Here is a 141,088-nt window from a genome sequence, read left to right on the forward strand (position 1 = left end):
CTGCAAGGCACATTCACGGTATAAAGGATGTGGAGCAAATTGGGGGAGCTTATTGGGGGAGCTCTGTGCCTGGCGTGGGCACTGTGGGTGGTGAGAAGCCTGTGAGCAAGCTCAGAGGGAAGGCCTGACCTCCCAGCCCATCGGCAGTGCTCTGGTTGTGCCCACCTCTCCCCAAGCAAACTGCCTTTCCTCATTCCTTAGCTCCATCTGTACAGTTGGAGATTGGCACTAAGGGGCTATGAGGGAACCTTGTGAGGACTTGTCCTTCCCTTTGTTGGTCAGTGGCCATCTGGTGTCTGAAGAGAACCGCTGGCAGCTGCAGTGCCTCTGCTACAGCCAGGCTGTCCCAGCTGCTCACAGACCTCAAGCTCAGCCATCCTTCTCCCTCCACTGGCCTTGACCCAGACTTTCCCTGGCATTCTGACTAGGGAACCAGAACCCCTGCTCCTGGGGTCTGGACACAGACCTTCCAGAAACACAGATGAAGAGCCCTGGCAATGCTTGTTAGGGGCATATCCTCACCCTGGCTCAAGAAATTGCAGGCTGTCTGCATGAATCACAGCTGGGCCTTTCATATTCAGTTCCACATTCTCCTCTCCCAACTGAACAAAGTTGAGAGGGACTGGGATCCCAGGCTAGGCAGGATGCTATGTTGTTTGTGACAGCCACTCTACCCTCTGCCACCCCATCCCCCGCTTCCCTGTCTTTCACAGCCTATATGCCTGGTTGGTACCCAATGAACTTCACAGCAGGACTGTTTGGCATGTTTCCCGGCCTCTTCATGCCACTACTGATAGAGGAGCCACTATCCCTGGTCTCCATCCTGATGTTATGTGGGGGCCTACTATCTGTGGATAGAGTTACTGCTGACAAGGCAGCCTGAAGCTTTTAAGCATATCCATGCCTTCAACAAAGATTGTTGCAGGCTGTCTAGTATTCTACATTGGTGCCCCAAGGTTCTGTGCCTTTGAGGAGAAATTTCCACAGAAAAACAGCTTGTTGGCCAATAGCTTCACAGCAGCCTAACACTCCCCTTCTCCTTCCAGTAGAGAGGACCCAAGATGTGAACCTACTCTCCCTACTCAGCCTACAGACGAAAGGCCAGACTCCGCAGTCTGCCTGTCACCTCCTCTCCCACTATATGTCCCCACCTTGGTGTATCTTCAGGCGCCTGGAGCTGCACCTCATTCCTGTGTGTGTGATTTGTGGTTGTGTACATGCTCTCCACCTTGTCAAGGACCACTTTTGTCAGGATACTGCTGTTCTTTCTTCAAGGCTCAGCTTCTTCAGCTAGCCCTGCCCACTCTCGGCAGAGTCAGCCCCTTCCTCTTGTGCTCCCACATTGCCTCTTGCTCAAAAGTACTTCCCATAACCTTTCCAGGCTAGGCGCCTCCAGCTCCTTCTAGGGGCGAGCCACCACCTCAAAACTCATTATATTTGCAAGATAAACAGCCCTCAGCATTGTAGAGGGAATGGCCCAAAATCTTAGACCCAGTTCAATGCTCCACTTTGTGGTAATCATCTTGCTCAAATTTTCACCACAGCCTTGCCTAGCCTGGGCTACTCTTAGGGCAGGCTTAGAAGGAAGTGCAGCTTCCTGAATTAGCTGATGTTTGGTAAGTGGTGGTGGAGGAAAAGGGTGGGGCTTGAGGATATTATAACGGGTCACCCCTGAGTGTCACTTTTGGTCATTGGGGTGCCTCATTGCCAGACAAGAGCTCAGACGTGAGGAGAGTGACCAGCTTCTGTGTATCCCAGGTAAGCGCTTCGGTCTAATTACTGCCTGCTCCTTCCGCAGCTGTGTTGTCCTCATCCCTCCTGTTTGGCTCACACCAGGGGAAGTGGACACTGGAAAGATTAAGCCAGCTGGTTCTCTTTCTTCGTTTTTGAGATTGAGTCTCCGTGTCACCCAGACTGGAGTGCAGTGACACAATCAGGGCTCACTCCAGCCTCGACCTCCTGGGTTCAAGTGATCCTCCCACCTCAGCCTCCGGAGTAGCTGAGACTACAGGTGCACACCACCACACCCAGCTAATTTTTGTTATTTTTTTGTAGCGATGGCGTTTTGCCATGTTGCCCAGGCTAGTCTCATGTTCCTGGGCTCAAGCAGTCTGCCTCCCTCAGCTTCCCAAAGTGCTGGGATTACAGGTGCAAGCCACCACACCCAGCCTGCCAGCTGGTTCTTGATGGCAGCTCCCAACATCAGCAGAGATCCCTGGGGTACTTTTCAGGAGGAAAACTCACTTCGTGTAGCCCATTCAGCTAAGGGAAGCCACGGGGCCCTTAGTCAAACAGACCTTGGGCTCTGGGGATACTGCAGTGAAGGAGACATGTCCCTCCCCACAGGGAATCTCAGTTGGAAGAGACAGAGCTGAATACATTTACCTAGCATATAAATATTAGGGCCACTTGGGGATTACTTCACAGATTCTGTCATGTAAAAATGCTGAATAAATATTGAATGGATGAGGGAATGAATGAGTGAGTGAATGAATAAATGAACTAGCTGGGCCTTGAGAAGGCCACGTGTGTAGCCCTTAGTCCTTTTCAAAGATAATTGCCCCAGTTACCTCATTTTATCCTTGAAATAGACCTGTAGTGTAGAACAAGAATTCCACACCCCTATTTGACAGATTTGGAAACTCAGCATAGGTATGTATGGTTTGGGGAGATTTATCAGAAGCTGATTTGTTGCTTTATTAAATAAAAAACTACCTACTCCCCTTGCTTCCAATTTTAGAAAGGCACATTAGCACATACCTATACCAGACCCTGTGCTGGCCATGAGTGCAGCGGTGATCAAGTTGGGTGGGGTAAGGAGGTGAAGAAACTAGAAGCAGAGGTATCAGTTAGGAGGCTGTTGTAATAACCTGGCCAGAGGATGGTCTGGTGCAGTGGCTGTAGGAATGGGGAGGAGGGGACGCACAGGAGAGCTCTTAGAGAGCCTGAGATCCAATTGCATAGAGGAGGTGAGGGTCAGGGATGCACGCAGGCAACCCGAACGGCCATGTGAGTGAGCACACTTCAATGTCTCCAGTCAAGGTGGAGAACAGGAGAGCTTTGTGGGGGTAAGGTGATGGAAAAACGAGTGTGGCTTTGTTGAATTTGAGGAGCTTCTCCACCATCCAGATAGTGATGTCTAACAGACCACTGGGATTTAGGATTTGGCTGAGGTCAAAGGTAGATTTGGGAGCCCTGACACAGCTATTAATGAAACCTTGGGAATGGGTGAGATAAAGGGAGTGTAGAGGGAGGGCATGACCAGAAACTTGGGAACCCTATTGTCTGAAAGAAGAGAAATTACTGATGAAGACTACGAGAGACTCAGGAAGGAGACCTAGGAGAGACTGGCTGTGAAAGCCAAGGACGGGGAATTCTGTAGCAAAAGAATGACTAGTGGCTTTGCATGCCTGAGAGAGGGCAGCAAAGGTGGGGACTGAGGAAAAGGCTTGGGATTGGGCAGTTAGGAGGTCACGAGTGACCACGTGGAGTGCAAATTAGTGAGGGTAATGGGAGTAGGCTAGGAGGGGAGTGTAGGGGTGGGAAGGTACTATATTTCCAAAAGTTCTGCTGTTGCAAGGAAGGGAGGTAAAGTGACTCAGTGGACAGATGTCTCTTCCCATATTGGGCCCTCTGCTGTGTTTCCTTTTTCCCCCACCCCTAAAGAGCACCTGACTCACTGAAGGCTCCCTTGGGACTATGGAAACAGCAATACCACCTCCAGCTCAGATGAGCGAAGTATCTGACATTTCTACAGTTCCTTACAGTGTGCAAAGGACCACTAACTCCTTTAATCCTCACAAGAACTGAGCTTTTCATGTTATAAGAGGAAATGGAGAATCATAGAGTTTCAGTTCAGATTCAGCTACATAAATCTGAATGCACATCTGAGCAAGTTGCTTTGCTCTCGTGATCTCATTTGCCCCACACAGCCCTTTGATACATGTTGGTCCCATTTCACAGATGAAAAGCCTCGAGGTTGAGATGGGGTGCGGCTGCCTTGTGGAGAGCAGGGTTCCCACCTCTGAGTACAGGGCTCTTTCTGCTCTGCATCACTTCACTGTTAAAACCCACCTGATGTTTATGTTGCACAGTACATTTCATAAAGCACTTCCCCAGGTGTTATTCTATTTAGTGCTCACAACAACCTTGTGAGGGTAGATATTATTTCCTCCTGTGTTATGGATGGAAGCTGAAATTCAAAGAAGTCATAAATGACGTCCAAGGTCAGGTCACTAGTGGAACCCCTTTCTGAAGCACAGATCCACCCCTGTCCATGACCCCTGTCGCCTTCAGGATGAAATTCATGTGCCTTAGCCTGGCACAATGACTGTCCCTTGTCCAGCCTGCCTGCTTCTCTGGCAGGTCTTTGGTTCCTTCTTTGTTCCAAGTCTCTAGCATGTCCCTGACCTCCCAACCACAGCAGCATGTCCATCTATTACATGTGGCCATCTTGCTCACTGCCTGTGCTAATCATACTGTGATTGTTGATGAGACTATGAGGTCCCTGAGAGCAGGGCCCAGATCTGCTTCATCTGTACCACAACGTCCAGCATAGCAGGCATCAGGAACTGTTGACTGTCAATGAATATCAGAATTAACGAATGGCATTTGGACTGAAATCAGCCTTTCCAGTGCTCTCTCATTAGATATGCTTGTGAAAAACAAGGGCCTTCTAGTTGACTGCCACAGGATCTTTGATGGTTGGAGGTTCTGAATTCTGCTCCCAGCTTCCTTCCTGGTCCTCTTCAGAAGGAAGGAAGTTGGTCTGGGTTACAGACTCCTAGGGCCTATAGAGTAAATGGTTGACCCAGGTTGTCCCTTTTCTCCCACAGGTGGCCACCCTCCACTGTGGAAGCTCATGGACTCCACTGGGTCTTCAGGGTTGTGGCAGGGGGAAGAAGCCCTGAGTTGCCCTGAGGAGGGCTTGCCCGGGCCCTCAGACAGCTCAGGGCTGGTAAGTTCAGCACTGGGTTCCTGTTTCATGCTTGTCCAAGGCTGTCAAGAGCAGCGTGACTGAAGCTGCCATGGGGCCCTGGGCTCTCACTCATTCCACTGAGCTTTTCATATCTGAGCTGGTAACGATCTCCTTTCATGCTCCAAACAACTGCAAGGTTGGGATGATCATCTTACAGGTGATGAAGAGGGATATAGAGAAGTGATATGACTTGAGTTTAAGACATGACAGGAGCTTGAGCTGGGTGTTTCAGCTCCAAACATGTCATTTTTGCCACCTTGCCACACAGGTGCTGCTCCAGCCCCAAGTGGGTGACACAGTCTAGAGTGGACTTTCCTAGGGTTATCTGGTCAAAAGCTGTGTTCTTGAGACCTTTCCTTTCCCGCCTCTCCAGTTCCTCCTGCATGTCTCCCTCAACGTAGCCGCTACAATCAGGCACACAGACGATTTTAGTGCCAAACTCATGCCTGAGGCTTGCTCAGAAGTGAGTTTCTTCTTTTTCTGTCATCTTGACCAAGATTTAGAAGCAGTCTCATACCACACCCTTGAGCAGGAAATTCTTGTGTAAGCCATTTCATATCTCTTAGTCTCTGTTTCCTCATCAGTAAAATGGAGGAAAATAAAGTCTAATACTCCTCACCCCCTGAAGGCTAATGGAGATAAAGGACTTGCCTATGGCCAGGCACGGTGGCTCACGCCTGTAATCCCAGCACTTTGGGAGGCTGAGGCAGGTGGATCACCTGAGGTCAAGAGTTCGAGACCAGTCTGGTCAACATGGTGAAACCCCGTCTCTACTAAAAATACAAAATTAGCTAGGCATGGTGGCGCATGCCTGTAATCCCAGCTACTTGGGAGGCTGAGGTAGGAGAATCGCTTGAACCCGGGAGGCAGAGGTTGCAGTGAGCCAAGATTGTGGCACTGCACTCCAGCCTGGGCAACAAGAGCAAAATTCCATCTCAAAAAAAAAAAAGGCCGGATGCAGTGGCTCACGCCTGTAATCCCAGCACCTTGGGAGGCCGAGGTGGGTGGACCACAAGGTCAGGAGATGAAGACCATCCTGGCTAACACAGTGAAACCCTGTCTGTACTAAAAAATACAAAAAATTAGCTGGGCATGGTGGCAGGCACCTGTAGTACCAGCCACTCGGGAGGCTGAGGCAGGAGAATGGTGTGAATCTGGCAGGCAGAGCTTGCAGTGAGCCAAGATCGCACCACTGCACTCCAGCCTGGGCGACAGAGCAAGACTCTGTCAAAAAAAAAAAAAAAAAAAAAAAAAAAAGGACTTGCATAGAGGAGGTGCTCACTAAAGGGTTCTTGAGTCATTCTCTGCAGTTTCTTTAGTTTTCTGGCATGTTCTGACATCCACTTGACTAGGCTTGTTGCCCAGATTGTGGGGGCGTTACCCCTCGCTGCATTTCATTCTCCCACTTCCCCCTTGTACAACCTGTACCCCAGACCTTGCTGCAGACAGTTCTTCTGTGCCCAACCCACAGCCGTGCCTCAGGAGTGACAGCGGTGGCTGGGCCACAGTGCCTGCCCAGCCAGGACTGGCTCTAAGGCCTGCCGTCATCTCCTCCCTCACTTCTTACCCCTCCCTGATGACACTCCTGTGCAGGCCCCCATCTGCCCTGCTGGCTCCATCACGTACATCTGCAGCTCAAAGAATTCCCTTCGGCTTTGGGGGACTTCACAGGGACACCAAATTTCCCATGGTCCTGGACCCCCAACTCAGCACCACAGGCCTTATCCTGTGCTCCCCTTCCCATGACCTTAGGTTGAAAAAAGGTTAGTTAACCACATGTGGCCAGTTCCCAGTCCCATCTCAGAGGCCCTTCCCCACCCCTTCCACCAGGCTTCTCTTTGTCATCAGAGAGGGTATGGAGTCAGGCTCTCCAGGCCGGGTGTGCTTTGTGCTCTGAGGACAGGGAATCCGTGTTCCACTGAGCATCTCCTATGTGTGACACTGTTCCTCCACTTCAGGTTTGCTGTCTTCTCAGTCCTCATGGCATCTCTGAGAAGTGGGTACTATTGTTCCCGCTAGATAGAGGGGTCACTTGCTCAGAGAGGTGAGGTGATGGGCCCAGGCCAGCAACACAGCAAGTTGGTGACAAGAGCCAGTGTTGAAACCACATTGGACTTCACACGCTCTCTAATGCCTTTCTCCTTGCTCTTCTGTCTGAGGTCTCTCCCCGCTCTTCCTGGGGTGTCGGGGGTGGCTCCAATAGCTTCTCCTGGCTTGTGTGTGCCTCACCAGGATCTGCCAGGGAAGTCCTTCTGTCTTTCTTGCAGTTCTGCTGTCTTCTAGTCTCTCCTCCTGAACATCTCAATGTGCCCAAGAGGAAAAGGAAGAAAAACAATTTGCCCAAGCCATTGACTTCTCCATGACTCTACTGTTTTTATGAAGCAATACTAAAACGCCCCTCCCATCCCAACGGCATTTGGCACTTCTGCATACATTACAGCCTTTAGTTCTTATGCCACCACAACCATCCAATCAACAAATCCTGCTTCCAGCTGGTGCTCCTCATGGCCCTCAGATGTAGCCTTGAGCAAGACATAGTCCCTGGCATTGGGGGACTTCCAAGTACTATTATTTTCTCCGTTTTGCACAAAGAGGTGACTGAGGCTCAGAGAGAGGTGTGACTTTCCCAGGACCGCAGAGCCAGAAAAAGGGAGTGCGAGGACTCAGGTGTAAGTTTTCTCAAGCCGGATCGTCTGGGGTTTCTTTCTAGCAACTTTCATCAGCCTTGGGTTCTTTTCAAGGGAACTTTCTAGGTTTTATAAAGCTTCACATTGATGTAGAAACATCTCTGCAGTTAGATAGTTATGGGTTCAAATTCTCCCCTGCCCCTTCACAGCTGCTTGGCCATGCAGATGACTTGCCCTCTCGGAGTCTCGTTTCCATGTTTCTAACACTTGGGTGGCTGGGGCTCAGAGGGGCAAGGCTGAGACGCCACCTGTCCTGCAGCTCTTTGACTTTGCTGCCCACTGCCTGAGTTCCTGGATGCACAGCCTGTGAGCAAACAGGGTCTGCAGCTTGGCTTCAACTTCTCTTTCCCTTGTCACCAGATAGGCCTGGTCAGGGGGGCGAGGTAGAGTGGGCATGGGCACCCCTAGCATGCATGGCTGCTGGAAGCACGTGCTGTAACGCAAACGTGTAAGTGGACATCTGGCACCCCAGTTAGGATGATTTACCTTCTTAGGTATCTGTTTCCCATTCTCTTCCTAAAGCAAGAGGTGGGACTGAGTTGTCCTTATCTCCCTCAACTGGCAGCCTCTCCTCCCTGGAGGGGCCTTATTATCCAGGTGCCTGAGTTGTTATTTCAAAGATAAGGGTGCAGTTTGGGGCAATAGGTCGTTGAAATGGAACTCCCATGTGACAGGAAGTAGGGGCTTTGGAAAGTCTGAGCCTGAGGAGGATGGAGTTGCTGGGCTGTGACCCTTCAATGAATCCAGGGAGGCTGTTGGGGCTTCTTTGAAGGATGGGTGAGAGAGTCGTCTAGGGGAGGGTATTTGCTCACAGAGATGAGGTCACTGGGGCTCTTAAGCTACTGGGCTTCTGGTGGAGTGAGAGCCTGGGGTGTCCTGGCTTCTGCCTTCCCTGCCTTCTCACCCACCCCTTCAGACTCCGATCCACTCCCAGATCAGTCTTCTCCAAATCCATCCCCTCGCTCTTCCCCTGGATCTTCGAATGGCTTGTTCCCTTCCTTCATTTAGGTCACCTCCTCAGGGAAACCCTCTTGGACTCATATCTAAAAATACCTCTTTCTACCCTGGTCACTCTCTAATTTCTTATCCTGCCCCCCTACCTTTAATAGCCACCATCACTACTGGAACCAAATTGTATGTTCACATGCTTAATTTCTGTCTCCCACCCTGGAATCTAAAACATTTGTTGCCTCTTGGGTGGTTATGTGTGTGCAGTGCTTAGAATAGAGCTGGGTGCGTAGTGAGGGCTGCAGCAATGTTTCGGAAAGGATGAACGACTGAAAAAAAGACCATTCTCTGCAGTGTGGTTTCCAAATGCTCTCGTGCTGGGCTTTTTCAGGCTTCAGAGTCTGAGAGTGGGTTAGGAGAGGAAAACACTTGAAGTTTGTTTGTGCATTTGTTTATTCTCTTGTTCGTTCAACAACTCACTGAGAGACTCTTGCTGTGGGTCCTGGGGAGCCAGAGAGCAATCATTCATGGTATGGCAGGAAGAAGGTCTTGCCAAACCCTGAATTCAAAGAAGAAGAGGGGTAGGGTAGAGGATGTAAGGAGTTGAGAAGGAGCCGTGAGGTAATGGGGCAGGAGGAGGAAGAAGGTGGGTTCTCTTTCCAGGACAGAGCCTTCTGAGGATGCCAGAGCTGGGTGCAGGCTGTTGGCAAGAGAGCCAGGGTGTATGAAGAGCCGAGGAGTGGGCTGGGCAGGGCAGGCCTCTGCCTTGGTTGGAGTTGGGGAGTCTGGCCAGCCCAGCAGTGCTCCTTCCCAGATGTTGGCCTGTTTCTCCCCAGGTGCAGGAGTGCCTGCAGCAGTTCAAGGTGACAAGGGCACAGCTACAGCAGATCCAAGCCAGCCTCTTGGGTTCCATGGAGCAGGCTCTGAGGGGACAGGCCAGCCCGGCCCCTGCAGTCCGGATGCTGCCTACATACGTGGGGTCCACCCCACATGGCACTGGTGGGTAGCATAGATTGAGATGCGTGGCCAGGCCTAGAAGAGGGTACTGATCTAGGGGAGGGAAACGTTCCTTATTCTTGTCCCCCATCTCTATGGCCCCTTGACGAGACTTTGCAGGCCTTAGGAATTTGGGAAGTGGGCAGAGGGCTCTGGTCTTGCCAGCTGCATGCCTTTCTGTGACCTGCTTGCCCTCCAGAGCAAGGAGACTTCGTGGTGCTGGAGCTGGGGGCCACAGGGGCCTCACTGCGTGTTTTGTGGGTGACTCTAACTGGCATTGAGGGGCATAGGGTGGAGCCCAGAAGCCAGGAGTTTGTGATCCCCCAAGAGGTGATGCTGGGTGCTGGCCAGCAGGTAAGCACTCACTGCCCAGCCTGTGGTGTCTGGGGGCCTGGCTGGGCGGCTGGGGCTCAGATGGGCAAGGCTGAGTCCCCCTACTTCTCCTGCAGCTCTTTGACTTTGCTGCCCACTGCCTGTCTGAGTTTCTGGATGCGCAGCCTATGAACAAACAGGGTCTGCAGCTTGGCTTCAGCTTCTCTTTCCCTTGCCACCAGACGGGCTTGGACAGGGTGAGGTGGAGTGGACATGGGACGCTGGGTAGAGGGTGGCTGGAGCCCCATGAAGGCCATCAGAGGAGTAACCCAGCTTCTCTACCTCCAGAGCACCCTCATTTCCTGGACCAAAGGTTTTAGGTGCAGTGGTGTGGAAGGCCAGGATGTGGTCCAGCTGCTGAGAGACGCCATTCGGAGGCAGGGGGTGAGTGGAGGGAGGGGTGACAGGAGGGCTGCCCATGTTGGCCTGGGCCTGGCACACATGCGTTGGGCCTGGGCTTCTGGGAGAGTTGCTTTCCTCTTCTCTTCATGTCCTCCGTCCAGTTTAACCTCAAGTACGTGTTGCTGCCATTCCCATTGTGTAGGTTAAAAACACTGAGGCTAAGAACGGTCAAATAAACGTTCAGGACCCGGGGCAAACAAACATCAATGGACTTTGACCTCCTCCTCAAGGTTTTCACAGTCTAGAGGGGGAAGCATTCTAATAAAAGGTTGTCCGTGTCAAGGAGGAGTGCGTGGACAACTCTGGGAGCACTACGGAGGAAGCACCGGCTCTTTGATCGGGGACTTGAAGGAGGAGTTTGCCTCCCTTCAAGTCAGGCTGGGGCTGGGGCGGAAGATCTAGTCTCAGAGAAGGCCACACACAAGACTCTGGATGCTGGAGAAAGGCTGATCCGTCTGGACTAACCTCTTGTGGCGAGAAGCCAGTGCTGGGAGGAACAGGCTTGGGGAGCCAGGCAGGATGACAGTGAGGCTGGCAAGGCGCAGCGTTCAAGGAGGTGCTCAGTCTCAGGAAACTCATCCTCATCCTGGGAGATGCTGAGGGTGGACGTCACTGTGACCTGGGGGCCCGAGTTGGGGATTAGGGAGGAGCTGAGGGTGGGATTGGAGGAAAAGCTCCTATAGGGTGGGAGCCCAGAGCATCTGTGACACAAATGTGTGTGGCATGCAGATGTGTGTTTCATGGACTCTATGTATCTCCTTCAAAGCCAGGGCCCCAGCCCTGCCCATCCCCTGGATTCCTTCCTCTGGCCACTCAGGCCAGCCTTGACCTCTGCCCTCTTCATCATCCAGGCCTACAACATCGACGTGGTTGCTGTGGTGAATGACACAGTGGGCACCATGATGGGCTGTGAGCCGGGGGTCAGGCCGTGTGAGGTTGGGCTAGTTGTAGGTGAGCCACAGACCGTTTGTGATGACGGGTGGAGTGTGTGCTGCCTGGCGAGCAGGCCCTGACAGGGTTGTCTCTGCCAGACACGGGCACCAATGCGTGTTACATGGAGGAGGCACGGCACGTGGCAGTGCTGGACGAAGACCGGGGCCGCGTCTGCGTCAGCGTGGAGTGGGGCTCCTTCAGCGATGATGGGGCGCTGGGACCAGTGCTGACCACCTTCGACCACACCCTGGACCATGAGTCCCTGAATCCTGGTGCTCAGAGGTGACCTGGCAGGGGGCCCTGACCTTTGGTTCCAGGCCCTATCTATGACTGCTCTGCTCCCAACCCCTTCTGTCCCTGTTCTCAGGCCCTTAGGCCCCTCCCCGTCACTCTGAGGGTCTCCAGGGAGCAACCTGGGGGCCCTGGCCAGGTTTAAAGAAGGAAGGGCCCAAGGTTCTAGAACCCAGAATTGTCAGCCCTTGATCTTCCCTATTCCTGACTCTGGACTGCACTGACAGGTTGGGGGTTGAGGGCTGGAAGTGGCTGAGCAAACTGCTCTCTGCCTTCCTTCAGGTCCTTCTTCCTCTCCAGGAGTCTTCTGAATGTAACCTATGTGAGAGGGGGCAGTGGGGTCTGGGCATACACCCACCTGTCCTCTGGGAGGCCATTCATTGCTTCTGGAGTCTCCAGTTTGGGAGCCCCAAAGAAAAGAATCCGTCTTTGGGAACTCTTGGAGGTAGGGCCAGGTGGACTGAGGACTTAGAAAAGGCTTCCTCCAGCCACCTTTCCCACCTGCAGGTTTGAGAAGATGATCGGAGGCCTGTATCTGGGTGAGCTGGTGCGGCTGGTGCTGGCTCACTTGGCCCGGCGTGGGGTCCTCTTTGGTGGCTGCACCTCCCCTGCCCTGCTGAGCCAAGGCAGCATCCTCCTAGAACACGTGGCTGAGATGGAGGAGTGAGTGGGGGAGACGGTGGCTTAGTGGGGGATTCTTGGCTTGGGGGAAGGGGAGGATACTCTGTCCCCAAGGTAGCCATGGGGCTTTAGTGGGATGGGGAGCTTCTGGGCTGAGCCCCAAACCACTTCCCTTTCCCCTCCAGCCCCTCTGCTGGGGCAGCCCGTGTCCATGCTATCCTGCAGGACTTGGGCCTGAGCCCTGGGGCTTCGGATGTTGAGCTTGTGCAGCACGTGTGTGCGGCCGTGTGCACGCGGGCTGCCCAGCTCTGTGCTGCCGCCCTGGCCGCTGTTCTCTCCTGCCTCCAGCACAGCCAGGAGCAACAAACACTCCAGGTCGCTGTGGCCACCGGAGGCCGAGTGTGTGAGCGGCACCCCAGGTATTGTGGAAACATGATCCGCATGATTAGGTGGCATGAACACCTGTGTGTGATACACACCCAGAGGGCCCTCTGGGATCACATGTGCATGCCAGTGGACACGAAGGGCACTTAGGCAGAGGAAGGGCCAGACTGAGCTATGGGAGGCCAGAAGACATCCAAGGAGAGAAACGATGCTTCCCTTTGTGTGTGCAAGGGTGGAAGCCATGGCGACACTGGGGCATATGGTTGGTGCACAGAACAGATTTAGAATTGAAGTGATAGGGGAGGCTGCGTATGGTGGTGCACGCCTGTAATCTCAACACTTCAGGAGGCTGAGGTGGGAGGATCATTTGAGCCTGGGAGTTTGAGGTTACAGTAAGCCATGATCACTCCGTGGCACTCTAGCTTGGGTGACAGAGCGAGACTCGGTATCTAAAAAAATAAAAAAAAAAAAAGTGATGGGGCCTTGGGCTTCAGGAGGCCCTAGGGGTCCAGGGCCAAGCTGGGCGCACCTGTGTGTATCTGGGGGTCCAGGGCCAAGCCATGCACACCTGTGTGTGTCTGGGGGTCCAGGGCCAAGCCGAGCGCACCTGTATGTATCTGTAGATTCTGCAGCGTCCTGCAGGGGACAGTGATGCTCCTGGCCCCGGAATGCGATGTCTCCTTCATCCCCTCTGCGGATGGTGGTGGCCGAGGAGTGGCGATGGTGACCGCCGTGGCTGCCCGTCTGGCTGCCCACCGTCGCCTGCTGCAGGAGACCCTGGCCCCGTTCCGGTTGAACCACGATCAACTGGCAGCAGTTCAGGCACAGATGCAGAAGGCCATGGCCAAGGGGCTCCGAGGGGAGGCCTCCTCCCTTCGCATGCTGCCCACTTTCGTCCGGGCCACGCCTGATGGCAGCGGTAAGGACCTGGCCTGAGTGTGGGACCAAAACATGGGCTCCTGGGGGTCCCAGTGTGTGCTGGGGCTGGAGCCACAAGCCCTATCCTGGCACTGAGGGTCTCTGCCCCACAGAGCGAGGGGATTTCCTGGCCCTGGACCTCGGGGGCACGAACTTCCGTGTCCTCCTGGTACGTGTGACCACAGGTGTGCAGATCACCAGCCAGATCTACTCCATTCCTGAGAGTGTGGCCCAGGGCTCTGGGCAGCAGGTACCCACAGCCTGAACCTTGATGTCAGAGGTGGGGAAGGGCTGAGCAGTGCCCACCCCTGACCTGTCCTGCCCCACAGCTCTTTGACCACATCGTGGACTGCATCGTGGACTTCCAGCAGAAGCAGGGCCTGAGTGGGCAGAGCCTCCCACTGGGTTTTACCTTCTCCTTCCCATGTAGGCAGCTTGGCCTGGACAAGGTGAGGGAGGGCCAAGAGAAGTGATTCCCAAGGGCCTCCTGCCCCCACACACCCTTCATGGAGTGGGCAGGAGGCAGGGGAAAAGGCTGGGTGGTGGGGGGGCTGGGGTTGGTGGTGGTGGCAGCACTGCTGGGCTGGGCTTGCACACAGCCTCAGTTTCCCCAGACAGGGTAGGCCCAGGGTTAGGGTCTGAAGCATTTGGGAGCAGGTCAGGCCTAGACTGGGGCTGATCAGAGGACAGATCATCCATTTTAGCTATAGCACTGGTGTATGGGCCTCGGGGTCCTGCGGGAACCAGCGTTTGTTCCTGTCTCTAGCAGGGGCTTGAGGTCGCTTGGGGTTTTTTTGGCCTCTCTCCTCCTCCTTTCTTTGTTTCCTTCTCAGTGCCTGGCTCAGTGTTGGGTGCATGACTAGGGTGGCAGAGTGCCAGGCACAGGCTGAGACACACATCCCTACTCAGCGCACACTTTAGCTTGTCCTTACACAAGGATGAGGGACTTCTCAATGTGCACACTAGAAGCCTGTCACGGAAGCAATACTTCTCGGACCTCTGGTCCAAACTCCCAGGAATCTGCCTCTCAACATACCCAACTTCTGCTTGAAAGCTTCTTGCCAAGGAGCTCACTGCCCCTGAAGGCAACAGTTGCATTCTTATACACCTGTGATCAATGAAAAGCTTCATCTCACCTACTCCAACCAGCCTCCATGTGATTTTCACCCCCTGCACCTGCTCTGACCTCGCTCTGATACGCAACTCATTTTCTTTTTTTTTTTTTTTTTCTTTTGAGATGAAGTCTCACTCTGTCGCCCAGGTTGGAGTGCAATGGCATGATCTTGGCTCACTCACTGCAGCCTCCACCTCCTGTGTTCAAGCGATCCTCCTGCCTCAGCCTCCCAAGTAGCTGGGACTACAGGCACATGCCAACACGCCCAGCTAATTTTTAGTAGAGATGGAATTTCACCATGTTGGCCAGGCTGATCTAGAAATCCTGATCTCAGGTGATCCGCTCACCTCAGCCTCTCAAAGTTTTGGGTTTGCAGGCGTGAGCCACCACACTCCACCTGATATGCAACTCTGTACTCTGCTTTCTTTTATACGGTGGTCCTTTGGATGGTGCAGTGGGCCAGTCTTGCTGCTTGGCTGCTCTGCTCCAGGCTAAGCCTGCTCAGTCCTTTTGATTATTCCTTGTAAGATGTGAGAAGCAGGTGAGACTCCGTGTGCAAATCAGGGGGTGGAGTGGGGCAAGAAATATAGTCTTATTAATTTTCTGTAACTGGACTGTGCTGAAGGCTGGGCGCGGTGGCTCACACCTGTAATCCCAGCACTTTGGGAGGCTGAGACGAGTGGATCATGAGGTCAGGAGTTCAGGACCAGCCTGGCCAAGATGCTGAAACTCCATCTCTATTAAAAATACAAAAATTAGCCGGGTGTGGTGGCATGTGCCTGTAATTCCAGCTACTCGGGAGGCTGAGGCAGTAGAATCACTTGAACCCAGGAGGCAGATGTTGCAGTGAGCTGAGATTGTGCCATTGCACTCCAGCCTGGGTGACAGAGCAAGACTCCATCTTAAAAAAAAAAAATGTTGGGCCCACATTCTTTTCAGGGGTGAAAACTTAACCAGTGTGGGGATTGCCTTCCCCAGGAGCCACTTTGAAAGCTCTGCAGCAGCCTTTGCTGTGCAGAATTTGCAGGGATGTGGGAACTCAGGGAGGTGCCCCGGGCCCTGCTCTCTGGGCACTTGCCTCTGCCACTTCCTCTCTTGAGTCTCCACACCTTCCTGGGCATTACCTGGGGAAGGAGAGCAGAGGCCTCCTCTGTTCTCAGATTTCTCAGATCCCTTCTGAACAGGGGTTCAGCCCAGTGGAGAGGGCATAGGACACCTGTCTCAGGAAGCCATCAGCAACCTGGGTCTGACTTCCCCCTTTGCCTCCCCTTCCCTACTCTAGGGAGAGCGGCCCACACAGGGGCTATTACTCATCATCTGATCTCTCTCAAACGGGTGCTTTCTCTCATTCTATCACATTCTCTGCTTTCTGTTTTTGAGACAATAAGCCTAGGACAATAAAAAAAGGGATAAAAGGACATATTATTGGAGGAAAATGTTGCTTACTATTTCTAAAATCTTCTGCCCCAAAGATTTCCTGACCTACCCTCCATGCTCCTCCTCTGAGCAAAGCAGTAATTTTCTCCCAACAGCTGTAGACTAATTCCTGCTCCCCCCGCCCCCTCCCTCAGAAGATACACACTAAGAAAACAGCATTCCTTTCCAGGTAAAGTCGAGCCCCATGTCACTAAGTTTCAGTCCCTTTTCTCACAGTTCAGGCACTCAACCTTCATCCTGCCCAGGGGCCTGGGTTCTGGCTTTTCCATTCCTCCTGCCCCTGTATTTGGAACACACGAGTGACTTGCCCATTGACACGGCTCTATCCCTGAAGCTGAGAATTCCTTCCTCTCGAGTAACTTGGAGTTCTTTCTGAACGGGTGGGATCTGCTGTCATCTGGGCCTCTGAGCCTTCTCTGTCCTCCCCTATCTCACACACAGCAGTCACTTTACCAGCTCTGTTCATTCCTAACCCAATTACAAAGGGCCATTCCTTCTGGGCAAACGTCTTAAAATGGCCAGACCCTCTGACCGTCTGGAACTAATAATGGAAAATGTAGGTTAGATGGTTATTAATAGGTTTTTGCACACCGAAAGCCTGCTGGGGAGTAGGGAGCGGGCAGAGGGCAAGGCCTTCAACCATACAGCAAAGTAGGCAAGGAATTGTGCTTGGGGAGGGTGGAAATCCTAGGCTTGTGATGGATGCAGGTTTTGCGGAGGCAGAGTGAGCCTGAAGGGGCCTCCAGCTTCCTGCCACTTCGTCTCGGTCTTACCCCAGGGCATCCTCCTGAACTGGACCAAGGGTTTCAACGCATCAGACTGCGTGGGCCAAGATGTCGTGAGTCTGTTGCGGGAAGCCATCATGCGCAGACGGGTAGGAGCCTGTTCTAGGGGTGCTTTGGGGCTGTGGCAGGCCTTGAGGGGAGCAAAGAGTCTCTTACTTTCTGAGGGGGAAGCCCTCTGCAGTAGAGACCTCTGGGTCCAGTGCTGGTTGCTGTGACGACCGCGTTGCCCAGCAACTAGCAGCATCCTTTTGTGTGCAGGCAGTGGAGCTGAATGTGGTTGCCATTGTCAATGACACGGTGGGGACCATGATGTCCTGTGGCTATGAGGACCCCCGTTGCGAGATAGGCCTCATTGTCGGTGAGGAGGGCCCTGCCTTTTCATGCCCCTACTGCTTGGCAATTTGCTGCCTTCTGTTGATTCCTCTGGTTGGATGTTTCCTTGGCGTTGGGGACGTGGGATTGCTCTGGTCTGACCCAACAGGGCTCTGGAACAATCTCTTGGGCTGGCAGTCTGGAGCTTGGGTGTTTAGTCCAGCTCAGTGACTGACTCATGGTCATTTAAGCTCTCTGAACTTCAGTTTGCCCATCTGATAAACGAATCTGAGCTTTGGAGTTGTACAGATTTGGGTGGAAATACTAGCTTTGTGTTTCCACCTGTATGACCTTGGGCAAGTCACCAGAGCCTCAGTTTCCTCATCTCTAAGATGGAGATAAGAATAACAATGCCTGTCTCAAGGCATCATGAGGATGACATAGGAGGGGACAAAATATAGCATGGTCCCTGGCTCATGGTACACACCTGGTGTTCGGAGCTGGGTGGGGGCAGGGGACCAATGAGCAATGAGGGTCCTTCAGACAGTCCAAGATTCCATCCTTATTAAGCACCTACCCTGTGTCCACAGGGGACTGGACAGAGGAATAGGAAGACACATAAAACAAGAGGCAATTTCTGCCTTCTCAGAACTGACCGCTCAGCAAGGGTTAAGCCCAGAACAACACGTGGCAGTCAGAGAGTGACTTGATTCTACACGTGGGCAGCAGCGAGGCAAAGATCAGGAAGGAGTGGGTCCCAGGACGAGTGGAACTTGAAAGCCCTGAAAGAAAGGATTTGGCTCTGTTGGGGAGGAGGGATCCCACGGCTCCCAGGGCATTGGTCTCTCAACACGAGGCATGTGGCAGCCCCTCTTGAGGGAGAGGTTTTTGAACCCAGAACCTGGCATGGGTTAGGCACTTGGGAGAGGCATGCCCAGGTTGCCGTGTGCATAAACAGCTGGACAGAGGAACTCCAGGTGGGGCCAGCAAGGAGCCCACCTGCCTGGAGCTGAAGCTGTGTCAGGGAAAGGAAGGAGATGCCCTCATCCAGAGTGCGCCCTCTGCCTGGAATGCCTTTTCCTTTCTGTGCTTCTTGGGTTCAGTCACCTCCTCTCTGTTGCTTTCCTGACCCTGTTGGCAGAGACTTGCCCCGTGGTCTGGGCTCCCACGATGCTCTCCTTGGTGCTTCCACGGGGGCACAGAGGCTCCGTCAGAGCTGGCTATTCATTGCCTGACCTCTGGCCAGACTGTGGGGCTCCTCGTCTCTGATTTCTCTGTGTCCCCTGCTCTTGGCCCAGCACCTCTTAGTTGGATTAAGGGCCTGGCAGGCCAGTCCAGGGAGCTTCGGCCTCTCAACCGCAGAGAGCTAGGAGCAAGGGCGGGGGATGTCACATGTCTCCCAGGGGAATGACAGGACAGCTGGGCATTGTAGGAGCACTTGGGGCTGGCATGGTGGATGCACTGATGGTGATGTTGGTGGGAAAGGCAGTGAAGGTCCCCAGGGCTTGGAGCTGGCAGGGTCTGCACGAGGGATGTCGGGAAGGAAGGCGGACCAGGACTAGGGACAGGCTGTGAGTCTGAGAGGTAGAGAGAATGAGCCCGAATGTTGCCATCTCGGTATGGGAAATGCTCAGAGGGTCCTTGTCTGCATCAATAAGTAGCTTCCACGTTGTCTGGCCTCTCTGCAGGAACCGGCACCAATGCCTGCTACATGGAGGAGCTGCGGAATGTGGCGGGCGTGCCTGGGGACTCAGGACGCATGTGCATCAACATGGAGTGGGGCGCCTTTGGGGATGATGGCTCTCTGGCCATGCTCAGCACCTGCTTTGATGCAAGTGTGGACCAGGCGTCCATCAACCCCGGCAAGCAGAGGTGTGGGCTGGGCCCAGGCAGTGGTGGCTGGCTGTGACCGGTGCTGGGGATGGTGGCCGGTGGGGCCTTCTGCCCTGTGTGCACACACATGTTCATGCAGGTTTGAAAAGATGATCAGCGGCATGTACCTGGGGGAGATCGTCCGCCACATCCTTTTACATTTAACCAGCCTTGGCGTTCTCTTCCGGGGCCAGCAGACCCAGCGCCTTCAGACCAGGGACATCTTCAAGACCAAGTTCCTCTCTCAGATCGAAAGGTGCCTGAGGCCTCCATTGCCTCCCCCGCTTCAGGGGGTCTCTCTGTCCACTGTGGGGGATTGCTGGCCATGGGTGGTGACGAGGTCCGCTCTGGAGGATGAAGGGGGAGAAGTCACGACCCGCCTCCCTGTGCTCTCTTCCTTCCTGGCCCCCAGTGACAGCCTGGCCCTGCGGCAGGTCCGAGCCATCCTAGAGGATCTGGGGCTACCCCTGACCTCAGACGACACCCTGATGGTGCTAGAGGTGTGCCAGGCCGTGTCCCGGCGGGCTGCCCAGCTCTGTGGGGCGGGTGTAGCTGCCGTGGTGGAGAAGATCCGGGAGAACCGGGGCCTGGAAGAGCTGGCAGTGTCTGTGGGGGTGGATGGAACGCTCTATAAGCTGCACCCGCAGTGAGTCTGGGTGTGCGGGCTGGGGAGGGAGGTGTGGCCAGGTGGGGCTGGTGGCCTGGGCTCACCTCAGCCCTCCTCTCACAGCTTCTCCAGCCTGGTGGCGGCCACGGTGCGGGAGCTGGCCCCTCGCTGTGCGGTCACATTCCTGCAGTCAGAGGATGGGTCCGGCAAAGGTGCAGCCCTGGTCACCGCTGTTGCCTGCCGCCTCGCGCAGCTGACTCGTGTCTGAGGAGATCTCCAGGCTGAGGAGGGCTCTGCCGCAGCCTTGCTGCACCCAGGTTGGGGTCTGCCTGTTTCCCAGCCAGGCCCAGCCACCCAGGACTCCTGGGACATCCCATGTGTGACCCCTCTGCGGCCATTTGGCCTTGCTCCCTGGCTTTCCCCGAGAGAAGTGGCACTCAGGTTAGCAATATATATATATAATTTATTTACATTCACGTCCGATAAAATCCCTATGCGCCCCGGCGGCTGGGCAAGGCTGTGTACATAAGGCCAAGTGTAAGTGCGTGAATGCACTTAAGACAAAGTCAGGACACGAGCTTCACATGACAGGCCCCGCGTGGGGCACCAGCCAGCCCTGGGGACGGGCACGCCACGCCACACACACTCGCCACTGTACAGCCCGGGACTCCCATTGCATATTCACAGGCCCCGCCGGGCAGGGCACCTCGAGGCTGGGGGAGGGGCAGGGGCAGGGAGGAGCCGTGGGGTGTCCCTGGGTGGGTGGAGAGGGCAGCATGTGAGAGGCAAATGTGCACCGACACTGGGCGTGAGACGTGAGCAGCCTCAGGTGTACAGCAAGAGATGTGTGTGGTGGGGGGGTGTCTGCATGACCCGGGAGGGGGGTGTGTGTGAGATGAGCACACGAGGCATGCGTGGCACGTGCTCGTGTGGTGGTCGTGTGCCTGAATCCAGGGGCTACCCCCTGTCCGGCTGTGGTCCTCGGTCCTGCAGGCTTGGAGCAGGGCCCCTCAGACGTGCCCCTACCCAGCAGGCACAGAAATGTTTGCATAAGGTCCAGCTCAGGCAGGAGCTCCGGGGCCCTGGCCCAGGCCCAGTGTGTGTGTGCATGGCCGTGTGTATGCGGGGCCCCTGGAGAGGGACGGGAGGAGAGGTAGCATCACACGCACATACATACACACAGATAGGCTGGGCCTGGCCCAGGCTCCAGGCACTGTCCATCCTGGGCCCTGGGACCGAGTGTGAGCAGGTGGCAGTGCCAGCCTGGCTAGGCAGGCCATGGAGAGGTGGGAGTTCAGGCAGGGTCTGAAGGACCAGCATTAAGGGACAGCTTCGGCCGGGAGGGGGCCTGTCCGAGCAGCTCTCCCCGGTGTGGGGAAGGGCCCCTGTCCGGCTTCTGCCTGTCCTTGGTGGGCGCCAAAGCTGGTGAGAGTGGAGGTGTTGGGCCTGGCCGGCCTCAGCACTCGGCCTCAGCACTCGGCCTCCGACACTGTGAAGAGGCCAGCGTCTGGCTGGCCCAGTCCAGCCACTGCTGCAGCCAGCTGGCTGAGGTTGCCGTTGGGGAAGTGCCGCGCCTCCCACAGGTTGAGGATCATGGCTGTGGGGCTGGGCTTGGCGGCAAAGAAGCTGAGATGGCTGTGGAGGGGAGGGGGGCCGTCAGCAGCCTGGCCTGGCCCCAGCTGACACCTCCTGCCCCCCTGGCCCACCCCGGGGCAGGGCCTCCCCGAAGCCAAACACAATGACTGCCCCGGCCACTAGTAGATACGGCACCGGCCCCACAGGGCCTCCTGTCCACCTTACCCACCCCCACCCCTGGGCAGGACTGTCGGTGGCCTGAGCAGGCACTCTCTGCCCCTCTCCCGCCCACCTGTCCAGGTGGAGTTTCTGGGCCAGAGTCCGCCAGTCGGCACCCCGGCTACAGGGTGGATCCAGGCTGGAAATGATCTTCTGCCGAATGAGGAAGGGGATCTTGAAGGCACTGGGGCCCACCAGGGCTGGGACCCCCCCTTCACTCTCCAGAGCCAGCAGCTCAGCAAACCTTGTGTCCTGGAGGTGGGAGGGAAAGAGGTGCCTGTTAGAACTTTCCCCAAGCCTGGGCCCACTGCCACCTCCTGCTGGGGGAGCTCCCAGACTTCCCCAGAGCATGGGGGCGGCATGAGCACTGGTACTTCCTGGGCACCTCCCATGTGCCAAGGCCCTGCTTACTGGGGCTCAGAGGTGCAGTGACCTGCCCAAAGCCACATAGCCAGTGAGCAGAGGAGCCCTCTGTGGCCTCCCTCCCTCTCCGCCCTTCTCCCCTCCAAGTCACTCTGCCTAGCCTCTGCTGACACTCAACACACACAGCTCTCTTCATGGCCTGAGTCCTCCCTGCCCAGCTCTCACTGCCAGAAATGCTCTTCCCCTTAATGCTGCAGCCAAACTGGCTCATTCTTTGAGGCCCAGTACAAAGCCCCTCCTCAGGGAAGCCCTCCAGGGTCTCCCCTCCTGCTGCTCCCATGTCCCCTGCACTCCCCTCCCCAAGACCCATTTGCACCTGTGCCTCCCTGTCTCTGAGTCTGGGAGGAAGCTGCCAAGGGGTTTCTAGGAGGAGCTGGGCCTGGGGACGGGCGGGAGGGAGAGTGGGTGGCAGGGCAGGCAGGGCAGGAGCGTTTTGGGGGCTGGTGGGGAGTTGGTAGTGGGAGCAAGTCACAGCGGTGCTGCAGCCCCTCCCGTCCACCTTGGTGATGTTGAAGTTGATGTTGAAGCTCTGCCCATCGCCCTCCACCTGCCACACCCACAGCTTGCAGGCCAGGTCACTAGTGCTGGGGCTGACACGCTCCAGGGTGAAGGTGCAGTGCAGGTACTGCTGCGTGCCGTTCCAGATGTGATAAAAGGGGATCTCCTGATGGGGGTGCAGAGAGGAGGTGTCAGGTGAGCCCAAGCTCCGGGCCCCTTGTGCGCTGGCCATGGCCCTGGCCCTCACCTGGTAGCTGACGAGGAGCTTACTCTTCCACAGGGAGCTGGGCACGTCGTGGATGGACAGGCGCAGGTTGTGGTAACTGTCCTTGAAGTGCAGGACCCGTGGCTCCTGGATCAGCTGTCCGCCCAGCTGCTTCTCCAGCTGCACCACCTCCTGCAGTGCCCCAGGTGGTCAGCCCAGGCCCCTCCCCACTGCACCCAAGGCAGTCAGTCCACAGGGCCAGGCATAGCTCGGCCTCCCAGCGGCGGGCGGGGGCGGGGGGCGGGGGGGCGCGAGATACCTTGAGTGCATCATGGGTGTCATGCAGGCAGTAGACCCGGATGTTGTACTCGAGGGAGGTGCAGGCCACCGGCGCAAACAGAAGCAGCTTGAGGCGCTTGGCAGCAGCCACACTAAGGGCCTCTCCCACCAGGGCAAAGCGGCCCAGCTGCTCGGTGAAGACGTAGCAGGCACTGGCCTCCAGCTGGCAGTAGTAGAGGTGGGAGGGCGCCTCCTCGCCCAGGTGCAGCACATCCTGCGGGCAGGGGTCAGTGGGTCAGTTCGGTCCAGCCTCAGAGCCCTGGGGCCAGCTGTGGCTTCAAGAAGTGGCTGGAGACTGGGGAGGGGTGGGGGTGCGGCTCAGGACCACCCAGAGGTGGAAGGCCGGGTGAAGCGTGCAGTTAGCCCACGTTCCCTTCTGGAGCCCGGGTCGGTTCCCTGCTCACCTCCCAGCTGCCCTCGCACGACTGCTTTTTGAGGCGCAGGCTCCAGCTGTCAGGGCTGGGCTCCCCACAGTGGTCCATAGCCAGGATGACTGGCCGGGTGAGGAGGACGCCAGGGGGTCCGCAGCTAACGATGGGACTCAGCAGGGTCTGACAGCCAGCTAGGGGCAACCTCAAGTGGGGAAATATGGGTGGGGAGGGAAAGGTGTCAGTGGCCCATCCTGGGTCCTGAGGGCCAGGCCAAGGGCAGGGCAGCAGCGTCCCAGGGGCCAGGGGCTTGGGCTGCAGGACCACGTGGGGCTTAGGCGCAGCTCTTTCCCCCGCCGCCTCAGGCCAGGCACAACAGTGGGTGGGCAGGGGGCTTCCTGGGGACCGAAGGCAGCAAGCAGGCAGGTCCCTCCCACACCCGGCAGCGGGGCCCACGGCCACACCTCACGTCTTCCGGCTTGTGCAGCGTGAGGTAGATCTCGTAGATCTTCCCCCGGGGTATGGCATCCGGGGGGATGAGGAGGCTGATTCCTGGAATGGCAGGAAGAGGGCCAGGGCTTACCCACGGCCAAAGCACCCAACACCCCACCACACGGCCCCTCCAGGAGCCTTCCTGTGAGGACTGACTGGTGCCAGCCCGGCCCGGGGACAGAGGGGCCTCAAAGACTGCCGTGCTGACCAACCACCCCCACAGGCATGAAGCTGAGTCAGGGGCACCCCATGAGCAACTGAGGGAACCCAGGTGGGGAAAGCATGCCTAGCTAGCTCAGGCACAGAAAACTTGGGGACAGAAGGTATGCTGTACCGACCTCCCTTGTCCCCTGAAAGGCACTGGGCGGGACCAGGGTATTCCTTGCTTAAAACCTTCCCTGCCCCCGGGATGAAGTCCAGCTCCCTGGCCTGGCATGGAAGGCCCTTTGCCTCTGCCCCCACTGCCTCTCTAGCCCGGCCAGTGCTACAAACTTGGTGGCTCTGGAACCACTGCCTGAGCCCCCACTGCCCTCCTGTCCTGCTCCAGCTCCCCTCTCCATTGCTGCTTCTACTCTCTGCCACGCCACGGTCCCTGCAGGTGGGGTGGGTCTTGAACAACCTATCTCTTGGGCTGGATGCCCTCCCGTCGGCTGACTCGCCTCTGTTCCAGCGTCTTGGAGGAGCAGGATCAGTGTGTGAGTGGAGAGTGGAGTGGTTCAACAGGGAGGTGGTGGGACAGGATCCGGCAAAGAAGGGGGCCAGGGAGTCCCTCTAGAGGTGGTGAGCAGGGACTCCACCAGACAGGGAGCCCTTTCATGAGGAGGGGCTCCCAGCTCAGGACAGGGGGAGGGAGAGGAATTCCATGACTTTACCCCACCAAGTCCAAAAGCAAATGCACACTCCCTAGTGGGCAGCGCAGAGCTGGGCAGGGCTGGGTATCACTGTTTCACCGGAGAGTGCAGAGTCACAGCCACTACTGCCTTCACTGGCCCGCACTGCCCCACGGTCCCAGCTGTAGTGTTGGTGACAATCCCAGACATCCTCGCAGGAAGGCTCTCCATGGGGAAGGTACACACACTTACATCCTCATTCATCAACTCCTAATGCTGGGTACTCAGGACGGCGAAGGAAAACCACAGACCCCACTGTCATGAAGTTCTTAGCCCAGCAGGGGAGAAGGACAAGTCAACCACAGCACAGGATGCGGGGGAAGTGGCAGCCGCCCCCCTGCCTGGGGAGCGAAGAGCAAGGGCTGCCGGGCCCCACTGTTCGCCTGCGTCTCTGTAAGAGCTGACAGATGCCGTCTCACCTCGTCATCCCAACAGCTCCATGAGGGGTTTGTTATCATCCGTGTGGATGTGAGGCACAGACGGCAAGAGCTGTCAGGCCAGGACCCAAAAGAGAAGTCCCAGCTGAGCCGGTGGGAGGGGCAGGGGGTCAGTGCATGCAGAGGGCAGCACCGTGTGTCCGGGATGCTGAGTCCATGGTGGCTGCCGTGTGCGGGAGGATGTGTGTGAGGGAAGAGGCTGAAGCAGCTGGCCCGCAGGGGACAGGTCTTCTCTGTGGTATCATGTGGGCTTTGCAGGGGGCAGAGGGGAGCCCAGAAGGGGTTCGAGCACGAGAGGGTCATGATCAACTCTGGCTTCATTTGGTGAAGGTTTACAGCAAGGAACCAGGTAAGGGGTTTGGTGGCCTGTGTCAGGAGAGGCAGCAAGGGAGGACGAGAGCAGGAGGCGGCAGGAGCTATTGAGGAGGGACTGGCGTGGGACTGAAGCTGGCGGGGGGCAAGAGAGGACGAGCAGCAGGTCAAGGTGACCCCAAGTTTCCGGCTTGAGCCACTAGACGATCCATGAACTGGGGGAAGCCAGGAACGGGGAGGCTCTGGGGGAGGGTGGGAGACGGTTCTGTTTTAGGCACCAGGAGTCTGAGGTGCTGTGAGACATCCAGATGGAGCTGGCCAGGAGGCAGCTGGGTGTACAGTTCTGTCGCCCGGGAGAACTGCGGGCTAAGGATGGGGGAGTGGGAGTTATCTGCACAGACACGGCGATTAAAGTCATGGAGTGGGCGAGGCCGCTCCGGGAGAAGGGCACCGGGAGGGAGCTCGGAGGCACACCTACATTTATGGAACAGGCAGCTGGAGAGGGCAAGCAAACCAGGAGCACATGGGGTCATCTAAGCTTGAGGGACTTGAGAATTTCAGGTGGCAGTGGCCAGCCATGTCAGAGGCTGCAGCCACTTCTTGCAAGGCAGCCATGGAAAGAGCTCGTCAGAGGGTTTCTGTGCTGGGGTGGGTGGAAGCCAGGATGCAGTGGGGACTCCAGGATGGCCTCTGCCCAGGCCTGTGCTGATCTGTTTGCCCTTGGTTGTCTCCCTGCTCAGCTGCAAGCTCCTTGGGGCCGGGGCTTGCCCTACCTCTGGGCCCAGGGCCCCACATGGAGACTGGCACAAGTAGGCTGCTTGGCTGTGTAAATGAATGGACAATTGTGCCCACAGGCAACAAGAGGAAGACAGCTCTGGCCATGGCCTCGGTGCCAGCCAAGACTGGGTTCTCCCCAAAACTCCACCCCTTTTCCTTGCTGATCTGTCACGGGACACTGAGGGGCACGAGAGGAACATCCAGCTGTCCCGTCCTCCTCCAGGAGGGAAGTGGAGACGGAGGAGGGAAGTGGAGCTCTCAGAGCCCCCTGGGGTCCTTCCTACCTGTATTAGGGATCATCAGCCGGCCCCCGAGGAAGTTGAAGGTCCCATAGGTCATGTTGCTGGTGCCTCGGGGCAGGGAGCGGAAGTAGTTCTGGGTGGAGAGGCGGGAGACAAACTCCTCGGCCTCAGAGGTGGGAGAGCTGTGGTGCAGCGTGTGGCGGCCACCACCCAGGGGGCTGAGCAGGTGCCCATTGGTGAGCTGGAACTTGGGGCTGGGCCCGTCCTGCCGGGGACAGAGACTGCCCTGGTAGGTGGTGGTGGTGGTGCTGAGGTCCGGCTGGATGGTGAGCAGATGGGGGTTGTCTGCAGGATGAAGACAGACTCAGGCGGTGGCACCTAGGGCATCCCTGCCCCAGCAGCTCTTGGCGTGGGAGCTGGGGCAGGAGGGCTGGGGGCACGGGGCCCCTCACCTGCTTTGCTGGGCTTGATGCTGACGGGCTGGAAGCCTGAGGTGAGAATGGACGAGTCAGCCACATCCGAGTCCAGCCCCTCCTTCTTCCGGCAATAAACGAGGATGAGGACAAGCAGCAGCAGGACCAGGCAGACAGCCACGGCGATGAGGCCCACATAGAGGGCCACGTCCTCAGGGCCAGAAGCAGCTGCGGGAGACAGCACGGCCTTGGTGGGGGCAGGGGTGTAGGCGTCTGGGAAGGAGACGTCAGTGGTCTGCACCCCAGGAGGATGAGCTCTGCACCTCGGGGCATCTGCACTAGATAGGGAGCAGACGCTCATGGCAGGGGGCATGGAGTCCATGCATGTGCATCCCAGCCCTGTATTTGCCATTACTGTTCTGTGTGACTCTGAGCAAATCACATTCCTCATGGGCTTGAGATCCCGGCTGAGTCTGCTGCCTGGATGGAGGAGGGGAAGAGCTACTTCCCCAGGGCGGATGACCTGGTGCCTGGCTGCTAGGTTGAACCTGCTGCCTGCTCTTCTGGGACAAGGGCAGCTTGGGCTGGGGGTGAACTCCTGGGATCCCCAGAGCAGGGGGTCTGCCTCCTGCATGGTTCCAGGTCAGTGCCTAGACCAGGAGCAGGGGTTTGGGGGCCCTTCTCTCCATCTGCCTCCCTAAGGCCTGGGGCAGGTCTGGGGAGGGGATGATTGACTGCTTGGAGGAAGCTATATTGATTTTAGAAGGGTTTTGCATAAATGGAAGAAATGTCCATCAGAAAGGAATTGACACAGATAATGAGGTTTTTAATTGAAAGAATGGGGGAGGGTATGTTCTAGAGGAAAAAAAATCCAACAGAGATCTTTAATTGTTAGTTATGGCCTTGTAATTAACAGCCCTCACAAGCCCGGCATCCCCACAGGACCTGTATGTGTACTTGGGGGACGAGGCAGATGTGAAGCTGTGGTGTTGGGCGAGCGTGGGCAGATGTGAAGCTGTGGTGTTGGGCGAGCGTGGGCAGATGTGAAGCTGTGGTGTTGGGCGAGCGTGGGCAGATGTGAAGCTGTGGTGTTGGGCGAGCGTGGGCAGATGTGAAGCTGTGGTGTTGGGCGAGCGTGGGCAGATGTGAAGCTGTGGTGTTGGGCGAGTGTGGGCAGATGTGAAGCTGTGGTGTTTGGGCGAGGGTGGGCAATGGGTGTGCATGAATCAAGGTTCAAATCTGTGCATGTCTCAGGAGGCATGGGAGGTGGCGGGGCGTGCCTGGGCCCGTGTGCAGGTATGCTGAGGATGAGGGGGATCTCAGTGGGTCCTGAGCCTGGAGAGGCTACAGCCTTTGGCAGGAGAATAGCTCCCTCAGCCCCCACCTCCCCAGGGCTGGGCAGGGCCAATCCAGGCAAACAGAAGAGGGCCTCAGGGCAGAGAGGACTCACTGTGTACACAGAGGTCACTGGTACAGTTGCGGGTGTCCAGGTCAGCGCCCTGGCACTCCTCCCCTCCGTTGCGGGGTGCTGGGTCAGAGCACTCACGGCTCCGCCAGTGGGTGCAGTCCAGCCCACAGGCCGACCACTTGCTCCACGGGCTCCAGCTGCCGTCCACTAGACGAGAGACAAACAAGCAGAGAGAAGACGGTGTGGTCAGCCTGGGAGCCCGCCCCGGCAGTCTGCCAGTGTGGCCCCTCTGGGCATCCAGACCAGGCAGTGCAAGGCAGCCTGGATTTGGGTGCAAAGCCAGGGCCAGGCCCACGATGCACGCCCTCTAGTGTCCAGCTGGCCTTGATGACGCATGCTAATGACAGGGAGGCGCGGATGACGCCAGGGGCTGCTTGGCTCTCTCCACACCAGGGAGGCTGTCCTGGCCCTGGGACAGCGAGGGCTCTCTCGTCACACGTTGACCCTTCTGAACCCAGGGACAAGTGGACTCTGCAGCCCTGGGCTGAGCCCTAGACCCTGTCAAACTGTACCTCACACCCTGTGACTTACACCCTATGTTGAGCCCTGACACTGGACAGATCGAGCCCTGACTCCAACCATACACCGCACCCCGATCCCCGCCTCAGACTGAGCCTGGCCCTGCGTGGCGGGTGGGATGGAGCCATGGGGGGGCAGGCTGGTGGGCGCGATGGAGCCAGGGCACGGAGATGGCGTGGTGAGGAACGATGCGGGAGGCGGCGGCCGCTGGTACCTGGGCACAGGGTGGCGCAGGCTGTTTTCTGGACATTCTGCCCCTCACAGAAAGCGCCCCCGTTGAGAGGCGCCGGGTTGGTGCAGCTCCGGCTCCGTTTCTGCCAGCCGCGCCCACAGCTGGCGCTGCAGACGGACCACTCGGTCCACGTCGACCACCCACCGTTCACTGGCCGGACAGAGAAGGACTGGGGTCAGGGAGCGGGGGCGTCCTCAGATACACTGGCCCAGGGGACGGGGCGTGAGTGCAGAGGGGCTGTGAGCTGGACACGGGTGGGCTGTGGCTGAGCTGGGAGAGAAGGCCTGGGGGAGGCCACACTCGTGCCTGCTGGCCCCCGGGCCCTGCAGCACGCACGCCACAGTCTTCCCTTCTCCCAGGGGGCACTCGGGGTAGCCAGGCTGAACCGCGGCTCACACACTCCTGCAGCCCAGACCCCAGCCTCTCCTGGGGTGACTCCCGCACCCTCCCTCTGCCGGCTCCTGGGGGTGCCTGGACTGTGTGGCTTCTGATTCCTGCCCTGGAGACTCAGGAGTGGGGACAGCCTGTCACCTTTCCTAGGTTCCCATTCTGTCCCTCCTGTCCCTCATCTCCTTCTGCACAATGCCCGCTGCCCACAGAGGACCTCCAGTCTGTCCCACTCCTTTGCCCAGACATGCCCCTGGGCCCCCAGCAGTCACAGCGAGCCCTTTGCTTATCCTGCCTAGTCAGGCATGATCTGGTCTGCCTGGCCTTGGCCTCATGGCCCCTCTTCACCCCACCAGCCACATGTCACTGCCCAGGGGCACTGCAGTGCCTCTCCCTGTGACCAGGGAGCCCCGGGGCCCACCGTAGACGATGACAGCAGCAGAGGCGCTGCGGCGACGTGCCACGATGTTCTTGGCCACGCAGGTGTAGTTGGCCGTGTCAGCAAGGCGGGCCTGTCGCACCACCAGGCTGTGCTCCCGTGTGATGTATACATTGGGGTCCAGGGATGGGTCCACCAGGTCCTCGTTCCGGAGCCACTCCACCTAGGGGAAGGAGGCCTGCCATGTACTGCCAGCCCATGCTGGCCCTGCCCAGAGTGGCCCCTGCCAGGGTGACCAGGCAGGAGCCCAGGTCTAGAAGTGGGCACTAGAGGAGCCCTCACCTCGGCTGGAGGGATGCCCTCCGGTGGACGGCATGGCAGCACGATGCCCTGCTCCAGGGACACCTCCTTGGCCAGCGGCTCCTGCTCGAAGTTCTTGCGCAAATCTAGAAGAGGAATGAGAGTGTCCTTCTGCCTGAGGGCCTCGCACAGGCTCAGCCTGGCTGGCTGTGTCCCTTGTCCTGCAGGGGCCATGGCACATGGCAGAGGAAGTGCCAGGTGCCCAGGGGGACATGGGGTGGCTGGGCCGTGTCCACAGGCACTTTCTCCATTCATCCAGGCAGGGCTGTGAGGTTTTCTGACTGGACCCCCTCTTCCAGGAAGCCTACTGTCCCCTCTCCTGGTGACACCCTCCCGCCATGCGCCCTCCCCCAGGGCCCAGCCCTAGACTCACAGGCTATGCGGATGTAGGCCTTCTGACTCTTGGTGGTGCCCGAGGAGCTCCATGCCACACACTGGCACCAGTATTCCTCCAGCCCGAACACCTTCTCCACCTGCTGCCTTGAGACATTAATGCGGACCTCCATGGTGGGCAGCCCTGGGGGCGGGAGGGGCAGGTAGTCAGAGCCCCAGGGCCACCCTGAACCTCTGTGTGTGGGTCTCTGTGCCACCCTCAGCCACTCTCGCTGACTGGCAAGGGAGTGGACTTTGAAGGCAACCCCCAGCCCGGAGGAAACTCCAGGGGGCCCAAGGGCCGCTTGATTTCTATGTCCTGAAGGCCGGGCAGGCCGTCCATTCATTATACTTTGTTACCTGAGGCCTGACTCCCCGGAGTCACTTACAGAAATGTCCATAAAGGGGCTGCCGTAGAGCTCTGGGCCAGAGGGTCTGGCCTCCAAAGACTCCAGGCAGAAGGAGTGGGGCAGGCAGGCTGAGCTCTGCACCTCTGTGGGTAAAAGAGGTGAGGAAGTATCTGGCCCCCTCCCTCGGGGGCTAGCAGATAGATCCTGACATGTGATAATATAATAACAGTCATTAACAATATAATTGCAGTGATTATGTAGTATGATGCTAGCGCCCTGGGACTTAGGGTTTCCCACGTGCCGGGATGGGGATGTTGTCTTAATCCACTCCCTTGGACAGAAGCACAGAGGGAAGTGACTTGCCATGGGGCCCCGGGACTGTCTGCATCTGAAGGGTAAGCTGGGGTGCCTATGCACTAGGGAGAAACCTTGGAAGAGGGTGAGAGGGCAGCCAGCAGAGGGGGAGCTGGCGGTCCAGGACCCGCTCTGCCTAACTAGGGTGAGCTGGGGGGACTCGGCTCCAGACTGGACTCAGCCCCCCGCCTTCTGCCATACCTGGCCCGAGGCAGGCTCAGGACCCTCTGACAACTCAGGAGCGGGGGGCAGCAACCCTCCTCCTGCCCCGTCTGTAGCCCAAACCAGCATCCCCAGCAGTGAGAAAAGACTGTTTGTTTCCAATTTCTCCTCCTCCTGACCCCAATTTCCCTCGGGTCATTGGCTTATCAGAAAGGGAGAGAGAGGCCGGCAGCCAATGTGTTTCCATTGTTAACAGCGAAATTCAATTAGGGCTGCATTGCGGGAAGAGCAGGCCGCCCAGCTGAGCCGGCCGGCTAGGAGGCTGTTTCCCCCTTAATTTCTCTGACATGACTTTCTCCGACTGCTTCCCAGACCCCTCCTCACAAGCCTCTGGGCTCTCACACTGGGTGTCCAGATTTTTCTGTCTCTTCGTCCCTGTCGCTGGCCAGCTGTCATAGGAGATGGCAGGGCTGTCACCTCTGGTGAGATCATGGTAGCTGGGCCGCTTCCCTCCGTTCTGGGCACCACCTGCCCCGTTCTCTAAGACACCCAATGTGGACACTCTCAGGGGGTGGGGTGGGCAGGCTGAGAACGAGGGGGTGGCTCACAGGGTCCTCGTATAGGAGAGGGGCCTTGGGCACTAGCTATCTTTCAAGATGACTTAGGGCATCTGATAAGGAGATCTGGGGAGGGGCCCTCCACTCCCTTCCTCCTCTCTGCCTTGGGGGTTAGGGGTGGGAGACTTCCAGAACATTCCGAACTGTGTACTTTTTCTCCCTTGGGTGGACAGGTCTGTTAATGGTTCCTCCATCCCCCATGGTGCTGTGGGGAGCCCGGCCCTCCTTCAGGAGCCTCACCCATGGCCCAGGCAGCTCAGCTTGGGAGAACAGCACTAAATGTAAGCCCTCCCTTTTCCTGTCCCTTTGTCTTCCCTCCCCTTCTGTCCTGCCACCTCCTCTCCTCCCCCTCACTTGCATGAGTGAGGGCCAAGTGTGTCCTCAATGTGCCAGCTCCAGGCAGTGCCTTGGTGAGGGGTGCCCTTCAGCCCCACAAGCTCCTGGAGGGCAGTGCCTGAGGCGGGGGCTGCAGACCCGGCCCTACCCCATCTTTGATGTGAGGGCTGTGCGCTCCCCTCTTGCGGATCATCAGGCAGCCTGGTTCCTGGGAGCAGTGTATGGGTACAGCTGTGTCTGTACCTGCCCAGTAAGTGTGAGCAGGTGCCAGCCTTGGGGAGGGACCCCGGGCCAGTGGGCCTGGGCGGGTGTGTGTGTGAACCTGGGCTGCCCAGGGTTGCTAGCTGGGGTTCTGAGGCCAAGCTGGCACTTCGGTTCTCACCTTCTCAGCAATCTGCTTCTAAACAATCTAATAACCAATCAGTTTGTTTAACACAAAATAAGTTATACTCCTAGACTGGACTCCAGTGCTTGGTTTTGCAAATTTCAGGCTTTTTTTAGTGTCAGCAGGTTTGGGTTCCAGCACTTCAGGCCTTGGTCCCTGCCCCCTGGCCTTCTGGCTGAGGAATGAGGGCAAACGAGAGGGAAGTAGGTGCTCTCCTGGGTGTCCATCTGGCCACCCCCAGCCCCACACACAAATGAGTGGGCTGCAGAGCTGGGTGGGCCTCCGACCCTGCCATACCTGTCTGACCACAGAACGTTTCTGGTTTGGGGTCTTTGGTCTTTGGCCGCGTGGCGCCACTGCCATGGTATCTGTCTGTGGGTAAGGAAAGCCTTTTTCTTCATCTCAAAGCACTTGATGGCTTTGGGTTGAGAAATCGATGAGATCCATGAACATTCAGATGTTCCGGCCATGGGAGGCTAGAGTCGGATGCTCGGGGCAGAAGAGGACCCTAGCGGTTACGGGTGGGACGTGTCCCAAGCTCTGCTTCTCTGCCCGGCAGGAAGAGAACAGGGTCACAGGAGCCTGCTGGGGAGTGTGGGCCAGGGGCTCCCGGTTTGTGTGCTGGCCTGGGCCCGCGACTGCTCATTCAGGCAAGGGCCTGGGTTCCTGCCAATCCATGGATCTGAGCCCTCATAATGGCAGGGGTGTTTCAGACAGAGGGGTGTGTGGGGGAAGGGGGTGCTGGGAGCAGCAGGGGGCTGGACTGGAGCTTCCAGGCTGCAGGAGAGCAGCTCTCTGGCTGTGCCTTCCTTGGGGGAACTGCCACAGCAGTGGGAGAACTTATGCTGAAGGGACGCTGGGCCCGGGTGTGGGGTAGGGAGAAAGGAAAGGCCCCGTGCTGGGTCCTGACTGGGCATGTGAGATCTCACGGCTTTCCCCGACCAATCTGCAAGGGGCAGGATGGGGGGATCTCCTCACCTCCATTTTACAGATGAAGAAACTGAGCCCAGGGAGGGGAGGGACTTGCCTGCGGTTGTCCTGCAGACCCTCCCACCAAGACAAGGTGGGCCCTGCTGCTGGGCAGGGAGGCCTCTGGCACCTCGGCTGGGGCCGGGAGAGGCTCTGGTCCTGGGAGGTGCTGGTGCTTAGAGTTCTGTTGGGCTACATTGGCTGCCAACCCTCTCCATCTCCCTCTGAGGGTAGGAGGTGGAGCTGGATCACTGCCCTGAGAGTGTAACTCCTTGTACCTAACCCACGGCGTGGCACAGAGCAGGTGCTCAGCGAACACCTGCTGAGAAGGTGTTCTCAGACCACAGGTGAGAAGCTGCAGTCAGGCCAGGGTGCTGAGACGACACTTGGGGGGGGGAGGCAGCCCCTGCTGACCCTCACGGAGGGGTGGGGTGTGACTGCTGCAGAAGAGAAGGCCTGGTTGGAGCCCCAGCAGGGCTCTGGATGAGTAAGAACCAAGGCCTGTCTCAACCATAAAATGACAAGCTGGTTCTGGGGCTAAATGGCGCTGCCTACATCCAGAGCTCTTCAACTCACCTCAGATCACTGCCAGAGCTTCCAAACCGTTCTCCCTGGCCAGGGCCTTGCCCTCCTCCAGTCTCCCTTTGCCCAGTGCAAGTCTGACCACAGCCCACTCTGCTGTCTCAACCTCCAGGGGCCCCTTAGCGCAGTCTCCCGGCCACTGCTGCCTGCCCTGGGGTTCACTCTCGCTCCATACCCGAGCCACCTGAGGCTGTTCTGAGCCTCTGTACCTTCCATTCTATGGGCCTGGGAGATGCCCTTTCCAGGTGGTTTTGAGACCTGAGCTTGGATGTTCCTCCTCCTCTGGGAATCCTTCCTGGGCCACCTCTCTAGGCCCAAGGTCCCCGGCCTGCCCTTGGCATCAGTGTGAGTCCTGGGTGACACCTACTTGTCCCAGCTGCACTGTGGCTTGAGCCTCACGGCAATGGCCTGTGTGTCCCACACAGGCTGTGCCTCAACAGGGTATGTGTGCTGTGTGTCTCAGGATGGCTGAGGCCTTGGTGGGAGGGGGCTCAGGACTACCCCTGAGGTGTCATTATGCGTGGGGTGCTCCACAAAGCACCAAGGGAGAGGAAACTGAAACAGGCTCTAATGAGTGAGGAGGAGGAGGAGGAGGAGGAAAGGTAGGAGAGGAGTGGGGGAGGGAGGAGGAGGGGGAGGAGGGGAAGGAGGGGAGAAGGGGGTAGAGAAGGAGGAGGAGAGGGGAGGAGGGGAGGGAGGAGGAGAGGGAGGGGGAAAAGGGGGAGGAGGGGGAGGAGGAGAGGCTGTTGTTCACTCCTGCCTCTCTCTCTGCCAGTCCTTTCTGGGGGAGTTGTGGAACCCAGACAAGGGCTGTCTGCCCACGTCCCCAGTGCCACTTAAGGCCAGGGCTGGGGGTGGGGAATGTGGTGTCTCATGGAAGAGGTGCTTCCTGGGTCTGCTCGCTGCCCCTAGAACCCCTCTCCCTGTGCCCCCAGCTGAGTCTGGCTGGCTCCCTCTGCTCAGTGTCTCCAGGCCTGCCGCTTCCATCAGCCCCCACCCTGGCCCCTGAATCACATATAGCTCTGGCCATGTCACTCTGCAGCTTGAGATCCCCTAAGACAGTGGCATCAGTTTGGTCCCCTGCACACCCTCACCCTCACTGCTGATCCCACCGGCGTGGCACGCCGGCGTCTGCCTCCAGGCTTTCCTGGGCTGTGTCCCCTGCCTGGGATGCACTTCCCCCTTCTTCACTCCCTAACCAGTTCTTATGCCTCTCTCAGTTTACACATCACCTCCCTTGAGGGGCCTCTCCTCTTGCTGAGAGGTCACCCCGCTGTCTGCCTCTCTGTGGGGGCTTGGGCTCCGAGGGTGGCGGGCTGTCCCCAGCACGGGAGGGGGTGCTCACAGGTGTGAGTGAATGCCTGACTGATCGAGTGAATTGACGCACAAAGAAAACAATCACTGAACGTGAGGTCTGGGAGCTCCTTGGTCATCAGGGACCCACTCTCGCCCCCTCCTTCTCCCCAAACTGCTGAGGGGTGTGGCCTCTGGGGAAGGCCTCTGGGGTCCCAGGTGGGGAATCCTGGGGGCAGCTGCAGGCTCCTCTGGGCTGGCTGAGACTCGCCTCCCCTGGATTGGCCCTGCTCGGCCCCCGCTGCGGCTCACCGCTGCTCCCATCCGTGCTGCGCTCGATCACGTGGTCCACCTGGCGCACCCACTCCCCATTGCACTTGAAGAAGATCTGCGTGGCGGGCACAGCCTTGCACACCAGCAGCACTGGCTTGTTCTTGACGATGTACACGTCCTCGGGCTCCACCAGGAAGTGGGGAAGCAGGTCCGGGTTGGCACCAGGCACTGGGTTGGCCACGGTGGCACTCTGCTGGGCACCTGTGGCAGGGCAGAGGGGGAAGGTGAGCCAGGGGCCAGGCTGGGCAGGGCAGAGGCAGTGGCTCAGCAAACGATCCCACTGTGGGTTGGGGCAGATGGGAGGAGAGTGAGTCCAGGCTCTGCCATGTCCCAGCTGGGCAATCTCAGGCCAGTGACCATCCCCCACCCGGGCCTCCATGTCCTCCTCTGTAAAAGCGGGGAAGGAGCAGCCCATGCCATCCTTAAGACTGCGGTGAGGTGAAATGAGACCCGGGCAGAGTCCCAGCACCGAGGTGGCCTGGTGACTGCCTTCCTAGAAGTCCAGGGATCTGGCCAGGCAGGCCCCTGCCCGGGAGGTCCAGGGCAAGGCTGGCCAAAGTGGGAAGGTCCCTGGCCAGGCAGGTGAGCTGCCTGGGGCGAGGGAGGGAGCAGCCCTGGCCAGTGGCCGCCTCTGGGGCCCTGCTTCCTGGTTGGCCCCATCCCTGGTCCTGCACATAGTAGGTGCTCAGAAATAACGTGTCGGGTGGGCACGGGCAAGGCGAGAGCTGGGAGTCTGTCTGGGAATCCGAGGTACCTAGGCCACCTCCTTCAAGGAGACCTGAATATATGGGTTTCCTTCTAATTTTAACTGAAAACCACAACCATCCCACAAGTCATTTGTTGCTAATTACACAGGTAATTGGCTCTGAGGCACTGGCAGAGGTAAAACCCCCAGAGTAGTCTGATCCCTGCCCAACCAGCAGGTCCCCTAAGAGGATGAGGTGGGGGTCACCCTCAGCTCCCACACCCCCCAGCTTCCCTTTGAACAGGCCCTCAGCCAGCCTGGCCTCCCCTGGGGCTGCAGTGATCCCCCCGACCAATGCACACTCACAATTGCAGCCCCTGCGCATAGAGGGAAACCCTGGGTTTCCAGACCATCTATTCTGCTCCTCTTAGTGGTGACCTTGAGGAGCGAGCGGCTTGCTGTCTGTGAAATGGAGATGACAGCTGCCTGTGGGGAAGTCCGCAGGCCCCTCACATTTTTGGCCTCTGGGCTCCTCCACCCTCCCCATGGGTAGTCCAAAACCCACCGAGGGCTTCAGACTGGGAGGCCTGGGCCCATCCTACCCACCGAGGGGCACATACACCTGGCCCACTGCCCCTTTCGCTCCTGCTTGCACAGGGACCCTCTCCCCACGGTGGGAGTCCGCCCTTCACCAGGACCCTGGTTTCATGGGGGGAGGTGTGTGCACCGGCTCCTGCAGGTGCCCCGGACGGCGGGCTCGGACCGAGGGTTCAGGGGCCTCTGCAACTTCAGGAAGGTCCACCCCATCCTGAACCTGTTTCCTCATCTGCAAAATGGGGCATGATGCCCAATTCTTAAGGTTGTTGTGAGGATGAAATGAAACAGGCGTGAGGCACTCAGCACAGTGCTCAGGGATCGGGGGCTGCTGTCCGTACCCCCATGGTTCTATGCGTTCCACAGCAAAGGGCTGCACCCCCTCAGCTAGGGTCATCCTCACAGCAATCTCATAGGGGGTGACAGCTAATAAGGAAACTGAGGCACAGAGCTGGCAGGTGCCTTAGGGATGGCAGAGGGAGGCTGGCTGAGCTGAGGGGCGCAACAGCTGTCTCTTTGTGAGCTCGGGGCAGATGGGTGTGGAGGGCATTTGGGACACAACCCTGCGGACAGTTTGTCAGCCGCTGGGTCACCGGCCCTCCCTGGGCGCCTGCCCCTCCTCTCACCCTCTGGCCTCCCTGCCTGCCTCCTGCCCACCTGCCAGACTCCGGCCTCTCCCCAGCTTGGCTTTTTCCCTTGTGTGCCCTCCCACTGGCAACCGCCCCCCGCATGTTCTGCAGCTCTGTTATGGACACCAAGCCCTCATTCATAAGCGGGGTCACACTTGCAGTTCACATTTCGTGAAAATGAAGGTCATCAGGCCCAGACCCACCCTGCCTTGAACCACCTCTGCTGGGGTCTGTCGTAGGCTTGGGAAGTGGCGGAATGCAGGCGATGCTGGGGGGTGGGACCTAGACACCTTACAGATGGGGAACCTGAGGCCCGAGGGGGGTCCCTTACCCCAGAGCCTCCAGCTCAGACACTGGGCTCATCAAGTGTACAGTCACCTGTGTGCTCGCCATGGTCACTTGGCAGCCACCGGCCAGCCCTGATGCAGGGGCGGGACCCAGGGGTGGACTCAGGGAGAGCAGGGCTGAGTTGGGCTCCCAAGGGGTCCTCCCACGGTCTGGAGAATGAATGGAAGGAGGTGGTCTTGGGAGGCTGGGGAGTGTGAACCCTGTAGTGGGGGTGTGGGATGGGTGCTGCTGGCCCAAGCGCCGCTCGAGACATGCACCCAGGCAAGCCGCGGCATTTGGGAGGACCCTAGGCCGTGCAGAGGACAGGCCAAGCTGGATGCCAGAGCAAGCCCTGCAGGTGTTGGGGAGCAGCCAGGTGTCACCATGACCCCCCAGTGGCAGGTTCCGGGCTTGCCTGTGCCACGTCCCTTAACAGGTAGACAACACGCTGGCCTGTGCCTGCCTCTTGGCGGGGGAGCTGGGTGGGCAAGGGTCCCTGGTTGGGTGTGTGGGGGCAGGGAGGGGGTGCGCGGCCCTCCAGCCTCCCTATCGATCAGCACGCCAAGCACTGCTCGCGTCAGCCGCCCGGTGAACCCAGCACAATCCCTCATGTCTGCATTTAACTGCTAATGAAAAATAAATGTACTGTGACCAATAAGGGGCATAGCTCACTTCTCCAGGGCCTCTGTCACGCCACGCTGGCCCCGGGGGGCATTTATCCGGTGGACCCAGGGGGCACCCTCCAGGCTGCAGCTATGCCCTCTAGCAAGGACATTCTAGCGGCTATGCCCTCCAGCAAGGGCATGGGTGGGGTAAATTCGGGTGCTACTGGATGTCCTCTGGGGGCTACAGGAACCTTCCTGGGCAGTCATGGCTGGCTTTCCCTGCCTCTGGCCCCCGAGCTCACTGTGTGACTTCTATCCTTGCCATCAGTACCTGAGATCTGTCTGTTCCCCCTCGGTGTCCCAGTCAGGGCTCTCACCTGAATGAAGGCACAGCCAAGCCTCTGGCCTCCCCCACTGCACAGCCCAGGCTACTAGCGTGAGCTTCCTTTCCCTTTCCATGTACTTGTCCATCAAAGACAATGCCAGGCAGTGCATGCTCAGTCCCAAGGACCTAGGATCCTTTCAACAGGGCCTGAGAGCTGGCTAGTTTGCCGTAGTCCCACCACTCCCTGGGTCTGTTTCTCCCATTTCCATTGTTCATCTGGCTCCCACGGGTGTTTCAGAATGGGGCCAAGTGCCTTTGACTGACATCACTGAGCCTCACGTTCTGGCCCCAGTCAGTGCTCCAGCCCTTTTCTGCAGAGACACCCATGGATCCCTCCGAGGCAGGAGCTTCCCACCTCCAGGTCTCTGCCTGAAACTCCTTTCCTTCCTCTTTGGCTAGTGCTTTCCTACCTTCTCTTCAGGGCTCACCTCCAATGTCACCTCCTCTGGAAAGAGGGTTCCCCTACCTCAACTCTCCTGGGAAACCACACATGCCGTCTCACCCTCCCTGCATCTAGGGCCCGTCCTCGCTGGTGCTGGAGCTGCTGTCACAGGAGAAGCAGGCAGGAGGCTTTGTCCCCACCCCCAGACTGTGCATCCTTGGGTCCGTGCCGTGCAGCACGAGGCTGCTTAATGCGGGCGTTAGCAACTGGGGCCTCAGGGTGGGGTGCCTACCGCTGCTGCCTCTGGGGCCACTGAGGGACGGGCGTGCGAGAACACTGCCAGGGCGGACACGCCTTGGTTGCAGTGGCTCGTGGGCCTGCAGGAGAGCAGGCAGGTACGGGCCCACCAGCTTCACGGGCGCTGCCACTTCCCAAACCCCACTCACCCCTAGTTTCCCAGAGGCTCCTTCCGCCATGTCAAAGCTTTCCCACTGGCACAGGACGTGACCTGGCCCGGCTGCCTGCTTGGAATTAAGTTAGAAGACCTCATTCACTGACTAGCAGATTCCTGACGGGCGCTTGGTCACCAGGAACTATAGGACTTGGTCAGACGGGGCTGGGTGGATGGCTCAAGCCCTGAAGTGGGAACCCCATTTGCAGTGAGCCCCGGGGGCCCGCTCTCTCTCAGGAGGGAACTGGCTGTCCACGTCAGCTGGAGCTGGTGCCCCTGCTCGGCAAGGGTGGGAGCAGCAAACTGGGCAACCCCCACACCCCACATCTTCTCAGGAATAGCAAGGAGGAGGGGCAAGGTGTGTGTGTGTGCGCATGTGTGTGTGTGTGTGCGTGTGTGTGTGTGTAGGGAGGCTGGGGGCCAACGGGGGTGGCAGCTACAGAAAGGAGGGGAAGCAGATGAGGCCCCAGGACCGGTGGCAATGGGAGGCAAGAGACCCCTGGGCAAGGAGCCTTGGACTGAACTGAGCCTGGGACGGATGCCACCTTCTCCCATGACCTGAAACATACTCATTCACAAACACTTATTGAGTGCCTGCTGTGTGCCAGGAACTTTTCGGGCGCCGGGATCCAGCGCAAGCAAGACAACACAGCCCCGCTCTCTGAAGCTTGCTTTCAAGTTGGGGGAACAAAGCAAAACAGAACCCAAGTGCAGCAGAGAAGGTAGAAGGGGCGGACTTTCAGAAAGGGGCGGGTGAGAGGGCTCTCGAGGGAGCGGGGCTCAGGCAGGTGCCATCTGAGCAGCGCCCTGAACGCCAAGGCCAGGCTGCAGAATGTGCTTGGAAAAGGGAACAGGGGAGGCCCTGAGGCAGGAGGCAGCTGGGCTTGTTTGAGGACAGCGGGGAGGCCAGTGTGGCCTGGGCAGAGGGAGTGAGGGCGAGACGCGTTTGGTCAGAGAGAAAGCAGGCGCTGGACCCCAGGGGCCTTTAGGGTCGAGTCAGGAGTTGGGATTTCATTGCCAGGGCCACGGGAAGCCTTTGGGGGTCGTGTGCAGGGGCGTGGTGCGCTCTCCCTGCGTGAGGATTGGGAGGGGAGGGGTGGCACTGGGCAGAGGGAAGGTGGGGAGGCTGCTGTGGGCATCCAGTGGCGTGGACTGTGGTGGACCTGCTCCACCTAATCCACCAGGGAAATGTCAGCAAAGTTGTTGCCTCCTCCTGGAGGCCTTTCTGGATCCACACTCTTTGTCACTCACCCAAGCACCCACTCCATCCCCTGAGCCTCCATCTGAGTTAATGCCACTTCAGGACCAGGGTGAGTTTGTACGCCGCTTCCCTTGTTAGACCATAAACTCCCTGGGGGCAGGAGCGCGGGTCTCACCAGGATGCTGATGGAATGTTTGTTGCGTGACTGAATGACCACTGCTTTTTCCCTCTAGAATTTGAGATCTGCCCAGGGTGGCCCCTTCACTCCTGGTCTGTGGAGAGACCCAGAGAGAGGGCAGAGCAGCCCACAGGCAGAGTGGTGGGCAGGGAGAAGCCTCTGGCTCCAGGCTGCCCCCAGCCACCCGCTGGCACGTGCTGCTCTTGGAGGCTGAGCCCCTTTCCTCACCTGCAGTCTGGGAGATAAGACTCGCCCAGAACTCTGAGGCCCAAGGTGGGTGTGAAAGTGCTTTCAAATGTTTTATTTTTAAAAGCACCAGAAAATATAAGATGTGATTAATCAAGCTATTAATGAACCCATATATACTGAGCAAGGCCTCCGTCCCTGGGGGCAGGGGAGGGGTGGGGACAGGGCATCACTCAGCCTCACTCAGCTGGGAGAGGTGGGTGCTGCTTCCCCAGGGCGGCCGCCGCCATTCCTTCCATCCTCCCAGCGGCCTGGTGGTGGGCACCATCCGTCCCGCAGGCCACACGGCGCAGTTGAGGAACACAGCGAGGGTCCAGGGTGGCAGCCCCTTCCTCTATTTCCCTGAAAGCTGTTCTGGATGTGAAATGGAGTGGAGGAGGAGGCTGGGGCACAGGAGCCGGCATTGCACCCCTGAGCCCTGGATGCTGGTGCCCAGCAGGCCTTGGGGAGCCCCTGGGCAGCCTCCCCATGGAGGTTTGCCCCCAGTAGGTCCACCAGGGCCTGGGGTCCCCGCTCTGCAGGTGCTCGGATGTCCGGGCATGGGGAGTGCCACAGGATGACGCGCCACTCGTGCCTCTGGCTGGCATTTGAGGACCTGCTGGCCTTGCCTCTAGGGATCCCTCCACACCTGGCAGCATCTTCACCATGTGCAATTCTCAGGGGTTCTACGCGTTCTGTCCCAGGTTCTGCCTCCCTCTCACTTTCTGGCTAACAGTGCCTGATTTTCTTTAAAGAATGCCTTCCCCTCAACTCCTCCCACCATGCAGGCCACGTGGTCCGGGGGCTGACCCCATCTCTGGCCCCAGAGGTGGGCACACTCCCTCTCTCCCATCCCCACCAATGGTTCCCAGAAGGACTTGCAGGCTGCCCCGTCCAATAGACGTGATTCCAGCATCTTGGTTGGGCTTTTGGGAAGGGAGACCCTCTCCCTGTGCTGAGCTTGGAGCCGTGGGCATGGAGCCCTGGAGTTGCCGGGGCCCCCACAGGGAAGGGCCAGTCCTGCAGGCATTGTAGGCCTTCGTGAGGCCGAGGGTAAAGGCAGGCTATTCACAGGTCTGAAGCAAGAACTTGAAGAGTGGAGACAACCAGTGCAAGGGAGAGGCCAGCTCCTCCTGCCAGCATCAGAGGCCTGGGGTCCCATGGACCTGGAGGCAGAGCTAGCTCTGGATCCCCAGAGCATGAGCCAGTACATTCCTTTTTTTGGCTGAAGCTAGTTGGAGTCAGGATCTTTCCATCTCATTGGTCCACCTGCCCATCTGTTGTCTGCCTGGGTGACCACTGCTCATCCTTCAAGGCCTGCTCAAACAACCCCTCCTCCAGGAAGCCTGCCCTGACCCCAGTCTGAGCTCCCACAGTCCCTGACTGAAGTCACCCCAGCGCCTTGAATATCATATCGTCACCATTTATGCGTGTGTCTTCCCATATAAATTGTCAGGGCCTTGGGGGCAGGGACCACCCATCCCCACAGCCTGGCCAGGGCCTGACATACAGCCAGAGAGTTTTTGTGGAATGAATGTTGAACATCATTCCCAGCAATGGGACAAGAGCCCAGGAACGAAGGGCTAGAAGTGGAGAAGGGAAACTCAGATCTGGCTGGGAGCCAGCTCTGCTTACCTTCCAATCAACCAATGAACCCATCAGTTCAATGGGAAGGGAACCAGGTTCTTCAAATGCCAGTGCTGGACCCTGGGGAAGCAGAGGGGTCAGGGAGCCAGTGGGCACAGTGGCAGAGGGCACGGGGTGCAGAAGCCCAGCGTGGCTCAGCCAGGCTTGCAGACACGCAGGTGAGTGGGGCTGAGCACTCCCTGCCACCTGCATCCCTGTGGCCTGAGATGGCGGCATGAGTTATTATTTTTTAAACATACACAATTCTGTGAAGAGGGAGCTTCACTAGGGGGCTCTGATAAGCAGGGACACATTCCGCACTTGCTGTTAAAGAGAGAGAGAGAGACAGAGGCAGAGACAGAGACAGCACCTGTAGTGAGGAGTGCAAGGTGGGGAGTGGCAGGTCCCGTGACCTGGGTTCCAATCTCTACCGGAGACTACAGATCTGGGTGGCACAGTAAGAGCCATGAGAGTCCAGGCGGCAACTCAGGTATGAACCTGCCTGGAGATAACGACGGGGTGCCACGCAGCCAGCAGCAAGCTGGGGTGCACGCCCCTGAATTCTTTCAAAGCCAAAACATAAAAAACCTCTGTACAGCCTGCCAGCTGCTTCCCTGGCCTTATTTGACCCCACTGCAGCCCCTTGTGCGAACCGCCTATTTCTAGAGCCTCATTGTTCTCATTTGTGAAACGGGCAAATAGCGGATGAGGTGGGTCGGGAGTGCAGTCCACTCCGGGACTTGCTTCTCTTCTTCCCCTTCCAGTCCCCTTGGTCCATCCCTCTGTCCATCCCCTGTCTCCCTAGCAGTCACCCCCAATAGCACAGGACTCCCTGGAGGGCAGGGGCAGGTCTAAGCCCAGGGTCCCAGGGCCCATGCCCAGTGTGTGGTGTCTGCCTGGTCTGTCTAGGAGCCTGCCGCACGTGGAAGTGACCGGATGGGGGTGACAGCCCCTCTCAGTGCTCCTCAGAAGGAAGGGCTGCTCCCCCGACCTACGCTCACACACAGGCAAGCACGGCACTCTGGTTTCCATAGTAACGTGTGCATGAAGGTGTCACTGAAGCAGCAGCCACCTCCCTGAGATCGGAGGAAAGTCACCCTCTTCCCCAGTGGGCTCCTGGGGCCTGGTCACAAGGACAGACACAGGCGTCACGAGGAGGACATGCAGACAGGCTGAACCACAAAGAACAAAGTGGGGCAGGGCGGGGGCAGCACCGCTCCCATCTCAGAGGACAACTACGCTGAGCAGGGGCACCGCTGGCCCCTTGCCCGCCAGCCCCTGCAGACCAGGCCTGTCCTCTGCCCCGGCCGCTGCTCACAGGCTCCTTCTTCCTGCCTCTGGTTGTACAGACAAGGAACGTGAGGCTCAGGCCTTGCTTAAGGTCGTACAACCCACCAAGGACTTCAGCCAAATGGCCGGGGCCAGGTGTGGGGCAGGACTCCTGTAACTGTTCTCAAACCCTCCTCACTCACCCCACCACAGGGCCTTTGCACTTCCCCTGCCCGCACACGCTGCCTCCGACCTTCCCACAGCTGCCTGCTCTAACCCCTCCCATCTCTGCTCCCGCGGAGTCAGCGTCACCGAGGACCTGGCCTGTGTGAAGGAGCTCTTCCTCTCCCTCCCCTTTCCCAGTCTGTTTTCCTCCTCACACCTGCCACCATCTGAAGTCATCTCTTGTTTGGGTACTTGGTTACTCTTCCCTAAAACATGTCACAACAGCAGGACCACATCTGTCTTGCCACCGGTCCTGGCACCAGGCACAGGGCCTAGCACTGGGCAGGAGCTGAGCCAAGACGTCCCAAATGCAGAGTGAACTGGCTTGGGCCTTCCCACACCTAGTGTGACACTGTTGCCATCACTAAGTGCCTGAACCCACTCGCAAAGGGAACTCAGAAACTCCCGGGGGGAGTGCTGTGATGGGAGGACGGGCTCCTGCGGCCCCACCCAGGGGCCCCTTCCTGCTGAGGGGCCTCGCCTCAGGCTAGAGAAATAGTTAATAAAGCTGAGGTCTAAATAAGCATTTGATTAACAAACGATAAAATAGCTATTGTGTCCCTGAATTAAGCTGTAATTGTGGCTGATAATTGGCTGGTTAGAATTTAATAAGCTGCAATTAAATAGAATGGAATCCAGGGTAATTATGTGGTCACACGGCCCAGGAAAAACTGGGGAAGGAAGGTGCTTTCCTGCCTTGGGATCCTTGGCCAGCGCCTGTGCTTTGGTAGCTGTAGTGTGTGTGTGTGTGTGTGTGTGCACACGCGTGTGCGTGTGTGCTTCTGTGTGTGGTGTGTGTGTGCTTCTGTGTGTGTGGGGTGTGTGTGTTTCTGTGTGTGTTTCTGTGTGTGGTGTGTGTGTGCTTCTGTGTGTGTGGGGTGTGTGTGTTTCTGTGTGTGTTTCTGTGTGTGGTGTGTGTTTCTGTGTGTGGCATGTGGTGTTTCTATGTGGTGTATGTGTGTGTTTCTGTGTGGTGTGTTTCTGTGTGTGTGGTGTGTGTGAGTGTGTGTGAGCCTCCCTCACCTCTCACCTGGCAGAGGCAGGTGGCCGGCCCAGCTGCCTCACAAGCAATAGGGGCGGTAGGCAGGCTCTGAGCCCTGCCAAGGCCTGTGGCAGCCCCGGCTGAGAGAGACATAAAGAATTCCTGGCACAGCTCCCCGAGAGGCAAGAGGCCAAGGGAGGGTGGCCGGCAGGGAGCTGGGAACACGACAGAGGCAGGCAGGTGGGTAGGGTCCTTCTGTCTTCCTAATGAGGAAATGAGCTCCGAGAGGGGAAGGACTAGCTCAAGGACACACAGCCACCATGGCAGCGCCGGGCAGATCGCCTGACTGCCCACGGATGGAGGTAACTCAAAGTGGCCAGGAGGCTGGAGGATGCCCCCACCCCTGCCAGCTCTGGATGCATCCTCCCCATTTCCATCCGGGTCCTTCCCCAGGCACACGCGCCATAAAGCCGAGTAAGGACAGTGCACCTGTTCCACAGATGCCCCTCAAGACAGGCCAGGTGGAAAGTCAGGAGCTGCCCCTACTAGGAGTGCCACTCTGCAGCCCCTCCAGAGAGTACATACCCCCTCCCCTCTCCTGGGGCCACCCGAGGGGGGTGCACAGAGCTCCCTCAGAGGCCGCAGCCCTCCATGGCCAGCCCCGCCCCCAGCCCAGGTGTGCCCCGGCGCGGGGATGATAAACAGCGTTGCCTACGCCATTTATGACCCCATCAGCATTTTTACAATGTTGCTGGCAATTAATTTAATTAAAGACCCCATCCCAGATATGGCAGCATTTCATATCTCACTGGTTTAATGTGTGCCCAGCCAGAGCTGGGGCCGGGGTGGTCCAGGAGTGGCAGCAGCTCAGGTTGTGCAAGGTGGGGACCAGAGCCCAGAGGCACTTGGGAGGTCACACAGTCGCCTGCCCTTGGCTGGTGGGAGACACTGCCCACAATCACAGCCGTCATGGCACCTGCACAGTCACAGCAATGACAACCATGGTGAACTCGATAGGATATTCTTATTTAACCGTCATAACAATTCTAAGAGGCAAGGAACTAATTTGAATTACCAATGAAGAAACTGAGGCACGGAGAGGCACAGTCAGTCGAGAGCGATGGATTCCTGCCCAGGCAGGCTGGCTACAGTGCCCCAGGCTCTCAACCAGGAGCATTCATCTGGCAACATGTCGTGGCACCGTGCTAGGCACCGACCAACACAGCCCAAGAGGGACTCACGTCCATGCCCCCATGAGGTGGCCCAGGGACCCCAGCCCCACTGGGAAGTCCTGGGTGCACTGGGAAGTCCTGGGAGCACAGCCTCCAGAATCATGCCTGCTGCAGCCCGGTCCATTAGCATTTGTGGGCACATACACCACAGCCCACACCAGGATGGTGATTGAGGCCACAGGCCACCAGCCAATCTTTGATTCCCATTCTCAGCAGATGAGCCCGCTTGGACCCCTCCTCATACAATGGCCCACAGGAAAACCCAGTCACCCAGGGACAAACCCAGCTCCCACTCATGGGTCCCACCAGCCCAGGGTGACAGCAGAAGCCAGCACATGCAGCCACTTCTTGAAGCTGCAAATGGCTCCCTGGGCTTGGCTCTCCTGAGGCCCCACTTCTGTGGCCCCCATCAGCTCCTGCCCCGGGGTCCCTAGCCAGGCTCCCCGGCCCACCCTCGCTGCCTGGGCCATCCCGACTCTCCTTCTGTCTCTTGCAGTCAGCAGGGCCCCCGCCTCCCAGGAAGCCTCCCTCCTTTCCTGCCTTGTGGCCACCTAACTCATCCAGCCTCCACCCCTGGCCCCACCACCCAAAGTGTGCCTTCCCTTGGCCACCTCCTAGCTCAGTGCCATCCTCAACCTCGCTATTTCTAGAAAGAGAATCCGATCTCACACTTCAAACCCCTGCAATGGTTCCCACACAACTAACACAGCAGTCCCATCCCTGGTCACCAACCCATACCCTGCAGCCAGCTCAGCCAGGTGCATGTACTAAAGTTAGGGCTCGCACCCCGACTTCCTCCTAAACCTGCAGGGCACCCCACCTACTACCAATGCACCCAACATCACAAATTAAAGATGTTGCCTCCTCTGGGCTGGTGTGGCAGGGATTGGGGGACGTGGGGCTGCACGGCTTGCTCCTCGGCCTCCCATGATCCTGCTGATGCAGGGCTGGCTGTGCAGGCACCTGCCTCTGCTGTCAGCCTGTGCACCCTCCAGCGCACGCAGCAGGTCGGAGCCAACTCTTCTCAGCAGTGCCCAGCTCAAGGGCTGGAAAGTCGGGGGCCAGTGATGGTGGCAGAGTTGAAATGTCTCCTCAACTTGCCACAAGCTCCAAGAGCGGGCAGTAGGCTGTCATCTCTGTCCCTGCTGGCAACTGGCCCAGGGTATGTACTTGCTGGGGGCTGGGGCACAGCCCTCAGTCGGGCATCAGGAGGTTGAGTCCCCAGCCCCGACTCTGCCTCCACCTGGCCACATGGCCTTGGGCAAGCCACTTCCCTCTCTGGACCTCAGGAGATGTAGGACTGAGTGAGAGGTGGCAAGTTCAGTGCCTTCAGGGGCTGGGTGGGGCCGGGAAAAGTGGACAGTGACAGTGTCCATCCACGGGGGCAGGCCAGATGAAAGGTGCACCATTGTTTTTATTTTTTGAGACGCAGTTGCCCAGGCTGGAGAGCAATGGCATGATCTTGGCTCACTGCAACCTCCACTTCCCGGGTTGAAGGGATTTTCCTGCCTCAGCCTCCCAAGTAGCTGGGATTATGGGCGCATGCCACAACGCCCAGGTAATGTTTTGTATTTTTAGTAGAGACGGGGTTTCACCATGTTGGCCAGGCTGGTCTTGAACTCCTGACCTCAGGTGATCCACCTGCCTTGGCCTCCCAAAGTGCTGGGATTACAGGTGTGAGCCACTGCGCCCAGCCTGCACCGATTTTTTTTTCCCCAAGGGAAGCTGGAAATCTATTTTTATGTGAAACCTCCCATTTAAAAATGTTGACAACTAATTTAAACACTTTAAACGCCGTGGGCCAAACGAGTCGGCAGGGCAAAGCCAGGCTGGACAGTGTCCAAGGCCCTCTTCCGACTTCACCAGTCAGGGTCACAGCAAGGCAAGGGAACCCCCGCTGCCCCCACACTCCAGCCCTGTCCCTGCTGTGCCCTCCCAGTCTCTGCCCCGCTCTTTCTGCCCTTGCCAGCACCCCATCATTCCTGGGAACCCTCCTCATCAGAGCCCCCAAAAGAAGGCCCCTGGGCCTGGACAGAGGCGGAGGGGTCGGCTGTCCATTGCCCCAGGTACCTGGGCGGGTAGCAGGATGTACTTGTCAGCACCAGGTGTCCTCTCAGCTGAGGCCTGAGGGCACTGTCCCTTCCAGAGGCTGAGAGGGGAGAAGCTGCAATCCCGAGCAGCGCAGGACCCAGGCCGCGGCTGCCCGTCTTGTGTGCCCATGGTCTGAGCCTCAGCTCCTGCCCCTGGGCGAGGCAGCCGAAGCCTCCTGCAACCAGCAGCACAGGCAGGTCCAGGCGGGGGACTCCGGAGAGGAGACCCCCTGAGACAGCAGCCTTCCTATTCCGAATTTGGGCGGGAAGGAGCCTGGGCCCTGCTGCGACCTTCCACCTCAGAACAGGGCGCCTGGCCGCTCCCATCACCCCCCTGATGAGACAGTAATGAGCCCTCACCCCGTTTTAATTATCCACTGTCCAAATAATTACCAGCTTGTTTACTTCACTTAATGACAGCCATACTTTTTTCTCCTGGTATTGATTTCATGTTTTCCTCGTTCGTTCATTATCTTTCCTGCCCCTTTAATGGGCTCTAAGGTCTTGGAGGAACATGGAGGAAAGAGAGAGGGGTGGCCTCAGCGTGAGCCGCTACCCTGTCTGGGCCCTGAGTCCCAGGGCCTCAGATCCCTGCACACCCTCTTGTGCTTTAGGGTAGCAGGGGAGAGAGAAGCTGGGGTACCCCCTCCCCAAGGGTCTCTAAAGGATGTCAGACCAGGCTGAGGGGCGGAGGGATCTGGGTGCGGGGGGCGGGGCGGGGAGTTTGGCGCTAACGCCGAAATGAGGCAGGGAGCGGTGCTCTAGGAAACCAGCCTGGAGGAGGCCGCAGCGTGGGGGCTGCTGGTCAGCTGGTCAATAGGGGCCTGGAGGGGCTGCTGTATGCCTCCTCTTCCTCTTGCCCCCCAGGTCTGGTGTGGGAAGGCAGCAGGAGCCTCCGTCCTCAAGAAGCCCAGCCCCTCCCTGGGCCTGACCTCCATCCTGGGCCTCCGCCTCACCTGCCTGCTGTTACCATGGAAACGCAGGCGTTGCTTGCATGTCATCTGGGCCGTGGAAGGGCAGCCCATTTCTCTGGTTTTGGCGGGGGAGGGTAAAGAGGAAGGGGGACATGGGGGGAGGGGAGGGCTGGGGCCTCTTTGGGTGAAGATTTAGAGTCTCTTGAAGGGGTCATTAGCTCTTAATAAATCACTAATAATTGCATGAATATTTAAATCTTAATAAAAAAATACTGTGGGCCCCCCCGAGTCTCCCTGGGTGGGTATTTATGGCTATCGGGCTGGAATATATAAAAGTTGGGGTCGGTCTGATTGAACTGCTGTTATCGCTGCAGCTAAATGGGTAATTGGGAGTGAGAGACGCTATCAGCGGATATAAATTACATACAGTAAACCAAGGGCATTAACTGAGGGTTTATTATCAATTATCTCTGCGCTTGTTCCCCTTAAAACGAACTTTAAGTATATTAATGAGAAAATTTACGGGTCTTAATGAGTTGAGGGAAGCCAGAGGATGCTGAGGCCCCCCCCCCCCACCTCGGCAGCCTGTTCCCAGGAGGGGTCCCCATAGAAGGGAGGCCCTGGAGGGAGGGCGGGGTCAGCCAGCCAGGCCACATGCGTGTGCACAACGCCAAGCCTGGCTCTCCCATCAGTCCCTGAGGCCAGCCCTGTCTCTCACCCAAACGCCCATCCCAGAGTCACGCGCTGGATGGGAATGGGGCATTTTTATCCAAGCATCCTTTCATCAGTGAAGACCACCAGGGCCTGGCTCCAGCCGTCGGGCACGGAGAATCAGCCGGAGCCCGATTTCAACGAACGGGGGCGAGGCAGACCTTCATCTGCCCCCACGAGGGAGCGGGGCACCCATCGGAGAGGCACAAATGGAATGAGAGGCGGATGGGAGGGCGGCAAGGGGCTGTGCGGCTCTCTCCTAGGCTTGACGGGGGGCGCTCCCTGTGGAAGCTCTGGGAGGGCAGAGCATGTGCGCGACTGTGCGTCCATCCCGCTCCCAAGCACTTCCGCCCCTGCTGAGATGCGCTCCAGCCGCTCAGAGCAGCCCACAGGCCGGCTGGCTTCAAGGTCGGCATGACCTCCTTCTGGACCAATTCACCACCCAGCAGCCCCAGCTCCCTCCGGGCCTCCGCGCCAGGACTGTGGCTGCTCTCCCTGCTGTCCTCAGCCTCTCCCACCACCGGCTGTGGGCCAGGTCCTGGGCAGCAGCTTAGAGTCACCAAGCAGGTCGAAACCAGGCCTGGCCCCTCTCTGGAGCCCGCCCACTTGTGGGAGGCAGACACTGGTGAGATCATCCAAGCGGTAAGTCCAAGGTTACCGCCCAAAGTCAGAGTTTGGTCAGAGAAGGGCTGGTGGCATGAGCACATAACTGGGGGGCCCGATCTGGGGCATCCAGGAGGGCTTTCTGGAGGAGATGTCACCAAGCTGTATAAGATGCCTCAATAGCCCAGGGGTCTCCAAGGATGCTCACCTGTCCCCCATCATGGACAAGAAAACCATTCATTAAGCTCCTTTGCTGTCTTGTCCCTGCTGGTCTGGGTCCCTTTTCTCTTTCCCCCTCCCTACTCAGCTCCCCCGACCCACCTTAATCTCATTCCTGGCTCCACCTCCTACAACCTGGCTTCCGCCTCCGCCTAGCCATTTGCCGAAAGACCCCTCTGTCTCTGGTTCCAATGCTCCTTTTGGCTCAGCCTCTAGGGCTCCTCCCTCCTCTGTGCTCTGTTCTGCTCTCCCGTCTCTCCTGGAGAATGCCAGGCTCCAGTGAGGACCTCAGGACAGAAAGTGCCCCCATCCTCATCAGGACAGGACCTCCAGGCTCGCCACCACAGAACATTTCGCCTCAGCCATCCTGTGTGGCTACCCCAAATGACCAGCTCCCTGTGCAAATAGCATGGCCACAAACCTGGCCAGAAACCTGCTGAATGTGGCCCTTCCACCTCCTTTTCTCCTGTCACTTCAGATGCCACAGGCCACTGTCCCTTTCACTCACCATGCAGCACCCAGCCCTTTGTTGGCTCTCCCAGTGCTCTGCTCAGTCCTGCTTCAGGGTCTTTGCATCTACTGTTCCCTCTGCCCAGAATGCTGTTCCCACTGATGCCACAGCACACTCCTCATCGCCTGGATCTCAGCTCATGGCACCTCCTGGAGGAGGCCCTCTCTGTCTCCCCATCTAAATAGTGCCCTGTTGCACTGTAGTGCCTAGTGACCCCGGTGGGTGCCCTTCTGGACTTGTCTCTTTGTTGTCCGTCTGCCCGGAACTAGAGGGGAAGCTCCAGGAGCAGAGGGGCTGTCTGTTTCATCCACCTGGACGAGGGCCTGGCTCACTGCAGTACAGATTTCGGAATGGGGGAATGCAGACATTTCTGGAAGGCTTGCTCTGTGCCAGGCCCCAAGCCCTGGGCTGCAGAGGGTCTGTGCGGCACTCACCGTCCAGCAGGGGAAGGCAGCAAGCACAGGTGCAGTGCATACGCCCTGCCTCAAGGCCTCGGGGAACGGGCAGGGGCCAAGAAGAGGTGGGTAGGGAAGGGCATTCCAGGCCGATGAACAGCATAAGCAAAGCATATGAGGCAGGACCTATCTGGTGGCAGCACGGGCTGGATTAGACAGGCTTTGGATCCGTGCCAGGACACTGGGCGTGGGGAAGCAGGGGCGGCAGAAGACGAGCAGGGACGAGGGGATCAGAGAGCTCTGGAGCGAGGGCTCTGTCGTGGGGGTGGTGGAGACTATCGTCACAGGGAGCTGCCTGACCTGGAACAGGCTGCTGGAGAGGGGGAACGGCCGTGAAAAACATCCCTGGGGCAGGGCATGGAGGGTGACTCTCCTGGCGGGGAGGGAGGCGGGGCGGGAGCAGAAGATGCCTCTGTCATTTCCTGCCTGGTTGCGTGAGTAGATGGCGGTTCAGCCAGGCAGAAATAACTGGAGAAACCTTGGCCTATGGCTCACTCTCAGCGGAGGACAAGACCACTGCCCTCTGATAAGGTGGGGCTCTTCTGGCAAGCTGCGAGCCACCAACCCACCCTGCTGCAGACCCAAGTGTGGAACTGCTGCTGTCTGTCGTGAGCACTGGGCAGGGAGTCTGTGGCTGGCACCAAGGACTGACTTCCACGATCCACTGCAAGCAGTGCTGGAGCGTGGAGAGGAGTCTCGGGGTGAGTGATTGGGCCATAGCCCTGCTGAGTCCTCTGCTCCAACTGGAACAATAGGAGGCTGTGAACTGTGGTCCACAGACCCCTAGGTGTGATGTAGGAGGTTTAAGGCAGCATTTAAAGACTAGGAAGTTGCACAGAAACAATGGTTTCCCACCTCCTGTTGAAGAATTGGAAGCCAGGGTCACACCAGCCCATGCTCCTCCAAGCCACGGTGGGCTGTGCGTTTCGGTGTGGCACAGCGCGGCTAAGTCCCCACCGGACCTTCTCTCACCAACATGCTGTACGCAGTGGGCGCCCGCGGCCAGCTCAGATCATCCCGTGTCCCTTCTCGCTCAGCCGGGACACTGTGGGTGGACATAAACCTCTCCTGGCCTCTCCTTCCCTGGCACAGGGAAGGCCCAGGAGAACAGAGTGAGGCTGGGCCCTGCACAGATCTGGGCCCATCTCCACCCTGGGACTCCAGCAGTGCGGCTTCCTTAGCTGTGCCACACCCACCAAGAGAACCCCGGTGGCCCACGGGATCCCAGGACCAAGCGTTCTCTCCAGCTCTGTCCTGAGGATCAGGCAAGGCCTGGGGCCTCTGATCTGTCCCCTGAGATGCTTCAATCAGCATGGACCTGAGTTTAGTCACAGCTTTTATTCAAAAAGCCCCATTTGCTGAACTCTCTCCAGCCCTCCACTCGTTTCCATGTCTCAGGGCCCCTCCTCCTCTTCCTCCCCCTCCCCTGCCTCCTGTCTCTGTAAATAATCCTCTCCTCTGTGCCTATAATTAGCCCCAAGTAGAATAATTCATAACAAACTTTATTTCTTGTGGCATCTTTCTTGCTAACGTGTCGCTGAGTGCCTCATACGATCAGCGGGAGGAAAGCAGACTCCAGGGAGCAGCTGAGAGCCCTCCCCACGCGCTGCATGTCTGTCAGGACACCAGGGGCCAGGGCTGGGCAAGACGGCCCATCACACACCACGGCTGGGCCCAGCCGCCAAGTGGGAGGAGAGGCGCCCTCCTCGGCCAGCCTGAGCAGAGGGGGACTCCAGGGCGCAGCCTGGTGGGTCAGGGATGCAAACAATAAGCGACCAGTCCAGAGAATCCTCTGTGAATAATAATAATGGTAACACTAGTAATAATAAGAGCAGCGAGCACTTCCATACTTACTACACCCCCGGCTCTGTTTTTAAAAAATCTGGTTTTTTTTTTTTAAAGCAGAAAATAAAGTTTATCCCCATTTAATCTACAGCCTGATGAATTTGAACAAATGTATCCACCACCAGCATCAAGATAGAGAATCGTTTCATCCCCTAAAGTTCCCGCCAGCCCCTTTGCATCAATCCCTTCTCCCAACCCCCTTCTGCTTTCTGTCACTAGAGTTTTGCCATTTCTAGAATGTTACTGCAATGGAATCATGCAGAATGGAGTCCTTTGTGTCTGGCTTCTTTTGCGGAACACAGTACTTTACAGTCCCTCTGAGTGGCCTGAACCCGCGGCAGCGTCCTTCCCCTGCTGGGCAGTGCCCCACAGTGTGGACTCACCACAGCGTCTGTCCCCTCACCTGGGCTGTTTCCAGATTTTGATGATTTTCTTTTCTTTCCTCTTTTCTTTTTTTCTTTTCTTTTTTTTTTTGAGACAGAGTTTCACTCTTACCGCCCATGCTGGAGTGCAATGGCATGATCTCGGCTCACTGCAACCACCGCCTCCTGGGTTCAAGTGATTCTCCTGCCTCAGCCTCCCGAGTAGCTGGGATTACAGGCACCCGCCATTACACCCGGCTAATTTTTGTATTTTGGGGAGAGACAGGGTTTGCCATGTTGGCCAGGCTTGTCTCAAACTCCTGACCCCAGGAGTCTCAAACTCCACCCACCTCGGCCTCCCAAAGTGTTGGGATAACAGGCGTGAGCCACAGTGCCTAGCCTTCTTTTTTTTTTTTAAAAATTATTTTTCCATAAGTGATTGGGGAACAGGTGGTATTTGGTTACGTGAGTAAGTTTTTTAGAGGTGATCTGTGAGATTTTGGTGCACCCATCACCCAAGCAGTATACACTATACCCTATTTGTAGTCTTTTATCCCTCACCCCTTCCCACTTTTCCCCACAAGTCCCCAAAGTCCATCGTATCATTCTTTTGCCTTCGCATCCTCATAGCTTAGCTCCCACATATCAGTGAGGACATACATGTTTGATTTTCCATTCCTGAGTTACTTCACTTAGAATAATAGTCTCCAATCTCATCCAGGTCACTGCAAATGCTGTTAATTCATTCCTTTTTATGACTAGGTAGTATTCCATCATATATATATATATATCACAGTTTCTCCACTTGTTGATTGATGGGCATTTGAGTTGGTTCCACGACTGTGCAATTGTGAATTGTGCTGCTATGAACATGCATGTGCAAGTATCTTTTTTGTATAATAACTTCTTTTCCTCTGGGAGAATCCCAGCAGGGGCATTCCTGGATTAAAGGGTAGCTCTTTAAGGAATCTCCACACTGTTTTCCATAGTGGCTGTACTAGTTTACATTCCCACCAGCAGTGTAGAAGTGTTCCCTGATCACCACATCCACGCCAACATCTACTGTTTTTTTATTTTTTGATTATGGCCATTCTTGCAGGAGTGAGGTGGTATCGCATTGCGGTTTTGACTTGCATTTCCCTGATCATTAGTGACGTTGAGCATTTTTCATGATTGTTGGCCATTTGTATATCTTCTTTTCAGAACTGAGATTTTGATGATTTTCAGTAAATCTGCTAAGAGCTTTCACAGGCAGGTCTTTAGTGGACATATATCTTTACTTCTCTTGGGAGTGGGACTTCTCTAGAGAGAGGGATTGCTGGGGCATACGGTAAGCACATGTTTAATTTGATAGGAACTTTTATCTTTGTGGTTTGTGCTATGTACGTTTATAGAGAACTTCTCACTTCATCCTCACAGCAACGTTACGAGTTAGGTGCTACCAAGATTCCCATTTTACAGGTGACAAACTGAGGCTCAGAGAGGTTCAATCAATAACATGCCCACAGCCACACTGCTGCACATGGGACAGCCAGGCAGCCCGGCTCCGGAGTCTGTGCCCCAAGCCCCCTGCTATGCTGCGGCTCGCAGCTCTTCTAGGCTCAGCCCTGGGTGAGGCTCTGGGGTGGTGGGCAGAGCTCTGATCTGGAAGCTGGGAGCCGAGTCTGAGTCCCCGCTTCACCTCTGGCCGGCTCACTCTGGCACAGCTCTGTCTGCAGATGGCACCCACAATCACCTATGTCACTGAGCAGCTCTGTGGCTCAAAGGAAATAAATTAGAACAGACATCTGGTGCCCCCTGCAACTTTAGCTCGTGATCATTACCATGTGGTCCTGACCCCCTGACCTTACAAGTTTAGCTGAAGAGATGAGAACAGTTTCTGACACTCCCATTGCCTGCCACAGCTTTCAATGCATGACCAAGTCACGCTGCCTCCACTCAGCGCAGAGTGGTTCATCCCCCTTCTCGGGTGAAGGAGGTGGATGGTTTTCCAGTGGGGAAACCTTTGCCCAGACACCCAGAGTTTGGGGATCAAATGGAAGCTCCAGCCAGGCCACCCCACTGCCAGCAGCTCTCTGTGCTGCTCAAGGGTTGTGGGGGGACCCATAACAAAGGCAGGGCAGGGTGGCACAGAAGCCCTTTCCAGGGCTGTCAGCGTGGGCTCATGGGGGCAGGTCTCCCTGTCGTCTGGTCCCGTTTGTCCCACTGCAGAATGAGGCTTCTCTGAAGTTCGCTTGGACTTTGTAAGTCCTCTTGGTTGTGGAGTTAGAAGATGGGCACTGGGGACGCCTGGGCCGCAGGGGAGAGGCTCCCTTTTGTCATGCTCACTTGCTCCCTCTGGGAAGTGCATCTGCAGAGGGAGGGTCCCCTGCCCTCACATGAGCCCTCTGCCATCCTGAGCTCTGCTCCGGACCAGTGGATCCTAGACAGGGTGAGGGTTCCCTCAAAGGCAGAGAGATGAAGAGATAGAGATGTGGTCACCCCCTTGCGGAGTCCAATGTGTTATTAAAACAGGAGCACAAAAGAGAAAAGTGCTGATGCGAGTGTTATCTCATTTAGGAAGCTGCGGGCTGGTGGGAATGAATAATGGCTCTGCCGCCCAGCCCCTCCCCCGACTCACAGCCCAGCCTGTCCCTGCACCCTCACAGCGGGCCCCCATGCCTCGGAGTTCCTTCCCTCCTCTCTCTGACACTCTGCTCCAGTCTCCTTTCCCTCAGGCCCAGTGGGTTCCTTACAAGCCCCTGCTCTCCCCAACCACGTCCTAGTCCCCACAACCTGGGCCAACGCCAGCAAGGCGTGAAGAAGGTTCACACTTTCAGGAAGAGGCCGGGCGCGGTGGCTCACGCCTGTAATCCCAGCACGTTGGGAGGCCGAGGTGCACTGACTGCTTGAGGTCAGGAGTTCAAGACTAGCCTGGCCAACATGGTGAAACTCCATCTCTACTAAAAATACAAAAGTTAGCAGGGCGTGGTGGTGTGCGTGCCTGTAGTCCCAGCTACTCAGGAGGCTGAGGCAGCAGACCACAAGCATGGACCACAAGCGAGGCTGAGGCAGCAGAATCGCCTGAACCCAGGAGGTGGAGGCTGCAGTGAGCTGAGATCTTATCAGTGCGACAGAGTGAGACTCTGTCAAAAAAAAAAAAAAAAAAAAAAAAAAAAGGAAGTGGCGGTGAAGCCACAGTGGAAAAGGAGTCCAGCTGCTGCTTGCTTCTGTCTTCCCTTCTAGCATCTGCTCTCCCAGGACCCCCATGCCCTCCCCAGAGTGCCTCCACTCAGGCCAGATCACCCACTCCCTGCACATCCTCAGCCTTCCTGCCATGGGCCCTGCCAGGGCAGTTTCAGGGGCAAGGATCCTACCCACAAACCAGGGAAGTCCAACCCTTTACTAGGGGTGAGGGCAGGAGACAGCCTAGGCCATGTGACCTGGGCACCAGGGACAGCCTGGGACTGCCCAGACAGCGGCCCTCCTGGCCTGCCTGGGCTCAGCGATGCTGTTATCCCACCCCACTGAGCCAACGTGACAGCAGCCATCCATCACCAGGCTCCTGCACATGGGCCCTGGGAGGCATGTCCACTCTCCTCACTGCCTGCAGATCAGGGACCTTGCTGCCACAGAGCTCTAGGTTTCCTGGCTTTCAGTTCATCTTCTTCCAATGTGCTCATGGCTGAGTGGCCTTGGCCCCCCTACCTGCTCCCTAGCTAATCCACTTATCCCCTTCAGTATCTCCTCAGGACAAAGAGCATGTGCTAGGTGCTGTGAGGGGTCAGAGAAGGTGGACGTGATGGAAGTGACAGGAGTGGGGTAAGGGGGGCAGTCGCCTTTGAGAGGGGCCTGGAAGGTGGCACAGGGCATCAGTAGGTGGGATGATAGGAGAGGGCATGTCAGGCAGAGACCTGCAAGTGCAAACACACAGAGGCAGGAGAACACACTCCATGATTGGACACCTGCTGACTGCTTTCCCAGCTCCAGCTCCCCTTTTCCCAAAATAACAGCCCCATCTTCTTTGGAGATTCACTCTTTTCCATACTAAGCTATGTGGTTTGAGTGGAAATGACTTCTACCAGCTTCAGGGATGGACCCTGATTGGCTTAAACCAATGCTATCTCCTGCCCTGGTTCTGGTGATTGGTTTGAGATGGGTATGTGGGCCAGCCACCGAGGTCCCAGGAGACATTCCCCAGGGCTTTTCAAGAGAGGAAGCATCTTTCCCCTGGAAGGTGTGGGGTGAGGATGTGAGGGCTGTGCTGCTGCAGTCATCCCAGTACCAAGACAGGGAGAGTGTAGAGATGTTAGTGGATGCCCTGGGGAAGCTGAGGATATGGCCAACACCAGGGAAGACAGAGCAGAACAGCGAGCAGGGTAGCTCCAGAGTGCTGTTGTCTGAGCCAGTACATCAGGCTTTGCCCGAAGTCAGCTGTACCTTTGGGATTTTCAGTTGCAAGTCAATAACATCCACTCAGTAAATGTGTTTAAGTCTGTGTGAGTGGAGTTTTCTTTCATACTGCAACCAAAAGATTGTTAACTGAGAATCCAGTTTGGCTGGAGTAAAAGAAACATGAGGAGAGGTAAGAAGACGAGACTGGAAAGATAGATCAGGAACATTTTACCACGGGACATGAATGACAGGTTGGGGAACTACTACTTATTTCTATAGGCATTGGGGAACCATCACAGGCTTTTTAGCAGGGGAGTGGCTTCCTAAAATCCTAAAATACCATCTGAATTAGGCCTCACCAATCCCTACTTCCCACCTCTCCAGCTCCTTCCCCCCCAGAGTTAAGCAGTAGAATCAGGTTTGCAAGAAATAATAAATTGTTCACACGTCATGATCCTGCAGGGCCACTTTGCCTGGAATGAGTTCCGGGAATTTCAACGGAAGCCTATGGGGTGGGAGTCCCCACCACAAAGAATGGAGGCTCCAAAGGGCAAGTTTTTGACTATTCCGTTCAGTAGTGTACTCTTGCACAACAGTGACTGGATGTATATGTGCTCAATTAATCTTTGCAGATGGATAAATGAATTCTCTAGAGGTCTCTAGAGGTGGTGGTGGGGTTAGGAAGCCGAGTCCGGAGAGGGACAGCCTCCGTGGAGCGCCGGGGGCTGTCCACGGTGCTGAAAGCGTGCCACGTCCGGGACCGCTATCTGTGGAGCGCCTGGGGCTGTCCACGGTGCTGAAAGCGTGCCACGTCCGAGACCGCTATCTGTGGAGCGCCTGGGGCTGTCCACGGTGCTGAAAGCGTGCCATGTCCAGGACCGCTATCTGTGGTGCTAAAGCAGAGTTCCCGGCTAGTTACACAGCCCATCCATGGCAGCTTGGAAAGGGCCCAAGTCATCTTAGGAACAGCGGCGGGAAAGCATACTCCATAACCTTGCCTCCCTTGCTAATCCCATTCCCTGAAGACCTTCTGCACGCGTCAGATAACCTGGCACACACCCAAGCGTGCCTATTTCCTGATGGTGACCCTGTCCCTGGTGTGGATATCCGTCTGGCCTCGGTACCCAAGTTCTCCAGGGTGTGGGTCCCTGAAGGGCTCATATGTCAGCCCCTATTCAGCCGGCCTCTGCTAGGGACCCTGGGAGAAGCAGCCAGGCAGAGATGGGCTCTGGGAAGTCAGCCGGAGAGAGAGGCTGCAAGCCAATAGCATTCACTGGAGGGCCTGGCAAGAGGCTCCTGTCCTCACCGGCTCATGGGCACTGCCAGGCAAGGTGCCTGTGCTAGAAGACAGCACACAGAGGGAGGGGTGGCTGCTCTGTGATGGCGGATGAGATGGCAGGGGCAAGCTGGAGACAGAAGTTGGCACTGTGAGAGTGAGGTCTGGGAGTGGGGCTGGGGAACCCCACAGCATGGAGTTTAAGGGGGCCATGGGAGCAGCAACGGGGGTGAGGGACTGGGGAGGAAGGAAAGGCAATTTCACGGAGGCACAGTGAGTCTGGTGAGAGCGAAGCCACCCTCGTCAGACAAGGACAAGTTGTTCCTAAATGCAGACTCACACATGCACAGAGGCGGGGTATCAGGTTGTTCTGTCTGGCCTGTGCGCTGGCTCTGGCGGGGACTTCCTCTGACATCAGAGAGGAAGATGCCTCCTAACGTTCTAATTTTGCCCAAGAACTACTTTGGCTCTGCCATCCATGAACTTATCTAAACCTTTCTGGAAGCAATTTATATTTCCAGCCTGTATCACCTCTAGGGGAAATGATTTTCAAAGTTTATTCCCTGCTGAGTGCAGCAGGATTTCCTGTGATTGGTTTTAAACATACCTCTCCTGAACTTTGCTGGGGCTGGGGGAGGGGTTCGCTCTGTCAGGCTGGGGCGTAGCGAAGGAGCCCAGGCTCCCTTCTCCGAGCCCTTTCTGATTTCCTAGATCTCTGCCACACTCCCTCTTGGCCTCTCTCTGATTGAGGCTGTCCCAGGCTGGCCAGTCTGCTTTTTATGGCAGCTCCCTTCTCATCGCAACTCTCTCCATAACCACTCACCGTGGCACTGAACTTTACAGGTGCCTACCCACTGTCGTCTCTGGGAGATCTCAGCTGCTGTCGCTCCCCTGTGGAGCAGGCCCCCAGGGATCGCTACTTCCATTTCACAGATGTGCAAATTGAGGGAAATGAATTATGCAGATCATGTTAAGTCTGTAATAGAATCCGGTTCTGCCCCATCTCGGGCTGGGCTCCCCTAAGGAGGCATGACCACAAGCATGCTGGATGGTTGGGTACTGGTATCCCTCACTCACCTGTTGGGAGAAGGGAACATCTACGGCTTGCTGCAATCTCCCCTCCCCATCATGTCCAGCCTGCTGTTGCCCTCTTGGGCCCTGCCTTAGGAAAGCTGCCTTCCCCCAGACTTCGTCCATATCATTCTCCCCAAACTAAAGCCTGCTGGCCATTCTCTGTCCAGCTCACTGCCTTTCAAGATAAGATCTTCCTAAAGCTCATCCCTCACCAGTTTGGCATTTTACTACCGCCCAGGAGAGTTTCGATTTAACTGCAAACTTGGTGATTTCACTATACACATCCTCTTCCAGATCTTTTATTTAAATGTTAAAAAAGATTAGCTCCAATTCTTGCCTGAGCTCACATCTTCCACTTCTCTATCCAGAAGACTGTTTATTCATCCAGGCCTTTTGTTTCATTTCTTTGTCAGCTCCTTATCAATGAGAAAACAGTTGCTTCAAATTCCAGATGAATCTGTTAAGACACTTAGACAGGAGACCTACACCCCAGAATACTTAGGATGTGCACATCATTGCAGGACACACACACACACACACACACATACACATCCTTTATCAAAGGCATCCATTTACACAGATGCTGGTACCTCTACACTCATGCTCAGGTGCACAAGAATTCACACCCATGCCCACACTCCTTCCTCACTGGCACACCTGCATGCCGGGGAGGGATTTGGAGCTACCCTTTGAAGTGCCCGTTGGTTTCATGTGTTTGACAGGCGGGAAGGGGCCGGAGCCAGGCAGGGAAATGCCAGCACTGGGAGCGATGAGTCGGAGGCTCTGGAGCATCTGGAACTGTTGGGAAGGAATCAGGGAATTTCCTGAAATTTGGACAGGATGGTTACAGAATCCAGGATGGGGATTTCTCCCAGCCACAGGCAGGCCCCCGCCAGGAACATTCCTGGGAGACACACATACTGGACTGGGCAGGTGGCCTCTGTTCAGACTTAGACAGAGGCAGGCCTGGCAGGTGGCCCTGAGCCCCCAGGGCCTGCTTTCCGAGACTGCAGGAAGGTCACCTTCACCCATGGGCACATACCTCCTCAGTCACACCAGTGCCAATGTTCACCTCCAGGTGTACAAGCTAGCCCCTGGCTGGAGGCCCCATTCCCAGGCTGATGGGATGTGGGAACACCTGGCACTTTAAGAAGCCACCTGAGGCTGCCTCTCTCCCTGGCCTCGCTGCCTGCAGAGTGCAGGGGTTGCCCACAGTGCCAGGAATTTCTGAATGCTTTCATGGAGCTTGTGGCTGCACACAGGCTTGTGTCTCCCACAGCCACCTGGCACAGGATGGGCCCAGCCTGCCAGCTCCTCTGGCCCAGCTATGGGGATAAGAAGAGTGAGGCTGGTCCCTGCAGGAGCCCAGACAGTGCTCACGTTGCTCCTCTAAGAACTGGGAGGGAAGGGAGAGGGACAGTGGCAGATTGAATTGTAATCAGGGACACCATCTCCTAGCACCAGGAGACAGCTTCTCCCTGGGAGGGTGGGGCAGGCTCAGACTCCTGCAGCGACACAGGGAGAGGGAGAGAGAGAGGGAGAGGGAGAGGGAGAGGGAGAGGGAGAAAGAGAGGGAGAGGGAGAGGGAGAGGAGAGAGAGAGAGAGAGAGAGACAGAGAGAGAGAGAGAGAGAGAGACAGAGAGAGAGAGAGAGAGACAGACACACAGAGAGAGAGACAGAGAGAGAGAGAGGACGGGACATGGGAAACTTCAGAGAGTAGAGGGAGGTGGGAGGGCACTTGTGCCGCTAGGTAAATATGTCTCTCGGCAAACAGAGCCCTGCTCCTTCCACATCTGTCCTGCTGCCTGGGAGTTCTGAAACCAGATCCCTCTTGTTCTCTTTTTCATCCTTTCCCAGCATTTTTCTTCCCCTTATGGTCCTCAGAGGAGAATGCTCCATAGAAAACTCTTTAAATGAATGGCCCCTCCTGGGCCCTGGGGAATAAATTAGAGTTCAGAAGTGATGGCCAAAACGGGGGAAGTAATCCCGGGAAGACAGGGAGACGGATCGGGCCAGCTGGGCGGCTAATGCCAACCATGCATCTCGGTAGGGCTGGGGAGCTGGGAGCCACTTCTCCTGTGCAGACAGGACAGGGACGGGCAGGGGGCCCTGTCTCAGCTCCTTTGTTCTCTTTCATACTCTCGGCAGTGTGTAATTAGTTAATTTCTTCATTGGTTCACTGGTGCACCGAATCCCCTCCACTAGAGTATCAGCTCCACGAGGTCACACGCACAGTTCCGCGGTGCTCCACCTCCCCAGTGCCAGCTTAGAGCCCGGCACAGACGCGGCGCTCCACAAACATTTACTGAAGACCTAAGTTGATGAATGAGAGAATAAGAGGCTGTGTGACTGGGCCGGGCGCCATGGCTCACGCCTGTAATCCCAGCACTTTGGGAGGCCGAGGCGGGCGGATCACGAGATCAGGAGTTCGACACCATCCTGGCTAACATGGTGAAACCCCGTCTCTACTAAAAATACAAAAATTAGCCGGGTGTAGTGGTGGGCGCCTGTAGTCCCAGCTACTCGGGAGGCTGAGGCAGGAGAATGGCGTGAACCCAGGAGGTGAAGCTTGCAGTGAGCGGAGATCACGCCACTGCACACTCCAGCCTGGTGACAGAGTGAGACTCCGTCTCAAAAAATAAAAATAAAAAAAGAGACTCATGGGCTACACGTGAACCTGTCAGGGAGAGGAAGCTGGGGCCCTGCAGGTGCCTAGGGAGGCCCCACCTGAGTCCCAGGCCATGGCCTGAAGATTGTGGGCTGGCGTGGACTGGATAAAGAACATGTGGTACATATATACCATGGAATACTACACAGCCATAAAAAAGAATGAAATCATGTCCTTTGCACTACATGGGTGCAGCTGGAGGCCATTATCCTAAGTGAATTAATGCAGGAAGAGAAAACCATGTTCTCACTTAAGTGGGAGCAAAATATTGAGTACACGCGGACACAAAGGGAAACAGCAGACACCAGGGCTCACTTGAGGGTGGAGGGTGGGAGGAGGGTGAGGATGGAAAAACTACCCATTAGGCACTGTGCTCACTACCTAGGCGACTAAATCACTTGTACGCCAAACCCCAGCACACACAATGCACCCATGTAACAATCCTGCACATGCACCACCTTGAACCTCAAGTAAAAGTTGGAAGGAAAAAAAGATTCTGAGTTGGGTTCCTCTCAACTCCAACTTGGCCTCGGCCTGAGAGGGTCTTGCTGTTTCCTGGCCTTGGCCAGCTACCTGCATCCTGGGTTTGAGAGTGGCTACCACACGTGCCAGTCCTGTGTGGCACTGGGGAGGGCACAGAGGATTTAAGAAGGCATGAGCCTCCTCTCGTTCCTCCTCTGCCCAAGGAGTAACCAAGCCCTGGCCATCCAGTTCTGTCCCTGCCTCCACCTCTGCCTGTCATGGCCTCCCCAGTCCTCACCTGGATCACTCCAGTACTGACGGCTCCCTCTTGCTCAACCAGCTTCCGCTTGCCACTGCCATCCTTCTAAAACTCAGATCTGAGTCCACCGCTTTCCCGATTGAAAATCTTCAGCAGCTCCTTACCATCCCGAGTGGCTCAACATCCCTTGGCGTGCCATGAAGGGCCTTGTATAAGGAGGACCCAACTTAGCTTCCCAACCTGAGCTTCCTCCACCATTACATGGTCACAGCAGCAGCGGCAGCTGAGGGGTCCTGGGTTCTCACCACACACCACACAGGGCCTTCCCTGATCCTCTCATCCTAGAGGCTAGGTGACTGCTGTCCCCACCCTTCAGATGAGGAAAGTGAGGCATGATTCAAGCAGATAAGTGACTTGCTCCAGGGTGAACAGCAATAGAAGCAAAAAGAATTATTACAAGAGCTAGCTTGGATCAGGCGTGGACTTTGCTCCTGGCATCGTCCTAAGCATTTCACAACTGTCACCCCATTGAGTCCTCACTCCAGCCCTGTGAAATCAGACTGCCAGCCAAACACCCGACTTCTCCGCAGCTCATTTACTGCATCTGTAAAATGGGAGCATAATAACGGCACCTCCTCCAAACTCTGCATTGAGGTTTCAGTGAGAATCTGCATTGAGGCTTCAGTGAGAAAGTGTGAGGCCAGGCACGGTGGTGCACGCCTGCAATCCCAGCACTTTGGGAGGCCGAGGCGGGTGGATCACCTGAAGTCAGGAGTTCAAGACCAGCCTGGCCAACATGGTGAAACCCCGTCTCTACTAAAAATTTGGCCAGGCGCGGTGGCTCACGCTTGTAATCCCAGCACTTTGGGAGGCCGAGGTGGGCGGATCACGAGGTCAGGAGATCGAGACCATGGTGAAACCCCGTCTCTATTAAAAATACAAAAAATTAGCCGGGCGTGGTAGCGGGCGACTGTAGTCCCAGCTACTCGGAGAGGCTGAGGCAGGAGAATGGCATGAACCCGGGAGGCGGAGCTTGCAGTGAGCCGAGATTGCACCACTGCACTCCAGCCTGGGCGACAGAGCGAGACTCTGTCTCAAAAAAAAAAAAAAAAAAAAAAAAAAAAGAACGTGTGTGAAAGTGAAAGTGCTTAGGAGAAAATAAGGTTGCTACCTGAGGAGGGACCAGCTTGAGTGGGCTTTGGGAAGATGGTGGGTACAGCAGTGGGGATGGGTGGGTGGAGGGCAGGACAGATGAGGACTTTAGCCAGGAAGCAGTGGCCAGGGGTCAGCTCTGGGAGGTGGAGGTGGGCAGGAGACGAGGAGACAGGTGTGAGGTCACTGTGCTTATGGGGAAGCCCCGCTCTGGACAGTGCAGGAGGGTCCAAGGTGGTGCACAGCAGAGCCGAGTGGTGGCGAAAGGGCCTGTCAGGGAAAAACCAGCCCAGCCCATGTCTAGGCCCCTTCCATGGGGCAGAAAGAGGGGCCAGCCCAAGGCTCGCCCCCCTAAGGAATGGAGCCCCCAGGTCACACCTGGATGCATGCTGGCCTTGAGCATTCCTGCACAGGGAAGGCCAGTATCCCCACTGTGTTGGGTAAAATGTGATGAACAAAAGGGGTGCCAGGCCCCTGGCATTGGAGCCCTGGCCCCAGGGACAGGGAGAGGGCCCTGGGGGCTCCATACAGCTGCCTGGAGTTACTAGCTGCAGCCCCATAAATCGAGCCCTGGCCCGGGCTGGCAGTCCATTAACATGAAAGATTTTATCACACTTTACAACCTCCCTGTCTTGTATGGCGACAGCAGGTAATTAAAACAATAATTGTTTTCTGATGTTGCTTCTGCAGAACGATAAAAGCTCCTAGTTATTTTCCTTTCACTGGGGTAGGTGAGGGAGGGGTTTGACCCGAGGCACGGAGGTGGGGGTAGGGCAACAGAAGGGTGAGGAACGGGCTTCTGTGTGGCCACCACAGAGCGAGGCTGCAGGAACTGACTCGCTGGGCAAAGGCCTCATCACCTCCCATCTCTCTCACACACACACACCCCAGCACACACACACACGCCGGCACATACACACACGCCAGCACACACACACCCCCACACACGCATGCCAGCACACACACGAGCCAGTACACACACCCACACACACGCCAGCGCACACACACTAGCGCACACACACCCACACATATATGCCAGCACACACACGCCAGCACACACACACCCACACACACGCCAGCACACACACACACACACGCCAGCACATAAACGCCAGCACACACACACCCCCACACACGCATGCCAGCACACACAAGCCAGTACACACACCCACACACACGCCAGCGCACACACACTAGCGCACACACACCAGCGCACACACACCCACACATATATGCCAGCACACACACGCCAGCACACACACACACGCCAGCACATACACATGCCAGCACACACAAATGCCAGCACACACACACATGCCAGCACACACACACGCACACACACACCAGCACACACACACACACGCCAGCACACACACACACCAGCGCCCACACACACACGCAGCACACACAAATGCCAGCACACACACACATGCCAGCACACACACACGCGCACACACACACCAGCACACACACACACACGCCAGCACACACAAATGCCAGCACACACACACATGCTAGCACACACACACACACACACACCCCACACACACACACCAGCACACACACATACACACGCACACACACACCAGGACACATGCACATGCACACACACCAGCACACACACACACACCAGCACACACACACACGCCGGTACACACACACCAGCACACATACACACGCACAACACACGCACACACACGCCAGCACACAAGCAGGCACACACCGCACCCATGCCCCATGGAGGCACATCCTCCAGCCCAGGCTTTAGTGCACTGTGAGCTGCTCTGAAGAGGGCCACCCTGTTTGGGAGCTCCTGGGAAGGGAGTAGAGGGTCCCCAGCCAAGACGACTGGCAACAGCTGAGACCTGGCGGAGCTGGTCTGTCTGAAGGCCTAGGGAGCCCCTTAGAGCGGCTCTCATGGCACCCAGAGAGGAAGGTGACAGGGACAGGCTTTAAAGAGTAAAAGTTTTGTGACCAGCCTGTCCAACGTGGCAAAACCCCATCTCTACTAAAAATACAAAAATTAGCTGGGCATGGTGGCACGCGCCTGTAATCCCAGCTACTCGAGAGGCTGAGGTAGGAGAATTGCTTGAACCAGAGAGGTGGAGGTTGCAGTGAGCCAAGATCGCACCACTGCACTCCAGTGTGGAAGACAGAACAAGATTCCATCACACACACACAAAAAAAAGTAGCAGTGATGTGGAAGTGAGAGGGTTGGAGGCCTGTGGTAATGAACCAGCCCCGTGGTAATGAACTTGTACTTCCCAGGTGTAGAGAAGCCTGGCACACCCAAGGTGGCCTGCCTGGAGACTGCCAGGGATGATAGGATGCCCGATATGGCGAGAGAGTCTTCTGTGCCCCCTGAACAATCATCCACCTTCCCTCCCATTGATCCATCCATCCCTATATCTACTTGTTTATCCACCCATCCATCCACCTCCCACCCATCCACCCACCCATCCATCCACCCACTTTATCCATCTATCCATCCATCCATCCATCCATCCATCCATCCATCCATCCATCTTTCATACGTCCACCCATCCATCCAACCACTTTATCCATTCATACATCCACCCATCCATCCAACCATCCACCCACCCATCCATCCACCCACTTTATCCATCCACCCACCTACCCAACCATCCACCCACCCACCCAACCATCCACCCACTTTATCCATCCATCCATCCATCCATCTTTCATCCACCCACCCATCCACCCACCCACCCATCCATCCACCCACTTCCATCCATCCATCCATCCATCCATCCATCCATCCATCCATCCATCTTTCATACACCCACCCATCCATCCACCCATCCACCCACTTTATCCATCCATCCATCCATCCATCCATTCATCTTTCATACACCCACCCATCCATCCACCCATCCACCCACTTTGTCCATCCATCCATCCATCCATCCATCTTTCATACATCCATTCATCCATCCACCCATCCACCCACTTTATCCATCCATCCATCCAACCATCCATCCATCCATCCATCCATCTTTCATCCATCCATCCATCCATCTTTCATACATCCACCCATCCATCCATCCATCCATCCATCCATCTTTCATACATCCACCCATCCATCCAACCACCCATCCATCCATCCACCCACCCATCCATCCACCCATCCACCCACTTTATCCATCCATCCATCCATTCATCTTTCATACATCCACCCATCCACCCACTTTATCCATCCATCCATCCATTCATCTTTCATACATCCCCCATCCACCCACTTTATCCATCCATCCATCCATCCATCCATCCATCCATCCATCCATGCATCTTTCATACGCCCATTCATCCATCCATCCATCCACCCACTTTATCCATCCATCCATCCAACCATCCAACCATCCATCTTTCACACATCCACCCATCCATCCAACCACTCATCCATCCATCCATCCATCTTTCTTTTTTTTTTTTTTTGAGATGGAGTCTCGCTCTGTTGCCCAGGCTGGAGTGCAGCAGCGCGATCTCCGCTCACTGCAACATCAGCCTCCCAGGTTCAGTTCAATTGATTCTCCTGCCTCAGCCTCCTGAGTGGCTAGAATTACAGGTGCACCACTACGCCTGGCTAATTTTTGTATTTTTAGTAGAGATGGGGTTTTACCACATTGGTCAGACTGGTCTCGAACTCTTGACCTCGTGGTCCGCCCACCTCGGCCTCCCAAAGTGCTGGAATTACAGGCGTGAGCCACCGTGCCCAGCCCCCATCCATCTTTCATACATCCAGCCATCCACCCATCCACCCATCCACCACCAGCCATCCAATCACCCATCCATCCATCCATGAATGAGCAGTGAGCATGAGCAGGCCACAGTCCCTGCCCTCAAGAAGCGTGTGTTTTAACTGGGGGTGGTACAGAACATAAGCAAGTAAGTAAGTCAAGAAAGTCATCTCCAATGTTGATAAACGCCATGAAGAAGCTAAAGCAGAGAGTGACAGGCTGCTACTTGAGGTTGGAGGCCCAGGGGCAACCTCGCTGAGGAGGCGATATTTGAGTGAGGCCAAACAACCCAGGGAAGCCAGGGGAACATGGTGGGGCTGAGGCTTCTGGGCCTCCGTGCCCTCAAGGGACTCTTGGGTCTCCTGATCTCTACCCCCTGGTCCTGCCACCTCCAGCCCCATGCCCAGGAAGCACAGGGTGGGCACAGGTGGGTGTGGAGTGGTGACTGCCCGCACTGGTGCCATGAGTGACATCACACCCGGGGGCTCCCTCACCCCCACTGCCCCCTAGGTCTGCAGCAAATCACCCTGATGCTTTAAAACAAATATCTCTTAATCACTAAAAATTGAAATGATTTCATGTGAAAATGTTAATGTATTCGGAATCACAGCCGCGCACTGCGTCTGACAAATTAGCACCCAGCCCGCTGCATTGTTTGTAGCTACATTTATCCTGGTGACGAGATACACACACAAAACGGCAGTGCAGAGGGGCAGAGAGGGCAGCTCCTGGCTGGGGGTGGGTGTGGAGGAGGGGGAAGGAGGACGAAAGGGGGCTTGCAGAGGGAAACAGGGGTCTACAGGGGTCCAAGAGGGCTGAGAGAGGCCCAGACCCGCTCTGACCCTACTGCTAGCTGCACCTCTGGGGGCTCCCAGCTGTTTGGTCCCCTCTCCAGTCCTCTGTTGCCAATCTTGAACCACGAGACCTACACCAGGCTAACCTGGCGGGCCACACACAGATTCAGGCACCAGCAAAGCAGGAGCACCAAGAGATGAGAAAAATGTTTGCAAGAATTTAACATTTCAAATATAAGAATCAGGACGTGGAGAAACTGGAACCCTCATTATTGCTAGTGAGAATGTAAAATGGTGCAGTTGTTAAGGAAAATAGTTTGGCAGTTCCTCAAGAAGTTCAACATAGAGTTACCGTATGACCCAGCAATTCCACTCCTAGGTCTATGCCCAACAGAACTGAAAACATGTCTTTAAACAGATACTTGTACCCAAATGTTCAAAACAGCTTATTCAGTCACCAAAAGGTAGAAATGACCCAAATGTCTACCAATGGGTGAATGGATAAACCAAATGTGGTCCATCCATACAATGAAATATTATTTAACCACAAAAAGGAATGAAGGCTGGGCGTGGTGGCTCACGCCTGTAATCCTAGCATTTTGGGAGGCCGAGGTGGGTGGATTATTTGAGGTCAAGAGTTTGAGACCAGCCTGGCCAACATGGTGAAACCCTGTCTCTACTAAAAATACAAAAATTGGCTGGGCGTGGTGGTGCATGCCTGTAATCCCAGCTACTCGGGAGGCTGAGGCAGGAGAATCGCTTGAACCTGGGAGATGGAGGTTGCAGTGAGCCAATATCATGCCACTGCACTCCAGCCTGGGTGACAGAGTAAGGCTCTGTCACAAAAAAAAAAAAAAAAAAAAAGGAATGAAGCAGTGATGCACGCTTTCATGCTACAACATGGATGAACCGGAGCACTATGCTAAGTGAAAGAAGCCAGGCTGAGGCAGGAGAATCGCTTGAACCTGGGAGGCGGAGGTTGCAGTGAGCCAATATCATGCCACTGCACTCCAGCCTGGGTGACAGAGTAAGGCTCTGTCACACACACACACACAAAAAAGGAATGAAGCAGTGATGCATGCTTTCATGCTACAACATGGATGAACCGGAGCACTATGCTAAGTGAAAGAAGCCAGGCACAGAGGACCACAAATTACATGATTCCATTTACATGAAATATCGTAATAGACAAGTCCATAGAGACAGAAAGCAAGGTGTTGTTTGCCAGGGGCTGGGGCAAGGGGAGAATGGGGAGTGACTGCTTAATGGGGTCTCCTTTGTTCTGATGAAAATGTTTGGGCCGGACGTGGTGGCTCACACCTGTATTCCTAGCACTTTGGGAGGCCGAGACGAGTGGATCACGAGGTCAGGAGATCGAGACCATCCTGGCTGACATGGTGAAACCCCGTCTCTACTAAAAATATAAAAAATTAGCCAGGCATGGTGACGGACACCTGTAGTCCCAGCTACTCGGGAGGCTGAGGCAGGAGAATGGTGTGAACCCAGGAGGCAGAGCTTGCAGAGAGCCGAGATCGCGCCACTGCACTCCAGCCTGGGCAACAGAGCAAGACTCTTGTCTCAAAAAAAAAAAAAAAAAAAAGTTTGGAAACTAGATAGAAGTGATGGTCGCATAACATTGTGAATGTACTCAATGCCAATGAATTGTGCACTTAAAATGGTTAATTTTATGTTATGTGAATTCCACCTTGATTACAAAATGGCAAAGAATAATTAAAAAAATGAAAAGAAAAAATATATATGCATCAAAGTCCAATTCCATTGGACTAAGCTCATTTTACCAGTTACTGTTTGATCCTGGGGTTGCTGAGGCCTGCGAAGGGTGGAAGTAACCTGCCTGGCCTTCTGCCTGCACCCTCCCACGGCTTCTACCCTTGCCCCGTCCCAGGCCTCAGGATCAGCTCCATGATAGCCCAGGCCCAGTCATTCTTCCCATTTCATAGATGGGGCAGAGGAGTGTATCTGGCCTGGGCTTGTGCTGTAGCAGCAGAGCAGGTCTGGGACCCAGGCCCCCTCCGACCAACTAACCCTAGCAAATGTGCCCTCAGCCCCTCCTGCTGTGCGTCTCTGGAAGTGGAGGTGGCTTCTATGCATGTATAAATGAACACAGACACAAGTCATCACACCTCTCCTCGCCCAGCTCCACATTCCCTGTGACCACACCAGAGTAGGCCCTTTGCTACACCCACAGCTGACTCCTTCTGTCATTCAGTTCTCAGTTCAAGTGTCACCTCTTCCAGGACTGTCCTGTCTCACTGGCTACCCAGCATGCCCCTGCTTCCAGCTCCCTCATGGTCACACGGCCCACATGCTCATCTGCGGCACCTGACGCCGGGCCTGGCCCCAGCAGGTGCTCAATAAATGCTTATTTAATGGCCCAGGTGCCATCGTCACCTAGCTCTGTCCCTCAGTCCATCCCCTCTGCTTCTCTTAAAAGCTTGCTGAGGCTCTGGTCCTTCTGCCCATTTTGCCTGCCATGGAGCTGGGGCTGGCACCTAGCTCTGCCATGGTAGCTGTGGGATGTGGGCACATCACTCACCTCTGAGCTACCCGTGGAGAGCTTTCGTGCAAGTACATCGCCAGTGCTCAGCAAGTATGCTTGTCCTGCCCTTGCCCCCCTTTCCCAAGTTTCTCCCTGAAACCTTCACTGCATCCTGTGCCTTTTCTACCTGGTATCCTTCCATGCTCTGCAAATTCCAAATGGCCTCTGTGTCCTACCTGTCTACACTGTTCACACTGTCCCAGCTCACTCCTGCTGCTTCTGAGCACAGCCTCCTCCGGCCGCTCTCCCTGCCTCCTCCCAGCATGTCCTCCAGGCCTCATCAGCGGGACCTTCGCCAAAGCCTTCCTCAAGGCTGCCTCCCCTCCTGCTCAAAACCTTACACACACTCCTGGGCCCCCACTACTCTCTTCCAGGCCCCCTTTTGGCTTCCTCAAAATTGTCCCCTGAATCCTCCTTTCCACCCCAGCCGTGGCCATTCCCTAATCATCCTCTTAGAATGGGATTCGAGCTCATGCATGTCCATGATCAGCTCCTTGTGAAAGCGTCTCTCATCTCCATTTCCCACCCTTATTGCATCTGAAAGTGCCACTCCCAGTTTCCAATTATCTTTTAGATGTTTCCACCTGACTATCTTCCATCACTTCAAACTGAACAGGCGAAATCTAAGGCCCCAAACACAGGCTCCAAGAGCTGGGAGGGAGGGAAGGAGAGGGATGGCCCTGCCCATGGCCTCGGTACCTGACACCCACCAAGCACTGTGCACAGGGTGGGGAGATGCAGCCTTGGTGTGCGTGGGAGCGGGGGTGAGTGGCAAAGAGAGGGCAGTGCGCAAGCACTGGGGGTGCATGGGGCGGGGCATACGGAGTGGTGAGAGTGCCTGGGACAGAGAGTACACAAGGCAGGGGTTACACAGGGTAGGGGTGTGCAGGGCAGGGCAGGCTGGTGCACAGGTGGTGGTGCTGCACAGGGCAGGGGGCAGAGGGGGACACGGAGTGTGAGAGTGCTCGGGACAGAGGGTACACAAGGTAGGGGGTGCACAGGGCAGGGGGTACACAGGTGGTGGGGGCGCACAGGGCAGGGAGTGCACAGGCACTGGGGGTGCATGGGCATGGGGGCACCTAGCAGTGGGGGGTGCTCATCTGCCAAAGTGGCATCCAGGTTCCAGCCCCAGCCACCCAGGAAAATGGGCTCGCTGGGCCCAGCCCAGATCTTTTGCTTTTTCAAGAGAAGCCTGACATTTGGATTTTTATGTGAATTCTCTCTCTCTCTCTCTCTCTTTTTTTTTTTTAGAATGTTCTATCTGCCGCGTGGGGGCTAAATGCCCTGCCTGCTGCCACCTTGCTACCTCTGGGTGGGCGCTTTGCTCACATCATCATCTTTCTCCTAAGATCCTGGGCCAGGCCCCTTTCAGGTGCAGGACACAGAAACCCAACTCACACGGGCGTTAAAGCGGGAAGTTCTTGGATCTAGGGCCAGGAAGGCTGTTCAGAGCAGCTCACAGGACTGAGAAAAGCTGCAGGAACCAGAGCCTCAGGGCCTGGGGCCACTGGGACTGCCTCTTCCTTCTGCTTGTCCCTGATCTCCCTGTGCGCTGGCCTCACCCGCCTCAGCCCCACGGCCGCTTTCCATACAAGGCGGAAATAGTCCTGGGCCAGCGTCGGAAGCTGCATCATTGCTGCCACCAACCCGGGAGGCATCCGGGCCGCACCTCCGCCTCCAGGCGGGAGAAGCCCTGGGAAGGATCCTGACTGGCTCAACCCAGGCCATGTGGCCAGCCTGGCCCAATCATGTGCCCAGGATCTCCGGGACCATTCGCCAGCTGGGACAGGTGCTTTCCCCAGGGAGAGGCTGGGCTCCCATAACTGACAGTCCCACCAGGGCCCCAAGGCGGGAGGTCGCCAAAGGAGGGTGGAGGTGCTGTGCCCTGAGAAAGTATTTCAGCAGTGAAAACAATGGGCGGCGGAGAAACTACCAACGCCCTGGAGATGGAGCCAGCCGACCAGAAAGCCCAGTTCTCAAAGGGTAAGAAACTTCTCAAGACCGAACAGGGTGGCTGAGTGGAGTCCAAGTCAGTGTCCAGCCGTCCTTTTTCTTTTCCCACCGAGACTCACCGAGGCCACCTGCCCCTGTCCACGGTCTCCCTGACTGTCCCATAGAGCCCCCCTGTGGAGGCTGTCATTGCGCCCAGACCTCCGAGCCTCTGCTTGCTGGGAGGGTCTCCCTCAGCCTCCCTGTGTCTCTCCCTGCTGGTCCCGACCTACCCTGTAGGGCTTCACAGAACCGAGTAAATCCACCTTTCCCGACGGCTTTCAGCGCCCTAAAGGAAACAGGATGGCCCCAGCACCACCAGGACTCGTTGGACGTCTCTCCTGGGCCACGGCTGGCTTTAAGTCTGCCCTTTGCCCCCAGTGCCTGCCTGACCCAACAACGCTGTTCCGCTCCCTTGGCTTCACGTGACCAGAGCCAGTTTCTGTTGCTTGTGACCCAGGCGCCCTGTCCACACTCTACACATAGCCTGGCAGGGTGGAGCTCCCTGGGTGGAGCCTCTTGCTCTTTCAGCTTCTCCCCCAAACCAGCTCCCCATCTATTTTCTGTTTCTGACATCACTTCCCCAGGCTCCAGAGCTCTGAATCATGTTTGCCTCCTCCCCTTCCCTCGCCCCCCCACATGCAGCATCCAGATGCAGCATCTCCCCCTTTGCAGCGTCTCCCACATCCATCTTTCTCACTCCATCCCTGCTGTCTGCCCACCACCAGGGAGGGACGCCTCGTCATTTCTTGCCTGGATGACCACGGCAGCCTCCCGGCTGGTCTCCTTGCCTCCAGCTTCTCCCTGCTCCCATTCATCCTCCATGGGCTGCCAGATTAATCTTCCTTAAACACTGCTCACTGCCTGTCACTCCCCAGCTCAGAGATGTGGTCACAGCCCTGTCGCTTGCTGGCACCCCACAGGCACCGTCTGCTCCAGCGGGGCTGCACGCCTCCCGGCTGCCCTGTACACACGCTGCTACTGGGATCGCCCGTCCACTCCTCCTCCTCCCCTCATTGTCTGGCCAAATTCCACCACATGCTAAGGTGCCCAGCCTGAGTCCCTCTCCCGTTCTGGCCTCAGGGTTCCCAGAACTCTGGGGCAGAGGCAGGGGGTGCCCAGGGCCCAGCTCTCAAGTCACAGGTTGGCCTGAGGCCAGCAGGTGGGCTGTCCTTGCTGGGCCTGTCTGGGCTCTGAAGTGTGGCTGTGGCCTCTGCCACCTCTCTGTTCTGCATGTCCTGGAGACACACCCTGGCTCCCAGGTGTCAGGAGTCCTACTCAGCCAAGTCACTCTGGTGACTCACCCTTCACCACGCCAACCTTCCTTCTCAGGCCCCCTCATGAATGCTCATTATCCAAGAATGAACACCTTCCCAAGATTCCAGGCCTGCAGGCCCTGCCCTTGACGCCCACTGCTGCCAGTTTCATCAACCGAAGATCCTGCTCAGATTCCAGGCCTGCAGGCCCTGCCCTTGATACCCGATGATGCCAGTTTTATCAACCGAAGATCCTGCTCCGCAAACCCCTCCACACAAACACTTCAAGGGTGTGTCACAGAGGGGGGCCAAAAGTGAGCCTCCCCCGCCCCGCGGGCCACACAGCTCACACCTGCAGAGCATTGACTGTGAGCCGGCATCAGGCTGCGCGCACCACATGGAATGACTCGTTCAATCCTTGCAGCCCTATGAGGTAGGAGCCTTTCATTGCCCCCGTTTTCCAGGTGAGCAAACTGAGGCACAGAGAGCTTAAATAACCTGCCCGAGTTCACCCAGTTCAGGATTCTAACCCACATCAGAGCCCTGGCTCTTAAGCACAGTCCTCCCAGGTCCTAGCTGACTCTCTACCTTTCAACCTACCAGAGCCTGGTGTCCAGGAGGGAGGCTGCCCCTTCCAGCCTGGGAAGTCAGTTGGTCCTGCAGGGGAAGGCCTGAGATGACTTTGTCCACTCCCTGCCTGTGGTCACTTCAGAGGGCTGGGAGTGGCCTTGGTCACGAGCAGTGGTGTATGCAGCCAGCTCGTCCTGGCTCAGGACAGCCCATCACTACAATTTCTGGAATTTTGTAAGCCAGTTGACATCACATTGGTAGCTTGATATAGGCCGTGGTGGGAGTATTTACACCAAGGAAATTGGCAAATTAGTCCCCCAGCCTGCCTGAAGAGCCAACTGTTAACCATTCGACAGGACCCCACCGTTGTGGGGGGAGGCAGAATGCCGACCGCTCTCAAGGTGTCCTGGCATTTGGGTGGTGGACTTCAGGAATTCACACCAAAGACGGGCCCCCAGTGGAGCCAGGGGTCTGAAAGGAAAGAGGTCTTGAGAAGACCAAGTGGGTCTCAAAAATGGACCTCTGGTTGTGTGATCCTAAAGGAACTGGAGAAGGAAGGTCCCCAGAAAAGTGCCAGGGCAACTGCGAGATATCCAGGTAGGTAGGCTCAGACTCTGACCAGACCTGCCCAACATAGAAAGATGGCCCGAAACCAAGGACAAGCCACAGGTGAGAGGCATGGATGGAGGAACCACGCTCGGAAGCGGAGCACAGGTGCAGCGGCGTGAGGCTTATGGGCAATGCCAGAGAAACACAGGGCAAGGTCGCGGCTTGGAGGAAGGAGCCCAGAAGAGCTGAGCCCTGCTGCTGACCTCTGAGAAAGTGGTATGCGGGCAGCTGTGGGGCACGAGCTGTAGTCTAGTCATCATAAGGAAGAAAGTTTGGTTTGGTGAATGTATGACTTAGGGTTCTTTGAAGGCAAGCAAGAAAAAAACAATTCTCACAAATTTAGGAAAGAAGAAGCACTGGCGGAAGACTGGGTTGTTGAGAGAAGGAACAGAAGCTTAAAGAGCAGGCTCTGCAGCTGGAAAAGAACCAGGCCAAGAGAAATACTTACCTAGCTCACCTGGGCCCTGCTGCTGGGATGAAGGGGCCCCCAAAACACCCCACTAAGACTGGAATGAAAGTTGGACCAGATACAAAACCTAACAAACATCCACTGGAGGTGCCACAGCCCAATGAGCCTTACGCAAACTCCAGGCACCGTTCTACAAGAGCTTCTCAATCAGCTGCAGATGACCAAAGGAAGGAGGGACCGTGAGAGGCCTGCTGGGATTCCCATGGCCCAGTCACGCCAGACCAGCTTCCCTTATTATGGGGTTACTGTCCCATGGTAGATTAAGGATGGACTAGAAACACAGCATGTCTGGATTCCAGCCAGGCACCTGATAAAATATCTTAGATGGCCAAATGCAGATATATGAGCAGATGACAGCACAATGAAGGGGAGGCAAAACCTGCTGAATGGCCAGACTTGTTTTCTTTTTTTTTTCTTTCTTTTCTTTTTTGAGACGGAGTTTCACTCTCTCACCCAGGCTGGAGTGCAGTGGCACAATCTCGGCTCTCTGCAAGCTCCGCCTCCCGGGTTCATGCCATTCTCCTGCCTCGGCCTCCCGAGTAGCTGGGACTACAGGTGCCCGCCACCACGCCCGGCTAATTTTTTGTATTTTTAGTAGAGACGGGGTTTCACCGTGTTAGCCAGGATGGTCTCGATCTCCTGACCTCGTGATCCGCCCGCCTCGGCCTCCCAAAATGCTGGGATTACAGGCATGAGCCACCGCACCTGGCCCAACTTTTTGTATTTTTAGTAAGGACGAGGTTTCACCATGTTAGCCAGGATGGTCTCGATCTCCTGACCTCGTGATCTGCCTGCCTCAGCCTCCCAAAGTGCTGGGATTATAGGCGTGAGCCACTGCGCCTGGCCCAGACAGCTGTGTTTTCTAATGCTGCCAGTAAAATAGTGTTGATCCAGATCCCGCTTTACTTCTGAGCCACAGGCTGTGCTTGGTGCTGTTCAGCATGCTTATTTAATACCTGGCAAAATGTGCTGACGACATCTGAGGATGATTGTGCCCACCCTTCTTGGTGGACAAGAAGCTGAGAGGAGCAGCAAATAGCCTGGGTAACAACAGGACAATGGCCTCGGTGGCTCCGGCCCAACCTAATCTGCATAATCATACCCCTGGCTATGGTGATTGGCTCACACAACTGGGCAGGGCACTGGAGGTGGACCAATGACGGAAGACTTGGACATGTGTTGGATGGTGGAGGGCAGAGATGTGCTCTTCTCCCCCATCCCGTGCGGAGCCTGGGCCTGGGCCTGTAAGGACGTAGTCCTGGGAGCCCCTGGCAGCCACCTTGGGATAGAGGGAAGAGGCTGTTGGAGAGTGGCGCCAAATCCCCAAGAGCAGAGATGAGGGAAGGATCTTGGCCATACTGTTCTCCCTGGATACAACCATGCCTGAAGCCACAGCCACCCCTGAGTTCAGTTCCACGTGCCATTGTGGTCTCCCTCTTCTTAATTTTTTTTTTCTTAAGCCAGTGTGAGTTGGGTTCCAATATTTGCAACAGATAACACTTAGTGTCCTATATCACTTCAAGCTGGGGCATTGTGGCACAGTGTGGCGAGCTCCCAGGGCTGAGGAAGCTGTGACAATTGGGTCACCACCCAGAGACAGGTAACAAAGATGTGGGGGGTTGGGATTCGGGCTTGGAGCCATGCTCACGAGGAGCAGCTGAGGGGCTGGGGAGGGCTGGCCAGGAAAGGGGCAGATGTGGCCAGGTGGGAGCCCTGTCTTAAATAACTGAAAGGGGCTCCCCCATCCTGTGCGGCCCCAGAAGGAAGGGCCCAGAACCATTTGGGGAGCTTACTGGGAAAGAGCCCCCCTCATTATAAGAAAGTGGTTTTGAACAGTCCCAGTCGCCTGAAGATGTGTGGCCCGGGCAAGTCCCTTTGGCTTAAAGCTCAGGGCTGTGGGTGAGGAAAGCCAACACCATGAGAGGAAGTTAATAATCAACGTCTGGTGGCCTGGACAGCCATTCTCAGGCTGGAAGCACACTAGGTGGGGTCAGGAGGCAGCATGGGGATGGGGAACGGGCTTGGCTGTGAGGGAGTTCACTTGAGGCCACACAGAGAATCAGGGTCTCTGGACTTTCTCCCATCAAGTCCATAGGATACCAGAGAGGCCATGGCAGTAAACAGCCACACAGGAGAGCCCACAAGATGGGTGTGGTGTGTGCTGGGGGAGATCGGGCAGAGCAGTAGCTGCCCAGTAAGGTCCCAGCTCTGCCACTTCCTGCGGTGTGACCTCCCCTGATATGTGTCCTCATGTGACGCATGGGGCTAACTTTACCCACCTGTAGGTTGTCCTGAGGTTTTGATCAGATGATGTAGGCGGAGCCCAGATTACTACCATCACCAAGTTAATAAAGAATAAAAAACGTAACAGTCTATAGCCCCCAGGGGCTCCTCCTCTTCCCGCCACACAGTCTCTCTTCTTAGCAAAAGGAGAATGCATTTGGGTGTCAGGCCCTGGAGTGGAGCCCCAGCCTGCAGAGGACAGCCGGGACCTGGGGCAAGTCGGTGCTCGGCCTCATCTGTAAAACGGGAATGGCAACACCGGTGCATCGGAAGCCCCGGCCTGCAGGAGGTACTCGGGTTTTGGGGACTTTCTCCTCCCTTTGGCAGCGAGATCAGCCCGGGGTCTTCGGAAGCCCCAGGCACAAGATCGCCTGAGAAGCCCTGCGCCCACCCACTTCTCAGGGGGCCCGGGAAGGGCGGGCAGGGGCAGGGGCTGCAGCTGGGCTACAGCACGGAGGCGGGGCGGAGGCGGCCGCACGGCGGTGCCCGGAGGCTGGACGCCCGCTCCCCGGGCGGCAGCCGAGCGCTCAGCCAGGAACTTGTTAACAGGCCCCGAACAAAGAGCCGCTAATCCGGCGGGCGGCCGCGGGCGGGCTGGCGGGCGGAGGGATCCCGCCCCTTCCCGGCGTGGCCGCCGGAGTTTGCAATGCGTTAATTACCCCGCGCCCGGCTGCCCCGCGGCACCCACCCCCGGCCTGGACGTCCTCGGGCGCGAGCCTCCCGCAGCCCCGCCCGACGGGCGCCGCGGCGAATGGCGAAGCCCCTCGGCCCCGGCTGCCATGGGCTCGGGCACCCGCGCCCCACGGCAGCTCACGTGCCCCCGCAGATCCGCCGGCCTGAGGGCCCCAGCGTACCAAGCTACCGAGACAGCGGGGCGGGGACTGCCGAAGCCCGAGACACGCGCTGAGGAGGGGCTGCTACCCGCCAGTGACGGGTACATTTGTTTGGGGAGGGGGATGCGGGGTGGGGGGCGGTGCTGGAAAGATGCAGGCCTGGGAAAAACCACTGGCCCCCCGGCTCCACTGGGTCCCTGCCCCGATTAGGAGGGGTAGAGTCTAATTCAGGGAGTACTCCCCTAGACCCCACAGCCTCTCCACTGGACCTGCTGGCCTGGGGCACGGGATTCTACCTGCCGCCCTGGCTGGGGACACGTAGGGCAGAGGTGGGATGCAGGGTCCGGACTTCCCTCCCCAAGGCGCTTCAGGTGCTGTCAATCTAGACAGACTCCCTCGGCCTTCCCCCCACCCCCGCCCCATCTCAGCTACATGTTTGCCTGGAGCTCAAGGTGACCCTGAGCCTTCCAGACGGACACAGCTCTGATATCCCAGTGTGGGAGAGTCCCGGCTCTGGGGGCCCCACCAGTCAGGGTGACGGCTGGCCCTTGGCGCTCCCACCACAGCACAGAAGCAGGGGCCTCACGGCCCCTCCCCCATCAAAATGGTACCTAAAACTTCCCCTTCCCCAGTTACTCTGGGGCTGAGCAGCTGCCACTCAGACCTCCCAGAGCTCTGTGTGGCTCCCCCTCTCCCACCTCAAACAGGGCTGGGAGGGCCAGTCAAGGACCAGCTGCCCTTGCATGATAAGAAACAGAGAGGAAGCCAGGCCTGTCCCCAGCCCAGAATGGGAAGCTCACCCCAGGCCTTTTCCCTCCCGCCTGGTTCCCCAGCCGCACCGTCTTCCACAAAGACAGCCAAGGACTCCCCCGCTTCCCGAAGGAGAGGACTGAACAGTGCCCTCTGCCATGTCATCATCAATTGCTAACATGTATTGAGTGCCCACTATGTGCCAGCACTGACACGCTTCAGCCTGCCTAATCTGCACAAAAACCTAGGAGGTGGGTTCTTTTTGAGTCCGTTGTACAGACAAGGAAACTGAAGCCGTGCAGGGAGGAGCTGGATGCAGGGCCAGGAGGCATGCACTCTTGGGGGCTGGCCCTACCTTTGTGCCTAGGCACCTGCCTGGCCTCACCCTAGTACTGGTCCAAACCCAGCCACAGAGCTTGCCAACTCACCTGTTTCACTACCTCCTCCATGTGCCTGGGGTTCTGGGCCCCTGGGGTCTGAAGCTGCCTGTCACACCTGACATCAGTGCCCAGGAAGGGGGTGGGCCTTGGGCACGTGGGCCTTGGGCACTGGGACCCTGACCTTCTGGGCGCCCTGAGAAGGCCTCTTTCTGACATAGGAGGTATTTGCCAGCAGAAGTGGGCCCTCAATTCCTGGCCTAGGGGTTGGGACTCACAGTCCCCAGCTCTGCCTCACAACCACTTTTGGCTCTGCCCCAGCAGCCACCTGGCTCTCCAGCGATGCAGGCAGCCCCTGCCAGGGCGGCTGATGTCTGTGGCAGGTGCTGGGCAGGTGTGAGCAGTTCCTGGGGGAGCCTGCTGCTGAGTGCGGAGTCCACCCCAGGCTCCAATACAGGCATCATTGGGTATACTACACCCTTTAGTATACAGAGAGGCAAACAGCCCAGAGAGGTTAAATGATTTGTCTAAAAGATCACACAGCAATCAAATAGCAGAGAGAGGACTAGAATTTCGTTCTGTTCAGGGCTCCTGCCCCACTCTGTGCCATGTCCTGAGAGTCAGAGATGATCATCAACACACAGTTGCATGACAAGCTGAGCCCAAATCTTCATCTTCAGAACCTCCAAACAACTGCCCCTTGTGCACTGAAAGCACTGATGTCTGAATCAGGCCCAAGTCCCTGCAGTGGGTGGTGTATGTGCCAATGGTGGGGGAGGGGGGACGCTTCTTCCAACCAGAAGGGGCCACTGCCTGGGCCTGGGGCAGTGGGAAATGAAGCAGCTCACATTGAGACGCATTTTTCTCCTGTGTCTGGGCTCGGGCTTAAGTCCCCACCTCTGTCCTAACTCATGCCATCCCCCCACAAATGCGAAGGAACACAGAGGAAGGAGACAGACAAGCTATGGCACCTACTGGGTGTCGGGGTTCACCCTGAGTGCCCTCTCCACATTGCCCATCAGTCTGTTACTATAACCCCAGAAAGCAAGCATGACCCATTCTATCAATGTGGAAACAGGCTGGGGACTGCAAGTTGCCTGTCCAAGGACCCGAGGCTTGGGTTGGAAGTTGGCCCTGACTGCCTCCTAAGCCCCTGTCCTTTCTGCTGCATCTGGCAAGAATACGGGGTGAGACTCCCCAGAAGGCAGGAGGACCCTTCATTGCCACTCCCACAGGAGCAGACAAGGAACGAAGGGGTGGGCTGGTGGAACTGATTGCAGGAAGCTGAGCTCCTGTCTGAGTGTGGTTGGACCCTGGGGCTCAGCCTCAGGAACCAGGAGTCCCACCCCACGTAGGAGCTGTGCAGAGCAGCCCACGTCTTGACGTGACTCTGTGAATGACACCATTTGCTCAAGAAAACATTCACTCTGGGAAAATCCATGCCAGGGTGGGGATGGGGGTTCCTACTCAACAGACATGGGCATACAACTTGCGTGAGTGGCCCACAAGCATGCACCAATGTGAGCTGGTTTGCTGTCCATACATGTGGCTGGGGAACAGCATCCCCCACCCCAGGATGGGGCCTAGTTTTCCTGGTCCCCACCCTGGACAGGAGGCCGTTTCCAGCCTCCCTGGAGCATGGCAGTCCATGTTCAGGGACAGGGATGGGGTGGTTGCTGAGAGGGGCAGAGCAAACATCTCTCCCTGTCCCCAGCAATAGCAGCCCTCCCTGCCTGGACAGAGAACCCAAACTCAAAACGGGGAAATGAAGAGAAATAGCACCTGGCTGGCAGTGACTCGGAGCAAGTTGGGGCAGAGAACAGGGTCACTGCACCATAAACAATGGCAATACCTGAGGGAGGCACTGGAGGAGAAGGAGGAGGCTCAGGTCAGAGGCTTCTGGCAGTTTCCCCAAGGCTGAGGACTCAGTACCTCAGTCTTTCTTTAGCCCACCCAAAGCACATCAGTATGCCAGGGCTCCTTTGCAGGGGAGGAGGTGGGAGGCCTTTGGGAGGGGCTGGACTGAAGCTTCAGGCTTCACAGTGCAGGGATTGGCAGCAGCAAAGGGGTGTGTCCCAGGTCTGGACAGAGCCAACATTGGGGTGTTGGGTGGGGAGCATGCTGGCGGGGTCAGTGGCACGAGGCTTTGCAAGGCAAGGGAGCTACAGTCTGGAAGCCGGAGCTTGCCTGGGGGTGCCCACCCCAGCAGCAGTCAGAGCCAGGGAAGGCACCCGACCTCCAGATAGACCAGCCCAGAGCTGATGTGGGGTGATGACGAGGGAGGAAGGTATTTTCCTAAGGGCCCAAGGGGCTCAAGCTTTGGACTGACCCGCAGGCACTGGGAGTCACCGAAAGCTTTCTAGCAGATTTCCAGCCTGGATGCCAGGGGATGCCTTAGTCTGAGTGGAGGAGGCCTGAGGGCGATGGGTGGTGGCGGCTGCTGCAGTGGTCCAGGTGAGGGAGAAAGGAGCGGAGGAAGACAAAGAAGTCGAGAGACATGAGCAATGTCACAAGTAGGCCTGAGCTGGAGGACTTGGTGACATATTAGATGTGAAGCGTGAGAGAGAAGGGAGAACCAAGGGAGATGCTAAGGCTTCCAGCCCCAGGCTGGGAGAATAGGAGGGGATGACAGGGCCCTTGGGAGGAGGGGGCATCGGGAGAGGTGTGGCCTAGAACAGGAGGCCCCGCATGCATGTGCGTGGACACACAGGTTCCCAAGTGGCAGCTAGGCCCAGCACTAGAGCAGGGGAGCCCCACCCCAAGCTCAGGGCAGGCTCCTGCCTTCTGAAGCCTCAGAGCTCCAGCCTGCGGGTCTGGGCCCAGAGCAGCACTAGGCAGGAAGAAGGGTTGTGAGGACAGGGGCTCTCTGGTCCTTGGCTGAGGCCAAAGTTGGCTGCTTCTGGGAACCAGGGCCGAGAATTCTGGTTGTGGGCTTGGTACCTGGATCAATGCCTATCCCTGGTTCCCGAGAGGAGCCGCTCCCAACACAGGCAAGTGAGGAGCAGGCAGGCAGCAAGAGGACCAGCTCTCTCCTGGGGGGACCTAGGGGCCCCAAAGCCCAGGCCACCCCACCTGCAAGGCAGGGTGAGCAGGAACAGGGTATCTCCTAGCCCTGGAGGATTAAGACCCCCTCAGCCAGCTGCATTCTCCCAAGTGTGGGGTGGACAGACGAGTCCTAGGTCAGCCCTAAGTATGGGGAGGGGGTCTGAGAAGGAGGAGCAAGGCTAGATGGTTGGGGTCAGGTTGGGCAATGCGGCAATGCCAGAGCATGGCACCCCTCAGCCCCATCTTCAAGGGAGCTAGCTCCCAAGTCCCTGCTGCTCAAGGCTGCAGAGGTCTGGGTGACAGGGAGACCACAGGGGCAGGGTGGGGGTGTGCATGCCAGCTGCGTGTGACGGGGCTTGAGAGGGAAAATCCTGTGAGACAGATGGGTGCTTGCGTGCGCGGGCACAGAGAGGGCCTGCAGGTGCAAGAGTGCTGAAGGGACAGGCTTTTGTGTGATGTCCAGCAACAGAGGGTGGGCGCGTGGCCTGGGGAGCAGGCGGCTGCGGTCGGTCGTGCTGGCCCCTGGCGCCCCCTGCTGCCCGCCGGCCATCCCTCCCTCAGCGGCTCACAGACACATTTTTCACCAGAGGCTGTTGCCACAGAGGAAAAAGGCAGCGCGGGAGGAGCCGGCGGTCACCGCAGGGCCAGCCTGCCTGGGCGTCCACATGTGCCCAGTGCCTGTGGGGCACAGGGGGAAGGGAGTCCCAAAGAAGTAGGGCCAGCCCCTCCCCACCCCATGGCCTTCAGCAGCTCCTCCCGCAGGCCCAGGGGCAGAGTTGATGCCTTGGGGCAGGCTCTGCTTCAGCCCCTGCAGCACCTGTGCCCACCTGCCAACTCCCTGGGCAACCTTGGGCCAGGCCTCAACAGATGCCCTGCCAACCAGGGATGCAGTTTCCCCACCCCACAGCCTCCTGAGGAGTCCATGTGGCAACCCCCCGCTCCAGGCTGCAGCACCCTGATTCACCGGTACCTGTGCCCCCTTATCTGTACACACTCACCTGTGCAACTGCACACAGCCATCACACACGTGCGGCATGCTGGTCATCACACACGTTCATCAGGGCACACACATACCAATGCTGCACACACCATGCCAACCCCCCTTGTTACCCGGGCACACATGTCAACCCACAGCCTTCACACGTGCTCATGTGGGCGACATGCAGCTATGACCACACAGCCCTCACAAGCATCAACCCAGAAAACATTTCCAGGGTACCTAATGGGTGTCGGGCAACACCCCACCTGTGTGTGGGGCACTAATACCCCCACCTCATCATGGACAACAGTGCAACCTGCGCCCGAGTGCTCATCTGCGGAGCTGCACACACGCCCCTAACACACACATGTGGGGGACACGGACACACACCCAACAGCAGTTCAGCCTCTCAGCTTGGTCAGGATTAGAAGGAGAGGCCCTGGGGAAGAAGAGGGGTGCTGATGGAGAAGGGAGATAGAGGGGGTGGGATGGAGTAGAGAGGGGTACTGAGGAGGCAGGATGGGGTGCAGGGTCAGGCAGTGGTGGGTGCAGGATGTGCTGTGCAGAGACACCCTTTAAGGAAACAGCCATCAGCCTCAATCATCAGGCTGGCCCCTGAGCTCTCACTCATTGATCTCTGATCAATCTGGTTTGGCAGCTCAGAAACCCCAATGCTCCCTTCCAACACTCCTGTTATAAGCAGCGGCCTGGCCAGGCTGGGGAGTAACCGCCCAGGTTCTAAGGGCAGCAAGAATCGAGAATTGCCAGGGTAAGCCTCAAGCCCCCTTGACCACACAAATGGCACCCACCCCCCACCACCACAGACACATACGCTCAGCTCAGCTAAGTGCATGGGGGGCAGAGATCAGGAGGCCCCCACAGCTCAGCCTAGGTGAAGGCTCAGGGAGAGCAGACAAAGGATGCAGGGGAACTTCCTCCTCCAAGCCCCCTCCCAAGGGAATGAGGTGGGCTGAGGGCTGAGTTAGCAGCGGGTTAGGGTGACCAATGGGGGCATGCAGGGACTAAGAAAGGCTATGGAGTTTAAGGAAGAAGGGGAAGCTGGCGGACCAACCACACACAACTCTGGCCCCCCGCACCAGGGAGGCCGGGGCCGTGGCTCCTGACCGCGGCGCTTTGACTGTGCTGGCTGCAAGGACTGGGGGCTGGTGTATGCGCCTCCACGCCTGAGTGTGTGCGTGTGCGAGCGTGTGTGGTGGGGACAGAGGAGGACACTGTGTTCTGGACGTGGGCAGAGGCCAGGTGCCAAGCTGGGAGATTGTGAGTGGCTGTTTAGGGCAGATGCTACCGGGAAGAGGTATCTTAACCGCTCCCCGCACCCCCCATTTCCTGGGCACTGGGATACGCTCAAAACCCTCTAATCTTCGAATCCTCAAAGTCAGGCCCCCTGGGGTTGATCCAAACCCCCAGCCCTGCTCCGGGCCCAGGCAACCAGCAAACTTCCCCCACCCGGAGGCGTGGGGTGTCTACACTCGCCAGCCCCGCGCGCTGACAGCTGCTCCTGGACTTGGCAGAACCCAGGCTTCCGGGAGAGCGCGCGGGGAAGCTGCGCAGCAGCAAGAAGGGGCCCCCGCGTCCCGCCTCGCAAAGTTTGGCCTCGGGGGGCTCCCAGCCGGGTCTGGAAGCGCTGGTCAGGGACCCCCAGAGCAGCGAGCGTTCGCGCGCACGGTCCCCCGCATGCCTCCCCAGAGCGCGCGCGGCGTGACTCACCCGAGCCGCGGAGCCAGGCGGCGAGGACTATGCCCAGGAGTGCTGGCCACAGGCCGGGCCGGACGGCCATGGCCGCGGGCGGGCGGGCCGGGTGCGGGGCCCCGCGGGCGGGAGGGCGGCTTTAGCGCCTCAACCCGGAGCCCCAGCTCGGGGCGCCCCCGGGGCCCATGCCAGCGGACTGCGCTGCCTCCGGGCGGCCGGCTGCCGGGCGCACGCGGCGCGTGGCTCCCTTGGGCACGGGAGCGCAGCAATGCAGCCGGGGCGGAGCGCAGCGCCAGCCGCGCCGCGCACCGAGCCAGCCGCGCCGCGGAGCCCGCAGCCGGAGAGCGGGCCGGTGGGCGCCGCAAAACCCGGACTGGAGCGACGGAGCGGGGCGGCGGCTGGGAGGGGCGGGGGAAGGAAGGAGGGGCCGGGCCGCCCCGCGCAGCGCGCGCGGGCCACCCCCAGCACCGGGAATCCCTCTGGGCGATGCCTGAGGCTCCCCCAGGGAGGGGCTTGGGGTGGTGGGCGTGGTGGCCTCCCACCGCCCCACGCGGTCTCCAGGGACAGGAGCAGGAGTCTGAAACCCGGAGTGGATCGGTGCTCCGGATCCGGGCTCTCGCGGGCCCGCCAGTCTGCGCACAGGTGGCCCGGGAGGGGCCCGGGGCTGCGGCGACCCCGGCGCGGCGCCAGCCTGCAGAGAGCCGCCCAGGGCAGGGGTGTCCCGGGCAGGTTCTGCTGCAGTCCTCTCCCCCGCCCCTTCCTCGCGGCCGCGCTCCGGGGCCGTCCGGGCGCCGCGGTACCCTGCCAGCCCGCGGCTTGGTTAGGGGACTGCGGGAGAGCGCCGGGGCCCTGGCCCGCGCGCAGAGGTGCCCTGGCCACCAGAGCTGGCAGGCCAGACTCGGGGACACCCGCAGTCCCAGCCTCGCAGCCTGGTGGATTCCAGGGGCGCGCCTCACGCCATGACCCAAGGTTTCCCTAACCCCTCGGCGCCGTTCGCCGAAGGAAAACAACCTTCAGGCGCAGCGCACCCGACTGGGCGCGCGGTGTTTGAGCCCCGAGAGCGCACGGCGCCCGCGACGTGGGCGTAAAGGAGCGAGCTGGGCTTTGGCAGCTAGGGAGACCGGGGGTAGGGTCTAGGCGACTTCACCTTCTCGCTCTGTGACCTTGGTCAAGTCACGTCGTCTCCTGCGCCCCACCCCCATTCCCTAATCGGGTTAAAATAAACAGAGGGCTGCCTTGAAGGAGAAAGGAAATGACAGCCGCGCGCAGTGTGCCTGGGGGGAGTGATCGGTAAAAGAGAGGGTCCTAGTCTGGGTCGGGAGGGGAATGAGCAGGGTGAGGGCAGGGTCGCAAACTCAAACGCCTAAGGGGCCGGTCGATAATATAAATTGGCGCTGCAGGCTAGGCGATATAAGGAATGGTCTTGCTTCCACAAAGAGATATGAGCTCTCCTATATTTCTTGAGACACGAGGCCCTCTCTCGGTCTGTCTTTTGTCTCCCACTTTTGATAGAGAAGGGTTATGAAAAATGTTTTGCTTTCCTCTTAAGTCTACTATAAAAAACACCAGCTAAAGCTCCAGAGGCAACCATACAGACACTGGGCTCCATCGCCAGGGAGGCAAAGGGCAGTGCTGGGGACGGGGCACAAGGATCCCATCTCAAGGGACAGCTGCCTCTTCTGCTCTAGGTACTGGTTGTCGGGGGAGGTGACCGGGTCACAGTATAGCTGCATCTTCCAAATTTTCAAGAGAAGCCGTCGTATGCGAAATATTCTGATTTAAAATTTTTAAGTAGTAAAAAATAATTTTTTAGACTTCATGTGAGCCCAGGGGAAAATGTCCATCACCTTCTGGTTTGGAAACTCTGCTTTCGGGGCTGTTTGAATGTACACGGTGTCAGGGCCTGATCTACTCACATGTCTCGTGTGTGTGTGTGTGTGTGTGTGTGTGTGAGCAGTGTGTGCCCAGGCTTCTCCTGTTGGCACCATAACACCCCTCTTCAGCCTCTGCAGGAAAGAGGTAGGTGGGTGAGGTGAGTCGGCGGCAGGATTTGCCCTTGGGGCCCATGGTGTATGGGAGACGATTAGGAACTGGGGATTGGGCACTGCAGGCTGGTAGTTGAGGATGAAGGAGGAGGACTGAGGGCTGGGGTATAAGATGACATTATAATAGTGTATGCTCTGTCTAAAGGGATGGCCAGGCGTGGTGGGTCACACCGTAATCCCAGCACTTTGGGAGGCTGAGGCGGGTGGATCACTTGAGGTCAGGGGTTTGAGACCAACCTGGCCAACATGGCGAAACCCCATCTCTACTAAAAATACACACACACACACACACACACACACACACACAGCCAGATGTGGTGGTGGGCGCCTGTAATCCCAGATACTCAGGAGGCTGAGCCAGAGAGAATTGCTTTAACCTGGGAGGCGGAGGTTGCAGTGAGCCAAGATCATGCCACTGCACTCCAGCCTGGGCGACAAATCAAGACTCCATCTCAAAAAAAAAAAAAAAAAAAATGTATGCTGGACGCCACTATGTCCTTGCATATGTTTATAATTCGGCTTGATCCTCACATGCAGTCCCGTTAAAGAAACATTATTATCCCCTTTATGCAGATGCAGTAGCTGAGGCATAGGGAGAGGAAGTGCCTGATTGCTCAGGGCCAACCTTATTCAATAGACTGCAGGGGTAGCTAAGATGCATCCTTGGGAGGTTTGATTTCAACGTCCATGTCCTCATCTTTCCTCCTGCTACAGTTTCTACTCTGGGATTTGAATTTGGGAAATGAGGTTTGACATACAGGAAAGGAAGGGTCTTTTCTGCTCAGCTGGCTGTTTTGTTCACTTCTCTTCTTGCCCCTCTCTCTTCAGCCGGAGTGGACTGGTCTATGTAAGAGTCAGGATAGATTAGGGGATGTGGTAACAAATAGTCCCCAAATCTCAGTGATTTAAATCAACAAAGGTTTGTTTCTCATTTGTCCATCATGGGTCTATGACTCCAGGTCACCCTCACTTGAGGACCCAGCCTGACAGCAGCCACTCCAGAGGTACACCCACCAGCCATCAATGGCTCAGCCCAGACACAATGGATCATGTCTGGTCACAATCCACTGGCCAGAACTGGCCCCACAGTCCCACCCAAGAGGGCTAGGAAGTATAATCCCACCTCGTGCCTGGAAGGCAGAGCTGAAATAGATGGAGAGTAGCATGAGTGCCTGCACAGCCTGTGGTCCCAGCAGGATCTGGCCCCTGCTTTCCTCTTCAGCTCTGCCTAGGCCCTGGCCATAAGGCCCCCCAACCCCTCACTTTGTTTCTCCAGCATCCAAGCTCTTCTCACCTCCAGGCCTTCCCATTTGCCTTTCTTCCTAGAATACTCTGTCCCCAGATCTTCACATGGCTGGTTCCTTTTAGTCACCCAGGCCTCAGATGAACTGTTCCCTTCCAAGTGATGCTCAGAGTCATGTCAGGAGAAGGAGGAGGGGTGCCCCTGCAGAGAGGGGGAGTAGGTGTCTCACTGGAACTCTTCTTAAGAATCTAGGGTGAAGGGCTGCCAGGAAAGGGTTTGTCTCAGACCCTAAGGTAGGATGGCCAGATGGGAAGAGGACTCCTGAGAGCTCCAGCCTCCTTTGCTTCTGTTACTCAGGCAAATTTTTCTTCAGAAGATAAAGTCTTGGTCTATCCCGAATTTTCAGGACAAACAGTTCTGCTTTAGATGCTGGCATGGCAGCAGGGCTCTGGGCCCCTGTCTCACCACCCAGACACCCTGTATGTGTTCTGGGGTGAGGCTGCTCCCTGAAAGCATCTCCTGAAGGGGTTGGCAGGTGTCCTGCCATCACGGCCTGATGCACAAGAGGAGTCCTAATCAGCTGTTGGTCAGTGACATCGCACTGCTAATATCCCCTGGACCTGGGGAGCTCAGACCCTGTGCTGAGGCCATCATTGGCTTGGACATGCACCGAAGTTCCTATGAGTTGCTTGGAGTATAAATTTCCATGTCCTGCCTATCCTGATTTTGATCCAGGATGTCTGGGGAGGGGTCTAGGAATCTGCTTTTACCGTGCCTTGTAATACCTACAAGATGTTTCTGCTGCTGCCAATGGTCTGAAGACTGATCACACTTTGAGGAACATTGTCCTAGGTCTTTGCTGTAGGTACTATCAACAACTGGGTGTTCCTCACCTACCCTTTAGGTCGCTGGTTTTCTGCAATTAAATGCAGACACTTAAATTCATCCCAATTATATTCCATCCTATTACATCTAATCCCTCTTTCCCATATGGAGCCCTCTCAGGATGTGGGTGCTGTCAGGGAGGGTATTTGTTATTTTCTTCTGCTTCTGTCATTCCCAGATGACATTAGGAAGTCACATACACTTTCGACAAAGTCCTTACTAAACAGGTTTCTGCAGGCAGGACCAAGGACAGGGCCCAGAGGCTCCCCGCTCGAGATCAACTTGCATGTTGCACTAGGGCAATAAACCAGCTGCTCCTTTGTCTTCTCAGGAAGCCTCTGACCACACCATCATTCAGCTCACATCTCACTGCTGCACCCACAAAAATAAATGGAAGACTTAGCAGAGCCCCAGAATCATGAGCTTCCAGCTTTGCTCCAATCTACCAGACAAATAACCCAATTGATCAGGAAATTACTTCAGCAAGCAGGACATGCTCTTGGAGACCCTTAAGCAAGACATTGGACTTACTTTCTTTTCTTTTCTTTCTTTCTTTCTTTCTTTCTTTCTTTCTTTCTTTCTTTCTTTCTTTCTTTCTTTCCTTTCTTCCTTCCTTCCTTCCTTTCTTTCTTCCTTTCTTTCTTCCTTTTTGAGATAGGGTCTGGCTCTGTCACCCAGGCTGGAGTGCAGTGCTACTATCTTGGCTTACTGCAATCTCCGCCTCCCAGGCTCAAGTGATCCCACTTCAGTCTCCCAAGTAGCTGGAACTACAGGCACATGTCACCACGCCCAGCTTTTTTTTTTTTTTTTTTTTTTTTGATAGAGTAGGGGTTTCACCATGTTGCCCAGGCTGGTCTTAAACTCCTAAGCTCAAGCCATCTGCCTGCCTTGGCCTCCCAAAGTGTTGGGATCACAGGTGTGAGCCACCACGCCCGGCCAAGACATTGGCTCTTTATGGGCCGTGCTGTCGTCCAAGTGTTCACATCTGCCCACTGCTCAGCATCCAGCTTCTGTCTTCTGGAAGCAGCTTCCTGTCTTTCCTTGGAAGGATCACGCCTCCCCACCATCAGCACACAAGATTCAGGTCGGACTATCCCCCTCCAGTTCCAAAAGACAGCAAATGCCCAGGCCTGGCCAACCAGTATCCACTATTCCCTGAAACACAGTGATTGGTTCAGAGATGGGCACGTGACCCAAGCCAGGCCACTGAGGCTCATTTCTGGGACTTTAGCTGGAACTAAGGAGAGAAAGAATGTCTTTTGTTGCTGTACTCGAAGCTGGAAAGAAATGACCTGATCTTGGCAGCACTGCCACAATAAAAGGGCACACCTGAGATTGAAGCTGGGGTGGAGAGGAGCAGAGCCTGGAGAAGAGAGGGTTGCAGGATCCTAGTTCATTGTTCAAGCCCTCAGATTCAGCTGCTTCTGAGGCTGCTGATACCCCTGAATTCTTCAGTTAGATCAGCCAACGCATTCCCTTTTGAGCTGTTTTAGCCCATTTGCGGTTTTTGTCATTTATATTTGAAAACAAAATACAAGACTGGGTGCTGTGGCTCACATCTGTAATCACAACATTTTGGGAGGCTGAAGGGGGAGGATTGCTGGAGGCCCTGAGTTCAAGGCCAGCTTGGGCAACATAGAGAGACCCTGTGTATTAAAACATTTTTTTAAATGAGCTAGGCATGGTGGCATATGCCTGTTTTCTAGCTACTTGGAAGTCTGAGGGGGGAGGACTGGTCAAGCCTAGGAGTTTGAGGCTGTAATGAGCTATGATAAGGCCACTGCACACTATCCTGGGCGACAGAACAAGACTCTATCCCTAACAAAGGGAAAGAAAAAAGAAAAATAATATAGAATTATCCTTTATTAAAAATCTACAGGGTGAGCATTTATGACTGTCTACTATTTGTAAGCCTCAATGCTACCCACCAGGGGAACCTGCAGCATGTTGGGGAAGATACAAATGTCCTCCCAGTTGTAAGTTGGGGTGGAATGAGAGCCAGATCATAAAAGAAATGAGTACTTTGTGAGGGATAAGACAGGAGATAGAGCTAGAAATAAGCCCCTTCAAAGGACCCCCGGCAACATCTGGACCTGTCCCCTCTGCACACAAACCCCAACACTCACCCGTGCTCTGAATCCAACACACACACACATAGCAAGCCAGCACCTGCTCAGTCTCCACAACGAACACAACACAAATGCACTTCCCACACCCAGTTCACACACGTGCATACCTGGTAACTGATGACAAGCAGTGCAGGCACTCATGTTCCTCACACAGTTACATACATGTACAGGCACTTCCATATCTCCCCACTCCATTCCTGCACACACTGTTCACATGCTCACCCTCCATGCTGCCCCGTTCTGCTGAGCACTTCGTGCCTGGGCCTTAAGGCTGGCCTGGCCGTGCCTCGGTGCAAGAAGTGGGATGTCACTGCCTTGGAGCCTCCAGGACCAAGGACAGCGCCCAGCATTTCTTGAGACCTCTCCAGGTGCCCAGGACAGGACTAAACTCTGTACCTGGTTTATCTCCTTCGATTCTCACAGCCCCTTATGAAGCAGATGTGATTATTGTACCCATTATGTAGATACAAAAACTGTGGCACAGACTGGGGATGTAACGTGCTAAAAGCCACTCAGCTGGTAAGAGATGGAACAAGGATTTAAACCTGGAAGCTGCTCCAGAAATGTTTGCTGAGTGATTGAAAGAATGTTCAGTCTAAATGGTTTTATTAGAGACACATTCTCCTATGATGCATGTGTTAACACACACACACACACACGCACACACCCAGAGACATTTCCCAGCTCCGTGAGCTCCGTGACATCCGTCTCTGAGGTCTCCCTGGCTACACAGTCCCCCTTTCAAGTTTTCCTGCTGGGCACTCTCAGGCAGGTTGGGAGGTGAGCAGTTCCCTGCTGAGGGGCCTATGTGAAAAGGAGGGGGTGGAGGATTGTCAGGAAGGGGCAGGAGGAGCGGAGGAGGAGGAGGAGGACGGGATTGGACCAAGTGGAAGCCTGGCACCGTGCCCTTTGCAGATGACCTGATGAGTATTTTGCAGAGTTAATTTCATTAGCGTCTCTGGGAGATGAACAATTAGCAAGATGCTCTGATGCCTTTAAAAGCTTAAGAGAAGGAGAAGCCTGCCTTTCTTGCTTCCCCACTAGACCGCAGCATCCCCCACCCCCACTCTTCTCCATCTCTATGCCCATCTCTATAATTCATCCACCCTTGCCTGGTCTTCTCTCGTGCCCTCATGCCCTCAGAGCTGCTTCCACCCCCACCCCACCCTGCTCCTTGGCTACCACACAGCCCCTCGCTCCCTCTTCCAGGCTCCCATCTCCCCTGCAGCCTCATGCTGGAGCTCTGCCCATACCGCATCAATTGGTCCCCTGTGTTCTGATCGCTCAGACACCCAGCACTGGGGCCTGGCACTGGCCCAGCCCTCCAAAGAGACACAGCTTTCTTTGGCATCCAGAGAAAGCTGGGCCAGGTAGGGGTTCTCTGGTTTTGATTGATTTTGCTAGCAGGTCTCTGGCAACTTCCAGATGGGGTTCCAGTGGGGACTGGAGCTCCCATGTCAATCCCAGGGTGGGTCTGGTAGGCAGGACAGAGGTAAGCTTTGACTCAGTGAACCGCGGGCTGGGAGAGGAGGCAGAAGCTTACCTCTGCCTTGCTTACCAGACCCACCCTGGGATTGGTATGGGAGGACCAGTCTATTAGAGAAGGTTGGGACCCACAGAAGGGAGGCCCAGGTTTGTGTGGGGGCATCAGTGGCTTTATCAAACAGGTGGGAAATGGGACTCCAGACATTCTGGGGCAGTGTTTGTCCCAGACACCCGCTGCATGACCGTGGTCCTGGGAACACACCTCATACTGCCTCCTCCATGCCCTAAGTCAGTGGGAAGAGTTCTGGTCCAGCCACCAGCCTCCCGTAAGCCTCCTTAGGCAGCCCTGGGGTAGTGCTGGCATAGGGAGGACTGGCTAGCTGGGTCTTGAGTTCTCTAGGACCAGGTCAGGTCTCTAGACAGACCCTCTTCCCTCAGACTAGATGGCTCCTCGGTGATTCAAAACCCCCTTCAGCCCCAGACCCCCACTTCGGGCAGGGTATCAGAACCCCCTCGGAGCTTGCTGAAACCCCGATGTCAGACCCCTCTTCAGGTCTACTGACAGGATCTTTAGGTGGGGCCCAGACAGCTGTGTGTTTTTGTTTTGTTTTGTTTTGTTTTGTTTTGAGATGGAGTCTTGCTCTGTCGCCCAGGCTGGAGTGCAGTGGCGCGATCTCGGCTCACTGCAAGCTCCGCCTCCCGGGTTCACGCCATTCTCCTGCCTCAGCCTTTCCAAGTAGCTGGGACTACAGGCGCCCGCCACCACGCCCGGCTAATTTTTTTGTATTTTTAGTAGAGACGGGGTTTCACCGTGGTCTCGATCTCCTGACCTCGTGATCCGCCTGCCTCGGCCTCCCAAAGTGCTGGGATTACAAGTGTGAGCCAGCGCGCCCGGCCGACAGCTGTGTTTTAAGAGATTTCCAGCTGGGCCCTAAAGACTGGGAACCACTGCCCGCAACATGGGCCAGGAGTGGGAAGAGAGAGGTCACACCCCTGAAGCCAGGCAAAGAAACCCTTGCTCCCCAGCAGGGACTCTCAACAGTCTGTGGGCGGGTCTCCTTTCTCCAGGAGCAGGGTAGAATCTGGTTATTCCAGGGCAGGTAAAAAAAATACTGCGTCCCTAAAGCACAGATATACACACACATATACCATACACACATACAGTGCATAACCAGATATACAGTGTTTCTGTGGTCTTAACGTTTCAGGTGGGCTACTAGGGATGAAAAGTCCACAAAGGCTCTTTATGGGGGCAATGGTAAAAAACAGGTTAAGAAGGCCTCTTACTACTCAAAGGGCCTAAGAAGTACAAGAGCACAACGAGTACTCCACACCTGGGTGTGCACACACACAGAAACACAGGCAACACACACACACACATACACACAGCCCACACCCGGATGTGCACACACACAAACACAGGCAACACACACACACATACACACAGCCCACACCCGGATGTGCACACATACAGAAACACAGGCAACACACACACACACAAACACACAGCCCACACCCGGATGTGCACACATACAGAAACACAGGCAACACACACACACATATACATGCAGCCCACACCCAGACATGCACACACAAATACACTCCACACCAAGGCATTCACACACTCACACACACACATCGCACACCCAGACACGCAGACACACACACACACTCCACACCCAGACACGCACACACACATATACATGCACCCCACATCTGTACTGAACACATACACACCCTACGCCCAGACATGCATGCACACACAAATGCACATACTCCACACCAAGGCATTCACACACTCACACACACACCCCACACCCAGACATGCACGCACAGATATACACATCCCACACCCAGACTGAATACATACATGCACACACAAGTCACATCTGGGCACAAACACACACCCCACACCCAACATGAACACACACACACATTCACACATGCAAACACACCCAGGGTCATACATACACACACACACACACACACAACCTGGACATGTACACACACACCCAGGGATACACATGCTCCCAGGCACACACACAGGCCACACCTGGACACAGCCCACGCACTAGCACACCCCACACACAAATGAATAGAAAGTCTCTCTCACACATATGCAAACACACACACTCTCTTCTTCACCCTCCCACACAATCATCAAGAGACTCCAGTAAGACTGCATTAGTGAAGAGGAGACTAGGTTAAGATTTTAATAAGCTTTTAAATAAATAAATATACCTTTACCAGGACACCATGTTTTTTATTAATGTGACATCTTGGCCTTATGTTTCTTGAGAATAGAGGAGCCACACAGCCGTCTTCACACATGGCCACCCGTGCACGTGTGTGGGTGTAGAGTTGTTTTTGAGATGAGTGTGTGTGCTGTTCATGGCTGTGAAGGAGATACACGTCTCCATGCAGGTGTGTGTGTGTGTGCAGGCATCTTCTAAGTGTGTGCTGAGTGTGGGTGTCATGGGCAACAGCTCAGGAAGCAGTGTGTGTGTGTGTACGCTCATTGTGTGTGTGCTCATATGTGTGTTCTCATGTGTATGTGTGTGTGCTCGTGTGTATGTGTGCTTGTGTGTGTGCACTCATGTGTGTGCATGCATGTGTATCTGTGTGTGCTCGTGTGTATGGTGTGCACACAGGTGCTATGACTCTGGGGTCCTTAGGCAGACATTGTCAATTCCCAGAGCACTCAGTCTCTCAATTCTCCCTGTTCACCATCGTATTCCTTACTTTTGCCGACACAGTGCACACTCCAGGAATATGTGCTGAACGAGTGAATGAACAAATGAATGTAATTTAAGCATCTCAGTTTCTCTTCTCTTCATTAAACCTCATAAATTGCCCTGTGACTTAGATACCATCCTGCGCATTTTACAGATGAGGTGACTGAGGCTTGGAGAATTTGAAGCAGCACCTCCACCATCGCCGTCCATGTCTCCTACCTCCCAGGCTTGCACAGGGCACACTGGCTACCCTGCGGACGCTTGGGAGATCCAGGCAGGGTGGCCCGGGCTCTGCCTTCTCTGAGGTCGGGTCAGCCCTGCTCAGGTGGTTGCAGGAGGGCCGCTGAAGAGGCAGCCTTGTTGGAATCCGGCGTCCATGGCGAGACTCTCTTGTGAGGTTTCCGACAATCCCCGCCTGCATTTTCCTCTGCTCCTTCCTGGTGCCACCAGACTCCTGGCCCTCAATGTCCGCTGCCCTGGCCCCTTGAGAGTCCGCCGGAGCTAGCGCAGAGCAGATGGGCGACGTTCACCCAGAGCAGGCGTTCTGACTCAGTCCCTCGGGGTCCGTACATACTGTGTGCCAAGGTTAATTAAGCCGGTAATTAGAAGGAGAGATGCTTAATCTATCTGGTTAATAAAATAACCCCCATCTCATGAGCTTGCGGACGCCGTCACTCTCTGGACAGAAGCGGAGATGCCGCAGCCCCGGCATCGTGGATGGGCCGAGCAGAAAGCTCCCTGCTCTCTGCGGGCCTGGCTCCTGCCCCGCGCCGCTCCCCGACTCCTGGAACCAATTCCTGGGCCCACCTCAGCCACTTCAGGGTGGGATCTTGGAGGAAGCTTCAAGGGAGGTCAAGCCTGGGGAGATAGTTGGGGGTGTCCAGTCCCTGAGAAGGCGCCGCGGTGACAGACGGCACCACAGGTTTGTCCACCGGGCACCAGGCCCAGGGCAGCGGCTCAGCACCCTGGGGGTCTCCCCTGCGGCCGGGACCCTCTCCTGTCCTTTCCTCACTCTCCTTTCCCTTCCTTCAAGGGCGAGCTCTGACCCTCGCGCTCTAAATCATATCCTTGGTGAATATCTTTAAAAATTAATTTTTAATCTTACATATAAAATATGAATACATTATTTTTTGTTTTTAAAAAAGACTGCACATCACCCCACCTCACATCCTTGGTTTTTCCAGGGAGAAAGCCGCTGGCGGAGTCTGCTGCGCGGCCTCCTGGGCCTTTCTCTCCATGGGTGCAGGTCTGTATGTTGGCATCGGTCACTAGATTTTTTACTAGCTGGTCTCTTGCTGTATGCTTCCTTCAGCGGTGTGTTTTTCCCCCTCACTAACCGCACGATGAGCTGATGTTTTCTTCAGTTACGTTGCATCAAGATGGAATTTTTCTGGATGAGGAGAGGAGCCTCCCCCGCCCTCAGGACCCCACACTGGGAACGTCCTGGAACTTGTATCAGGGCACCTCCTGAATGTGGACCCTCAGCCCCAGGGGTCCACCCTGCCCCACTCCAGGCTTGTCGCCACTGCCCAAACACTCCCCCAGCCCCTATTCCCCCGTGCCTAGAGTGAGTCAGGGTGACAGCAGGCCCCTTCCCTCCTCCATCACGGAGACTACCGCAGCTCACAGAGGGCAGGTCTCTGTGTGCGAGGCTGCCTCAGCCCCGCTGTAGTGGCCGCCTCCTGCCTGCCTCACAGGTCCCCCAACAGGGTCTGGCTCAGGTTCAGGGTCTTCAAAGAGACAGGCCACCTCCGACTTTCCACCTCAAAGGACAGCCTGGAGGGACAGGGCCTGAGTGACAACCGCTCCCTGGGGGCTGCTCACCTGCACGGCCGCCCCGCTCTCTCTCAGCTCCTGGCAACAGTGAGAGCAGACACAGCTGATGGGCAGCAGCCGCAGGCGAGGGCGGACGTGTGCGGGTGTAGGGTAACGGGTTTTATTAACCTTGTAATGATCCGCTTAATGGGCTTTGAAGTCAGGTGCATTCAGCAGCTAGAGCAGGTGGCCCCGAGGCCACAGGGTGTGAGCTGGTGGGACGTGGGAGTTTGGAGGGTCTTTAGCCACCAGAGCTCCACGCCAGTTCCCAACCTAAAGGGAATAACAGGACACAAGTCTATTATTATTTTTTAAAGGGGCATGAAATAGATTAGAGAGTGAAGGCAGGACCGGACAGGGCATGGGCTCAGCCTACCTGGTTGCTGGTGCCAGCTGTGTGGCCTTGGGCAGGTCACATCAGCATCTGAGCACGGCCTGCTCACCGTCACCCGCCCATCTGTCCATCAGATATCCATTCATTCAACAGGTATTTATTGACCCCCCTGCTCTATGTCAGGCCTTGAGCTCTGTGGAAGACCCTGTGTTTTTGGAGCCAAGTACTCCAGTGGGGGTAGCAGGTGGGAGAAAGACTGACAGTAAGTAAGCAAACAAATAGAACAACAAGATAATTCCAGAGGCTGCAGAATAGAAAGTGGGTAAAGTGAGAGAGAGGGGCAGAGAGGAGGAGTGGAGTGCATCTCTATGGAAGTGTGGCCAGGGAGGGTCTCTGCGAAGGTGCCATTTCAGCAGAGACCTGATTGAAGAGAACGTGGCAGCAGCCGTGGGGAAGACCTGGAGGAAAAGTGTTGTGGACAGAGGGATCAGCAAGTGCAATGCATCCTGGGGGGAAATGAGCCGGATGTGTTTCCAGACCCCAAGGACCGGCAATGCAGCTGGAGCCACAGGGTGTGGCGGGAGGACATAAGTAGGGGATGGAGTCCGAGAGGTGGGCAGGGACCCAACCCCCAGAGCCCTGGAGCAAGGAGAATCTACAATATTGCAAGAGCAAAGTGAAGCCAGCGGAGGGTTCAGGAGGGAGTGACAGGATGTGATCTGCAGCCGAAATACATTCTTCTGGCTGCCACGTAAGATGACTGGGTAAAAAAGGGAGGGTTGGGGTGGCAGCCAATCATTTTTAAGCCCGTTTCAGTTCCAAAATCCTGTAGTGCCTCGCCCCTTTCCTGTTCTACAACAACACTAACGATAATCTCTAACATCTGAAGGGTGTTTTCAACGTTTACAAATCACATTTGGGAACAATTCTGTTTCACTCTCACAGAGGCTTCGTTCAATACTTTCCCAGGGAGGCGGACTCCTCTGACCACCTGCAGGGCAGCCCCAGAGTGGAGCCTCTAGGGACCTGGGACCTTCGAGTGCTCTGCTTGCAGGTCCAGCTGGAAGGCTGAGAATGCCACCATTTGTCTGGCGGTGAACATCTGTTGTCTGCCAACCAGGGTCCCAGACCCTCTCTTTGGGTAGTGGTGCTCCCATTTTCCCTTGAAGAACCTGCACCACCACCTCCACGCACAGTCTCTGTGGCTCAGATGAAGCCACCGTAGTCCTGGCTCCAGGGTGGCCAATCAGAGTTTCCCAACATCCTGGCTTCCACAGAGGTTGGTTCAAATTGAGTCCTCCATTTGTACCAGTGAGAACCAATCCTGAGGCTGAAGCCTGGGCTTACATAGAACATGCTCCCTTTCAGGTGGGATGGGCCACATGGCAGGGTAGGGGCCAGAAGGGCTGATGGCCACCAACTGGTAAAAGCCTGCCTAAGCAGGGAGCCCCACAGAGGAGGGCTGACAAGGAGATAAGGAAGGAGAGACTTGTTCTGTTGGAGCACCCTGATCTGGCCATACCTGAAGCCAAACTTCTCTCACCCTAGGGACTCTTCGATGACAAGAGCCCATGAATTCCCCTTTGAGTTTGAGCTAGTTTGAGATGGATTTCTGACCCTTGCAGCCCAATTGGGCCCTTACCAATAAATACACATTTGTACAACCCTTAAATGTTTATAAACAGACTCTCACACACAGGGCTTGATTCAGTTCTTAGAGCAACTCTGGGAAGTAGGCACTTTTTTTTTTTTTTTTTTTGAGACAGAGTCTTACTCTGTTGCCCAGGCTGGAGCATGGTAGTGCAATCTCGGCTCACTGCAACCTCCGCCCCCCGAGTTCAAGTGATTCTCCTGCCTCAACCTCTCAAGTAGCTGGAATTACAGGTGTGTGCCACCACGTCTGGCTATTTTTTTTCTTTTTTTTTGTATTTTTAGTAGAGACAGGGTTTCACCATGTTGGCCAGGCTGGTCTTGAACTCCTGATCTCAGGTGATCCGCCCACCTTGGCCTCCCAAAGTGCTGGGATTACAGGCATGAGCCACTGCCCCTGGCCAGAAGTAGCCATTTTTATCCCCATTCCACAGAGGGGGGCGGTGAGGCCAGAATATCGAGTTGCCAGGAGCAGAGCGAGGATTGGACCCCAGCCTTCAGTCATTCCCTCCTGGAGGACCAGTGTGCCGCACACAAGATCTCCCCCAGGGAACTTCTTTGCTGTCATAAGCCAGACCTCTATGCCCCTCCCTTTGCCCACCGAGGCCTAGGACTGGCCTGTCTGGCTTCTTTTTCCTGGCTGCTGTCCCCTTCAGCTTGGGGTTCTTGGAAGCCAGACCCTCCTGCCTATTAAAGGCCTATTGTGTGGACGGCTGTGCTCCAGCACATGGGGACACGGCACTGAACGGACCAGCACTTGCATTCTGCAGGGTGGAGACAGATGAAAAACACAGGAAGGAGATATTTTCAGGCAGGGATACCTGCTATGCAGAAAAACAAATGGACAAAACTCAGGAGATGTGATCACGACCAGAGGAGGGAGAGGGTGCTAAGTGAGATGACGGAAGGCCTCTCCTCTGAGACCTGAGTGACGAGAAGGCGCCCAAGGCAACAACTGGCTGCTGAGTTTCCCAGGCAGAGAGCACAGCCGTGCAAAGGCCCTGTGGGGGACTGGGCTGGAGGAACAAGGCTGCTGGGGAAGGAGGGTCAGGAGGCAGGGAGGGGTTGGCAGGGGCAGCCCTGGGTACATTTATAAATTTGGGCCTTATTATATGTGTAGTGGGAAGCTAGGGGTTGGGGGCGTCAATAAACAGGGGAGGGACAGCTACAAATCTCACTCAAGAAAGAGCAGTCTGGTGGCTGTGGGAGGACATGTGGTGGGGACAGAGGAAGCAGGGTGCACCCAGCCCACTCCAGCCCTCCCAATCGGATCCTGTTGAGCCCCGAGCTCCCTTCTCATCTGCAGACCCCCGTGTTCAGCTCTGGGCACCTGGGGGAGGATGCACCTTGACAAAGTTCAGCCAGGGGGTTACCGCCCCGTGGAAATGGCCTCCTATTTTCTATTACGTTCATCCACAAAGGCGCACTTCTTCAGGCTCCAAGGGATCTGCCCCAGGGGAAGAGCTTTTTCCCTAATGCCGAGGACCAGGTCCCTCCTCAGTAGCGTCTCTGGAATTTGGAGAGTCCAACCCCCAATCCCCAGCCCCCTCCGTGGCCGCGAGAGGCAGTGTCGTGAGCATGAGTGGACACTGTACCTGTGTGCCCACGGGCTCATGAGCGGGAGCAGATGACTGAGGGCAGGAGGAAGGGAAGGATCCTGGTGGAGGAGAGAAAGGCCCCAGGCTGCGGGAACCCTGCCGCCACCTCCGCTGCCTGTCTGCTTCCATCAGGAGAGCCATCGGCCTCACAGGCTATTTTATCTGTGTTTATTCGTCTGTCTGCCTGTGTCTCGCTCTATCTTCTGATGTGCCTGTCTCTCTGCTGTCAGATGCCCCCTCAGCTGGAGCCAGTGTTGCTGAAGACAGGCACAAGCCCGCATCTTCTCCCTGAGGGCAGCATACACAGCCTTTGGCCCCTGGGGCCTCGCCGCCTCTGAGAAAAGCAAAAACAGCTCCTCAGCTGCACAGCCCTTTACAGTTTGCATTTCTCTATCCCACGCACATGTTTAATTATATCCTTGCCTTGTTCTTGCAGGAGTTTAAGGCACTAACCCTCTGTTTGTTCTTCACAGTGACATTGCGGGGTGCACAGGCACAGACTTAGCCCATTGGCAGCTGAGGAAACCGAGGTGGAGCCAACGTGTGCGAGGGGCAGGACTGGACTCCAGCCTCGGGCGCGGGTTGGGTTGCTGGTGCAGGGAGTTTCCAGAGCCCTCCCTCTCCCGGAGGTTCGGAGGTTGCACTACCTGGAAGTGTCCCATGCCACCCTGCCCTGTCGTGGGCTCAGCAGGCTGAGCTGGTCACTTCCTGGTTCTCTTAGGCCCCTGGTTCCTCAGCTTTCCATCTAAATATCCTGGGGAAGGCTGCTGTAAGTGGGGGATCCCTTGGGAAGTGGGGGAGAGGGAAGGGGATTCAGTCTGGACCAGGGATGGAGGGTGGGGTGCTGAGGGCCGCTGTGAAGTGCCTGCCTGGGCCCCACCCTGCAGCCTGGCCACGAAGGGCTAGGCCTGGGGAGGGATTGAGGGGTCTGCAGGAGGCTCGGTGGGGAAGAGCAGGGGCTGCCCAGCTGACAGCAGGTGACAGGGTGGCTCAGCCGCTGCAACAAAGGAAGGGAGCAAGGGGGGTGACGAGGCTTGGCCACCGTTCTCCCAGCTGCTCTGGGTTTGAAGCTGAGCCACTTTGCTGGCTCCAGCACAGCGCGAACAGGTGGCAGCAAGATTGGCACAGCCAGGAAAATCCATCTTGCGGAGGCCAGCGTGCAGCAGAGCGGGAGAGGAGCAGCCAGACGGAGGGGGTGCAGAAGGAGAGGAGGGGAGGGGCTGCAAGGAGGGGACCCTGTCATCCCTAGGCCTGGCCATCCCCAGGGCAGCTCCTCCCAGCTTCCCCGACACATGTCCATGTGTGCCACAGAGCCAGCTCTGCACTCAAGAGACCTCCAGAATCCTCAGGGACCTCGGGCTGGCCAGGTCTCCTACCTGGGAGGGCCCACAGGGCACCTGCCTTCTCCTTTTGCCCTGTTGCCCCTGCCTTCCAGCCAGACTCCCCTCCAGCTTGTGCCAGGTGGGCTTCCTGGCACAGGGAACACTTGAGCACCTGGGGTGGAAGGAGGCACCTGGAGCTCCCAGGTGGGCTCCCGGCTCCAGGAGTAGCAGGTTGAAGTTTCCTGCCTGGCAGCTCTGTCAGGATGGGCAGCCCCCAACACCTGCTGCAGCACCTGGTGGCTCAGTTGGGGGCTGGTTTGCTCAGCAGTGCCCCAATCATGACCACGTGGGCTCTGCCACAGCCCCAAGAATACTGCCCATGCTCAAGGTGCTGTTTGCCACTCAGCAATCACAGGCTTGTGCATGGTGCTACCTGAACACTCAAATGAACTGGCTCTGGAATTCACTCGGTCCCCACTTGGTGTCTGTGAAGGGTCTTGCCTGGGCCAAGCCCTGTTCCAGGTGTAGAAGACGTAGCAGGAAAGAGGACAGGCAAGGTCCAGGCTCACGATGCCTACCTGGTGGAGGGAAAAGTCAAACCAATGAACAAGGTTCTTTTTATTTTTATTTTTATTTTATTTTATTTAAGACGGAGTCTCGCTCTGTCACCCAGGCTGGAGTGCAGTGGCGCGATCTCGGCTCACTGCAACCTCCACCTCCCGGGTTCACGCAGTTCTCCTGCCTCAGCCTCCCCAGTAGCTGGGATTACAGGTGCCTGCCACCACGCCCAGCCTATTTTTGTATTTTTAGTAAAGATGGGGTTTTACCATGTTGGCCAGGCTGGTCTCGAACTCCTGACCTCATGATCCTCCCGCCTCGGCCTCTCAAAGTGCTGGGGTTATAGGTGTGAGCCACCGCACCGGGCCGTGGTCATTTTAGATAGTGATAGGTTTGTGCAGAAATACACAGAGTGATGAAAAAGTACCTGGAGAAGTGGCCTTCCAGATGAGGTGGCCAGACAGGGCTTCTTTGAAGAGGCAGCATTTGGGCTGAGAATTTGGATATGGAGAGAAAGGACTAAAGATTGCTTCAGGGTTGAGCTGGGGAGCTGGCATTCCCTGGGCTGGGAAGGACTGCGGACTCCCGTGAAGTTAGGGAGGGGCCATAGAGGATATTCTTTCTCCTCCTTTAAAAGTGCAGCTTAAAGGGAATTCCCACACTCCTCCTGCCTCTTGGGCTAGCCTAGCCTGGGGCCCCTCATCCTACCCGAGAGCCTGAGTGTTCACCCCTACCCCACAGACACGTTCACCCCGACCTGCTCTCCCATGCATTCTGAGTGAGCTGTGTCCCTTCTTGGGAGATGGACAGCACTTTACAAACTCCATATGCTCAGTTTTCTTTTATTATTTTAATTTCTAAATACTTGGGAAGGTTTCCAGCACTGGCTTCTGCTGTGATTCTGGTGCCAGCAAACACACTTTGCTCTGTCCCCCTCCTCCTCGTCCCTTCCTTCATCCAAACCACAAAGACTTCTTCCAACTTGGAGGAGAACTGGGATGCAAGGAGAGAAATTCAGCCAGCAAGTGGGTGCCCCGTGGGCCTGGTCGAAGAACCGGCTGCCCGAGGAAGCAGCATGGACTAGCAGGAAGGGCCTGGCCTGGCGGGTGGGAAGCCCAGGGTCTAGATGATGCGGGGGTTTCTGAAGATGCTGTCAAATGGCCCCTGGCACAGAACAAGAATTGCAGGCCTTGCCACGCAGCCCACTCCACAGAGCACCCAGGCCTCTCCCCTTCCTGAGTCTCACAGGGTCTGCCTCCCCACCCACCAGCACCCATGTCCTCCAAGGGAGCTGGCTTCCTTTCTGGCTCTCAGAGGCCTTGAGGACTTTGCTTTGCTCTTCCTTTTGCCTAGAATGTTCTCCCCACCTCCAAACCTTCAAGAAGCTCGCCCTTTCTCTCTCAATGTTACCTCTTCTGCAAAGCCTTCCTGGACACCCAGTCTGAGCTGGCTTCCCTAAACATTCGTCACAGACCCTGTCGCTAGCTGAAATCTCATGTCCTGCTTTCATGGCGTGTTCCTATAAGATCAGAGACCTTACCTGTCTTTGCTCTCTTCTGTACTGCCAGTGACTGGAATAGTGCCTGGGGTGGAGTCATACATTCTTGTTGAATGAATGAATGAATGAATGAGTTTTCCAAGTTTCCTGTCCATCTCCTCCTCCTGCCAGCTCCCATTGGTGGAAGGGAGATAGGGTTCTGGGTAACTCATAGTCTGTTGTCTAGAGAAACAGGGCGACATTTATTGACTGGCTGCCAGGAGCCCCCATGTGACCACATTCAATGGGCTACCCCCATTTAAGTTACAAGAAAATGAAAACTCAGAAGAATAAGAACCTGCCCAGAATCAGGCAGCTTGAAAGCAGGGGAGCCACGATTCGGATTCCTGGCTTTGCTACCCTACCAGGCCATAGATGGACCACAGAGAGATGACCAATTTTCAAAGAATTGGAATAATAAAGTGCACTTAGCACCACGCACTGTTGACTGTAAGTCAATGCCACTTTGATGACTCAGAAGGTGATGATTTCAGAGCCCCAAGGGGCACTGTCACCGCTGAGTCCCAATCTCATGGAGCGGCCCACACCTGTGCACAGCTCGGGGCACCGACAAAGCTGCGTGACCCCACGCCGCTCCCTGGGGGCTGCTTTCCAGGCAACAGCGCTCGTCTCCGCAGACGGTCCTCTGCTTTTTTGTTTGGAAGAAAGGAGGCTAGTGCCTTGATGTGAGGTTTCCTGCGGCGTGTAATCTTGACCAGCGGGAGTCTCCAAAGCCAGCCTCAACCAGGAGGGATGGCGACACCACTAGATCCTTTTGCATGGTGCCAGGATAGCTGTGAAGCCGCAGCTTCGCCTCCTCCCAGCCTGTGCTCACCGCCAGGCTTTCAGAGCATGAGCCAGTCTTGGCGAGGCAGCGCCCACAGCAGCCGGTGCCCTCCCTTCCCTACCTCCCCTTCCTTCAAATCACTCGCCACCATTGGTCACACCATGCATTTGATATATTTTGGTTACATCTCCCCCTACCCACCCCTGCTGGACTGTAAGCTCCACAAAGGCAGGGCTTTGTCTGCAGGGTTCCCTGCTGCCCTCGCCCCCAGCACCGTGGCTGCCACACCACTGGCACCCCATGTTTGTGCAGTGACTATTTCCCCGTCGCCTGTCATTCACATCCCACCTTCACAATTTTGGTCGTTAACTGTGCCTCACTTGTGCTATTTAATATTTTTCTTTCCATCAACCCCTTTTAAAAAAAACTTAAAGAAATGAAATGTAAGAGGAAGCTTTTTTATCACTGCCATAAATGGAAAGCCAATATCACTTGCCATAAATAGAAGACAACTGTTAAAATAAATGCCACAAAAACAAAACAATGTGATGAAATCTGAGCAAGAGCTGGTTGCCGGTGGAAGGCAAGAAGGCTGGGGCCAGCTCTCCCTCTGTGCCAAACAAGGGAGGGCAATGAGCCCTAGAGAGGAGTTAAAGAGGCTCACACCAAACCCAGACTTTGTCCTTGATAGAGGCTCTTAGAGCTGAACAGGGAGTCACTTTCTCAGCATGCAAGTGAGGCAATGTGACTGAGCTCCATCCCCAGCACCTCTGACGATCATTCCCCCCACCATGAGACTTACCCTGTGCTTTGGGGAACACAGAATCTGGAAAAGTTGGTGGGGCTAGACCTGGAGGAACTGCTCCCCAGTGCACCTGGCAATGCTAGCCCCTAAAGTGCCTTTGTACAAGTCAGAGAAAGAGCTCTCTCTGGGGGGAGGTGGCTGGGGTGAGTGACAGGGCTGGGCAACTGAACAGTGCCTTTGTGGGCAGAGAAAGGTGCTCTGTCCCCAGGGTCTTGCTTTCTTGCCAGGGTCGCGAGGCCCATGGATCCATGTGTCAGCCTCAGCTCTTATTCCAGTCTTGCTCGTGTTCCGGTCAGTTTTGTCTGAGCCTGTCTTCCTCACCTGGAAGCAGCTCCCGGCTTCAGGGGCTGTCTTGCTCATATGTGTGTATTCCACCACACGACAGAGTGTCCTGCATGTGACCAGCTTTCAGGAGACATTTGAGGACTGGAATGGAATCGATGATTAATCAAACTTCAACTAGCCAGCACTTCCTCCTGTCCAGACAAATAATACCAAAAAGTTCATCTACACTCTCAGCCTTGGCGGCTTTTTTCTGAAGTCTTCCCAGCACCAGGTGGGCCGATGGGTATTTCCCAGTTCCCACGCCCTTTGAAAGAATTTTGTCTTCCTGATTCCTGAGCTCTCCTGCCTGATCCAGTCTCTGGTTTAGGCCTCAGGGAGTTTCCATTAGAATGCTCTGTGTTGCAAGTGACAGGAGAAACCAAGCCTAATTGATTACCTCCTGGGCAGTTTATTGAGTGGAGGTAGTGTTAGCATCATGTGAGGCTTGGTCCAGCGGCTCCAAAGATGTTACAAGGACCTTGTTCCTTCCCATCTCTCCTGTCTGACCTCCAGGCTCCTTGCAGAACATTCCGTCCTCCCACTTCGAGCAGTTCCAGGCTATCCCTTCCTGGTAGCAAAATTCCAATTTTATACCACATCCTTCAGGGAAACAATGAAGGTCTCTCCCAACAGCTTCCATGGAAGACAGGAGAAACCTTGCTCTACCAGAAACACTAGGAATATTCTTGCGTCTTATGTGCTGATTGGGTTACGTGCCCATCTCTCAACCAATAGCCACAGCCAGGAGGAGGGAATACGCTGAGTGGCCAATCAGGGCCTGCTCCTGAAGGTGGGTGTGAAGTCAGCTCACCAATCATGAGCTGAGAATGGATAAGGGCCACGAGGGGAATGCAGGTGAATGGTCCCAGAAGGAAGAGGGGTTGGATGCTGGGGGCAAACCGTAGATGTCCCACTTGTGGGGGAGGTGAGTCAAGAAAGCCAGCCATTGGGGGACTTGGAGTTTCGCTGCTGTTTCCATTGTGCAGATGGGAAAATTGAGGCTAAAGAGAATCTGTGATTTGCTCAGGCTCACGCGTGGTGTAATGGGTTCAAACCCAGGTGTCTCTGTCTGTTTTATCTCCATTATTCCTTAGAGCCATTGAGTAATGCGAGATCAGGCAACGTTGTTCAAAGGTTCTCAAAACTGCCCATCTACAGCCTGAGCATGAGAAAACTGCCTCTAAAAGGGAGTCCATTTTTGCCGTGCCTCTAAGTATGTCCACCCAGGACTCACAGGCTTGGCTTCTGATCGACTCGACAATCTCAGTTTGCTGGCTCACCTCTCAGAGCTTCAGGTCCCTCATCCTTAATGGGACCCAACAGTCCTTATCTTGCAAAGCTGTTTGGGGGGTCCCCATGGGTCCTTGTTGGGATAACATCATGTGCATGGCAAGGCCTGATGTGGGAGAGAGGTGGCTCTTTGGCCACCTGGATTCAAATCCCAGCCTCACCATGACCATGTCACCTGGACCAAGTGACTTTCCCTGGGCTGCCATTTCTTTGTCTGCAGAATGGGGGTGTCCACAACACCTGCTCAGTGGGGTTGGAGCATGACACGCAAAGCAGCTGGTACAGAGACTCCGCTCCCCAAATGTGGACCACGGCATCTCTTAGAGGTCATCTGGTTGCACACGAGGAACCCCAGTCTTCCTTGGCTTGGGGATGATTTCCCCATGGCCGACAGAGGACATGGGCGAATCATTTAGACCGACAGCATGGGTCGGGAAAGCGAGCTGACCTTTGGGGAATGGCGTCTCTGTGCCAGGTGTTTTGCATATATTACCATGCTCCAGCCCCTCAGTGGCACGGTATATTGATGAGGTTGAGATTTGAATCCAGGTCTGTCTAAGGCCAAAGCTGTTGCATTTTCCCATACCGTGCTCGCCGTGAGCCGGAGGACAAAGTGCATTGCTGTGTGATGGGGACGCTCCGGACGGCAGCAAGGCTGGCCTGACTAGCTTGACCATCATTTAATTTAGACCTGTTCTTTGCTAGCTCCTTAGGGAGGTGCCAGGGGCAGGGGCCTGCACAGGGACAACTGGCCCAGCCTCATTGCTTCTCCTGCCCAGCCTGCCACCTCCGGTGCAAGATTCAGTGGCCCCACTGCCCCCTGTAGGCCTGGCTGCCCTTTGGGTTCTGGCATGGAGGAGTGGGGGGCTTCCTGCTCCAGTGGGCAAAGCTGCTGCCACCACACACTGCTCCGAAAGCCATAAAGCAGCTGAGGAAAAATGACGGCAGCCAAGGAAACGAGCCACGGAGGAAATTAACTCGCACCCAGGGAGCCGCGCGGCTTTCTGCTGACAGAGAGGGCCGGCTGCCTCATAAAACTAAACACTTAAACTCTCCTCTTTACAATAATTACGGCTCCTTGAATGCCTCTTCCCGCTGCCCCGGCCCAGCCTGGTTCCTCGCAGGGCACCAAGGAGGACCCGTGGGTGGGAGCCGGGGCTCCCTGGGGGAAGGGATGGGAGCCAGGTATGGCTGCTGGAGCCCAGGTGCCTTCAGCGGGGATGCCTGGCCAGGGAGCAAGAGGATGCTAGAGCCAATGGTGCCTTGGGGCCCGGCTGCTCCAGCCTCCTCATTTGACAGATGAGGAACCTGGGAGCCTAGAGAGGGTTTGTCACTAAGTGAAGGTCACCCAGCCAGATGGAGGCAGGACCGTACTGAAAGCAGCACCTCTCCCTGAGGGCAGGGGTGTCCATTTTCCTCCCGAATCACTGGCCTCCCCACCTACATTTCCTGAGGGCCCGTGCCTGAGCCAGCCCCAGTGTGGAGCCCAAGAGGGAAGAAAAAGCACCTGGCCTTGGTCTCATTAGAAGGCAGGCCCCTGGGAGCCGAGACGGCCTCTGCCCGCTTCACGCTGTGTCTCGGCGCCTCTAACAGGGCCAGATTCAGGTGGGCCCTTGGGCAACGTTTGACTCTCACAAAGCCAGTCTGGGGGGCTTTGGAGCAGCAGCCCTGAAGCCCCTATGAGAAAGCGAGTGTCCTTTTCACCTCCTGGCCATCTGGGGCAACCCCAGGAAGGCATGGAAGCCAGCAGCAGTTTCCCAGCACAGTGGAGATCCCGTCTGCCAGAGGGGCAGGTGTCAGACTCTGAGCCTGGAGGGGCACCGCGGGTAAGCAGTCTGTCCCTGTAGGTCCCAGACAGGGCTTCTTCTCCCGAGCAGCAACAAGCTGCACTTTGGGCCGAGGACCCCAGCTTCTCCCTCTGCCTGCCTGCAGGGCTGCCCATCGGCTCTGCAGGGGAGGAACCCTGCCCTCTGTGACCCCATAACCTGCTCCCCAGGCCCAAGTCCAGCCAATCTCCTCCACCTCCCATCCCGCACTCCTCCCTGGGATTCCTCCCCCAGCAGCAGCCTTCTTCTCTGCTTGGCACTCGCTGCCTTCTGTGCTTCCAGCGCCCCCCAACCCCCTCCCCAAGTAGGGGACAGCTGTTGTTTTTTCCTGCAGGCATCATCCTGCTCAGTGGGACCCCTCCTCCCCCTTGCTCAGTCCCTGAGCTTTGGAAGAAGCTGCTCGCTCACTCAGAGGGGTGGGCACATACCCTACACCTGGCCAATCAGTGGAGCCCATCACCCTGGTTACCAAGAGTGGTTTGAAGCTGTTCAGGTCAAGTCGAATCAAGGCAAACCCTAGGATTGTAAGAAGGCCCTATAGCCTTTTGCTGGAATTGCTGAGCTGGGGTGGGGGTGAACCTGATGTTGCCAAATACTGGAGAATGCAGCTGACTCAGGAGGTCAGACCTCAGATGGGGCTTCAGCTTCCTGATGACTCACTGGCACCTGGATCCTGCCATGCCTGAAGTCATTGGCCAGGAATATTTATTTATTTATTTATTTATTTTTGAGGCAGAGTCTCACTCTGTCACCCAGGCTGGAGTGCAATGGTGTGATCTCAGCTCACTGCAACCTCCGCCTCCTGGGTTCAAGTGATTCTCCTGCCTCAGCCTCCTGAGTAGCTGGGACTACAGGCGCGCACCACCATGCCTGGCTAATTTTTGTATTTTTAGTAGAGACGGGGTTTCACCATGTTGGTCAGGCTGGTCTCGAACTCCTGACTTTGTGATCCACCCATCTCAGCCTCCCAAAGTGCTGGAATTACAGGCGTGAGCCACTGTGCCCAGCCATATATATGTATGTTTGTATGTATGTATGTATGTATGTATGTATGTATTTTGAGACAGAGTCTCTCTGTCTCCCAGGCTGGAGTGCAGTGGTGCAATCTCAGCTCACTGTAGCCTTGGCTTCCCAGGCTCAGGGGATCCTCCCACCTCAGCCTCCCTAGTAGCTGAGACTATGAATGCACACCTCCACGCCCAGCTAATTTTTGGATTTTTTTGTAAAGATGGGTTTTGATATGTTGCCCAGGCTGGTCCAAACTCCTGAGCTCAAGCAATCTGTCTGCCTTGGCCTCCAAAGTGCTGGGATTACAGGCGTGAGCCACTGTGCCTGGATTGTGATTATAATAATTATTTCAGTATTTATATTTTGCCTCATCCAGTCTGAGTTTAGTTTCGGTCTTTCACAACCAAAAGGTTCTAATGTGGCCAGACCTCCTGTTTAGGGACCCAGCTCACAGGGTAATGGCCTCTCCCCAGTTCCTTCCCACTGAAGAGTCCCAGAACCTGCCTGGGCCTGAGTCTCTCACCTCTGTGAATTTACTCCCTCTATAAGCAAAGGGCTGGATCTTTTTGCTCTGTTCAGGCTCTGCTCTCTGTTGCTCTGGGGACATTGCATTAAGCAGAAGGGTCCGAGTCACCCTGACCAGGCCTCTGAAGGTCCATATCATGACTTTTCCCCAGATGCTGGCTCCCAAGTAAGTGAGCAGGAATCGAGCCAAATGAGTCAGGTCTACAGTTTTATGTTTTCAGTGGCGAATGTTGTTGGCACATACATTCCAATATTAGATGGCACACTGGGCTATTGAAAACGAAAAGGGCCGGGCATGGTGGCTCACACCTGCAGTCCCAACAATTTGGGAGGCCCAGCAGTTGGATGGCTTGAGCCCAGGAGTTCAAGACTGCAAGGAGCTTGCACCACTCCATTCCAGCCTGGGCAATAGAGTGAGATCTTATCTCAAAAAAAAAAAAATAAATAAAAATAAGAAAAGAAAATGAAACGGGAAATGAGGAATGAGTGTGTGGTGGCCTCTGCCGTGTGGTGGCCTCAACATCTGCCCTCCTCTTCCTGGGTACTTTTTCCTGGAACCACCTCTCTCAGAGATCACGGACTGGGACAGACACCTAGCCAAGGCTTGGCCACCCAGAGCGTGCCATCCCTGACACAGCGATGTCTGGGAGGACACCTGTCCCTGGCCAGGCAAGAGGACTCCATTCTGGGACATTGATCATATCTGAAGAATGAGGCCCTGTCTTTCCTGTGGGGTTGCTTGACCTGTGTGATATAAAGCTGGAGTTGCTGGGAACCTCCATGGTGAAAGAGCCTGTCAAAGAATGAAGCCAATGCATGGGAAACAGCAGGATGTGGCAGGCAGCAGAGCCCCAATGACAGTGCTTTTACGCCTGGATCCAGCTGTGCCCCACGCTGCGGTTCATGCCCTTGAATTTCCCAGTTCCCTGTTTTCTTGAGCCACTTTGAGTTGGGTTTTTGACTCTTTCAAACAATAAAGTACTAATGTAGGAAAGGATTTGAAATTAGTCATTTTTTAAAAATGATGACATTTTAGAGGATGCCAAATTCGTTTATGACTGTTAGAGTACACAAGATTTTAAAAACAGGATGTAACAGACTATGAGAGAAGACGGGCCCCTCCCCTCTGTGCAGGCCAGACTCCGAGAAGCCAGGGCAGATAGGATGGTACTCTCACCTTGCCTCTTTGGTACATGCCGTAACTAAGGCGATAGATGGCTTCCAGCCACATTTGCAGGTGGCTGTGTTTGACTTTGTTGACTGGCTCAGGTTTCCCCTCCCTTTCCTGTCAGAGGTAAAAACAGGGGGCACCTTCAGTTAGCGGAAGCTGGGATGCTGACCTGCCATCCATCCCACCGCCATGGCCAGAGAAGAAGACAGTGGGGGCTTCCGGCAGGGCAGGAGCCATGCATCGGGACCCCCAAGCCATCTTTCCTGCTCCTGGGGTCTCCAGGCGCAGCACACAGGCTGCATCCTGCACCACTCCAGGGAGCGCCATCCCATAGATCATGATGGGAACGTCCTCCCCACTGAGCATTTAACACGGGCACCCTGCCTGTTACCAGCCCACTCCAGAACACTAATTGGCAAAGATTTCAAGCTGGAAGACCCGCTACTCAAGAAAAGAATTACTGTCAGGGCCCAAGTTGTCGATAAATTGATTCTAGAGTTCTGTTTCCCTGTATTTCCCCTTTCCACACAAAAGAAACAAGACACAGATGGCTTTGAAAATTTCTCCAAAGGAAATTGCCAAAGATCCTTAACCTTCTACATTCTTCTCTCTCTCGCTCTCTTTCACTGTCTCTCTCTCATTCTTTCAATCTTTCCCTCTCCCTCTCTCTCTCCATCCTGCATCAATTAGACTCCGTGTCACTCCCCAGCTCCAAAACCCTCGATGGCAACCTACTGCCAAGTGAATGGAATCCAGAGTTTCTGCCCTGATCAAAATGCTTTCTGGGCTCCATGCTCCCTGCATCCCTTTCTGGAGCCTGCCTTACTATTCCAGGCACTCAGCTGCTCACAGCTCCCCAAGCACGTCCGACAATTGCCTGTCGAGCTCGCGCTGCTCTGTCCCCTGGAATGCCCCTCTGGCCGACGGCCACCATTCATCCGTCTCCCAACACGTGCCGGCCATGTCACTCCTCGCGTCTCCTGGGAGATATACCCGTCCCTGCCCATTCTAGGAATAGGCAAACAAGCTCTCAGAGAGGTCAGGTGAGTCGCCCAAGGTCACGTAATAATAGGAAGAGGGTCAAGAGTCCAAACCCCTGTGTCTGGCTCCAAGCCCAGACCCCTTTCCCAGCTCCAAGAGCCCTGTTCCCTTTCCTGCTCGTGGAGACACTGCAGACACCACACACAGAGCCCTCCATCCTGAAGAATGCCTGTGCCTCCCCGTAGAAGCTGATCAGCAGCTGTTTTTTTTTTTCTTTTTCTTATGATCACATCCCGTGTATCAGGCGGGTTTCTGGCAGGAGATGGAAGGCTGCTCAGCTGGGATTTGAGGAGAGCTTAATGAAAGGTCTAATTACATAGGTGCAGGCCGGGTTATAAGAGAAGCCACAGGGGTGTGGAAGCACCAGGGACAAGCCACCCAGAATGCCACTGTGTTGTGACCTTGGCTGGAAGTAGAAGAGCATTCAAACGACACAGCTACTGTTAGAACCACAACCCAGGCGGGGACAGAGCGGGGAAGAGATGCCCCGGCCCCTCCTTCCACCTTCCAGTTTCCCGTGGGTGCTACCCATTGGCTGGCCCCAACTGTAAGCCACAGCACTGAGGAGCCTGGTTTGCAGTCAAGGAAGGTCAGCCTTGCAGGCTCAGAGCCAGAGAGAGAAGGGCTGGGGGGCACTGGAGTGGGGAGGGTGCTGTATTCGCTTCCACTTGCTGCTGTAACAATACCAAGAACTCGGTGGCTTGGAAAAGCACACGTTTCTTATCCTGCCGTTCTGGAGACCAAGTCCAAAATGCATCTCATTGGGCTACCATGAGGGCATCAGCAGGCCTGCATTCCTTCTAGAGGCTCCAAGGGAGGATCTGTTTCCTTGACTCTTCCTGCCTCTGGAGGCTGCCTGCCTTCCCTGGCTCGTGACCACTTCCCTCTTTAAAGCCAGCCATGGCCAGCTGAGTCCTGCAACACCGTCTCCCTGGTTCTGACTCCTCTGCTTCCCTCTTCCCCACTTAAGGACCCTGTGATACTTTGGCCCCATCCAGATAATCCAGCGTTATCTTGGTTTAAGGTAAATTGATTAACAGCCTTAATTCCATCTGCAACCTGAATCCTCCCTTTCCACGTAGCCAACATATTCACAGGTTCCAGGAATTAGGACATGGACACTTTGGAAGGGGGCATTATTCTGCCTGTCACAGGCGCCACACAGAGAACAATGGGCCCACCCGCCTTATGTTCTGGGATCTGGGTTAGTTCTCCTACTGTGGAGGCTTCTTGAGGACAGGAACTGTTTGGGTTGTCTACTGCTGTGTAACAATGCACCCCAAGATTTCAGCGACTTGACCCAACAGTTATTGCTCATCATGCATGCATCTGTGGATCAGCTTGTGCTCAGCTGACTGGGGCTGGGCTGCTGGCTATCTCTGTGTCTCACTGTGGGTCACGAGTTTCTCATCTTCCTTGGACCAGTGGGCCAGCTGGTGGGATCTTCCCAGGCAATGACAAAGGTGCACAGCAAAGGTGAGAGAAAACACACGGTGCCTCCTGAGGTTTGTTTCTAAGCCGTCACTTCCACTCATCTGCCACTGGCCGACGCAAGTTCCATGGCCAAGTTCAAAGTGCAATCTACCTTCCACAAGGCTGTGGCAAGGATGAATGCGGGGGGAGTGAAAAATGGGGGGCACAATTCATTTCAGGGGCAGCACCTTAATCACATCTGTTTTCCGTGCTGTACTAAAACATTGCTTTTTACTGAGTTGTGCATAGAAATGTATAAGTGAATGAATGAATGAATGAATGAATGAATGAGTTCTTACCAGTAGAACATACTCAGCCAGGCTCTGAGTGTCTCCTACTGTGGTGGAGATGGGCTCTACGCTTTCGCTCTGGTTCTCTGCTGGAGGTTATAGCTGGCAGAGCACGAACACCCCGACGCTGTGTCTCCTGCACGCTGGGAAACATCTCGCAACTCTGGAGGGAGAACAGGCCAGGAGCTTGCCTCCCTTCTAGGGAGCATCTGGAGTGCTGCGGAGTGCCTGGGAGGGTGCAGCTCCTGCAAATGAGTGGGCACCATGCCATCAATACCATCCCTACTACCTCCACTGTTTCACTCCCTCCTTCAGAAGTCTCTGCTCCCTGAGTTCCTGCCTATGGAACTGGGCCCACACTGCTTAAGGCTGCCACTGAGGCAGAGCTGAGAAGACCCTGCCCTGCTGTCAAGATGCTTATGGCCTCCCAAGGACACAGGGCTCCACAAGCAAGAACAAGATGGGTGCTTTAGGCGAATCTATGAAAGGAGTGTGGGAGGAGCAACCCAGGAGGACTACATGAAAGAAGCACTGGAGCCAAGGCTCGAAGAATAAATCAGGGTTTGCCAGGCAGACAAGTGGAGATGGGAACTTTCCAGGGGCCAGCATGGATGGCATAAACGAACATACAGCCCATATGTGCATGGACTGCTCTGGGAACTAAAGTAGTTCATTACTGCTGGAGAGTAACGTGTGTGTGTATTTGGGGAGGGGTGGTGGGGGGTGGTGAGAGTGTGTGATGGATGAGAAAGCAGCAGCCTTATCGCCAAGGCTGTTTCCTGCAAGATGAAGGGTTTAAATTTCTTAACTAAGCCAGGGGCTGACAAACATCTATAAAGGACAGGATAGTCTAGGCGCGGTGGCTCACACCTGTAACCCCAGCACTTTGGGAGGCTGAGGCAGGCAGATCACCTGAGGTCGGGAGTTTGAGACCAGCCTGACTAACATGGTGAAAACTCATCTCTACTAAAAATACAAAATTAGCTGGGCATGGTGGTACATGCCTGTAATCCCAGCTACTTGGGAGGCTGAGGCAGGAGAATCGCTTGAACCCGGGAGGCAGAGGTTGCGGTGAGCCGAGATCACGCCATTGCACTCCAGCCTGGGCAACAAGAGTGAAACTCAGTCTCAAAAAAAAAAAAAAAAAAAGGCAGGATAGTAAATATTTTAGGCTTTGCAGTCTCTGCTGAACCTTCTCACTGCCACTGTAGAGCGCAGGTGTAGTCAGTATGTAAGTGAGCACGGCTGTGTTCCAATAAAACTTTATTTGTAAAAACAGGTGGTAGGCCAGATTTGGGCTGTGGGCTACAGTTTGTTGATCCTTGCTGTAAGTCCAAAGTCACAGACTGGCAGCCTTCCAGCCAATTTTGTCCCACAGATTTTTGTTTTCTTTTGTATTTTTAGCCAACATTAAAAGATGAGGTGATTTCATGATTTCACATACAAATCTAGATTTCCAGGTTCTTTAGAGAGTCTGAAGCTCAGGCCTGCAATCCCACGCGGCAACAGCCAGCTGGAGCCGGCTTCCACTGGGCTGTGGGCTCTCCAGTTTGCCAGAGCCCCCTCCACTCCCTATTGCCACCCAGATTCCATTCCCTGGCTGTGCCAATGTTCCGCTTGGTGTCCTCCCCACCCCTCACTGCATTAATTTCCCAGGGCTGCCTAGTAACAACGTACCACAAACTAGGGGGCTAAAAGACAGAAATGTGAAGTTCAAGATCTAGGCGTCAGGGTTGGTTCCTTCTGAAGGCTGTGAGAGGGAGTCTGTTCCACGCCTCTGCTCTTGATTCTAGCAGCCTCAGGCATTGCTGTAGATGGCATTCTCCCTGTGGTCTGACATGATCTGCCCCTGTGTTTGTCTGTCTTGCCCAAATTGCCCGTTTTTATAGATACCAGTCATATTGTATCGGGGCCACCTTAGTCACCTCTCTTTAACTTGATGACTTCTGGAAGGACCCTGTCTCCAAATAAGGTCACGTTCTGAGGTGCTAGGGGTTAGAACTCTAGCCTACCTTTTCTGGGGGCATAGTTCAATTCAACCTGTCACACTCACCCAGTTCCTTCACTGCCTTATATTTCCTTCCTGGCTCCCACCATTAGTAGTGAGGATCCAGCCACGTGTCCCCAACACAGTCAGATCTGCCTGTCACAAAGATTTTGCAGGTGATAGCACAGAAAACATATTTGGATGGGGCAGGGCCTGGCCCCAGGATCATGGGGTGGGGGCAGGGGCCCTAGACAGGAGGCGTCAGGGTCAGGAGGGACCGAGGAGAAGATCCTCAGGTTTGGTGCGATCTTGGACTTGGGGAGAGGAAGGCGAATGCCTGGGTCTCAGGCTTGAGAGAACAGATGGGCAGTTGTGCTTTTGTTTGTTTGTTTGAGATGGAGTCTCGCGCTATTGCCCAGGCTAGAGTGCAGTGGGATGATCTTGGCTCACTGCAACCTTTGCCTCCTGGGTTCAAGTGATTCTCCTGCCTCGGCCTCCCAAGTAGCTGGGATTACAGGCCCCCACCACCAAGTGCAGCTAATTTTTGTATTTTTAGTAGAGACGGGGTTTCGCCATGTTGGCCAGGCTGGCCTCGAACCCCTGACCTCAGGTGATTTGCCCGCCTTGGCCTCCCAAAGTGCTAGGATTACAGGCGTGAGGCACCGTGCCCGGCCGAAGTTGTGCTTTGGCTGAAGGAGCGAGCACATTTTAGCGGAGGTTTTGTACAGGGCGGAAACTGCAGACTGAGCCGGGAGAGAAGACACAAAATTGTGCTCCCAGAATTTCCATGGGGAGAGACCTGGGCCCAGGCTGACCAGAAAGAAGATGGGGGTTAGGGAAGTCCCCAGAGGGGAGGACTCAGGGCAGCCACAGGAGAGGGGGAGGGCTGATTGGACCACCTCAGCCACATAGAGTCAGGGGTAGCTTGATTTATTGGTCTCAATTTTTTACCCCTCTCTATATCCATACCCTTTGCAGTTTCTCCTCCGAGGAGCTGCGTGTTCCCCTCGACCTTTAACTTTGGGTACAACCATAAGACACGGCCTGGCACCCCACTGGTCCAAGAAAAATGAGAAACACATGGAGCAGAGCCAGACCCAACTGCCCTCCCAGCGCAGCCCAGGCTGGGCTGCCAACATCCAGGCAGTCTGCACACGTGGGAGTCACATACACCCGGTCCCTGACTTACGATTTTTCAACTTTACAGTGGTGCAAAGCCATGCGTGCTCAGTAGAAACTGTACTTCGGCTTTTTGAGACGGAGTTGCGCTGTTGTTGCTCAGGCTGAAGGGCAGTGGTGCGATCTCGGCTCACCGCAACCTCCGCCTCCCAGGTTCAAGCGATTCTCCTGCCTCAGCCTCCCAAGTAGCTGGGATCACAGGGATGCGCCATCACACCCGGCTAATTGTTGTATTTTTAGTAGAGATGAGGTTTCTCTATGTTGGTTAGGCTGGTCTTGAACTCCCGACCTTAGGTGATCCGCCCGCCTCGGCCTCCCAAAGTGCTGAGATTACAGGCGTGAGCCAAAGCGCCCGGCCCTCGATTTTCACATTTGGTATAGTGTTCAACAAATTACATGAAATGTTTGACACATTATTATAAAATAGGCTTTGTTTTAGATGATGTTGCCCAACTTAGGCTGATAGAAACATTCTGAGCGCGTTTAAGCTAGGCCAGGCTAAGCTATGATGTTTGCCAGGATAGGAGAATCAAGTGCATTTTCCACCTACAAGATTTCTAACTTACTGTGGGTTTATCAGGATGTGACTCCATCGTATGTCAGGCACATCTACAAAGTCTATTGCCATTTGCCCCTGAGAGTTAATGGTTGTTTGCTACATAGCAACAGCTGACTGACACACAGTCAAATTGTACCATTTTACAGATGAGGAAATTGAGGCCTTAGAAGGTAAGAGGCTTGCCCAGTGATTTACAAATAATAAATAGCAAAGATCCAGGTGTCCCGATCCCTAACCCAAGATTCTTTCTTTCTACTCCATGGCAGCAACTGTCACCTAGCTTCTGGTTCGTTCATTCATTCATTCATTCATTCAATTTAATAAACATGTGTTCCTGGAGAGACGTAGATGACTTGGGTTTATTCTCAGCCCTCAAAAAGCTCTGTGTGGTGTTGGTGGGAAGACAGGCCTCAAACGAACCATGAGGAATGTGGCAAGAAGTAACAGAGATGTGCTCAGGCACCAAGAAGAGTCACGGAACCTAGCTCGAGGAAACCAGGACAGGCTTCCTGGAGGACGGGGCGTCTGAGCTGAGTCATCATGAATGAGAAGGAGCTGACCAGCAAACTGAGGAGGAGTGAGGTTGGCATGAGCGTGGGCTGGAATTGAGGCACAGCGTGGGACTAGTGTGTGGGGCTACGGGCAGGCGGGAGCAGCCGCCGGCCAAGGTCAAGTCCCCTTGAGTTGTCCCAGCCATTCAGGTGAGGCAGGGAATGACAGGAGACGGGCTGGAGAATGGGGGCAGGGCTCACATCTAGGCGTTTATCTCCTGGAAGGAGCTCGACCCCTTTCACAGCAGGTGATTGGGGGCCCTTGGGGATGTGGCCTCGGACAAATGAACTCATTTGCTGGGCCACAGTTTATCCAGCCCTAAAACCAGGCGCTGGACAAGCTGGCCTTCAGGGGCCCCTCCAGCTCTAAAGCCACTGTGGGGGCCTCACCAGGGGTGGGCATGCCACGCAGGAGGTTATCTGTCCTGGCAGCCGATCCAGGCCCAAAGCGGAGAAGAGAAGCCCCCTCCGTCTGTAGGGGGTGGGGGGTGGCACCTCAGGGAGCCAGGAGACCCTTCCCTCCACCTTCGAGCAGCAGGGAATGTCTCTCTAAGCCAAAGGCTGGTCAAGAACAGGAAGAACGAGGACACATTGGACATTCGACATTAAATATAGGACTATCCAGATGGGGGAAATGACTTTCTGTTTCCCTTCCTCTTCTCCTCACAGAGGGAACATGGGGGAGGCTGGGATTAGTCATTGACGCGAGGGGGGCCGGCCAGCTCCAAAGAACCCTGTCCTCACACCCTGCCTCAGAGCCCAGGCAGTGACCACCTGAAGGATAAACAGACGCCTAACACAAGAACCCCCTATTTGACAGGAGAGGGGCAAGCCGGCCAGGCTGGCAGGAAAATTCCAGGTAATTGATGTTATTTTCCCATTGACTACATTCTGCCAGAAAAGATTTCAGTTACAGGGTGTAATCAAACCACACTTAAGAATTCTGCTAAAAGATTACTTTTATAACGAGGAAAAAAATGTACTTTTAAAGAGGAGTCAAATCTCCTCAGAGGGCAATTTGGCGATGCCTTTAAAACTATGAAACGCGCACACTCTGATGCTGCAATTCCACTTGTAGGAATTGGCCTCACAAGTGTGTTTGCACAGGCACGCGTACACCTGTGCGAGGAAGATGCCCTTTGCAGCACTGTCTGTGGAAGCAGATGACTGGAAGCGACCCCAGCATCACCAGTGAGGCGTTCGGGGCCGATGAACAGGGTACCCCATAGGCTGGAATACTATGCAAGCATTCAGAAGACTGTGGCCACTGCCTGTGGGAAAGATTTCCAAGCAACAGTGTTCAACAGAAAAAAGCAAGAGGAAGGCCTCTTTCCTTGGGCATAGCCTGCTCTGTGTATGCAGAAAGCAAGGAGGATGGCTGCACAGAGACGGGCAGGAGCTCTGTTTCTTGCAGCGACCATAACAAATGGCCACGCACTTGGTGGCTTCAGACAGCACAGATGTATCCTCTCTCTGGAGGTCAGAACTCTACCATCAAAGTGTCTGCAGGGCCATGCACCCTCTGGAGGCTCTACTTTCTTCTTCTTTGAGATGAAGTGTTGCTCTGTTGCCCAGGCTGGAGTGCAATGGCATGATCTCGGCTCACTGCAACGTCCACCTCCTGTGTTCAAGAGATTCTCCTCCCTAAGCCTCCTGATATCTGGGATTACAGGTGCTTGCCACCATGACCAGCTATTTTTTTTTTTTTTTTTGTATTTTTAGTAGAGACGGGGTTTCACCATGTTGGCCAGGCTGGTCTCCAACTCCTGACGTCAGGTGATCCACCCATCTTGGCCTCCCAAAGTGCTAGGATTACAGGTGTGAGCCACCGCGCCTGGCCAAGGAGGCTCTACTTTCCTGTGTCAACTTGACGGGGCCATAGGGTGCTCAGTTATTTGGTCAAACTTTCTTCCAGGTGTTTCTGTGAGAGTGTTTGGGATGAGAGTAACATTGGAATTGCTGACTGCATTGAGCAGACTGTCTCCCTAATGTGGGTGGGCCTCATCCACTTGGTTGAAGGTCCCTATAGAACTAAAAGTGTGTCCAGAGTTGCTTTCTTCTGGTGGGTTCATGGTCTTGCTGACTTCAAGAACAGAACCACAGACCTTTACGGTGAGTGTTGCAGCTCTTAAAGATGGCACAGACCCAAAGAGTGAGCAGCAGCAAGATTTATTGTTAAGAGCAAAAGAACAAAGCTTCCACAGCATGGAATCCCTGAACGGGTTGCTGCTGCTGGCTGGGGCGTGGCCAGCTTTTATTCCCTTATTTGTCCCCCCCCATGTCCTGCTGATTGATCCATTTTACAGAGTGCTGACTGGTCCATTTTACAAACCTCTAGCTACAGAGTGCTGATTGGTGCATTTCTATACAGCACTGATTGGTGCATTTTACAAACCTCTAGCTAGCTGCAGAGCGCTGATTGGTGCATTTTTACAGAGCACTGATTGGTGCATTTTACAGACCACTTGTGAGACAAAAAAGTTCTCCAAGTCCCCACTCGACCCACGAAGTCCAGCTGGCTTCACCTCTCAAAAGGCTGACCCTTCCCCCCACAAGTGAGAGGATTCCTCCTTCCTGTCTACTCCTAACTGGAGTGTCAGCTTATTTTTTCTGCCTTCAAACTTGACCTGAAACTTTGGCTCTTCCTGAGTGCTGAGCTTGCTGGCCCTTGGTCTGGAACTAAACCATCAGCTCTCCTGGGTCTCCAGCCTGCCAACTCACCCTGCAGATTTTGGGACTTTACCCAACTCCGTGATCCCATGAGCCAGTTCGTGTGTGTGTGTGCGCGTGTGTGTGTGTGCGCGTGTGTGTGTGTGTGTTTATAATGTAGAGTTCTCTGTTCCTCTGGAGAACTCTGATCAATGCAGGAAGAGTCTGTTCACTGCCTCTTCCAGCTTCCATTGGCTGCTGGCATCCCTCAGCTTGTGGCCGCATCACTCCAAGCTCTGCTTCTGTGGCCACATTGCCTCCTCCTCTTCTTTGTGTGTCTCTTTTATAAGGGTGTGACAGTCCGTGGACTTAGGGATCACTCAGATAAGCCAGGATAATTTCCTCATCTCAGGATTCTGATTTAGTTACATTTGCAAAAACTTTTTTTTTTTTCAAATAAGGTCATATTCACAGGTTCCAGGGATTTGGACATAGTCTCATCTTTTAGGGGGCCACCACGGCCCTACTTCGGATCCCAGCTCCACGACAGTGAGGAGCCCTCTGGGAAGGGAGACAACAGTCCAGGGGGTCTGGTGAGCAGGAAACTTGTTTTTCATGGTAACTGTTTCTGCAGTGTTCGGCTTCTTTCCCATAAATATGTATTACCTGTTTTCACAAACCTCAAACAATCAGCAGTAATGCAGCTAGCCAACTTTTCAAGCACCTTAAACAGCCTTCTGTACACATCATTTGACTACAAGCTGGCTGCCCTTCTGAGAGTCCCTGACTGCAGTGTCCAGCTCCCCAGGGCAGGGTGGTCCTAAACATGTTTTGGAGCAGGACCCAGAGAAGAACATGCCTACGGGGTCTTCAATCCATATTCAAATGAAAAATGGTAACTTTCTGATTCACTAAGCATTTGACTCAAGATAGTCACAATATTGCAGTGTACTCAAAGCAGATTACACACTTACATTCTGCATCATGAGAATATCTTTTCTAGTGTTGTCCACGCAATAGAAATAGCTTCCAATGTAGAAACAACAACCCACAGGCAGAAGCCAAAGGCGTCTTGGCAGGATGGGCTGCAGCTTGGTTCCCGTGTAACCCAGGCAGGGTTCTTTGAAGGCAGACACACTTTTGCTCACACATTCAATGTGTTGGAGCTGTCTCTGCTTCCTTAAGAAGAGGTTTCGCTCCCCTCTTTTCTCTCTCTCACCTGGGTTTTGTTTGTCCATGAGAGGGGCTTGGATAAGTATATTTCTTTCTTTTCTCTCTCTCTCTCTTTTTTTTTTTTTTTTTTTTTTTTTTGAGATGGAGTTTTGCTTTTGTTGCCCAGGCTGGACTGCAGTGGCACCATCTCGGCTCACTGCAACCTCCGCCTCCTGGGTTCAAGGGATTCTCCTGTCTCAGCCTCCCGAGTAGCTGGGATTACAGGCATGCGCCTCCACACCCAGATAATTTTTTGTATTTTTGGTACAGAAGGGGTTTCTCCATGTTGGTCAGGGTGGTCTGGAACTCCCCAACCTCAGGTGATCCACCCTCCTTGGCCTCCTAAAGTGCTGGGATTACAGGCATGAGCCACTGTGCCCTGCTCTTCTTAAATCACCAAAAGAAAAGGATCTGGGAAAATCTGACAATAAATGGCAACTAACACTGGCCTCAGGGTGGGGAGATGTTGAGGAGTGGTGGGGACTGTGACAAAGAGTTCAGCGCACGCCTTGTCTAAGGGACGGCCACTCTGGAATATGTGCCCATGGATGCCACAGCTTCTGGTTTTTCAGAAGCTTAACATCCAAATTTTAATGTAAACCCTTCCAATAATTTAGTGTAGGAAACTGATTTAAATCTTTTCAAACTGCTGTGTAGGCCAAATAAAATGCACTCTGGTCGGATTTCGCCTGCAGCCCTCATGTTCAAACCTCCCTCCTAATGCGTTAGTGCTTTAAGTTGCTGGTCAGCCTTGAGCTACGTTTTCACCTCTACTTTCATATCCAAGCAAATCCTTATTTATTTATTTTTTCATTTTTTCTCAATTCTTCAACTAACAGCTTCATGTGGTAGTAACGAAGCGGCCAAGGCAGTGTCCTGGGATGGGGATTCGTAGCCTGGGGAGATGCAAGCAGGAAAATGGGCTCCGCTCAACTGGGCAGGTGGGGAGATCTGTCCGGCCTTGGCTGGAGGGGCAGCGGCTGCTCCCTGGCTAGCTGCCTGGTTGTTTTGGACATTTGCTTGTGTAGACTGTTCTGTTCTCAACCTAATGATGCCATTTTTAGTGACTCATTAGGAGCCTCATTAAGCGTTGTTAGCACATCAAAACAACGTTGGTGAGGGCTGGCAGAGGGCGGCTTCCTGGACATTAGCCGTTGTCTGAATTTCCCTGGCAGCAAGGAAGGGACAAAATGGCAATGCACAGATTCCCAAGTGCGTCAGTTCAGAGGGTGCTGTTTCTTTGGCAAGCACTTATTGAGCACCTACTGTGTGTATGCATGGGCATACAGTGGCTTCCTCTGGTACCAGAATGAAATGCAAAGTCATGATGTCCCACCCTCTCCCTGGCTCATCCACTCCAGCTATGCTGACCTTTCTGCTCCTCCAATGCACTGCCTGGGCCCTGCCTCAGGGCCTTTGCACTTGCTGTGCCCCTCTTGGTATGCTCTTCCCAGGCCTCAGCCCCAAATATCCCATTCCTGGAGAGACAGCCCCTGACTCCCTGTCTGCTGCTGACAAACCCTCGCCCATTACCCTCCAATCCACTGTCCTATTTTATTCACTAAATGATTATTGTACTTATGTGCTTACTAGTTTACTGTCTGTCTCCCTCCACCAGAATATCAGCTGCACGAGGGCAGGGACGTGGTCTGCTGGGTCTCCAGCCCCCACAGGAGTGCCTGGCACATAGTAGGTGCTCAATTAATACAGGTTGGTGCAAAAGTAATTGCCACTTTTGCCATTGAAAGTAATAACAAAAACAGCAATCACTTTTGCACCAAACTGTTTTTTTTTTTTTCTTATTTTGAGACAAAGTTTCACTCTTGTTGCCCAGGCTGGAGTGCAATGGCGTGATCTCGGCTCACAGCAATCTCCACCTCCTGGATTCAAGTGATTCTCCTGCCTCAGCCTCCCAAGTAGCTGGGATTACAGGCATGCACCACCACTCCTGGCTAATTTCATTTGTTTAGTAGAGACGGAGTTTCACCACATTGGTCAGGCTGGTCTCGAACTCCTGACCTCAAGTGATCCGCCCACCTCAACCTCCCATAGTGCTGGCATTATAGGAGTGAACCACTGTGTCCGGCCCAACCTGTTTAACAAATGCAAAACAATGAAAAAATAGCCCATCCTCTCAGCCCAGGGTCACAGATGATCTGGTATGCCCTGTACACCCCCCGTTGTGCATCTCTGAGCAGTACAGCTTGTGGCTTTATTAAAGAAATCTGAGATCATTCTGAAGGAAAGATAACGTGAGATAACGTTTTACTTTCTTCAGTTCACAGTTCCCTTCAGCAAAGAATACCTGTGCAGGAGCCCCGGCCCTGGCCCCTGCCTCTCCCCCACTCTGGTCAGTGCCTGGAGCGAGCCTCAGGTGCTGTTGGCAGCAGGCGGAGATCGGGCAGGGGCATCCCAGGGCCAGGCTCTGCCAATAGATTATTTCTCTGAGTAATTAAGATGGAATTAAAAATTAATTCTTTCCTTCAGCCTGATTGCATTTCAAGGGATAAACTGAGTGTTATGGCTTTTGTGTAGTTTTTCTACCTAAATTAAATTGGATTGTGTTTTCAGAGATGGAGGAAATGAAATACTAAGATTAATCCAGCAGCTAAAAATCCCTGGGGAGGGAACCTGGTATTCTGCCCTGGATGAACTCGAAGATTTGGCTGCTCTGGCCATCACAGTGGACGTGGCTCCCCAGGGAGCAACTTGAGTCCGTGCCAGGGACCCAGCAATTCCAATCTGCTCTTGTCCCTGAAATGCAGGACATCAAGCTACCTTGTCTACTCCCCCTGGAGAATGAGCTGAATTGACCGGAGTGAGCCCATGCTCCCAGTCAATTCTGCCATTCGGTTCTGCCATTTACTGGTGGCAGTTCATCTCGTGCATCCCTCTCTGAGCCCCAGCTTCCTCCTCTGTGAAATGGGTGTAAACCATGACTTTACAAGGATTGGAGGCATTATATGACAATGAGGTGAGCCCAGGGGAATGGGCATTCAATAAATGCCTGAGTCCGCCCATCCACCAACTCCAGGCTGTAGAAGGAGTTTCCTTCCCTTCTTCTAAAATATATTCATTTGTTCACTCATTCATTCATTGATTTATTCACTCATTCATTCACTAGGTAGTGCATTCCCATGATTAAAAAATCAAAAGGTAGAAAAGCCCTATGGCAAAAATCTTACTCAAGCCACTGCCCCACAGCACTAGCTCCTCTGTGCAAAGGTAGCTAGTATTATCTGTGTCTTGTTTATCCTTCCAGAAATATTTTATGTACCCATGAAAAAATATGTTTGCATTACTCCTCCTCTTTTTGTTTCACAAATGACAGTGGGTTAGATGCATCCTTTGGCCTTTGCTTTGTTTTTCCTCCACAATATATTTTGGAAAATATTCCACATTGGTGCATAACCTAATTCCTCAGTCATTTCCACACCTGGATAGTTATCTATTGCATGGATGTTTCATGGTGCATCTAACTAGTCTCCTGTTAATGGACATTCATATTGTTTCCAACCTCTTGTTGCTTCAAACAGCACTGCAATAAATAACCTTAGACAAAGTAATTTTTCTCATATGCATATATCTCTCTAAGGTAAATCCCTAAGCATGAAAGTGTTGGTCAAAGAGAATAAACTGCATTTGTTAAAAATAAAAACTGTGTCTAGGGGAGAGGGAATGGATACAAGAAGAACCATAGAATATTTGTAAAAGTTGATGCTGATGGTTACATGTGACTTCATTATATAATTCTTTCTACTCTTGTCTATATTTGAAAATGTCAGCCGGGAGCGGTGGCTCACGCTTGTAGTCCCAGCACTTTGGGAAGCTGAGGTGGGCGGATCACGAGGTCAGGAGTTTGAGACCAGCCTGACCAACACAGTGAAACCCCGACTCTACTAAACATACAACAAATTAGCTGAGTGTGGTGGCAGGTGCCTGTAATCCCAGCTACTCGGGCGGCTGAGGCAAGAGAATCGCTTGAACCCGGGAGGCAGAGGTTGCAGTGAGCCAAGATCGTGCCATTGCATTCCAGCCTGGGCAACAGAGCTAGACTCCGTCTCAAAAAAAATAAAGAAAGAAATAATAAAGAAATAAAATGTTCATAATTTTAAAAAAACTGCAAAAAGAAATGGGATTTCCTGTCCTATATCTTCCAGTAAGGAGCTTGAAACTCATCCCTGTCATCCACACAACAAGAAAAAAGCTGAACAAACTGAAAATCAACAACGTTTCTTAGATTCCTCAGAGATCTGAGGTCACAGGGCAAACTCTTGCACCAAAATTGACAGATGGATACAGAGAATCACAACTTACCAGAGCAGGAACCTCTGGTAGAACAATTCTGTGACAGGAAAGCCTAGACTGTAATTGATGGATTGCTGGAGACTCCGTGTAGACAAGTTTGAGAGTTAAAAACTCCACGGGGTCGAGCCCTAGGGGATGTCACCCTACCCCACCCCACTTATGTGAGTTTTACCTCCAGAAGCCCTGCCACGTTCTCAAAGTGAAGATCGAAGAAAAAATCCCCGTGTGCTTTTAGCAGATGGGAGAGAAAAGCAGCCATTTTGAAATGTGCCAGAGCATTCTGTCCTTAACCAAACCCTGCCCTAAAAGGCAACTATTTTACCAGAGCTTATCTGACCTGGGGGAAGGAAGATAACCAACTCTAGCCCCCCTACCCCAGTTTTTGGCATGAGGGGAAGGAAATTCTCAACTGCAGCCAAATCTGTCCTCCTCGTGCCACCCAAGAGGGAAAGGTGGGAATAACTGAAAGGCATTGTGAGGTTCACAACCCAGGGGCACAGGCTTGACAAAAGACTGAGACCTAATGATAGGGCTATAGAACCCTTCTCTAACTTCCACACCTTACCACTACTCACTAAAGACCTTATCACAGTTCCTTTTACTTAGTACATCAAGTCCAGCTTTCAACAAAAAATTACAAGACATGCTAGATGGCAGAAACATAGTTTGAACAGACAGAACAAGCATCAGACTAGATTCAGACATGGCAGGGATGTTGGAATCATCAGATGAGGAATTTAAAATAACCATGGTTAATATGCTAAGGGCACTAATGCAAAAAGTAGACGTGCAAAAGCAGATGGGTAATGTAAGCAGAGAAATGGAAATTATGAGAAAGAATCAAAAAGAAGTGTTAGAAATGAAAAATACTGTAACAGAAATGAAGACTGTCTTTGATGAGTTCATCAGTAGACTGGACACAGCTGAAGAAACAATCAATGAGCTTGAAGATATGTCAGTAGGAGCTTACAAAATTCAAATGCAAAGAGAAAAAAAGACTGCGGGAAAAAATGGGACAAAATATCCAAGAATTTTTAAGATAATTACAAAAGGAGGTAACATATGCATAGTGGGAATACCAGAAAGAGAAGAAAGAGAGAGAAGAACAGAAGAAATATCTGAAGCAATAATGATGACTGAGAATTTCTCAAGGTTAATCTCAGACACAAAACTGCACATCCAGGAAGCTCAGAAAACACCAAGCAGGATAAATGCCCAAATAGTTATATCTGGGCATATCATATTCAAATCGTAGAAATTCAGGAACAAAGAAAAAAATCTTGAAAGAAGCCAGAGGGAAAAATCTCTTACCTATAGAGGATAAGGATAAAAATTACTTCAGATTTGTCTTCAGAAATTATGAAGGCAAGAAGAGAGTGGAGTGAAATATGTAAAATGTTCAAATAAAAAAACCTACCAACCTACAAATCTGTATTCAGCAAGGTTATCCTTCAGAAGTGAAGGAGAAGTAAAGACTTTCTCAGGCAAACAAAAATTGAGGGCATTTATCCCTATTAAACCTGCTTTGCAAGAAATGTTAAAAGAAGCTTTTCAGAGAGAGGAAGAATGATATGGGTCAGAAACTCAGATTTATGTAAAGAAAGAAAGAGTGTTAGAGAAGGAATAAGTTAAGGTAATGCAAACACTTTTGTTTTTAATTCTTCATTGATCTAACAAATAAAAGTTTAAGATTATAGTAGTAACAACATATTTGGTGACTATAGCTTGTAGATAAGCAAAGTAAATTGCTGAATGACAGAAGTGAAGGATGGAGGAATTAGGAATATTTTGTTATTATAAAGTTACTTGCACTACCCATGAATCAGTACAGTGTCATTTGAAAGTGAACTTGGATTCATTGTAAGTATATATCACAAACTCTGGGGCAACCAATAAAAAAAATTTTTTAAGTATAATTGATGTGCTAAGAAAGGAGAGATTATAGAATCATATCAAATGCTCAATTAAAACCACAAAAGACAGAAAAATAGTAGAAGACAAAAATAGAAACAGAGAACAAAGGCAATGAATAGAAGATTAGCAAATATGGTAGATATTAATCCCACTATGTCAATAACCACTTTAAATATTAATGGTATAGCTATTTTATTCATAATTGTGAAGACTTGGCAGCATCCATGTATTGATACCCTTCAGTAAATGAATGGATAAATTACCTAAACAAGGGAATATTATTCAGCACTGAAAGAAATGAGCTATTAAGCCACTAAAAAACATGAAGGAATCTGGAATGTCTGCTGCTAAGTGAAAGAAGCCAATCTGACTTCCAACCAGATGACTTCGGGAAAACTCAATGCTATGGAGACAGTAAAGTGATCAGTGGTCGCCAGGGGTTGGGGGGAAGGAGGGATGAATGAGTGGAGTGCAGAGGACTTTTAGGACAGTGAAACTACTCTGTATCAAACTATAATGGTGGACACATGGCATTATACACTCATTCAAACCCACAGAATGTACAACACCAAGAGTGAACTCTAATGTCAACTCTGGACTTTAGCGATTACAGTGTTTTACCATGTGTAGGTTCATCATTTATAACAAATGCACCCGTCTGGTAGGGGACGTTGATAATAGGGGAGGCAGTGCATGTGTATGGGCAGGGGGTATATGGGACAGCTCTGTAAGTTTCTCTCAATTTTGTTGTAAACCTGAAACTGCTCTTTAGAAAATAAGACTTTAAAAAACCTCAGAAAATAGCAAATGTTGATGAGGATGCGGAGACATTGAAACTCTTGTGCACTGTTGGTGGGAATGTAAAAAGGTGCAGCTGCTATGGAGTACATTATAGTGATTCCTCAGAAAATTACAAGTAGAATTACCATATGGGTATTTGCCCAAAAGTAATGAAAGCAGGGACTTGAGATATTTGCACACTTGAGTTCATAGCAGTATTATTCACAATAGCCAAAGAGTGGAAGCAACCCAAGGGCCCATCAATAGACACAAATGTGTTCTATACATGCATGGAATCTCAGCCATAAAATTCTGACACGTGCAGCAATATGGATGAATCTTGAGGATATTTTGTGAGTGAAATAAGTCAGGCACAAAAGGACAAATACTGTATGATTCCACTTACATGAGTTATCTAGAGCAGTCCAACTCAGTCCAACTCACAGAGACAGTAGAATCATGGTTGCCAGGGGCTGGGGGGAAGGCATAATGGAAGTTGTTATTTAACGGGTATAGAGTTTCAGACTTGCCAGATGAAGAGTAAAGAGTTTCTAGACTTGCCAGATGAAGAGTTAAAATGGATGGTGATAATGATTGCACGACAATGTGAATGCCCTGAATGCCATTGAATGATACACTTAAAAACGGTTAAGCTGGTAAATTGTATTTAAGACTTTAAATTTAAAACTTTAAGAATTAAAATCTTTTAATTTTACCACAATTGAAAGATCGGCCGGGCACGGTGGCTCATGCCTGTAATCCCAGCACTTCGGGAGGCCAAGGTGGGCGGATCATCTGAGGTCGGGAGTTCGAGACCAGCCTGACCGACATGGAGAAATCCCGTCTCTACTAAAAATACAAAAATTAGTTGGGCGTGGTGGTGCATGCCTGTAATCCCAGCTACTCGGGAGGGTGAGGCAGGAGAATGGCTTGAACCGGGGAAGCGGAGGTTGTGGTGAGCTGAGATCGTGCCATTGCACTCCAGCCTGGGCAACAAGAGTGAAACCCTGTCTCTAAATAAATAAATAAATAAATAAAAATAAAAGATCAGTGGTTGCCAGGGGTTTGAGACAATGGAGGTGTGAATTGGAGCACAGGGGATTTTAGGGCAGGGAAACTGTTGTGTATGGTACTATAGTAGCAGACATGTGTCCTTCTATACTTGTCCAAACCCATAGAATGGAGAACACCAAGAGTGAGCTCTCACGGAAACTATGGACTTTGGGTGATAACGATGTGTTAACAGAGGTCCATCGATTGTAGCAACTGTACCACCTGGTGCAGGATGTTGGTAGTTGGGGAGGCTGTGTGGTCAGGGGGTGAGGCAGGCCAGAGGGCGCCCAGTAGGAGCTCTCTGTACTTTCTGCTCCATTTTGCTGTGAATATAAAACTGCTCTAAATAAAGGTTTATTAATTAAAAAACAAAAAAAACATAGACTCTACAACTCAAAGAGTGAGCCCTAATGTAAACGATGGGCTTTAGTTGATAGTGACGCGTCAGTGCTGATTCATGGACAGATGCACGGTGGGGATGTGCAGTGTTGGGGGAGGCTAGGGGGAGGGGCATGTGGGGATTCTCTGTACTTGATGCTCACTTTTGCCGTGAACCTAAAACTGCTCTCAAAAAATAGTCTATTACTTTTTTTTTTTTTTTTTAAGATACGTGCATTTGTAACCTGGTAGATTGTCAAATCTCCCTCTGCAGGGATTGTGTGCGTGCAATGTGTGACAGCACCTGTTCACCCACCCCAGCACACAGCGCCATCCAGCTCTTGAATCTTTGCCAGTTTTTGGTGTCTTGGCATAATTTTTTTATGAACAAAGTTTTTTATCTAAGTCTCACATACTTACAGAAAACAGCACAAATACTAAGTGTACAGTTTGATAAATGTTCACAAAGTGAACATATATGGTAGACAGCACCATGATCAAGATATAGAACATTATCTGAGAGTCCAGAAGCCTCCTCATCCCCTTCCAGTCACTATCTTCCCTCCCCAAGGTAACATTCAACCTGACTCCTATCACCATAGATTAGTTTTGCCTCATTTGCCTTTCATATAAGTAGAATCATACAGCCCATACCCTTGTGCCAGGCATCTTTCATTCAACATAACATCTGTGAGATTCATTCTTGTTGTGTAGTTGCAGTTCATTCATTTTCATTGGCGCATAGTATTCCACTAAAGGACTATGCTGCAATTTATTTATCCATCCTACTATTGATGGTCGTTTGGGTTGTTTCCTGTTTGGAGCAAATAGTGATGCAGTAAACATACTTGTACTTGTCATTTGGTCCAATATATACTCATGACTGTTGGGGAAACATCTAGAAGTAGAATTGTGTTCTACTTTAGTATGTGTTCTGCTTTAGTAGATAATGCTGTGTTTTCTGCTTTAGTAGGTAATGCTACGCAGTTTTCCAAAGTAGTTTTTTGATTTACAATTTTGCTGTGATAAGAATTCCACAAGATCTATATCCTCATGAACACTTGAAAATGCCAGTCTTTTTAACTTTTGGAGTAGTTATCTCAAATGGTTTTAATTTGCATTTCCCAGATGACTGAAGAAGGTTAGCGCCCTTTCATATGTGAAAATGGGTCTTTTTAACTTTTGGAGTAGTTATCTCAAGGTGGTTTTAATTTGCATTTCCCAGATGACTAAAGAAGGTTAGTGGCCTTTCATATGTGTATAGAGAGTCTTTCTTATGAAATGCCTGTTCAAATCTTTTACTCAGTTCTCTGTTGAATCTTCCTTTACTTATTGATTTGTTGGAGTTCTTTGTATGTACTGGATATAGGTCTTTTGTAGGTGACCTGGCGTGGTGGCTCACACCTGTAATCCTAGCACTTCGGGGGGCTGAGGAGGGTGGATCACTTGAGGTAAGGAGTTCGAGACCAGTCTGGCCAGCATGGTGAAACCCTGTCTCTACTAAAAATACAAAAAATTAGCTAGGCATGGTGGTGCACTCCTGTAATCTCAGCTATTTGGGAGGCTGAGACAGGAGACTGGCTTGAACCCGGGAGGCGGAGGTTGCAGTGAGCTGAGATAGTGCCATTGCACTCTGGCCTGGGCGACAGAGTGAGACTTTCTGTCTTGCTTTGTAAGTGATATGTACAGAAGATATCTTTCACTTTCTGGGCTTGACTGCCCATTGTATTAATAGTCTTTTCTTTTTTTTTTTTTTTTTGAGACAGAGTCTCACATTACCACACTATCACACTCGGCTAATTTTTGTATTTTAGTAGAGACAGAGTTTCACCATGTTGGCCAGGCTGGTCTCCAACTCCTGACCTCAAGTGATCCACCCTCCCTGGCCTCCCAAAGTGCTGAGATTACAAGCATGAGCCACCGTGCCCAGCTGTGTATGAATAATGTCTTTTGATGGATAGAAGTACTTGATTTTAATGCAGTCCAATTTATCAATACTTTTCTTGATGCTAGTGCCATTATATCCTATATAATAACCGTTTGCCCTGCCCAATGTCACAAAGATATTCTCCAATGTTATTTTCTAGGAGCTTTATTATTTTGCTTTTCATATAGCGTAAGATAAGAGCTAAGACTGATTTTGTCCATGTGAATATCCAGCTGACCCTGCACCATTTATTGAAGATCTTTATTATTGGCCGGGCGTGGTGGCTCACGCCTATAATCCCAGCACTACTTTGGGAGGCCGAGGCGGGCAGATCATGAGGTCAGGAAATTGAGACCATCCTGGCTAACACCGTGAAACCCCGTCTCTACTAAAAATACAAAAATTAGCCAGGCGTGGTGGCAGGCGCCTGTAGTCCCAGCTACTTGGGAGGCTGAGGCAGGAGAATGGCATGAACCCAGGAGGTGGAGCTTGCAGTGAGCCAAGATTGTGCCACTGCACTCCAGCCTGGGCGACAGAGCGAGACTCTGTCTCAAAAAAAAAAAAAAAAAAAAGAAGATCTTTTTTATTAAAGGATGAGCTCATCCTTTCCCACCACTCTGTCATATCAACTTTGTAAAAAACTCAAATCCTCACCTGTATGTGTGTATCTGTTTCTGGACTTCATTCTGGCCCATTGTCTACCCTTGTGCCAATATTATACTTTTTAAAATTATTGTAGCTTTATACTAAGTTTTGGTATCTGATAGTATAAGTCCTCTCACTTGTTTTGTCTTCAAGATTGTTTTGACTATTTTCCACACTTTATGTTTCTATATAAAGTTTAAAATTAGCCTGTCAATTTACACACACACACACACACACACACCCTGTAGATTTTTATTGAGATTTCATGGAATCTACAGGTCAATTCTGGGGGAATTGACATCTTTATAATAATGAGTCCTTCTTGTTACAAACATTGTATCCCTCCATTTACTTAGGTCTTCTTTAATTTCTCTCAATAATGTTTAGTAGATTTCAGCATGGAAGTTTTATTCTGATATTTTCCTGTGGATTTTCTAAATACATAATCATGTTATCTATGAAAAATGACAGATTTATTTTTTCCTTTCCATTTTGTTTACTTGCCTTATTGCACTGGCCAGGACCTCCAGTACAGTGGGTAAGAATTTAAAAGAAGTGGAGAAAGTAGACATCCTTGTCTCATCCATAATTGCAGGCAGAAAACTTTTAATATCCACCATTAAACATGATATATGCTATACATGTCTTATACATAACCTTTGTCATATTAAATACGTTTCTGTCGATTCCTAGTTTGCTAAGAGCTTTTTAAAGTTGTAAATGGGTGTTGATTTTTATCAATCGTTTTTTCTGCATTTGTTGAGATGATTACACAATTTCAGCCTTTATTCTGTTAGTGTGGGAAATTACACCCTTCTTTTTTTTTTAAAGCCAGCCTTGCTTTCCTTGAATAAACCCAAGTTGGTGGTGATGCATTATTCTGTGTTTCTGGATTCAGTTCACTAATAATTTATTCAGGAGTATATGTCTGTGAAAGAGATTGCTGTGTTCATAAGACAGATTTTCTTTTCTTATGCTTTTCATAATCAAGTTTTAATATGAAGACTATACTGGCTTTATATAAAATAATTGGCAATTATTTCTTTTCTTCTATTCTCTGGTGAACTATATATAAGATTGGTGATATTTCTTCCTTATCTGTTTGGAAGAATTATTCAATGAAGACATACTGGCGCAGGGGTTTTCTTTGTGGGAAGGGTTTTAGCTACAAATATAATTTATTTAATGGATAGAAGAATTTTCAGATTTTCTGTCTCTTCTATCAGTTTGGGCAAGTTGTGTTTAGCAATTCTCCTATTTTATCTAAAATTTCAAATTTTCTGGCATACAGTTATTCATAATATCCTCTTATTTTTAATATATGTGGGAGCTGTAATGATGTTCCTCTTTTCATTTCTGATATTAGCTAGTTGTGCCTTATCTTGCTGTCTCTTAAAAATCAGTCTTGCCAGGCATGGTGGCTCACATCTGTTATCCCAACACTTTAGGAGGCTGAGGCAGGAAGATTGCCTGAGGCCAGAAGTTGGAGACCAAACGGGGCAACATAGCGAGACCTTGTCTCTATAAAAAATTTTAAAATTAGCCAGTGGTGTGGGCCTGTAGTCCCAGCTATGTGCTATGCAGGGGGGCTACTTGAGCTCAGGAGGTCAAGGTTACAGTAAACTATGACTGTGCCACTGCACTCCAGCCTGCAGTCTTTGCAAGAGACCCTGTCTAAAAAAAAGAAAGAAAGAAAAGTCGAAAGAAAGAAAAAGAAAAAAAAATCAGTCTTCTAGGGGTTATCACTTTTATTCCTCTTTAAGAAAACATTTGACTTAACTGATCCTCTCTGTTGTTTCTTTCCTGTTTTATTAATTTCTGCTCTTATTTTTTTCTTCTAAGTTTCTTTAAGGGATAAATATGCTGTTCTTTTTACATCTTACTATTTTCAGTCTTCTTCCTTTTTAAATGCTACCTCTAAGCATGACTGTAGCTGTACCCACACAGGTTTTAATATCTTGTGTTTTCATTATCATTCTGCTTAAAATGCTTTCTAATTTTCTTTTCTTTCCTTTTAATTGTTATTTTAGGTTTGGGGGTACATGTGAAGGTTTGTTACATAGATAAACATGTGTCACAGGGGCCTGTTGTACATACTGTTACATCACCCTGCTATTAAGCTTAGTACCCAAGAGTTAGCTTTTCTGCTCCTCTTCCTCCTGCCACCCTCCCTGCTCAAATAGACACCAGTGTCTGTTGCTTCCTTCTTTGTGTTCATAAGTTCTTATCATTTAGCTCCCACTTATAAGTGGGAACATGCTGTGTTTGGTTTTCTGTTCCTGTATAGTTTGCTAAGAATGATAGCCTCCAGTTCCATCCATGTTCCTGCAAAAGATCTGATCTTGTTCTTTTTTATGGCTGCATAATATTCCATGGTGTATGTGTACCACATTTTCTTTATCCAGTCTGTCACTGATGGGAGTTTATGTTGATTCTATGTCTTTACTATTGTGAACAGTGCTGCAATGTGCGTACCCAGTAATAGAATTGCCGGTCAAATGGTAGTTCTGCCTTTAGCTCTTTGAGGAATGCGTTCCAATTTTCATGATTATTTTAATGTTGAACTGAGGCTATTTAGAAGGAGAGTTTATAATTTCCAAACATTTGGGTTTTAAAAAGTTTTTTAAAAATTGTTTTTTAGCCTAACTCCTATGGTCAAGAATTTCAATCTTACGAAATTTGTTGAGACTTACTTTAAGGCCAAGATATGGTTCATTTTGATAAATGTTCCATGTGCACACACACACACACAAAATGTATATCAGAAGTTGTGGGGCTCAGTGTATTGTATATGTCAGTTAGGCCAAATGTGTTATATATATTATTCAAATATTCTATATCCTCACTGATTTTTTGGTCTGTCCTAAACATTATTGAGAGGGCTATATTAAAATCCCTGGATGATAATTGTGAATTCCTCTATCACTCCATTTAGTTCTACTCAGTTAATTATATATGTTGAGGTTATGTAATTAGAAATATAAAATATATAAAGAATTATTCTATTTTCCTAGTGGATTTAACCTTTATTATTAAGAAATGTCTCTCACTATATCTAACTAAATATTCTGCTTTGAAGCCCCCTTTATCTGATAATAATGTAACTACCTCAACTTTTTGCTGTTTTTAGTAGTTTCTTTGTAAATTTTTTTTATGTTCACCTTTTTATATTGGAAGCTTATTTTCTGTAAATAACATAAAGAACTTAAAAAATCAAATCTAATAATATCTGTCCTCTAATTGGAATACTTAGTTCATTTACATTTAGTGTAATTACTTCTATATTTGCATTTAAATCTACCACCTTATGATTGGTTCTCTATTTGTCCCATCTGTCCCTTACCTTCTTTTGTATCAATCAAATACTTATTTTATTCCATTTTCTTTGTCTATTAGCTTATTAGCTTTGGCAATTAGTCTAAAATTTCATCTTTGGCTTATTCAAGTTGAATATAAATTAATAATTTTATCCCTTCCCAGAGTCATAAGAACCTTATAACACTTAGTTCTATTTACTCCTCTCCCACCTTTTATGCTGTTGTCATTTTGTATTTTCATTTGATTTTAAACCCTAAAATACATTTTTATTGTCTTATATAGTCAATAATAATTTCATTTACCCTTATATTAACATTTTCTGTTATTTTTCTTTCCTTCTTGCAGCTTGATGTTTCCAACTGTGGTCATTTTCTTTCTGCCTGAAAAACCCCTGCTAGTATTGGCTTCAGTATGCATCTGTTAGTAATAAATGATCTTAGTTTTTGATAGCTGAAAATATCTTTTTATTATTTGAAAAATATTTTCAGTAGAATTTGAGGTTGGAAGTTCTTTTCTTCCAGTGTTTTCAAGTTATCAGTCCAATGTCTTCTTGATCTCATTACTTCTGTTGAGACATCAATTATCAGTCTTACTGCTGTCGTTTGGAAGCAATTGGCATTTTATCTCTGGCTGCTTTTAAGATTTTCCCTTTGTCCTTGATTTTCAATAGTGTTAAATTGGTATGTCTAGGTGTGGTTTTCTAGCTCTGCTTGAATTTGTGGCATGCTATTATTATTATTATTATTATTATTTTTGAGACAGAGTCTTGCTCGGTTGCCCAGGCTGGAGTGTAGTGGCAAGATCTCGGCTCACTGCAACTCCACCTCCCCAGTTCAAGCGATTCTTCTGCCTC

At 54.2% G+C, this 141,088-nt stretch overlaps 2 protein-coding genes across 5 annotated transcripts; one reads left to right on the forward strand and one right to left on the reverse strand.

The window, feature by feature from the left end:
* Positions 1–238: 238 nt before the first annotated feature.
* HK3 (hexokinase 3) lies at positions 239–20,129 on the forward strand. The gene is made up of 23 exons (XM_030808440.1): positions 239–321; positions 1,712–1,758; positions 4,836–4,957; positions 5,352–5,441; positions 6,450–6,741; positions 8,026–8,113; positions 9,344–9,612; positions 9,809–9,963; positions 10,059–10,178; positions 10,270–10,365; positions 11,235–11,334; positions 11,415–11,598; positions 12,115–12,270; positions 12,414–12,647; positions 13,236–13,531; positions 13,644–13,780; positions 13,860–13,979; positions 16,860–16,955; positions 17,125–17,224; positions 18,867–19,050; positions 19,151–19,306; positions 19,463–19,696; positions 19,781–20,129. The coding sequence occupies exons 1-23, from the start codon at positions 239–241 to the stop codon at positions 19,923–19,925; spliced, it is 3,504 nt and encodes a 1,167-aa protein (XP_030664300.1). The 3' UTR covers positions 19,926–20,129.
* On the reverse strand, positions 20,100–88,324 carry UNC5A (unc-5 netrin receptor A). Of its 4 annotated transcripts, XM_030808472.1 has the most exons (16): positions 87,918–88,306; positions 35,925–36,146; positions 30,566–30,709; positions 30,175–30,278; positions 29,875–30,055; positions 29,049–29,216; positions 28,298–28,462; positions 26,887–27,075; positions 26,477–26,779; positions 23,749–23,836; positions 23,321–23,489; positions 22,897–23,130; positions 22,620–22,769; positions 22,374–22,538; positions 21,525–21,703; positions 20,100–21,292 (listed from the first exon to the last, which is right to left on the reverse strand). In XM_030808472.1, exons 1-16 carry the CDS (start codon positions 87,985–87,987, stop codon positions 21,127–21,129), a joined length of 2,697 nt encoding a protein of 898 aa, XP_030664332.1. In that variant the 5' UTR covers positions 87,988–88,306; the 3' UTR covers positions 20,100–21,126. The 4 variants fall into 4 exon arrangements, with proteins under 4 accessions (XP_030664332.1, XP_030664333.1, XP_030664330.1 ...); XM_030808473.1 differs by lacking the exon at positions 29,049–29,216 and having other exon boundaries at positions 87,918–88,303; XM_030808470.1 differs by lacking the exons at positions 20,100–21,292; positions 21,525–21,703 and having other exon boundaries at positions 21,712–22,538; positions 87,918–88,324.
* Between the last annotated feature and the right edge of the window lie 52,764 nt (positions 88,325–141,088).

This window comes from Nomascus leucogenys, unplaced genomic scaffold, assembly GCF_006542625.1.
Source record: "Nomascus leucogenys isolate Asia unplaced genomic scaffold, Asia_NLE_v1 Super-Scaffold_3019, whole genome shotgun sequence".
Classification (NCBI taxonomy): domain Eukaryota; kingdom Metazoa; phylum Chordata; class Mammalia; order Primates; family Hylobatidae; genus Nomascus; species Nomascus leucogenys.

Excerpts from the sequence above, each read along its gene's own strand:
- UNC5A (XM_030808470.1), bottom strand. The coding sequence starts at position 87,987 with ATGGCCGTCCGGCCCGGCCTGTGGCCAGCACTCCTGGGCATAGTCCTC. Across the intron at positions 27,076-28,297 it reads CAGTGACCTCTGTGTACACA|CTGCTTCTGGCCCTGAGGAC; the intron begins GTGAGTCCTCTC and ends TGTCTCCCGCAG. Across the intron at positions 23,837-26,476 it reads GCTGATGATCCCTAATACAG|GAATCAGCCTCCTCATCCCC; the intron begins GTAGGAAGGACC and ends CTGCCATTCCAG.
- HK3 (XM_030808440.1), top strand. The coding sequence starts at position 239 with ATGAGGGAACCTTGTGAGGACTTGTCCTTCCCTTTGTTGGTCAGTGGC. Across the intron at positions 11,335-11,414 it reads TGAGGTTGGGCTAGTTGTAG|ACACGGGCACCAATGCGTGT; the intron begins GTGAGCCACAGA and ends TGTCTCTGCCAG. Across the intron at positions 12,648-13,235 it reads GTGTGTGAGCGGCACCCCAG|ATTCTGCAGCGTCCTGCAGG; the intron begins GTATTGTGGAAA and ends ATGTATCTGTAG.